General features: G+C 40.5%; 1 protein-coding gene across 2 annotated transcripts; it reads left to right on the top strand.

Moving 5' to 3' along the window:
* The first annotated feature begins 80,479 nt into the window (after positions 1–80,479).
* SLC7A11 (solute carrier family 7 member 11) lies at positions 80,480–140,571 on the top strand. Of its 2 annotated transcripts, XM_086746312.1 has the most exons (13): positions 80,480–80,549; positions 82,720–82,945; positions 85,887–86,013; positions 90,048–90,163; positions 97,853–97,978; positions 100,178–100,277; positions 103,369–103,413; positions 128,408–128,531; positions 129,722–129,825; positions 130,320–130,416; positions 133,414–133,563; positions 135,196–135,373; positions 140,319–140,571. In XM_086746312.1, the coding sequence occupies exons 2-13, from the start codon at positions 82,747–82,749 to the stop codon at positions 140,384–140,386; spliced, it is 1,434 nt and encodes a 477-aa protein (XP_086602438.1). In that variant the 5' UTR covers positions 80,480–80,549; positions 82,720–82,746; the 3' UTR covers positions 140,387–140,571. The 2 variants fall into 2 exon arrangements, with proteins under 2 accessions (XP_086602438.1, XP_086602437.1); XM_086746311.1 differs by lacking the exon at positions 80,480–80,549 and having other exon boundaries at positions 82,648–82,945.
* The last annotated feature ends 3,608 nt before the right edge of the window (positions 140,572–144,179 follow it).

The following is a 144,179-nucleotide window of genomic DNA, read 5'->3' as shown; positions in this document are numbered from 1 at the left end:
ATGACCAGAAGTGAGACATCTTTGAGGTACCAGCATGATTACGTTGCCCATATCTGCCTTAGCCCTTGAACTACATGTGGCTAGGACTTCTGCCTGTTTGGGTAGAAGCCAAAAATACCTTTTTAGATTTGCCCAAGCCTCCTATGGTCTGCTCCTGCATTCTCGTGTGCAAAATGTCAACTTGTTGCTACTTTGCCTGGGTTTTGCTTGTTCTAGAAAGGATTTTCTGGTCTGAGGCTCTTGGCCTGCGGCATATACCTGGGAAGTTGGTCAGGAGGAAAGGAAGAGTGTGGGACTAACATGATGCTTGCCTTGTGTCTCAAATGAAGAAGCTTCTTTTGGCAACTTGCCTTTTGTGGAGTCTTTACGTACACCTGGCTTTCATTAAATGGATGTTTTCATGATATCTCAAGAATGTATCTATTTTTGACTAGCAAATCCTTTGCTATACTGATGATTTGTATTTACATCTGTGCTTCTCTGGAGATTATACATCAGCTCATCCTGTAAGGACAAGTAACAGATATGGGGACCAAGAAACAAATCGCCCTTGTGCCAGGCCACAAGTGCAGTAGTCTGCAGGGCTGCAGCGAGACAGCAGGTGGGAGTAGTAGATCAAAGACAGAAATGACACCTCTAGCACTGCTCCAGAGTTATATAGGGTGTAGGACAGGATTTTGGCATGAAGCTCCGTGCCAAGCTTCATGTCTGGAATAGTATGAAGATAGCTTAGAAAAAAGTAACATGGGTAGGAAAGATGACTCTCTGACTGGGGATGTGCCTGATTGCCTGGAGCTGTGCTCTGGTTGGCAGCCCCACCAGGGTCCTGGAGCCTTAGATCTTTGTGGTGAAGCTACCAGCAGCTCTGTAGGGCAAGCAGTAAGCATGCTTGTGCTTGTGTTGGCTGTTAGGGGATGCTTAGAACTAATGCATGGTTTGGTTCCCTGGTATTAGTTGTCATCATCCTGGGCAAATGTGAACAAAGGGAGTTCAGATTCAGCACAACTTCCTCCACATAACAGTCTCCTCAAATGCGTGCTCAAAATGTCAGCTTTTACATCTTTTCCCCTCATCCTACTTTTTTACTGTATCCTAAAGTGCAGTCTTTCTACATTTCCCTTTGTGCCTCTGTCCTACTTCTCCATCTGACTTTATTAGCTGGCATCCCAACCATCTTAGGCTCAAGAGAAGACTTCCTTAACAAAGATGCCTTTTACTGAGCAGGAAACCTTGTATGGGAAGTCCAAAGCACCTGCTGCGTGATAGAGAGGGATAGTAATTGGTATGGGTTTGGTGAGGCTGCTTCCCAAGGTCTTGTACGAATTTGTGTATCAGTAAATCACAGTCATTTTCATAAATGGCTTTTAAATAAAAGTATAGTTTGTGTTCTAAAAGAAACTTTAGCAGAAATGTAATTCTCAAAGTATTAATCACAAATTAGTTCATACATTCTCTATGAGCTGTGTTACCTGCAGCAGAAGCAGGCACTGTATTAGAAAGCACAAATCACCAACTTCCCCTGCCATCCCGGCAAGGCTCTCTGCAGGGCAGGACTGGTGCTGTGAGGGAGGTTCAAAACTCAAGGTCCTTGAGTTTCAATTGTGGGACTTTTATAGGGCAGGGTCACACTTTGCCTGAGCGGGAACAGGTGTTTCCCAGTGCCTGACTGTGTTCGTTAGCACTTCTCCCTTGGTGTTTGTAGCTGGGTGTCATCTTCACTATCGGTCTGGGTGTAAGGTCAGCATTTATGAATTAACTACTTCAGTGAATAACCACTTGTTACTCAGGGAAATCCCATCATGTAGATGAGCCCCACACAATTCTAGTAGCTCTGTGACATTTTCCCTTTATCCTGTTGACAAAAAGCGCTGGATTATAGCGGTGAGAGAACCATCTTTGTTGTGGCTGAGCTTCAGCAAGGTGAGGTGCGCTTTGTCATGTAGGTTATACGGCTGAAAGCAGTTTTTGTGTTCAGTGACCTATACAGTGTTCAGCCTCAGTTTTCTGAACTGTGAATGCACTTGGCTCTATTTTGCAAGTTCACCTTTTCTCCTTTTGGTACAAAAAAAAGCAAATGCCAACAGCGCCGGGCAGGAGAGGGAGGCGTATTCAGAACTTGGCTTTAAGCTGCTTTGTTTCCATTGTGTTTTGGGTGGCCTTGGGTCACAAAATGGTGCAAAGCCATTTCTGTTAAGGCCAGCTGCTGTAAGACAAAGCTGCTGAAAAAAAAAAAAAATCAATATTTAAAATACAACTTTTCTTGTTATTCTTTCGTACTTCCAGGTATAGATCAGTTGTTGCAAGTCCTTAAGTTTCTGAATATAAATATCTGCATTTTGTGGCAACCATTATTTTGATTTAGTGTATCATTAAAAAACTGACACTGTAAAATTAAAAGTTTTTTTTTTTTAGTAAATTGATTTAGAAACAGAAAAGTAGTGAGAAGAGTATTCTGATAAAGTGTGGAGACCTTTCCCCTCCTTCAGTAACACTAGATCTTATAGATAGTGTGTTCATCACAGCGCGCTGACTTCCAAACAGGGAAGATGCTTTTTAAAAAACGTACTTTTTGAGTTTGTAAAAACACTTACTTAAGACAAAGAAAACCCTTTACTGAAGCACTAAAACCATAGAGAGAAGTATTATGATGCAAGTCTTCAAAGGAAAAGCACTGGGCTACAGGCAACACGGTCGGAAGCACAACAAAGGAGTCCCGAGGCTTAGTAGAGGCATGCAGGAGATGGGTTGGCTTGCCTGACTGCATGGGGTTGGGAGAAAGGGGGTTGGAACAAGATTAAAACCTTGTTAGTAGTAGGATTTCTGCATAGTTTGTGCAGCTGACTAGGAAGGCAGAGCAGGCCCAGGCTACCGGCATTTATCTCTTTCCCCAAGTCTTGCTGGGGTGAGGAGAGTGGGAGGGCTGCTGCTGAGCTGTGTGGCCGAGAGGTGCGTGCCTGGCTTTGCAGCTCTCCACAGGAGGAAACATATGTGACTTTAAATTATCCTCTCATTAATTCCTTGCTGTTGCATGAGCACTTCTACCTTCATTTAAAATCTCTGCAATATGTCATACAGTTTAGGTAATAATTTCTGTAATACACGAAATGGAAGGCAGCACGGGGAATCCTTGCATCATTCCATAGTGGCAAAATAGATCATGAAAAGAACAAAATACAGAGGCTAGTCTGAAGACGTTATTTTAAGCCTTAAGCCTAATGCAATTTTTGGCTTGAATGCAGTTTTAATCCTGGAGTCAGCAGGACAACTCATCTGAAACTATGCATGGGTCCTGCTCTGCAGGACTTTTTGGAGAAAATCCTGAAGTTTGGGTTATGTGCAAAAATGCTAGCATAGGGTTATATCAAGGTGATGCCTCTGAGTTTATAAATTGCTTTCTCCTTGTAATAGACAATAAGTGACACAGATGTAAACTAATTCTGCAGTGGTACTGGTACTTCAGAACTAAGATACCTCGGCTGCTCTCTGTAAGCATTAAAATGCATGTCAGTAAAATGTTGTTTGAGCTTGCGACAAAAAAAACCTGTGTTCATCAGGGTGCTGGCAGAATTCTTGTAGCAAAGACCTCTGAGCTACTGTAGTGAGAGACTTAACCCATGGCCCTAGTCACCTGTTGTTGCTAGAAATTTTTTGATGCTTTTCACAGCAGGAAGTTTATTAACTGATGTTTGGACGAAGTCCAGTTTGGATAATTACACTGTGCCTACATGAAGTATTATGCCATGGTATTTTCTGTTGGTAGCATTTCCCTTCTCGTCCTAAAATATGGTATGATAGTCACAGTTTCTTCTACAATATTTAAATGTACTTAATCTGCTGCAGTAAAGTTAAGGTCTACATTTAGCACATGCCCATCTCACAGCTTGATGCAGTATTGTGCGTGGGTTCTGGGTAAAGCTGCAGTGTGTGTTGGGTTGAGAAATGGGCTGTCTGATGAGAGTGGGTGCTGTGAACCATGTCCCGTGGCCTTTGTTGAGGTGTCATAGCACCCTTTGCTGCCTCTTCTGAAATCAGTCATGACTAGTTCCTCTGAAATTCAGTCATGAATCTATGCAGATGTCCCTAAGAGCGAGAGGAATGTTCTTTGTTTTTCACCACTTCCCCATTTCAAATTTTAGTCTTATGACTTGCTGTAGTACATGAGGTTGTGCAGTCAACTTATCCACATCCTGCCTTCGCTAAAACATCTGTGACCTTGTTGATGTACCTCATTCACAATAGAAACGTGATAATTTCCGAAAATTGATGTTGAGTGTCTTTGGCGATTTTTTAAGTCTGTGAAATCAAAGGCTAACTTCCACTGTGGTGTGTGATGATTCAAAGAATGACAGGGTGATTTTGTGGTTTCATAGCAGGAACCTAGACTACTTCTCTTCTGTTTCGGAAAGAGCAATCATCTCATCGTAATTGCTAAATCCGGAGTAGCTCCAGACTATCAGCAGTTTTATGAAAGAGAGAATACTGAGGTGGTATTTGCAGTGATTAAAGCATTGGAACAAACAAAAGCTTCTGCTAGTAATGGTATCGGGCTACTTTTTATAATGAAAAAACATATATTTGTGTATCGCACTCAGGTGCTGTTGTATGTGGAAAAAATAGCTTCAGTTGTGAGTGCTAACAGGCAGCAGATAATCCTGTGCATGTGCGGGTGAGTGTCTGAACTTCTGAGGTCGAGCATGCTGTTCCCTGGAAGCTGATGGAGAACTGGATTAGGGTCTTGTTTGTGTGAAGAATCTGTATTCACAGTAGTATTTTCTCTTGTAAGCCTATTCTTGTGTGGCATTAAACAGAAACATTAAAGATAGGCCTTGAATGTCCCACAACTTGAGGAAATTGGCTTCTCAACTTAGTTTTGCTGGGTCTGACTTCAGCTCCTTGTCTTCCCCCAATTTAGTGTTTGTCTGTGTGGCTTGCAAATCTACTCTGACTCAGAGGGGAAAATCAGATAAAATAACTGATGAAAGCTGGAAAAGTAAAAGTATAACATGATAGGCAATGATAGAAGAAATACATACAAAATGTATTTGAGAAGTGTTTGTACAAGGTCTCTACTTCAGAGTGTGCAATGGCTTTGGCATTCAGTGCTATCTGTACTGGCAGAGAAAGAATAGCAAGAAAAGCAAAGAAAACAAGGTTTTTTCTTTGCTTCGGAAAGGAGAAACAGAATCCAGCTGACAGGCTGTGTGGATGGATAACTGAAACCAGGGATTAGGAATGGGAGAGATAAGGAGGGAAGAAGGGAGATTAATTTTAAAAATATGGAGAAGAAGAAAAATCCAGAAGAAACACTGATGAGCATGAAGGCAAGGAAAGGGATTTAGATGCAAGAGGGAAAAACAAAACTGAAAAGACATTTCAAGTGCTTCTGATGCAATTAGTCTGCTCCAAAATGTGTATTAACTTCTGCCACCCCACTGTATGATATTTGAAATTCAGATGACAAAAAAGCTGTCTGTCTTTGCTTCTCTCTTGTAGTCTCTGTTTAAGGAAAATGGCCGTGTTGTGGATCGGAGAGCAAGTGATTCAGCAGTGTGGGTTAAAATCTTACGCTTTTAATGCGCTGTCAAGTCCAGTCTGCTTGTCATCCTCTGAAGAGAAGATGCTAGAATGCAGAACGCACATTAATATCACAGCCTACCTATACCAAGCCAGGAAATTTATTTACATAGCACGAACATAGAATATGCTTCAGATCCTACTCTCTTGATGTGCTGCATTTGAGGACTCTCTTTTAGCCTAGCTACCCAGCATATTTTCTCTTTTTTTTTTTTTTTCCCTTTTCCTTTTTTCTTTTCCTTTCCTTTAGCATCAGGCTCTTCAAAGTGTCTCCTTTATCTTTAATTCCTCCAGCTGTGAAGGAAACATATGATGTTTTTTTGGTGTCGTTGTTTTTTTTTTTTTTTTGTGGTTTTTTTTTTTTTTTTTTTTTTTTTTTTTTTTTTTGTGGTGCAGTCGGAATAACACAGCCTTCATATAGCACATTAAACACACAAATTTCCACCCCTGATTCCAGTGACCGTTTGCCTGGTACAGACGCACCTCCAAAGCAAGTTTCTTCAGTAATTAGTTGTTTGGCTTGCAAGCAGGCGGGGTCCGTTTTGTACACCGAGAAGCGACGGTAGCTTCTGTTGGTTTTAATCATGCTCTCGAAGCCTGTCACCTGCAAAGCAGTAGGAAAGCAGATATTGAGACCATGAGGACACGCATGATTGGCACGATGTCTATGTGCTGGCCACCACCTTGAGTGGCACCAGTGTGCACCAACTGCCGTGTCCTCCTAGGGGTAGGAATAACTCATGGAGGGGGCTGGGGGCTCGAAGTGGAATGAGGGGAAATAAAGCGAGCTGGAGTGTGCCAAATCGAGGGGCAAGCTTCTCTCTTCCTCACAAATAGAGAAGTGGGCAGAAGCAGCAAAAGCAGGGATAACTGGAGACAAAATCCTACGTCCTTGTAAATCTACATCATTCCATCAAGGACACCTCTGTTACCTGTGGTAAACACTTTTTTTCTCTCTCCTAACTGTGCTGTTGTATTGCTACACTGTCTGTCACTGGCCTGTGTAGTGACTCAGGAAGGAGACTTGTAGGACAAAACATTGAAACCTGGCCCAAAGAGAGTACATCCAGCTGGGAAACAGCCTCCAGCCACCAGCATGACAGGAATTCAAAGGAAATATTGTCATGTATGAGAATGACTGGGCTAGGTGTTGCTAAAGCGAAACTCCAGCAGTGTCTGGGATTTCCCCTCCCTTGAAGAGGGTGGGAGATTTCCCTGTAGATTTGTTTTCAAGTTATGTTGTCATTTGTGGGGAATGTCTTGTGGTTTGTGGCCCCATGGCTTCCCAGTAGCTTTCAGGACCTGCTTTTTGGGGACTTCCAGGCTGTGGCTGTCTCTGGGACAGCCTCATGGAGGTAACTCCCATGGCTTGGGGAGCCATAACCTCAGCATCGCAGATTAAGGAGAGAATTTGAAGAAGTCCTGGTATCCTCCCTGCTGCCTGCTTTCCCCTCCCTCTGTGTCCATGAGCAGAGGCTGAAGTTCGAGGAAGCCCCAGAGGGAGTTGCAGGGTGCTGTATGGATTTAGAGTTATCTGAACCTGCTGGAAATAGCAAGAAATTAGTTAGATGTTTGAAATATGGTAGGCAGGAAAGAGATGTTTGGGGGGAAATCAGATTTCTGGTTTAATATGTCTATAACAAACAGCCACTTAAACAGGAGTGTTTTTTTCCGACTCAGAAGTTAGCATGTTTTTTCTAACCTGGCTCTTTCACATGCGAGGAATTCTGGCTTTTAGGTACTTTCTTCCTAACCTAGAGGAGTGGCAGATTTTCAGCTGGGGGTTTAATGCAGAGCAGGGTCTCCTGATGAAGTCCTCAGCTCACTTAAATTGACACGGCTCCTGTGAGTTAGGGGAATTGGGACCATTGTGCATTTACTGGCTGAGGCTTATTTCATTGCACAGCAACCTCCAAAATCTCCATCCTTCTGCAACAGGAGGGGACTGAGTGCTTTTGAGTAGTGCGAAAGCTATGTACTGAATAGTTTGAAGGAATTAAGATCTAATATGTTTCAGGAGAAGCAGATACCTTATTATGGGGTGGGTTTTTTTAGCAGAACTTAATGGACATCAGCTTAATTTTTCTCAAAAAATTGGAGGGAAACCATTCCCATGTCCTAGTGCTATAAATATATTTCCAAAGAAGGTGCCTTTTACAGGTCTTTTTAATATCTAATGTCAGAATGGTTGCTATTTGTGGTTTTACTCAGCCCTGGAGGTGTAATACTTAATATTGTCAAAGCAAGAACTTGGATTCCACCTCAAGTCTAAGCCTGTAGTCTGCCTTTCTTTCTTTGTATTATTATTTTTTTTTAAATCCCTGTTTGTTTTGCCCTGCACAGGCAATTAGTATGACTCTCATTAAAAGTGGAGCATGATGACTTTGTCAGGCTGGGTGCAGCACGGATCACCGGATTTTTCCTTCTAGCTGTGTAAGACGTGGGTCGGCTTCAAATCCTTGGAGAAAACTTGTCATGATATTTAACAAGCTTCAGTTATACGAGCAAAAATGACTCATTTAAACCACTATCAACAGGATGATTCAGGCTCTGTTAACAAGCTGAAATAAGCAGGTCGTGATCAGGCTCGGATGTATTTAGATTTATTAAGAGATTAAGATTTATTTATTTCTTTTTAGAGTCCTGCCATCAGACAGTATAGTTATGAGTAATAGAGTGAGTCTAGCACAGAGGTATGTACTCAGCTTTTTACTGCATTGTTTTATTTTGAAAAATCTGGAGAAAAAAAAAATCTGTCAAAACTTAGCTTATACTTTTGGTATATGTTGCCATTAATATGTTCTGAGATGTGACCACCCAAACTGACAATTCTAGCTGGCAAAAAAAAAAAAAAAAAAAATCCTCATAAGGGTAATTTTAAACTCTGAGCTTGTACAAACTCTCAAGAAACTGGTGCAAAATCATTGATGTTGTGGGGGTTTTTTTTGGTTTTTTTTTTTGTTTGGTTTTTTTGTTTTTTTTTTTAAGATAAGAACAAAAAAATTCAGATTCTGACCTGTCCCTGAATTAGTATTCCAGTCCCTGTGGTGACACTGAACTGGAGCCAAAGCTGGTGAATGGCTTCTGCTTCATCAGACAAATAAACCAGCTCCATATTTCTGAAGCTCCCCTAGATGTGTCAGAAATACAGTTTCAAGCCCTGTGGTACTATCTCCACCAAACTTCTGTCTTCTGAAGAGCCTGTACATATCTACAGACTCCAACCATGCTTAAGACCATCCCAGTTTTTACAGTGCTAAATTGCTGTGTCCCCTCCATAGGCCCATCCTGCCCCACCTGAGATGTTGCAGGAAGATAGGCTGAGGTTGTTCTACTCCCATCCAGTTCTTTCACAAGTTATGACCTTTTGTGAGCCTGTTAAAATCTTTCAGAAGAACAGAATTTGTTAGATCTGCCACAACAAAAAAAAAAAAAAAAAAAAAAGTCACATCCTTTGATGCCCCTGCAGATGGAAGCTTCAAAGGAAGAAGGACATAGGAGCCAGGATACTTTTAAGTGACTGCGTGATTTGAATTTTGCTCTTCTCTTCTTCAGTAGAAAATGAGGATGTGGCATTTACACCCACAAGCAGAAATATGGATGGGGTTTGATTTTCAGCTACTATTAATGTTTTCCTGCAAAGGTACTGGTTTCCTGTAGGCTTTTGTCAAGAGGCAAACCATGCTGGTTTTTAACACTGTACTTTAATGTTTTCTATGATGAATAGTCGTTATGCAATACTTTGTTTTTATCTGCTGCATTCTATGACTTAAAATTATTATTTCTGTTATATCTTATGCTGCATGGTCAATTGTGCTGAGAATATTCCTCTTTCAGTCCTACAGAAGTCATTAGGATTGCTCAGCAGATGTAGATCTGCACTGCAAAATTGTGCTACTCTGTTTTGTTGTCGAGTAACAGGACACAGAGATGTGCTCTGGGGATATAGGGACATCAGGATACTAATGTTTATTACATATTTATATTAGATATTAGGAAAAAAAATTTTACACTGAGGATTGTAGAACACTGGAACAGGTTGCCCAGAAAGGTGGTGGAACATTTCCCCATCCCTGGAAATGTTCAAGGCCAGGCTGGATGAGGCTCTGAGCAAACTGATCTAGTTCAAGATGTCCCTGCTCCTTGCAGGGTGTTGGACTAGATGACCTTTGAAGGTCCCTTCCAACCCAAACCATTCTGTGATTCTATATCACCTTGCAGCTCATTGCTGTAGCAGTTGAAGCTGATGTATTCTCTGGATAGAAAAAGCAGAGACCTCCCTTCCATGCTTTGGGCCAGTACCTCATGGGATACTGAAGAAGTGTCTTGTACAATACTGAATTAGCATGAGAGAATTAGGAATACTAAGGAAAAACAGACCATATTTTTGCCTTTTCCACTCTCGAATGTTTTTGCAGCCAGAATTCTTGCAAAGGATAAATCTCACAGCTCCTTGCGTGCTTCATTCTCTCCTATCAGCAGGCGCTCAAACCCTTGCAGAGCTTGCAAAGATATATTTGTTTCTTCTCTCTCTCTCTTTTTAGTACAGTATAGTAAGTCACTCTTTTTTTTTTTTTTTTTCAATTCTCTCCTCCACCCTTTTGCTTGTGAAATGCTTTGCATTGAAATGACTTTTTAATAGTTTAGAATTAAAATAATGCCTAGTGGCTCTGGATTTATCTAATATTAGTAATCTCAGGTTTATGAAATGAAAATGAAAAACATCAGAAATCAGGGAGAATTGCCATTTTCAAATAAGAAGGGGGATCAAAGTTAAGAAAAATGGGCATCTCTGAAATCAGTCTTTTTCCTGACTGTTGCTTGTGACTTGCGTGGTTGCGGGTCCTGTTGTGTTTCTGAGAGCTCTGGGTGCTCTCAAACAGGTTGACATCACCCTTGGCATCTCCTTTCTCTCCCTTGCTGTGTACTTGAAAGCACACATTGTTCAGTTCACATGAAGTATCGGTAGTATGGACCAGAGTGTGGGTGGTTCCCCCCGAGCATGAAAGGGAAAATCGCTGGGCTGGCTCCTGATGTTTTGTTGTGTGACCTTCTCTTGTGGTAGGCTAGCTTCAGAGACCTCCTCTTAGAAGCCACTGATTGTCCCTGTTGAAATCCATGGCTCGCAGCCCTCCCCGAGATGTCTTCAGAAGTGTTTCCGTCCCTTTCTTCCCCGCAGCTGGACCTGAGCTGTCCCTGCCTACCTCTAATCCCCTTCCCAACCTGAGACTCCCTTGGATTTATTTTCTTTCTCTCCTCCAGGTAGGAGGATAAAACGTAGGTGGTATTTTTCCTTTGGATGGAACACTGACGGACTTGACAGTGTTAGGTTTATGGTTGGACTCGATGATCTTAAGGGTATTTTTCAACCCAAATGATTCTATAATGCTATTATCTATTTGCTTTAAAATCCCTCTGAGAGTTTGGCACTGTGCAGGAGCTGCAGAGGTTGCAGGCAGGTAGGACCATGGTGTGAGGCTGCTGGTCACGGTGACCTGGAGTAGAGATCCTCACCAGGGGACCGCTGTACGTCCAGGAGGCTGTGACCCTCGTAACAGCTACCCTGGGTAGGTGCAGGCCCATGCTGTGCTGCATTAGGCTGGCTGTCCAGCCTGGCCTTCAGGCTGTGTGGTCCTGCATGGACTCCTTGGCCATGGGATCACCTCAGCCCGCCCGTGGCAGCAGAGGAGCCTGCAGGCAGCTCTCACTTAGAGCCACATGCCTGGCTTTGCCTTTAGCTAACTGCACAGCAACGAGTTCTCAAGCCAACGTCCTTTGTTTGACAGCAGAAATGATGAAGAGGGTTGTTTTCTCTTAAGAAACTTATATAGTAGCTCAAATGACCAAAAAGGAAGAACATCTCACCACAGACGGTGTCTATAGCGTGGGAAAAACCATCCAGGGTCTGTCCGATGCCATATGAATGTGGGGTTCCCAGCATCAGAAGGGTCACAAGTTTTACTTACTATCTGTATTCTTTTTTTTTTTTTTTTTTTTTTTTTTTCCTCCAGTCTTATCAAACCACCTATTTTATTAAGCTATTTGTAGCTGGGCTTTCTTGCTAAGATCCACAAGGAGCCTTGCGCTGTCTCTCTCCCATGTCACCCCCAGCGTGAAAGACCCAGGCAGCAGAGTTTAAAATCATGACAGTGTGAAAGTGTGGGTGTTGTGGGGTTAAACCTGGGGTGCAACTGGCCTTCAATACAAAAAGTGGAGCCTATAGCTGAAGTGTGGGGGCAGAGTATTCTTTCCAAACACCTACACCTAATGTACGCCTTGACTGTGTTCCCCTCCCTGTGGCTTCCTTGGGAATGAAGTGTGGTCCAGTGGACGGGCAAGGAGTCATGGCACGCTCCAGTTGTATCCAGTGACTCCAGTTGCTCTAGTGACAGGCAAAGCAGGACTGCAGAGCCTACTGCAGAGTTTGTCCGCTATGCAGCTCACACAAGCAGTTGTGACTGCAGCGGGTTTTGGTGATAGTTACCTGTTAGCTGAGGGCTTGTGGCTTTTAAGGAGATGATGTTGCTGATTAATAAAAAAATAAATGTAACTTTGCTGGTTTGCTCTGAATTTGTGAGTGTCCACTTGTAAATCCCTGGCAATAAATCCTGTGTTATGGTGACAAAGCTTCACAGACCAAGCGAGGATTGAAGTGTTAGAAATGGGTATGCTGTTACCTTTATCAATCATAAAAATAAATAATTTTTAAAATATCATCTAATGAAGGACTAAGCTTAGGAGTTAGGTACACTTTTCCACCTATGTTCATGAAGTGCATATGGTAATTCTTTTTCTGTTTCCAGCTATGAATAAGATAAAATTTTGTCCAGACACTCCTATTCTAATGTGCTCTTATTTCATCTTTTCACAGCCTGTACTTCGCATAAATATTTCCTGGTTTGTAAACACATGGAGGCATTAGCTATTTTTAGGTCTCTACCTGCAAGAAGAATGTAAGGTTAGTGTGATGTTTATATTGTTCCACAAAGTCAACGTGATGTTACATACAGAGGTGGGGGGATGCTTTCTGTGAATATATCAAATTTTACTCTGAGGAATATTGCCAACCATTAAGAGTCCAAATTTAGAACTTTGTTTTAAATGTTAAGAACTTGACAAGCATTGTGCTAAATATTTACTTAGATTTCCCTGAGGTTGTCTCAGTTCTGTTCAGATCAGAGTTGTGCTGAAAAGACAGTATGTAATGCCCAGCTTCTTGGAAGAGAGGTAACCCTGGCAGGGATTTATGTACCTTTGTCCCAGATGTGTTTTTCACTTTTCCCGTCTGGGGTCCCTCACCATTGTGCACAAATGCAGAGTTTATGAGACTGCCTGTGGAGATCCAGACCAGAAAACTACCCAAGACCCAAGATAATGATACCAGAAAGGCTGAGATGAGGGATTCGGGTTGCTGTGTGGCCCACCAAAGAGTTACAAGGGGTAGCACCATTGAGTAGAGCACCTTGGCATGGGAGCGAGAGCAGGAATATGCAGATTTGGGGTCAGGGCTTCTTCAGAGCCCATGTTGCTGCTCAGGAAGGCAAACTGTATCCTGACAGTTCAGTGGATGCTGTTATAGGTTTTCATATGGTTGAATGTTGTTCTCACATAATTCTTGCGGAAATCTACTGTGGAAATTGTTCCCTTTGCTTTACGTAGGGAATAGAGGACCTCATTAGTTTTTGTCATTAAGATTCTTGTGAGGTTTTATAGACTGCAAACTGCATTGGCTCATGTAACGAAAATTTCATACCCCACATTGACATTGATTAGAGCAATTTTGAGTTATGAGAGAAAATTCAGTATCTGCTTATAATTTTGGATCTGTGATAACTTTGTCTCACATGTTGATCTCAGGAAGATGAGTTTGACTCTTTTAGGGCTCTGGAGGTGCTTTTTCACAATACTGATATAGAAAGCAAGCTATGGTACTAGCAAGTAGCACAATAAGACTATAAAAGCTTTAGCAATAATACCCAGTGTGGTGTTTGGGGTGGGACTGGGAATTTCTCTATGCTCTGCTTCACCTCTTACTCCTCAAATAACTCAATCCCACAAGTAGCGTTTGAGAAAGAAACTCAGAAAGACTTAATTCTTTATTGGCAGCTGGATCACGTAGGAGACTACCTGAATGGAATCCCTTCTCTCAGGACACACAGAATTTATACATATCACACAGCATGGGATACTGAGACAAGACTGCTGAGCTGGTGGTACAATCAGTGCTACTAATTTGTGTGTTGTTTGTATTTCGTATATTGAGAATTTCAGTACCACCAGACTGCCAGATAAATATCTAGAAATAGTAAAGAAACGACATCCTATATAATGTGTGGGAAGCATCCATGTCCTCCTTACAAAAGGAGAACCTTAGGAAGACAATAGGGGGACAAAGATCAGATGGTGCTATCTTGAAGGAGATTTGCCTTTTCCCTCTGTTCCAATTAAAATCTTCTTGTTGTGTCAGGATATGTTGTATTTTATTTAGAAGGGCAAAGTTGAGGCAGTGTAGCCACACTCTGAAGCACCAGCTCTGTGGTTTTGCTCAGGCCTAGCTAGGGGTCTGCTCCTAGGGATGCAGAAAAGCTGGTATGGGAGTATTGTCTTCCAAGTGGCCCAATTTCCATTGGAAGAAAGGTCAAGAAAGCTTTGAAAAGTGATGATTTTTATTATTTTCTGTAATTTACACAAGACTGTATCAAGGTATGTATCACTAAGACTGTCATATCTTTCCAAGGTACTTGACTGAAACGACTTGCTCATCTGCTTGCCTGCTACCATTTTAACATGAATTGAGTGGTAATTAGTTGTTTTCACTCAGCAAGTTGAACTTTTTTTGATCTAGGAATTATAACAATAATATCATTGCCCATTTGTTTTATAATAGAGTAATTGAATGTTCCGTGGCTGAGTTATGAGGCTGGAGAACAAGTAGTTTATCACAAGTGAATTGGACTGCCGCTGTGCAGAACACAGGGGCAATGATGTTATCACTTAATTATAGACTTCTAAGGTAATCTTCTCAGCCTTTCTTGGGTAGCCTTCTGGGGCACAGGGCCAAATGTGACCTTGAGATCCATCGCTTGAGAGCGCCGCTGACTCCTGTAATGCACTTCCAGCTCTCTGAACTTTGTGTCGCTTTCAAGAAATACAGATTGTCCACAGCAAATAACACTCACTTTCATAATTTTAATGCTGGAAGCCTGTAAGACAGGGCTGTATGCTCCCAAAACTGATATTCAACAGGAGAAAAGTAAAAGCTGAGGTGGGTTTTAATCATCCACTTGCCTTAAAATGCAGAACCATTTGAAATCTGTTGTAATGACAGTATTTTGAAGGGGAACAATATTGGAAACTTGCCCCACTGACATTCAGAGTTAATGATGGAAAAAAACATGCCCTAGAAAAGACCATAAAGCTTTTCTAGACTATTAGCACTGTCACTTTTTAATGAAGAATTATGAACACACACACACACATATGCACATGCACAGGCATCCTCCCACCCCCTGCATGTAAATGAATAGGCAAATGATTATTAAAGCTAACAGCCACGGTTGGTGATATGCAGTCACTTTCCTTTTAAGTGTCTTCCCTGAAAGTTTAGCTACCTTTTCCTAAGATTTCCTCTCCCTCAAATATTTGAAATATTTTTGTCATCTTGAAGACAATGTTTTTTTTTTTTAATTCCAGAATATATATATATGACAGAATCTAATAAAGAAAGGGTAGATTAACTCTTTTGATGACAGAAGTTTTTGAAAATTCCTGGTTCTTCTTTTGGTGCATTTTTGGAGCTGTATTTTTTTTTTTCTCTTATTCCCCCAGTGTTATGGATTGCCTGGTTAATAGTACCTGGAACTCTGCCAGTGTCAAATATAAACTGCACATTCCTTTTAGCTGGCAAATTTATGAAGATTTACAAACTTGTTAGATGACAGCTAGCAGAATTTTCAACAAATGCATTCTATTTTGAATTCTTTCTGCTGTATGGCATTAACTTGAAAGGAATTCATAAAGAAACATTTTCATCTTATTTAATTCCTAGGACACTCTAGCTGGCAGTAACTCTATGCAGTTTATTCCCCGCTTTATATTCTAATAGGCTATATGGGCTTTCTGACCTTAAAGAGCAAACTTCAAAGGGGAAACTTGCTTAAAAGGGTATGGTTGTAAAGGTGCTCAAAATTGTGAGCTTGCTTGGAGCTTCAACACTTGTTTATCCTCCTCAAAATAAATGAGATAGAATGCACAAAAGCCTTAATGGGTGTTTAAGCGGAGTATTAAACTGACAGATATAAGTGATGCATTGTGGAACCAAAAAAAAATTTATTAATTTAAGTGATTGTTGCCTCTATCACCTCTAACATGTTTTGTTTCTTCATTATGTTTTCTCATGCTAAGAACAAAAGCCACAAACCAGTGTATCAGCAATGATTGCGTGCTGAAGAAAATACATGAGGAGAGAGATGTTTAGAAAACCATTAATGATAGTAAATTCCTTCACAGATGTTAAAAGGTTAAGCGCTCGTGCATGCAGCACCACAGAAAGTCAGTGGCTTGGGAAGGGCAGAAGTGAGGGCTTTTGATACGGACCCTTTCACTCACTCCCTTTCCTGCTCAGTACTGCTTTCCTATTCAAGTGGACCTTGTACAAGTGGAGCATGGTGGAAAACACAATGAAAGGGTAATGGGTACCAGACCTGGGAGTTCTTATCATATTTTATGTACTGTTCCAGTGTCACTATTAAAACTTCATTTCTTGAACAAAACCAGGTTGTTTTCTATCTTATAAATCAGGTTTCCTTTCTAAACAAAACTGTCACTTCACTATTAGAATAACAAAATTAAGTTCATGTAAAGTAATAAAATCTGAAACTTTTAATATTGATAGAGGCAGGAAGTTCAGATTTGCTTTTATTATGAGATGATAAAATTATTATCCTCTTTAGTCTGTAAACTGGCTTTGCAGATTGGTGTTACCAACATGCATACCAACTCAGTAGCAATCATTTCAGTTCCTAATGCAAATATAACATCGTTCCTCTGTAATCTTCGTGTTCCCAAATTCATATGCTTAAGATGATATTGGCCATTCTGGCACATTGGCACCCCCAGTAAGCAGCTCATATTTGGCGTATTGTTTCCCATTACCTCCAAGTCATCTACGTCCTAGCCTAGAAGCCAACGTAAAGTGAGTCAGGAACGTAACTATTATGTTGGGCAAGGGCTGACTCCAGGGGACAGTGCTGGGTGCTGGGGGACACAGCCTCACCTTTCTCCAAGGAAAATCCCACTTCTGCATTGAACGTGCTCGGAGACTGGGGCTTGCTCAGTGTCAAGCTGTGAAAATTAGGCTACCGAAAGATCACACAAAAAAAATATTTATTGTTGTTGTCAAAACTTTTGCAAATAAGCTTCAGTGCCTGACAGTCTCTCTCTCTTATGTTCATTGTATTAATTTTCAAGTTTCCCAATTTCTGGGAACAAGTGCGTCTTTTGTTTTGTCACATATACCAAGATGCAAATATTGCTTTACAAGAACTTCTCTTTTCTTGTTAAACAGGAAAAAACAATTCCAGTGACTCTGTTTTTCAATTAAGCAACAAAATATTTTTCTTTCTAGTGCTTGCTCTTAGAAGCTAGAGAGCTTGGAAAGCTGAAGATGGGTATTAATCTTTTCTGTTATTTGCAAAACACATTGCATCTTTCCTTCTCCTTCTGGAGAACCCCACCCTTCCCCGCCTTTTTCTCTAGAGCTGGATGATGGTGTTTTCATTTTACTTCTTTGGGCTGGAGTGCTGATGCTGTTCTTTGAGACTTAGCAAATAGACAAATGTGTTGTGCTGACTGTAGCATTTCTCTTCAGATCATGTCCCTTCATTTCTATGGAAAAATGTGTTTTGTATGGTAAGATATTTGTCGAATACTTCCAAGGGCTCTCTCCCTTTACTTTATAGCTGCCACTTGGTTTTTAGTGTACGTTTTGGGTCACTGATCAAAAGAATCACTGAAAGTAGTAAATCAACACTTGAAAGAAGAAGATAAAGTGGTGGGTTGGGTGTTTTGTTTTGTTTCATTTTGTTTTTTTTTTTTTTTTAATAGTATTCAAATTGGCAAAGCTCCAGTTTCAGAGCCTGTACTCCTCTCTGGCATCCAGTCCACAGAAGACGTGTCCTTGAATGGGCTGGTGTGACTTATCTAGTGTAAACTATGCTAGTCAGCTTTCTCAAAGTGAAGCAAAATGTTTATGGCAGCCTGCTGAAAGGACACTTTCAAATCCCGTTAAGATCTTCTAGCACAGTACTGCTGGCCACCTAAATAAAAATTTGATGGGACAGCACAATTTATTATTTTCTGGGGATTAGTATTGTATCCCTGATGATTTAACATAAGTGGTAAATGCACTCGGAAGACCTATGGTGCTTTTGAAGTCGTTGAGCTCAGTTTTTGCAAGGCTAGGATAATACTGATGTGATAGCTGAAGATGCCCTAGTCACCAGTAGAATTAGTGAAAATTTTAAAATGGCAGTTCATGCTGTCTTGAGTTACCCCAGCTAATCCTGTAGTGCACATGCCTGATTTGAACTTTTCTCTGCATTACTTCTGGTTTAGAGAAGCTTCTCACTCTGAGTGCTAAAGAGATAAGTCAGGAATCAGAAATATTATGAAAAAATACTTGTGAACTCTTTTATTATAATAGGCAGATATTTGTAGAGGTGGGGGATGCAGAGGGTGTTGGTTAAGGTGGTCTTGACTACAGGTCAGATACATCCAGAGCTGTGAGCCTGAAAAACCTATATGCAGCTCCAACCTGTGCCTGTCTGGGCTACATCCCTGTGGGTCACATGGTTTCTGACCGCGCTACGATTTCCCAGCTAGCTACGATCTGTTTGTGCATATACCTAAAAGCACTTTATTCCTATTGCTTTTTGGCAGCTCATGTCTAAGACTTGTCTCCTTGAAGATATTTGATCTGCTCGGTTTGATCTTTTAGGCAGATCAAACACATCGGCGCCTACCCAAACATGATAGCCGTGGCTATTTTAGTACGCAGATGAGGGAAATATTGCATCACCGTCACGATGGAGGTTAACAGTTGAAGTAATTACTAAAGATGAAGGAGATCTGCTATGCTGGAGCTGGGCTAAAACTTACCCCTTGGCACAAAGTCTTACTGTGATAAAGTTAGGAGATTCGAAGGAGCCTTCTGGGTATTTCACTTGGGGAAACTGTTCCAGCTATAATTTCAGTAGACGGATGAGAGCAAGCAAGAGCAGAAAAACCTCCCTGTCATATTGGCTAGCACATCCTCCTGAGAGTCACTGGATACCCTCAGCACCAGGTTGTGTCTGTAATGAAAGTCCTAGCTGTACAGCTAATATTTTACCTTTCCTGCTGAGCTGCTTTGAGGTTTTGTTCTTGCTCACCGACATAGGACAGGGATCTGTAGCAAGCACATTTTCTAGAAATGATCATTGACCTAAATGTATTCAGGATGAAGTATCTTCACTGTTCTTCCACTTGGGCATGTCCTGAATCTTTTGTATGGAGATCCTTATTTTGTATGGAGAGCAAACCTACTTATTACAAAAACTTTGATACTGATAGAGGGGCTAAGATCAACTCACAATGGTGGAGCTGGTATTTAGTTTGGGTCACTGCATTAGCTGTTCATGCCTTTTCAAGTGTATTGTAAGCAAAGCCTCCTTGATTAAAGCTAACACTACTGTTGCAGAAAAATTATTCGGAGGCGAAAGAATGATTTGTTCTTTCTTCTTGGACAGTACTGTGTACAATCTCCTGGTTGGGTAAGGTATGCTCTTGTTTTATGAGGTCGTTTTGCACTACTAGTGCCTTTGCGTTCTCACATTTCAACCGGGCACAGAGTGAGTCCAACATATTCAACATAGTTGCTGTTATCAGTTTAAAACTGACGAGCATTTAGGTTTCTTTATGAAAGGCATTGTAAAAGCCAGACTGCTACTATTAATAGCAGATGTGATCTACCTCTGGCACATTTCAGAGATTCGGTTCACTAACCCATTACATTACACTGTCTTATCTTGCATTATTCTGCAAGTGAAAGAATAAAGTGCAAGATGCACTTTATATGATATTTGCTTAAATACAGGGAGCTTAACTTGAATGAATTTTTTAAAGATATAAATACACAAAGGGAGATATATATAGAAAAGTATAGTGAGAGAGATATCTCTCTATATATCTATACATCTGTCTCGCTTTTATTTGCACAGCACAGCCTCTAATAAAAATTAGGAAGGCATTCTTCCAGGTGTTCTACAAACACAATGCGAGATTCCCCTACTCCAAGGGACTTTGGCATTGACCGGGAGTGTAAGCTGAGATGTGGAGGTTAGGGCAACGTGCAGAGAAGGGGAATTCAGAGCAGTGGTGGGACTTTACTCTCTCACAGATAGCTGCTAGGTGACTAATGATTGTGACAATTTGCAATTTTGGTGTTCCAGTCCTATTTCAGGTTCCTCGGTCTTCTTTATAATCTGTGACTTTTTTGTTAATATGTAGTGTAAGTATATGTTAGATTTTCTATATACTATGATTAACCTATTCTGTGGAGGAGCAGAGAACAGGAAGAACATCTATTAAACCTGCTTTAAAGCATATGTTTCAAATAAAAAAGATGAGATTTTTTTAAGAAGTACCATGACCAGGAGAGATATCACTTCCATTTGGTAAAGCTAATTATCTCATTTTGAAAAAATGAGAGTATAACTCAAAACTGATTTCCCTCACACATGCACTTTGAATTCCTTTTCTGTACTTGCTCTTTACCAGGACCAAAGCTTTGGAAGCGAATGGACAATCTTGGCAAGATGGAGAACTTGTTGAGGAAAGACTAGTATAATGCTGATAAGGTTTCCTCCTGCGTGTTTTTTTTTGTTTTTTTTTTTTCTTGTGAGGAATTCAAGAATGTATTGGGAGGGATGAGACTATTTTTGCTTTTCTTTTGAAATTCTTAAGCAGACTATTTTATCTCATATTAAAATGTTGTCCTTTCAAACCATAATCAAATATAGGAATGTTTTTTTTCATAGCTAGGATATAATTTAGGGCCAAAAGGAACCATTATGATCATCTTATGTAATCTCCTTAATAATTATTTACTCTTGTGGAATGAAACAAAAAAGTAAGCTATATTTTCTTTTAGAAAGATCAGTAGAAGCCAAACACATGTTAAACTAATTATGAATGCTGTGTGAAATACTTATCACAAAGCTGAAAACAAGAATGTGCTCTGTCCTGGGCTTCATCACAAAAAAAATATTTTGGGTGAGTCTTGACTTTTTTCAAGATTTCATCAGAATTTTGTATAAAATGATCAAAGTAAGGAGGAGGGAAGGCAGGAGAAGACCTGACATTTTCAACTTCTTTTTGCTGCTAATATTTTGGGCTTTTTGAAACATCAAGGTCTATAAAAAAAAGTAAAGACTGTGCAGCCATTTGGCACAAAAAGAGAAGAATTTGAGGTTTGTGTGATAGGAACTGACACTGAGTCATACACACTGCTGGTTGTAGCTCATTCTAAAAACTCTACAGAATTGTATTTCTCTAAGAAAGAGAATTTTTGACTTGCAGAATGTTGAAGATTTCTGCTACTTAAATGCTCGTTATAAAATCGATCTGTTTATATATAATTTTAATTGGGAAAATGTTAAAACAAATTTCCGTCTAAATTCCTAATGCCTTACCCTATAACTATTGGTTTATATGCTGACAATTACAATAGGATGTGTATTCCATAATAATGCAGAAAATGCCTTAAGATAATACTTAAGTGTGCAGATAGTGTCAAGTAGCATAGATTAAATTTGCATGCACGCAGTAGAACGTAGGAATTAATGCAGTGTCACTGTATAAAATGAGGGTAAAGATTTATTCTGGGTCGTCTTCTTCTCTTACAGTGTTTTCAGGGAGCTGATTTTCATTAAGGTAATGTTTTTTGGCTACGCCCTCTCAATTTGAGGAATACAATAAATTATTTCTTGTCGTCTATATAAACCACTTAACTTTTAGCACACCTTTAAACAGTTGTTTTCTGATGATCCAATAAAGGCACATTTGTTTGTTTCCTAAAAGATCTATAGATTGCGTTTGTGGGTAGAAAACTTCAAGTGGAAAAATAACAAGAAAATATGAGATTTTCTTGGTTATCTCAATACGTGATGTCAAAGGAATATTTCTCCATGAAGTTAATATCCAGGTGAAAGGTCAGTGGTGTCTGCACTAGTGACTGTATTTCATGAAAATTAATTGAACAGTTCCTTTTCAGATGCAAGTTTTTATTTAGCAGGGTCACTCATGGTAGGAAAATACATGGTTAGGGTTACTATCAGTTTATTTTTTTTTTTCCCTGGCCGTGCCCTCTTTTTCTGGAGCTCTGTTCAACCATATTCATGGGAGATTTGGTGGCATTTAAAAATTCTTGTCAAAGGAAGGAGCCAAACTGTAGCTTCTGTGGAGATAGCCAGAAAGCTGTCAGGCATGGCAGGCGGTGTTGCCCAGGGGGAGGATGAGAGGGTCAGCGGAAGGCTGCTGGTGTGTACGCGGGGCAGCAATATGGAGCTGAGCAGAAAGTACCTCTGAAAAGTCTGATTTCAGAGGCACAGTGGGGAAGAAGGAGAGGCATAAGAGAGCCCTAAGTTGAGGACTGGGTAAACTGTGCGTTGTAACCTGATTGACAGTGAAGTTTCAATTTTCCAACGTTTTCTTTTTACCTTAGTGAAGTCCAGTCCCTATGCATTGTTCTTTCAGTTCTTTAAGCTTCCCATCTCGGGTGGACCTATGCTGTTTCATGCACCCTTTCTTGGAAACTGTAATTCTGACCAGCATTCCCAGACTGTGCTGGGTACCAGGCTGCCCATCATTCTCCATCTACAGGAGCTCGCTGTGGACCTGGTGAGGCAAGGAAGATCATGGTGTGAGGTGGTTAGCTGTGGCAATTGTCACAGATGGCAGTGGGACAGTAGAGGAAAAAGAGTTAACTAGATCATTTCCACCAAACTCTCAAAATGCTGCTCTTTACAGAAGCAGGAGAAAAAGTTACAACAATGTGATCTAGAGCAGAAAATCAGAGATAATGTGAGTACAGAGGAAAGAAGCAGAAAGCTAGGAGTCACCAGTGTGCTCAGAAGAGCAGAAACAGAGGAACACCATGGAGACACCATGGGAAGAAGTGATTTATCTGGGTCTCTATTAAGGGGTGATTTTTCTTGATTGTCTAAGAATTGATTGTATTATGTCTAGTTGACTTAGATCCATATTTTCAGATCCAAGCAAGCAGTCTTTCATCTTGTTTTTGTTTGATTTGTTGTAAGGTTATCTTGAAAGATAGCTCAAAAAGTGAGTCCCTTTTTTCCTCCTTCATAGAAGAGAATGTTTCCACTTTCTCTTTTATGAAGGCCCACCTGATCAGTAACTGGCCTGCATTTGTGTATGCAGTTACCTCAGCCAAAGACAAATCCCTGGCAGCCTTCAAATCCCTTCTTTCCTGAGTTGTCGCTGGTGAAGTTATTGAAATCCTGACAACTGTAAGCCTGACCTGAAGCCTCTTGCAAATGGTGTGAGTCAATAGACTTGGGATCAGATATATCAGTTCAAAAACTCTTAGATTGGCTTATCTCCTAACTGTAACTCTACGATTTGAAACAAAATTGTATGTTGAGGTTTAATTATCTCAAATACAATCCATTATAGATCATATAAGTTTAACGGATGTAACTTAAAATAAACTTCAAATGAAAACTGAGGTTCGAACACAGCCTTAATTCTGCTCTTTGGTGGCAACAGAAATACCCACAATGTCCTTGTCATACAGCAAGTGCTGTGATCCTTTAAAGAACTTGCAACAAAAGGTGCACAGTAAAACAATCACCCTGCAATCCCTGTGCGTGAGTCTCTCTGGAAAGGGAAGCTTCTGGGATCGTTTCACTCACCCCAACAGCATCATCTGCCAGCATCCGCGACAATAAGCGTGAGCTGGTATATGCAGCACTGAGCATGTTTAAAAAATCCCCACGTTAAATAGTAAGTAGTTTTGTATATCATGTTACCTATGTCTATTTCTTCATCTGTTCTCCAGCCCGAAATTAATTTTCTTTTCAATGTCATCCCAAGATTTATTTTGTGAGTATATGTTTGTGTATGTGGGCACACAGTTTAAGAAGAAGTTTCCCCCACTGGAACTTAAACTATTGAATACTTCCAAAATGTATAGCCAAGTGTCTGAAAAGCAGAGTGATTTGTTTTGACTTATTTATCAGAGAAACTGATAGAGAGCAAGTGAAGCATTTTAGCTTAAGCAGCTTTTTTTTTTTAATCACTGGAATGTAAATGAAATATAACTTGTTGTACTTGAATTCTGCATCCAAGTGTTAACTAGAATTGGAATTAGCTTTTATGGTGCCTTTTCCATATTACTGGAGAGCAGAGGGAACAGCTTTTATTTTAAAAAAAAAAAAAAATATCTGTTTTTCCTATGGAGATCTACACAGAGGTTTTCTGACAAGCTTCCCTGCTGCAGCAATATTCTGAGGCACTGCCATAGTTATCTAAAGAGAGGCCTTGGTCTAGGAAACAAGTGAAGATTAACTCACTGGCACAAAGTTAGTCAGGAACTAAGCTACAAGGTCCCTGCAAGGTTTAGGATCCTCGACATTTGCATTTCTAGTGGCTGAAGCGATGTGGATGGAGGAGTAGAGGAAACAGAGCAGGGTAAAGCAGGGGAAGGAATGGAGTGAAGAGCATGGTACACTGCTCGTACTTGCTTTGAAAAATTATTTGCATCATCTGTAAAACAGTTTGGTTAGATGAGAAACTAAACGGACTGCTGAGAGAGCTACGCAGCAGTGAAATTTGCTAGAACCTTTCCTGGAAAGGCTGGAAACACAGGATGAAAAGGGATCTCAAGGACTATTGAGTAAAGTTCCCTGTCATCACAGGCTCTGTCACTTAATCCTTTCTAATCCCCGTAATTAGTTTTCTTTTGTGTTTAGAGGTTTCATTTTTCCACTAATTTGCTTGATTCTTTGTTTGTCTTCCTGTCCCTAACACATTTCCATCTTTTTAATGTCATAGGTACATTTTGGTTGTAACTGGCATTGGGCTGCTGGGATTTATCCTCAGAGATCTACAGTTAATTTTTATTCAGTATTTTCCATTGCTAGGAGGAATATAGAGAAGAATTCTGATGTCAAAAGGAAAGACTGATTCAAATAGGAGTTTTGTGCTCTATAAGGTCTATATATTATGAAGCGGTTCTGTTTATGATACCTATCATGTGATGTGCTGAATTACTTTAGGGAAAATTTAAATTTATGATATTTTTCTCTTGATCCTTAGAGCTTCTGTATTATGTGTATCGTCACTGCTTCATTACCATCACAAACTTGAGTTTATTTTCCAAACTCTTTTTTTTTTTTTTCTGTTGGCTGTCGTTGCAGGGGCACTTCACTGCAAAGCCATAATGTGTAAAACAGTATCTAGAAAATCTTCTTTCTGTTTTTCTATTGAGCAGAAATAATTGGCCCTTGATAACAAGCGCTGCTGACACACCCACGGCAGCAGAGGAAAGGAAGCTGCCTGCAGCAGAGGATGAAGCAAAGCGACTGGAGACTACAGATTGTCCTTTTGTCACGGGTGAGAGATGCTGCCAAGACTGGAATCAGATACTGTTTCTCCTGTGCTAACCTCTCTGTTCTGATTACTGAGCTGCTGTTGAGCAACATTTGTGACACCGTTTCCACTTGACACCATTTCCACTTGTGGTTACTATTTGGCAAGCAAAGATAATTTCAATTTTTTTTGCTACTTGAAACTTAAAATTGCTTCCTGGCTGCCTGCACTGATTTTAATATTGTAGCAAAATCAGAGTATGAGCAGAAAAATATCCCTGTCAAAAAATCTTTTGTCTTTTTTTTCAGTTTTTTGTTTTTCAGTTAGTGAGGATGGAGGCACTAATTACTTGATGACTGGTAGGATGACTTTCAAAAAGAACAGAATATCACAGGGAAGTGTCCACCAGTAAGGAAAGAAAGGAAAGCAGCAAGCACTGAGACTGATACAGGGCGCAGAAGGGTCAATCATAATCTGAACTGGCTGAGGCAAGGTCAGATGTCTCTGCTTAGCGATGTCCTAATTAGTAAAGCTACTGATGGGCTACGAGAGCAGTACTGCCGGTCTGATGTTAATCACATGAACCTAACTCACTTAATTGGATGGGGTTTTGCCACTTTGCAAATCCTGATTATACAAAGAGGCTATTTAGCAATAAGCATGCTTGAACTCTACAAAAGTTTTTTTTTTTTGTTTTGTTCCACCCCCCCCCCGCCTTGCTGTTCTTCATTAAAACAAGTCTTTTTCAGGAAGTATGTGTCTGCTCAAGTTAGATGGCTTAAATGATGATGACTGTTGGGAATTTTTTTTTTTTCATCTTAAATCAATATTTACTGGTAAAACCTGGCAAACAGAGTATTTCTACAGTTTCTACAGAGGTGAGATGTAAATGGGAGAATGTTTTCACACGGTAACGGTCTCCTGCCGGTTCAGAAAAACCAAAGCACAGCAGAATTATTGATTGTAAAGCAGAGAGAGATTGATTGTATGATAGTGTTTTCTTACAATGAGGATGTAAGATACTCTTCATTTCTGTTAGTTCAAATGAATAATATAGATTTATCCATTTTTTTATAGGAGTGTTTGTGCAGAAGAGATTACTGCACCATTACTATTTGTTTTCTCTTTGGACTGTAACTAATTTGGATTTGTAAGGGCAGAGGATCTAAAACTCTCCATTTCCACTGTATCATTCAGCAAATCAGGCTACCTCCTCCATAGGGCTGTGTTAAGAAATATATTATCATCTTATCTCTTTAGGTTGTATGTTTTTGTGGAATTCAAGGATCGGAGAAAATTTAATGAATTCTGTCTCTTCTGGGTTCCTGAGCTGGCTTTGTCTCTTGCTTTTGCTTTGTTATCCATCTGTGTATCTTGACTTTTAGTTTCTGGTCATCCTGCCCAGCATCTCTTACATGGCAACCAGCCCAGGGGCAGGCCGTGAACTTTCTCTCCTTGATGGTGAATAAAACAACTTGGAGAGTATTCCCAGTGCCTGCTGTATAGAGGAGATTTGCCTTCCTGACAGCCAACATAAAATTTCATCTTCCAAATGACTGCAATTGTTTACCCAAACAAATATCCTGCCTGGTTGTTGCTACCTGCAGGGTGGCTGAGTTGGACCTGTCCTTTCCATCTTCTATTTCTTTTAAAATTTTAATTTGCTGATGATGAGAGTGTTTGATCCCAAATGTTTGTGTGTGTGTAGGGTGGGCTGATTAAAAGCTGCAAGTATTGGCGTAAACTGGTTCCCACTGAAACCAGAGATGAAGCTTCCATAGCGGCATTGGTGGTGACAATTGAAATGCCTGGTAAATCACGCTAGTGCAGCTTTTCCCACAAACACTTCTCTAGGGAGCAGAACCTCATGCGATGCACCAGTAAGCAGAGTTCCCTTGAAGAACTACAGGTGTATGCCTAGTGTTGAACCAGAACTAATCAGTTCAGCTGATCAACCCCATTTCACTGTGTTCGTATGGTTTCAAGGAAACTTCTATACAGTTCTTGCTGTGTCATGTGGTGCGTGAAGTTACTTGGCGCTTACCTGGATGTCTGTAATGCAATACAGTGTGAACTTGCCCCAGAAAGCTAGGTTTCATCACTTCAATACCTGTTTGATTCTGGATGGCAACTGTCTGTTTATTTCCACAAAAGGCAAATGTCTTTTTTTCTTTTCCAGAAACAAAAATGAAGATGACAGCTGCCGTAGACAGCAGCTCTGATAGGCTGCTTCTGTGCTCAGTAGTATCCAAATCTCTCTTTTTTTTTTTTCGTACACAAACCCCCAAATTCCTCTCTTAGATCTACAAAGAGGACTTCAGTGGGTTGTGAATATTTATGAAAGAAAACCAGTAACAGTGAGCAGGTAGAGAACCACAAAAAGCCATCTGTTTCATTCTTATCTGGTCAGCACACCACTTCTTTTCCAAAAGAAAAAAGGTTCTATAAATTTAAAAAGTTTGTCTTGTATTTTAAAACAAAATTGTTAAAAAAAAATCTGAGAATTTTTCCAGAACAGGTATTGGAATAATTCTGCATAAAACAAACAAACAGACAAGTTAATAAACAAAAAAAAAATCAAGAATTCTATCAGTTCCTTTATTAATGGTTTAGCTTCACTGTCTCATCATTTTTGAAGAAGGCCAAAAATGCTGCTTTTCAATGTCGTTCTTCTTCTAGAACGAAAATGGCACCATACATACCTACCTGCTCTTTCTTAGGTTCCTCTTTACTCTGGTCCTCGCTCACTGAGCTGCTTCCAATGGGATTGTTAATCCTGCTGCTGGAGATCTATAGCCTTAGACACATATGGAACTGTATCCTCCAAGTACCTTAGGCTAAAATAAAACTGAGTAATCTAAAAAAAACCCCCGTAAATGGTAGATCCCCAGTGCACCCTGAAATCTCTGCCTCTTCCTGACCACGTGCGTTGCTGATCTGGCCAGGGCATGCCACTGCTCATTCCTAGTCCATGTGCCTTGATTTCCTGTCCCTGAAACCTGAGTGAAGTGAAGGCATAGGAGGGAAGAAAAGTGTTTGGTACAGTAAGCCATCCACACCTCATCCTCGTGCAAGGGGTTTAGATATTGTCTTGCTGTCTGCTGCCCCAGTTACATATCCCCTCACTCCTCAGACAAATGCTGGGCACCTGTGTCTAATTGCATTTTCTTCTCTTTAGATTTTTTCATTTTTCATCACATATTACAAATCTAACCTAGTCTGTAATATTTCAAATGAGTTTCTCACCAAAGCATTTGAAATGCCATACAAAACTAGATATGAGGAAGGGCCATAAGAGGTAATCATGTTACAAGGTCAATCACTTTGCATTACCTTTTCTCTTTTTTTTTTTTTTTTTCCTTATTATATTCAGCTTGTCATTTCTATGGAGAGTTTCCTCAAAATAAAGTGTAGATTCTGGTCTCTGAGAATGAAGTGTAATAGAACCAAGCGTGATCTCTTTTGGCAGATTACTCCATAGCTAAGGCCCTTCTGCAGATGATCTGTCACGAGACGATGAACAGTTGCTCATCTCCAGCTGTGGGATCTCTGAGATGTATGGTGGTGTGTCTGAAATGCAGTGGATTAGCTGCTTTCAAGTTATTGATGAGAAAAATACCAGAGTAACCCCCTCCCACCCTGCAATCCCTCCAAATTCCCTCTTAAAGAGAGAAATTTAAATAAAGTTTTAAAACTTTAAAATATATATTTTGTAGGTAACAGTTTTATTGTAATATTGTTTAGAAAAATCTGGCATTTTGAGAACTGGCCAGTCTCGTGGAACTTCATGTCCACACATACCAGATGAGACCAGCTGTGAATCTGAGGGTAAGCTGAGGGGCAGCTGCTACTGGTGGCACCGTTTCCATCCTCAAGTTTAGTGCTGGGCTTGCTGCCAGAGGTCTATATGAGACAGGCCTTACTGGCCCTTTAGGCTCTGCCTTAAACTTTGGAGCAGGTTTAAGGGCAGTGGTGTGCTGTGTGTAAATACTGTATCACAATATGTCTAGCAGAGGGCAGCAAAGGAGTTAAACATACCGTACCATATATAGATATTTCTGCATTAATCTACCACACTGTGGGAAATAAGATATGAATCAAAAACAAATAAAAAATTCAAGCACCTTAAGAAAACAGTGTCTTAACCGAAAAGTAAACACTCCTAAATAAAACTGAATACTTCTGCATTTTCTAGTACTGTAAGAGTATTGGAATTTAAAAAAAAATATATAAATCTGTATTGAAAACTACTGACATGATTGTAGGCTGCTCCTTCATTAGGTAAACAACTCTTTTTCCCTACCCCCAAAGCAAACAGCCTCTTGACAGTGATAAATAATTTATGGCAGAGAAGCTGTAATCATAGGTAACATTTTTGCCTTGTTAGTGTAAAAAAAGGTAAGCTATATGTTAAGAGAAATGGGCACCCACATGACAGAAATAACCCTAGTACCTTGGGAAGCGATGCAAATAGACCAGATGCTGCATACTGAGCGTAGGAATAGGTTTTCAAAATTGTGGAACAAAAATAAATATGACCCTCACCCTAGTGGGCTTCTGGACACAGGTGTAACTTAATTCTTGTGAACACGCATGCGTAGAAGTACTTGCCTGGGCAGGGTCTGGGTTTGCAGTGCCTCCAGGGTGAAGTAATTGCCATTCTTTGTAAGCTCATGCTGAGGGACCGCAGCCAGAGCCGTGGGCTCTTTGTGGGTGGGGTGGTACAACAGGACCTGTAGAAGGCAGTCTGAGTTTTTGTTGTTTTTATTCCATGACTGGATTCACTTAATGGAAGTGTAACATAGGGTTATAAGGCACCTAGGGTCAGTTCAGTAGGAGTGGGGACGGGGTTTGTGGTAGCAATCAGAGCAAGTGAAGTATTGGAGTGTATTAGACAAAATAACCCAGGAAATATTTAACTAGTGTTATCTAAACCGAAGCATATCTTTCTCCTAACCTTGGATGCTACCTTCAGTTCTAGGTGCGTTACAGCAGAAGGACATGGCAGAAATAGGAGAGTTTCAGAGGGCAATGGAAATTATTAGAGGCAGAGGGGCTACCCAGCAAAGAGATATTTCTAAGGCTTGCCTGGCCTAGTTAAGGAAGGAGGACACGGTAAAAGGTGTTAGCGGTGTATGAAATATGAACTGGTATGGAGAAGCTCAATCAAATGCTTAGTTTTTACTCTTTCTCATAACAAAAGAACAAAGGGATATTGAAATTAAAAGGTAACAAATTTAAAACAGATAGAGAGACACATTTTCATGCAACATTTATTTAATCTGTAGAAATTGCTGAGGCAGGTTGATGCTGTTGCCAATAGCTCAGCTAATAAAAATGACGAGAGACACTTGAAAAGGAGTTCAGCTACAGAAGCCAGGAAAAAAGTTACGTTGTATGAGCAATTAATCAGGCTTCCAGGGAAAAATAATGATCAACTCCTGGGTGTAGGAGGAAATATCTGAGCCTTGAGCTCTTAAAGAGGCAAAGCTTCTCTTAAATTCAGTTGGATTTGGTCTAATTAAGGCCTATGTGATTGGCTTTATCATTCCGCCCTCTCCGCATGATCGTATAATTAGGAAAAGGTGTATTTAAATAAATACCGCTGAGTGCCTAAACACAGGATTTAGTGCAAAAATCTGTCTCTCTTGCTTCCATTCTTTGGGAGAATGTTCTTGTGAAAAAGTCAGCTAATGCTTGGCTTGACATACCGTAGTTATCGTGCCCTGTGATGTTAAAGCCAGTTTTCATGCTAATAACTTCGATGGGGCCATGCCTTTACTGAGCAGTTTTGGGCAAGGATCTGGGTAGAAAGTCCCATGTAGAGTGATGCTAATAGATGAGGCTTCCAGCAGGAATGCAAAGCCACAGGGGTTGTATGGGAGAGGAGAATATTTATTAGCATAGTTTTGCTCCTAGGCTGTGCAAGCTCTGTCATGTTGATATGATACCAACATTTTAATTAGCAAATTCCAGAATGGAGGCCTTTAGCATTGATATGCTGTGGTATTATCCTTTTATTAATTTAAAATATGCATTTACAATTACCTACCCATGATGTGAAATCCAGTGAAATTACATCAGATGACTATAGAGCTGCCTGCCTGCAATGTGTTATTCATAGCTGGTGTTAAAAATTATTTTGCAAGGAAAGCCACAATATTCTAGTTTTTCCACTATATTTGGAATAAACCATTAAGTAAAAAAGACTCTATCTCTTATGGTCTCTGATCTCCTTTATATTACTTTGCATAAAATTTGTTTAAAATGTAATTGCTTCGTAAGGTAAGTAATTTTGAAGCTAAGCTTACACCTGTAAATCATCCTTAAAGTTTTCAAGCATTTTTTCTGGTGAGGATGTCATGCTGGCTGTTTTGTATGCCATGATGCTCAGTAGAAATTTAGCTTTCTTCCTCTGAAAAGACTTTTTGGGACTTTATTTTGCGTATGCTTGTAAAGTGAATGGATATGAAAATTGCCGTGACTGCTTGCGTGTGAACCTCTCTCAAAGGTAAAATAGTCACCACTGGATTTTCTTTGTAAAACAAGAAGTCTCACATTTGACAGGCTGCTTACTTGCACCTGATAACTGACGGTTTCTTCTCCGAGCTCAGTCATGTCCCAAAGCCTTTATTATCCTGCTGTTGTCTTGCAGGTCGGAGGCTACAGAACAAATTATTGTGATAAATGTCAGTAGTTAATTTAACTCCCATTAAAATTTTCTGTGTCGTAAACCTTAAATTAAAGACTAATGGTATCTCTTTTATTATTCTCCATGGCAGTAAAACCAGTATTACATCTGGCTTTGGCTTGCAAGGAAGGGATAAAGTGACTTGAAAAACTGTTGCAAAAATATAGGGGCAGAGAGCGATGGCCTACTGCTTTTCATGATTACTTGACACTCTGCCCAGCGCTCTCGGTGAGAAGGCAGCTGATCCGCTCAGCTGCATCCCGACCCTGCCCGGTAGCCTCGCAGCATGGCTGGTCTCCTTTGGCACGGGGAGTCGTGCAAGTAGTCTGACCTCTCGGAGCGGTTTGAAATTCCTGAAGGTATCACTATTATTTGCAGTCAGCTATAGTGAACCATGCAGGAAGTTTTCTCCCCTAATCCCCCACTGAGAAGCAGAAAAGAACTTAAATTTTTTTTTTTTTTTTTTGAAATGACATGTGTGAGCAGAGCGGGCATCCCATTTTACAGATAACACAAACTCAAATTCATATTGGAGCCACTTAGTTCCTAGTGAAATTCTAACTCCATTCACTCAGGCTGGACTGCAATTAATTTTAAAAATAATCTTTAGCCATTACCTTTGTGCACTACCTGCCTCTGGTTTGCAGTACTATATTTTCAAGCTTTTCCTTGTTAAAAGGGAATGTGCCCTAAAAAGGCAATTTCCCAAATCTGTGTAGAATGTGGACTAGAATGCTTGTGTGGAGGGAAGAAATATATGGAAAACGCCAAAACAAAGGGAGCTGGAGAAGATGGACAGGGAACCTGTTTTCCCATTGACACTTCTGGTTTTGTGACCTCCCTGTGGTAAACTATGGTAAATTTGGAGTTTCCAACAGAATGGGAGATGCTTTTCTCAGTTTAATAGGCAACACTTTAAATATTAATATTATGGTCTATATGATTTTGTTGTTAGTCACTTAGAAAGTGTGAGTCTAAGCATGGGAGCAAGGCGTTGTCTAATTATATGCGCTTATTTTTCACTAACCATTTCTCTCGCAGTAGGTAATGTGGAAGAGCTGCAAGTCCATGATTCAGACTGAAGTCATAAGGTATGACCATTGGTCACTTTCCTTGGTGAGGAAAGTGCTATGTGCTACTGGAAATGCAAGCATAAAGCAGTGGATATTTGCGTGACTCGCCCTCCCACAAACTTTATGCAGAGATCTTAATGCACATCTTAATGTTCTAGATAAGTGTGTAAAAAAAACCAAAAAAAAGCAAATTAAAAAAAGCCCAGAAAAGAAAAAAGCATGAAAATGAAACATTTTTGAAAGAACAACAGAGGCATTCCTTTTTTTTTTTTTAATTTTTTTTTTATTTTATTTTTTTGGCAGATGACAAACCCTGACCTGGCATTAGATGTCACACCAATGAGATTGTGTGACGTATCTCACTATAACATCGCACCTGTGCTGTCAAAGTATCTTTTGCCTCTCATGTGGTCTGTAGTGGTGGTGGTCTGTTGTGCTTACGGATTCAAAATGACTGGTTTACGCGAGGGTTGTTCCATCGTCTCTTGATTACGTCATTAGGTTAGAGATGAAGTGTTTTGTGATTAAGGTTTTTGAGAAGTTATATTTGGTTACTGTTAATTGTTGACAGATGCAGATGCTTTTGTTAGTAATTAACTGTCATTCAAAAGGAAATTTAAAATTATCGAATTTTTAATGTGAAAGTTATGGTTAGGATTTTTTTTAGTTGTTAGAAGTTTTAGGTTACCTACATTGGCTTAAGGTTCTTGCTGGTTATTTTGTAGTTTATTTTTCTTCTTATTTTGAGAAATAAATATTAGGCATAGCTGAAATAATCTTAGGCCTTCTGTGTTTAATTTTACACATCACTGAGAACTTTGAGGATCCTTTGAATCTTTACTGAGTTTTTTAGAGTGTAATAATTAAAACAAATGGTTGAAAGCTAAGTAATGTTCTGCATTAATCCATCTGTCTCATTAGCCTTTAAAGTGAGTTTTGTTTTTCACAAGGAAGATAATTTTGTTAGAACTATCATTCTATACTAATAATCTGTGAAAAGTTTTTGCAAAGTTTGATTATCTCCTTGAGGAAATCAAAAATATTGGATGTTACTAGGTTTAACTCGGTGTCATGCAATCTTGACTTTTCTTCTCTGTTGAGATAGCTTACTTGATAAAGCATGTGAGTTTAGAGATAAAGGTTGAGCAAAAAGGAAGGAATACTGTTGTGAATGGTTTTAATGCCTCAACTTTACTACAACTGATGTGATACCATTTTCTTGTTACTTTTGCAAGTGCCCTGTGATGATGCAAGAATTCATTTTTCTATTCTACAAACCTACACATTCTTTTTTTGTCAGACTGCAGCACGTTCGTGAAATGAGGACGAAGCTCTCGGTGGAGTGCTGGAGCAAATTTGTTTTGTGAATCTGAAAAGTCTGAAAGAGAGGAGCTTTATTTGGCTCCCTCCAATGTATCTCTATTGTGTTGCCAGCAGATCTTTAGTCAGTGTTTTTTCCATGTCTTTTTCCACCTTCAGTCTGTTCAGAGGTTCAAGGTAACCAGAATGTAATTGATGGTGTAATTGATTCATTGTATAGTCCAGGAAGAACTGAAGAGCATACGAGCAAAAATCCATCCAAGAAAAATAATTAAATGATTTGGAGGAGACAGATAAGGGACCTTGTTTCCTGTATGTGTGCATCCCATTGGCACCTCTGCTTTCTGTATTTTCCGTGCTATAAAGGGAGAGACTCATCAGCTGAGGCGCTTTAACTTTTTGAAAGTTGGAGTTCTTGAGTATATTATCTGTGTAGCTGCTGTGTCATATAGCAGAACTGATCTCAGAGTGGTAACCAGGTCAGCTCTCTGTGGTTTGGAAATTATTTTTTATTGGCATACAAGAAGAATTCTTAAAAGGTGGAAAAAATATCAGTGGGCTCAATCATAATTTTTTTTTTTTTTTAAAGTGCAACATTATCATGGTATTAGTTTTTCAGGATGCTTTGAATGTTTGACCTGAAAATGAGAAAACCTCATATGCTTCGGAATGAAGGTAATTGATACTAGAAGAGGATGAAAAAATGAATACTACAGAAACTTTGTAAAATATTTTAATATTGTGGATGAAATATTTGTGTGAGTTATAAGTAGGTCTAGGGTCCTCTTCAGGTTTGAGCCTTTCATTTCTAATGTATCAATTCTTTCTTCTTCTTTTGAAATATATGGGGAAAGTGCTAAGGTAGCTGCCTTACTCCACAAGCTATTATTTGAAAATAGCAATTAGAAGAGCAAATAATTTAATATTAGTTGACAGATCATTAGCCTGTAGTACAAAAAGTAAGAAAAGGCAGGATCCTAAGGAAGCAGTAGCTATATTTGGAGTTGAGGAGGAAAAAAGATCTTAATAGTGAGGTACAGTAATAACTAGAGGATGGGCACAAGAAAGCAGAAATTGCTGGTACACAAAAAATTTGGACTGTGTCTTGCCACTGAAGCTGAGTCAGCTTGAATCTGAACACTAATTGGCACTCATGGGCTGCTCTCTACTTCTTCATGACCTGGACCTGTCGCTGGTGATGGTATGTGCTGAGTACCCGAGTGAATGACAGCTGCGACAGGAGAATTTGGGCCTCATTTCCCAGAGGGCTGGGGAAATTTCATTAGGAAAAATGTTTTCTGAGTGACTGAAAACAGAGTCAGGTCCTAGTGAAGATAAAATAGCTGGGAGATTTAATGTGCTAAGATTAGATTTCTAAGTCCTCCCATTTCAGAAGGCAGGAAATGGGAGGATGTGTTGCAGTGAGGGAGTATGAAAGTGAAATGGGAATTTCATGAGATTGGAATGGCAAGCTGGACAGTCTCATGAGTAGCTTTTTAAAATAGAGATTTTCTTTTGAAGAGTGATTTAGGGCCATCCCAAACCTACAGTCCAAGTTCTTGACTTTCTAGGTCACATAATTCATAGTACGGGAATAAACCTTATTACAAATCCTTTGTAATGAAGAAGGGAAGGTGTAGGAGATACCTACCTTACATGTCAAACTGCTGCCAGACCAGTGGCAGGTAATACACCTATGTGAAAACCACTCTGGTACGTAACAGCAGTAGCAGCAATAGGAGATGAATGCCCTAAGACGGGGAAGAGCGTATTCAGCAGGAAAAAAAGCATATATGTCTTTATTTCAGGAATTTATAATGAGACTGGACTGGAACTAATAACTAATCTTTCACTCTCAGAGAATCAGTAAAGTTCATCCTATTGTTAATTTTGGGGGGTTTAATTTCATGTATGATAGATCTCCAGCTGAACAGTCACTTCCTGAAATGCAGTTTGCTCAATCATAGAATGGTGAAGGTTGGAGGGGACCCTTAAAGGTCATCTAGTCCAACCCCCCTGCAAGGAGCAGGGACATCTCCAACCAGAGCAGGTTGCTCAGAGCCTCATCCAACCTGGCCTTGAATGTTTCCAGGGATGGGGCATCCACCACCTCTCTGGGCAACCTGTTCCTGTGCTCTACAGCCCTCATTGTAAAATATTTGCATTACACTGTGATTTTCGATGGCTTTTAATTATAGCTAACTATAGGTAAAACTATCATTTTTTCAAAGTATTTTTATTTTCTTTCACTTTAAGGAAAAAGCAAAAAACTTCAAATTAAAATAGAAGAAAAGTTTGTTCTTCCCTTTTTAGTGTTCATTTAGAATGCTTACCTTTTGTTAAATTTTGTTCTCTTCTCTCCCAGTATTAAAGGTTGTCTTTAATTACTCTCCATTTCTTCATGGCAAATTGTTAGGAAGTGGAATGTATAGTGGTGATTAAAACAAATGAGAAGTTTTCTGTATTCCCTCAGAAACCTGGATTCTGAATAGCTTAAAATAATATGCAGGTTTTGATTATTATCTGAATATTATGTAATTATACTTTTTTTTTTTTTTTAAAATAACAAATCCTCATGAGAATAGAATCACTGGTCTCTTTCTTCATAGTTTAAAGTCACCATCCTGCAAAGACATTTGCGTAACAGTTTAGTAGCTATTCACAGTTTATGAACTATACACCCTTCTGAGTTTGAAGTGTGTTTTTAGAGGCTGTTTAAGATATCTTCTAGATTGCTGGTTGGATATCTAGTTATGTGAGATTATTCTATGGACAGTTTAGTATAGATCTCATTATGATATATATAACACATATCCTTTATTTAGAATAAGAACATGAAATTTCAGTTACATGTTTGGACCCACTTTGTATTGAAAAATGGAGATAAATAATAAACATAGATTTACAGAGGAAAGACATCTTAGCTGGAGGACAGGTGAAACAAACTTGATTAGTAATGCAGCCTGTCCCTCTAAAATCTGAATATAGTGTAGATATGGCATTTATGGAAAAAAAAAGTGATCTTTCAGGGCAAATGGTAGCCAAAAAGGCTAGGAACTCTCAGCAAGACTATTCCCTCTGGTTTTTCTGTTTTTTTTTTTTTCTTTTTTTTTCTTTTTTCTTTTATTTTTAATTTTTTTTTTATTTTCCATGTGTACATTTATGATTGTATCAGAGAAGTTCTGGATTCCAACTACACCTTCTGTCAAGATTGTCCTTCAGCTGCTTATTTGTCCCTCCTCTCAGTCACATGAGGTCATTGCTCATGGAGTGCACAGAGGTGCTCTCAGGAAACTCTTTGTGCTGGGATTCATTTCACCTGACTTCAGATGTCTCTGGGATCTGTGCCTCAGAGGCAGTCACCCTAAACTCCGTGTGTAGTCAAAGGAGGGAAACATGTATTTTTAGTACATGATTCCCTCGATTCATTTTCAGTTCCATTGCACCTGTGCCTTGTTTCCTTCCATTGACTCTAACGGAGGTCCGGGAGGGTATGGGATACCAGACATAGGTATATCCCCTTTGTCAGAGGAATGACACATTTCTGTATAGTAACTGACATTTTAAATGAATGTTGTGCATGCATATTTCATGAACAGCTTTCACTAATACAGGAGGAAGGAGGAGAGATCTTATAACATTGATTTTGGAGGAAATGAGCTCATCTGAATAGATACATAAACGATAGTTTCCTCTAGAATTTAATTTGAAATCAAAGTTTTCATACGCAACTACCTTGACTTGTCCTGTTTCTTGACAAAATGCTGCTTCTGTACATACGTACAAACTCTTACATTCATAAAAATGGCTTAGGCCCAAGTGAAATCCTACAAGTTCATTCTACAACTTTATTTTCTATGTGTTTGCATGGGCCAGATTTTCTACACCATTTTGGGTTTGCCTAGCTGCCAAGTACATGTTCGGAGAAGTTTTGAAGTTCCGGGGACCCTACAGATATGAACTACAGCCACAAAACAGGATTGAGTTGAGATTACAGACGACTGAGATTTTCTAGTGAGTGGAGATGAACGGGGATGCTCTATACTTTTACTTTCAATAATCAAAACTTACTTGTCTCTTAATTTGTGAGCTATAGAATTATCTTTTTTATTATGTTTTTTTTTAAAGATAAATCAAACAACTCTACTGAAATATTGTCTCAGTGCTGGAACTTCCTGAGCAAGTCTAAATGGAAAAATATTAATTAGTATTTTTGTATTTATAAGACTGATATGTCAGGCCACTGAGATTTATCCTTTGTGCCTAGAGTGAGACAAATAACTTATGCTTGAATTAGAAGCACTTGCTTTGGTACAAAAATCTGTTGTGACTGAATCTGACTGGCTTATGTCACACTCTGTTAAAGAAGCAATTCTATACAGTTCTACACTTTGTCGTACATAAAGATTGATTTCTTGTGTTTTAATTTTGTCATGGATTCATATAAAAACTTTACAAACTATAAGCTAAATTAATGCTTATTTTAAATGTCATTCACCATGATACATAAGGACAAATTTTTTTTTACAATGAGGGTGGTGGAACACTGGCACAGGTTGCCCAGAGAGGTGGTGGATGCCCGATCACTGGAAACATTCAAGGCCAGGTTGGAGGAGGCTCTGAGCAACCTGATCTGGTTGGAGATGTCCCTGCTCCTTGCAGGGGGGTTGGACTAGATGACCTTTAAAGGTCCCTTCTAACCCAAAACATTCTATGATACTCTTGTGTCAAAATTAGAGTCCACCACTGGTTTCTCTCCAGCATGTCAGAGAAGTATATGAGCTGTTGACAAGTGCTAACATTTGATCAGAGACCTTTGCAGTTTTTTTTGGAAGCCCTGACTTCTGGAGGGAGGACCCTCATTTTTATTAGAAAAATAGGAGAGTGAGTTTTAGATCTCTTGGCTCAGCTGTTCTGCAGGAAAAAAACCTGAAAATACAAGCTTAATTCCTCCTTGATGTCCAGGCACCACAAGAGAAAGGGATCCATCATAAGAAAGTATTTTTAAAAGGTATTTAAGGAAGGGGATTTTTTTGGGAGGGCTGGTTAATGAATTTATAATGCCAGGAATTGACAAGATTCTGTTCTGGAACTGAATTCATCCTGGGCAACTGGAGGCACAGAAATGACTTCTCTCTTTTATCTTGTATGTGACAGCTAACAATTTAATCTGTTCTGTTTGTTGTGCAAGTTGAATGCTCTTCTGGTTAGTGGATTACAGGAACAAAAAGCGCCTGTGCTTGTGAAACAATTACTCTGATCCTCTGATTGTTTGGGTATTATAAAGCAAGATAATCTTTCAGATATTAAACAGATGCATTTAGGTTCTGAATAATTTGACATTTAGCACTGTGCTGGGTGTTCTGATCACACACTTCTGGGCCTACGTTTCATTTGGAGGTCACCTTAACAAAAGGAGGTGTTGTATGAACAATAACTCAGTGTACCTCTTTGATCAGCTGCTTATGCAAAGTTACTTTACTTCCCTTTCAATGAAAATTTTTGCTGAAGTACGAGATGTGAGGTTTGCAAGAGTCTTGGCTGATTCGAGGATGGGTACTGTGTAAAACAGTGGGCATGACCAAGGCCCTTCTGATCCTTACATCTCTCATACCAGTTTGTAAAACCTGCACAGGAATATGTGAGTGGGGAGGAGTGGGCTGGAAGGGTCGGGAGCCTATTTGACCCTGGTGGGATGACTGCAAAATGAGCAGCAGCATCTTCCCTTTGACAAAGGGGAGATAACTCCTTCTATAATAAAAAATTATTTCCTTTGAACTCATCCCCTTTGTCACTTCAGTTGCCCCCTTCTCGTCATGTCGATCGTTTTATGTGAGCTTTGTTTCAGGCTGGTTATTGGTGGACAGAGGAGAGGAAATGAGCTCTCATGTCAGGGAACGTGAACCAGACCGACAGATGTGCTGCACCACTGGCAGTATACATTGTCTGGGCACTGTCATCTGCTGGCACCACTGGAAGTTTTAGAGTAGCTGGTGCTGGTGGCATTTTACTTGAGTCCAGATGGAGGCTTAATCCTCATAGTGATGTGTGAATGGCAGCTGCGACTCTTCCTGGCCTGCCATCTTCCTTCCCAAAAAACCCTAAGGACTGCTGCCATGTGAACTAAACCCTTCCCCAACCACCCCTGCTGCTCTCTCATCCCCAACATGGAACAACTGCTCACATTGGCTTGCACAGATTGTGCTTCTGAAGGAACGCAGGCCTCCTTCATACTGTGTCACACTTTTTTTTTTTCTGGGTTAGATGCTTTAACGGTAGCTGTTTCAGTATTTGTTTACTGGCTTGTCTTCTCTGCATCTTTCTTGATTTTTTTTTGAGGGTATCAGCTTGTATGAGAAGAGGAAATGGACAATGGACCCCGTTAGAATTGCTGCACAAATTGGCACCATATAATTTCCTTGTTTATGCTCAGATAAACTTTGATTTTTGTCAGTTTTATTATTCAGATGGTATGAATAAAATCTGACAGTGTAACAGAGCACTCACAACATGAATAGTGTGCTTTAACAGTAGCTTGAATTCACTGGTTCATTATATAAAGGATGAAAAGAGCGTGCCAGTCCGAAAGCAGATTGTCATGTTTGCAGTGACTTGGATGCTCTGTTGCCTCCATCTCTGTGTGTTTTTCAGAGAGTCTTCAGGTTACGGGAAAACCACTTTTACTTGCCCATACCTTGGCTTCCCCATTGCTTTGGATTTCTAACCCAGAGGTAGTTGGTGCTCATACAAAGTCTAGCAAAACTCATTGACTTTGCACCCTCATTTGTTGTCATTAGTATGTCTCTGATATAGAAATTAGATATCCACAAGATTAGAAAGAGGCTCAGATTTATGGAAAACTATCCCTTCTCCTTGAACAGTGGTGGAGTAGTGTTATCTAGCATCTAGCATCTTACACTAGCATCTAGTGTTATCTAGCATCTTGACTGGAACCATCTCTTTCTCCATCTTTTCTCCTATTCAAAGAGGGAGTGCAGCAGGAACATCACCAGTTGAGAACTCAGTCCAGATAATTTTTATTTTTGTGGCTTAACATACAATTGTTTAAGGGCTATGGGTAAAACCAATGAAGTGTATAGTTGGTTAGAGGTTTTGAAGGTCTCAGGATGTGGCTTAGTAGTTGTAGAAATGAATCAGTTGGGATATGAGTGTAAATCTGTCTATCTACTCATCAGTCTCTGTAGTATAGGCCTTGTGCTTCTGAGGAAAATATTTGACGTTTTGAAGAAGAAAGAAGTCATACAAAACGACAAAAGCTTGTTCTTCATATTGACTGGGGGATGTTGCAGATAAAGCAGCAACACAATTTACTGATTTGAGCATGTTGTAATTTCCTTGTTAACTTGTTATCATTTTGAAGTGGTAATATCTTTGAAATAAGTATAGTTGTTTCTAACCGGGTTATTTTTAAAAAGCTGTGTTCAGTTCTTTTCTTAGGCTTTCACGCTTACACCCCAGATACTATGCTCTTTTTGAGTTTCTAGTTGAGGAAACTTGACATCAGACATCATCAATTGTAGCCAGGCTAGTTTCTGACCTGATACAGTATATATGCTAGTCCTTGATTAAATAGGTAACACTTAGTTATTTTTAGTAAGCCCCACGCTTACTAGCCCCAGTCTTTATTTCAGTAGCCTGCAATGGGGATTGGCTGAAAGCACAAAATTGGGTTCAGAATTAGAAAGAGTATTAGGAAACTGAAACTTTTGTTATTTCCCTCAGTCGCACAGAGCTCACAAGGGAAGGATACCATGCTGGGGGTGCTTTTCCTACTTACCTCATCAAAAGCAGTTCTGAAATAATTTTTATTGTCTTGTACTTGAAGATGATAACTGAAAGCCTCTTTGAAAGTATATTTTGTTAAGCAGGCAAAAGACAACATAAGGACACTCTGAAACTGCTTTCAATTTTTAAATTTTTTTTTTTTTTCAATTTTTCCATTGGTAGGATATGGGATTTAGTGATAAAGATTACTAATCAGGCAACTTAGACGCTCTCTCTATCTTCTTGCTACAATTGTGTACGCACACATCACCTGTCTGTATACAAATAAACTGCAAAACCACGTCCAAAGCTATTGTCAGAAAGGAAAACAATGTTCACATTTTATCTTGTAGTTCCTTCATATCAATCACTGTCTTGCATCTCATGTTTATTATTCATACGAGTGGTTGTAAGGTGGGCCATCTTTCCATTTTTATGCAGGACAGATTAATTTTCTGGTCATGGATTATAGATACGAAGGGCTATTGTTTTTAAATCCATTGTGTAAACTCTTCACCCTGCTTGTAGTTTATAGAGCATAGACGGCATGATTCTCTTCCCACTTACATAAGCCTTAGACTGCTGTAACTCACGAGAATTTACTTAAGTTATTCCAGAGTCAGAGAATACTTAGCTTTAAGAAAACAGAGCAAGTTTGCAGTTCTCTAGTACCTGAAATTATGCGTTCCTGGAACCTTAAAATTGCATGTGTCTTGTAGGAAGGCATTTTCTTTCTCACAACCCTGCTAATGGAATTTGTTTTGTAAATTGGGAATCTACACCATTCAAATGGTGAGATTCCAAGTCTCTATCACATTGGATTTGAAGTGCAATGATGTCTGGAGAAGAGTACATTTACTTTGTCAGCCTGTACTGCTTGCTTTTGGATTTCCACTGCCAAGGTTTGCACCCCAGGGTTCATAGAAAGGAAACCTAGACGTGCGGACTATATCCAAATTAGATGCAAAGTTGTTATGTGCCAATATTGCTTGTGAGAATGCTGCTGTGAAATGCTATGCATTTTGTCCTGGACTCAGTTCTTCCTAGGTCTGGAAATGGTGGAATATGGAGTCCCTTCTGAACTATCTCTGAAGCTGACTTGGTTAGTGGACATTAGCTTCCTTCAGAAATCCTTCATGAATCTTTTTGGTAATATCAATATCTATCTGTTAGACCAAAGGTTGAGTTAATGTGTAGACTGGATAAACTGTTAGAGATGACTGCATAGGATGGGTGGCATCATCTGATGGACCCGCCACTGCTTGTGCTGTCATTGCCACGGACAGGGAATCCTCCGCTCCAGATCAACCTGAACACTGCTATTAACGTGCTCCCTTTCCTTTTCTCTTTTCCTTTTTCTTGAGTTGTCTGTTTTGACTGTGCAAGTCAGGAGTCCTTAAGGAAAATCACCTAGCAAGATCATCAGAGCACTGACTTATGTTCTTACTTTATTATTGACGTTAGTAGATCTGTATTTTCCACCTCTGAAGGACATACATAGGGAGCAGAAGTTACTGAACACTTGGAAGGACATTTAGCTAACAAAACCACACTCTTCTCAGAAAATCACTTCTCTGACTAGCATCTAGTCATTTCTGGCATCACCCCTGTCTCCTACTGGTCGTCTTAGTGTGTTTTTCCTATATTACTTGTCCACATAGTGCTCTTCTGTTGCATTATTAATGGCAACCTTTCCCCTGCCTGCTGTCTTGTTAGTCAGCTATTGTTTTGACCTCCTGGCCCGAGTTATCCAGGAGGAAAATGTCAGTGGGCAAACTTGTAGCTTGTTTGGTGCCCCTTCAAGAATGCAGCTGTTGTTTTGTAAGCTTTTTTTCTACCTGTGGTAATTTATAGCAACTGCCACCCTTTGAAAGTGCAGAGCACAAAGGTGAGCCTATAATTATGGCTAAAGGCAGATCCCTAAAATATTGAGCTTTGCCCTAGTGCAGAGGTTTGCATCAGAATTTCAAATGAGGCAAATCTGTGATGCAGGAGAAAAAAAACACAGCAGCAGGAGCCCATAACCAACTAACCGACCAGCACAACTCCCTGCTTGATCCAACATGCGATCAGAGAAACGCGAACACAAAAACTGTCTCTGGAGAAAAGTTCGTGGATGGCAGGTAGCGTTTGCCTTGTGCCATCATATCTAAGCACCACTGGATGATTAAGGTTTGCTTTTTTTTTTTTTTTTTTTTTTTTTTTTCCCCCAGAGGAAGTGTATAGTGATTGCCTGATGTTCACCAGTGTTTCTTGCACAGTAGCTGTCAACCTTCTGGGAATTCCAGACCAGAATAATAATTGCAGGATTTATCCTAGCTCTGCTGGATGACGTTACTTTCCTAATGCTTCCCCCTGAGGTTTGTTTCAAGTCTTTTGTGAGTCTTTGTTAGACTGAAAAATGGGAAAAAAAAAACTTATTTTGCTCTTCTAGCAATCTCTAGATAGGAGAAAGGTTATGAATATTAAATTTTCTATCTGGACATATTTTCACCCACTTACTGCTGCCATTTTCCAATAAACACTTCATTATAATGAATATTATTGAGGACTTTGGCATATGATCACTAGAAGTGGCAATAAATATTGGGAGCTTAATGTTTAGTGGGTCTGAAGGAAGACAGCATTTCTTTTTGACCCCAGTAACTTTGGATCCTGCTGTAAGTGTGCTCTCAGACTTTTGATTTCTGCTCATCTTTCCGATGAGACCTGATGATCTTAGTGTAGCTGAGATGCTGAGAGTGAGAATAAAAGGAGGAACTGAGTTATTTGACAGTAGATCTGATAGAGAAGGAAAAGAATAATGTTGTAGGAAAGAAGATGTAATCTTAAATATTTACCGCTCTGTTGTTGATGTCTCTGGACTGATTTAATATGGCATTATAAAAAAAAAAAAAAGAAAAGTAAATTGTGCTAGACACACTTTCATTTTATATGAGAAAATAAATTTAGCTCCAATCTAGTAAATGTTTAGTAAAGTAACAGATATTGTCTTCTATAAAGAACCGAAGATCGATATCACTAACTTTTTAAAAGGACCTAAAGTTGTGCTTTTATTGTGTGTTATAAATAATATTGTCCTTAGTATTGTGTCCTCAGGCAAGCAGATTAGGAACTCTTTAGGGAGTGGAATATGGAGTTCAGTGTGCTCAGGTTTTTGCTGCCTGTGTCTAAGTTCCATGTACTTCCATACCATTTCTGCATTTGTTTCTCAACCCTCCCCACCCCTGCCCTCCACCTCCAGAAAAAAGTTTGCCTCCTTTTTTTGGGATGTCTGTCTTTTCTAGGGTTACTTCTTTTGGCCCTGGTTCAGATAGATATAGCTAAGGGACAAAATATTGCCTTCAGAATATTCCTTTTAGGGCTAAGCAGGAACACAGGGCCTGGGACATCTACAAAAATAACTTTTCTGTTGTTTTGGTGGAAGAACAAAGTGTAAAGTAACTTTTGTCATTTTATGTGTAGAAGATGCTCTTTTGTGAGTGCAGTTATAAGGAGATGAGACCTTTTCCTGCTAAGCAAACAGCTGTTGAAATGAATGGGTAGGTTGTAGCTTCTGTACATGGACAATTTGGAAGCACTTTTGTGTACCACCACACTCTGTAGCTCAACACAGGATTTGTACTGAAGCAGAAATGGGTCCTGAGTGGTTTTGTAGCCACCATGACTAGCATTTTTCTTTTGGCCGCTGAATGATGAAGAGCTCACAGTTCTTTCTGCTGCCTCGAACCTGGGATCAGAAATTTGGGGCAATGGTACCAGCCTGCCTGCTTAAGAGTGTAGTCAGTTTTCAGGCAGGACAGAAGTGAAGAAGTTGCTATTTGTTCCACATAAACCCTGTTTCAAGTTTCACCAGGCAGTGGTCAGCCTAACCCAGGGGAGTGTCCCAAGACTTACCAATGTCAAATGACTCAGAGAAAAAATTACAAAAACCACCCTGGATAACTTTTCCAGAGACAAAGCACAGCTTCTCTTGGCTATTTTTTATATGTTATTGTTTGTTGGGTATATTTTCACATTAATGTAAGGATCTATTTGGGATTTATATGGACACTGTTAGATACACATCCCCAAACTTTTGTCTTTGTGCTGTTACTTTGTCAGCTAGATTTAAATATCAAGCACCCTGACTGCTAATTTAATTACATTTTATTACTGACTATTTTTCTGTCAGTATCCCATCTCTAACTGTCCAGGCTGGCTTCTGAAGGGAGTTAGAAACAGAGCTCCAAGGGCAAGGTTTAGAGACGAAAGACTCTGAAGGAAGGGTTTGTGGTGAAGGAGAAGATACTGGTCGATATAGGCAGAGCAAAGGAGTGTGATGGTTTTTCCTGACTTCTGCTTCCATTTTCTCCCAAGGCATATTACCATGCAATACTTGCCCAACCTCTCACATGTCTAAGGAAGACCTTATGAGTACGTACATGCAAATGCAAATAGAAAAAAAAGTCTGTACTGAAGTAGTTATTTTAAATAGCCTAATAGTAATATAAATAACCTGTGAATTTGTGGTAGAAATATTATACAAAAATATGCATCTCTAGAAGATGCTTATTGGGCCTCAACTGGTGTGTGGGTATAGATCAGTAAACATTAAATTTGTTATTTCTGGTTAGTCTAAGAAACCCATTGAAACACTGAATTATAGCATAAAAGGACACATGTTTAGGGTTGAGTTTGTGCTTAAAGCAAGGGCTCAGCACCTGTGTAGATCTTAAATCTCCCTGCCTCTGTGAATTCTTCCCCAAATCGCTGTCCTCTTTGAAGCTTGGAGCAGATTTGCTCATAAGGTACAAGTCGGTCCTTGGGCAGAGAGAGCTGAACCACTCCCCTCTGCTGGGACTTGCTTCCAGGAGGGACCACTGCCATCCCGGTCCTCCAGCATGGCTGGCCGCTCAGCAGGGTCTGCGGCTTTGTCGGGAACACAGCGGTGAATTAGCATCAGATGGCTAAAGCTGTTACCGCCCGTAGCCACCTACTCCCCCCCACCAGTGGTAAACCAACTTTGATGTTGGGTTACCTTAAAACACCAGGCTGAAAAGTGGGGTGAGTTAGGAGTTGATTCATGAATGGATCAGACATCCCTGCCTCGGGGGCAGCAACATCTGTTAGGCAGGTGGGGAGGAAGGCAGGGAGTGGTAACAGCTTCAGCTGTCCAATTTCTGTCTGCTGCTGCATGTCTATTGGAGCCCTGCGGCCACAGATTGCCCTTGATTAAAATGTCCTTCCTGGGCTGAGAGTTGCTGCTTGTTGTTCTCAATGGGGTTGAGGTTTACAGGATCAAAGGCTCTGGCTTTGCTCGAAATATGGCCACAGGCCTATTGCAAAAGCAAACTCTTCCTACCAGATGAGGCTGAGCTGTAGGATGCTTTTTCCAGCCCTCAGTGTGGGGAGAGGGAGGACTGCAGTTTGGAACTCTAACAGCTGCCTTTTCCTTCTGCTTTTTCAGTTTTTCTGACATCTTCTCCACCTTACTGGAGTTGTCAATACCTGCACTTAATTTTACAAAGCTCAGTCATTTTCACAGAATCACAGAATGGTTTGGGTTGGAAGGGACCTTCAAAGGTCACCTAGTCCAGCCCCACTGCAAGGAGCAGGGACATCTCCAACCAGATCAGGTTGCTTAGAGCCTTATCCAACCTGGCCTTGAATTTTCTCTGCTTGTGTTGCACTATGGTTTTCTAACGTGTTTCAGGAAATCTTTTCCCTGTTCAGACCTTAAAGACAGTGCTCGTTCAGCTGCAGGCAGCAGTTAGCCAACCAAATATCACAAGGTTAGCCTGGTCAACTGTGTCCTCTCTTTTAGGGTATCCCAGTTGTTCTCAATCTGAGGGACCACCTATCATGGACAGAAATCCATGGTCAGTCCTGGACATTGTAGCCAAAATAGTTAACTTAAAAAAAATTGAATGTAATTTGATTTTTTTTTTCTTCTTCTTTGTTTGGTGGCTCTGTAGGAGTCTCTATGTGATTTTGTTAAAAATAACTCATTTGTGAATGATTTCCTGATGGGACGTCCTGTGGGACTTTACTTAAGCTAAACATAGACTATATGCTGGGGTCAACAATAGCATATCCAAGAGTCCTCTGCATAGAAGCTAGACTTCAGGAATAAATGTGACACTTGGGACACATGCAGATGCAGAACTGGAAGAGGGTCTGTGCTTCTGCCTTGCAGTGCAGTGCACGCCAAGCCTTGTAGTACAAATGTAGCTCAAACCTCTTCTGTTTCTCCTAGTAATGACAAAAATAGCATTGGTAAATAGTACTGCCTTTCTTCCTGGCATGAAATGCATTAAAAAGAAAAGTCAGACGTTTGTTCTTGTCTTTTATGCTGAAGAAACTAGTTGCATTGTGATGTGCTGAAAGAAGGAACTGCAGCGTAGGATGCTCTGGCTGTGCTTATTCAGCAGAGACAAATAAGGAGGGAGAACATCAGCAAGCAGAGGTAAGCAGGACTTGCCATTTCATGAGGCATTTAATCAGAAACAGAAATGTTTCTGCTTGGTTCTCTTCATCATTTTTTTTCAGTTGTTTTCCAGCTATTGCCTCTTATTTATATGTATTAGTGAGACACACAGGAGTAGTACTGCTGGTGCTCAGCCCCTGCCAAAGCGTAAAAGCTGGAGTGGAGCTCCTCTCAACTCACATTCATTCTGAACACTGGAAAAATAAAAGTGTAGATGCCCAGAATAGGAAAGAAAAAAAAATAAATCAATATTCCCAGTGAAACACGTCCTTATACTTCCCAAAACTTTGTTCTACCAAGAGCCCCATGCTTTTCCTACAGCCAGTTCACATCTCATTAGTTTACAGTTATGAGATTAGTCATCTTCTAAGATGCCGAATTAGATATGTACCTTAGAATAGGAAAATATTAGGCCTGATGTATTTCTTCACTTATTTTTAGTCTGCCAATAATGAGCCAAGATTGACTTGGCTCTGTAGAAGTACAGGACTAGATTCAGATCGGTTATATGCTAAATACACTTGCACGATAGTTAGGAAAAACCTCTTCAAAACACCCCAAAGAAGTTGCTAGTTCTCTGAAATAAAACGTTTCCCTTCTATATGTTCATCCCCTCACTTTCTGTTCTTCCTTTTGCAGACCCCCTAATGAATAAGGGATTGTTTATTTTCAGTTAATTGAAACTATTAACTAGATTATTTCATTATCCCAAGTTTACTGATTCACTCTGTTTCTAGAGTGAGTAAGATCAGGTAAATATGTATAGCTCAAGAAAACATTTGTTTAATGTGGGAGTTGGCATGGGTTTCTGCCAGATTTTATTTTAGATTTTTTTTTTTAGTACAAAAGGTAAGATGTGACTAAAGGTCATCAGATACTTAATCTGTTTCTATCTCTCTGAAGTGAGAGCTAGTGTTGCATTAGTCAGGTACGCCGTTGGGTGCATTCTTACTCCTTCTGTTGCTTTCCTTACTCCTTTTCTTCCAATCACGGTCTCTCTTGTTCTGCCTCATGTTAATGGATGAAGATAAGTAAAACAGATGGTGTCTCCTGTGGGCTTGCATACAGTTTAGGGTGGAGAAGGCACTGCAGCCATGGACAGACTCACACTAGGCCCCTAGCAGACCCTCCTGAACGTCTTTTCCATGTGCCTTTTGCTACCTACCGTGTCCCAATGTGTCTAATTGCATGAGGGATTAAAATCCACAACTATGAGATACCTTGGAAGGAGAGTGGGGAAGAGGGTAAGTGTTGCCAGTCCCAAGTTTTGAAGAGCCTGCTGTTTCTGACTCGTTTCCTCCTAGCCAGTCTTCCCCAAGTCCTGTTTTCATATATTCAACTTTTTATTTTTTCGGCTTCCACGGTGAGAACTGCTACTGAGGGGATGTAAGTGAAGTTGTCAACCAAATGTTTTCATTATTACCTTTGAAGCTTTGCTGTTTCTTAGGCTTCATAGTTTTTCTCATACAGATTTGTTATTCTGAGCGTGTCCCTCAGGGAAGTATTAAAATAACATATTGCCTTCTGCTGATCCCGCCTCTCTTCTTTCTCTAACAAGCATGTACATGAGTGTGAGACCCAGGCAGGGTGCACGGAGCTGTTGTACCAGTGGCTGTTGAGCTGGATTCCCCTCTTTGACTTTTAACCACATCTGCTAGAGCCTGCTCTTGAACTCTGCCTTGCTGAACCTGGTGCACAGGCGGTGCTGGGTGGCTTCCTGCACACCTCTGCCTCACCTCTGGTCTTGGGCAGCCTTTTCCATTGTTTTCTCAATTTTCTTCCTAATAATTCCTATTTTCAAACACTTTCTCTATCTTGTGATGCTAAGCCAGCATTTTCTACAGTGTCTTCAGGAAGTCCTAGTGGTACTACCTAGTTTAGAGCCACAACTCTGCATACATGTTGAGGATTACTATTTCCAGGTGTACCATGAAGCACTTGTCAATGTAGTACTTGTCAAGCGACAAGGTTATAATATGTTAACGCATAATTTCTTTGCCATTCTTTGTAGCTGGCTTAGGTTTGATTCACCTGAATGGTTTTGTGTCATGGACAGTGTTTGGCACTTTGCTGTCTTCTCTTTTATCGGATTATTGATCTATGCAGCCACTGGGGATGTGGAACGGGGTGTAGCACAGACTCTGCTGGTAGCCTTCCTCTGCTGCAAAAACTGACCCTTTCTTTTCATATCTTTTATCTGGCTATTAATCTAGGAAGGGATCTTCTCTCCTGGGTACTTTTTTTTTTGAAGTTAACTGGAACTTCGTGTGTAATTGAGGACAGAATACAAACCTTTGGGTTCAAAGAGGGCCATGAAGATGATCAGAGGGCTGGAGCACCTCTCCTATGAGGAAAGCCTGAAAGAGTTGGGGCTGTTCAGCCTGGAGAAGAGAAGGCTCCAGGGAGACCTTATAGCAGCCTTCAGTACCTAAAAGGGGCTTATAAGAGAGACAGGCGAAACTTTTTAGTAGGACCTGCTGTGATAGGACAAGGGGTAATGGTTTTAAACTAAAATAGGGTAGATTTAGACTAGACATAAAGAAGAAATTTTTTATGATGAGGGTGGTGGAACACTGCCACAGGTCGCCCAGAGAGGTGGTGGATGCCCCATCCCTGGAAACATTCAAGGCCAGGCTGGACGGGGCTCTGAGCAACCTGATCTGGTTGGAGATGTCCCTGCTCCTTGCAGGGAGTTTGGACAAGATGACCTTTAGGGGTCTCTTCGAATCCAAGGTGTTCTATAATTTTGAGTTAATTAAGCAGGGGGAATCTGAATTGTGTTTGGCTTTTCTTCTTCAGGAAAGAAGTTGTGAGTAGGGTAGATCTTTCAAAAATTGTGAAGGAACAAGATGTTATCCTGTGCAGGCAGAAAAGCATACCTCCTTCAGATGGTTCAGTCTTTCTTGTGGTGTCTTGGAAGTAGCATGGGTATTTCTGCTAAGCACTCTGCATCATTAAATATTGTAAGCTCTTTGCATTATTAATTGTTCTCACATTCTGTGAAGCAGGAAAACAGCCAAAGGTGCATAATCTTAATTCCCAGTCCCCTTATATAATTTAACTAGTGTTCAGTGACCTTTAGCTGGAGAATGATTTTTCAAAAGCCTTTTCAAAATCTAATTTTTACATGACATCCATACTTTCAGCTATGCCTGAGATTTTTGCCAAGCTTAGGGGAATGTCAGGACATTATATAAAACAGATCATCTTCCTTCTAGCCACACTTCAATAAAGAAATAAAATAGATCAATAAAGCATGTTGGAGCCAGTATAATCCAGATTTTGGAAATTCCTGTTAGCAGAGCACTTGTGGGTATTAACAGAAAATATGTTTTCTTTAAGGATGAGTGCCTGCAATAGCTGCAGTCACTCAGTGACTGAGAGCTTTCTCTGCATGCAGATATCATGCCCAGCTCAAAAATGTGTCATTCGGGTGGCAGTCTGAATATGTGCCTTATTGAGGTCAGATTGGTAACAGTATGTCAAAACTCGGATCATTCTTCAAACTACGCTAGCCCAGAGTGATTGATTTATTAATTTTTAGGGATACTATTCTAGCACGCGTTGTTCATGTAAGAAAGAAAACCTCAAGTGTGTAACAGTTGCAACACAGTGAAATTTCTTATCTAAAAAATTTCAAGTTTTAAACAAGCCTAATTTTTCTATAGAGATATTCTTCCAATTTCTCTCCTTGAGATGCTCATGGAAATCTAGGCAAAACGGAATTAATCTGTCCTGAGAAGGTCAGGACTGAGTAGTCAGCAAAACAAACAACTAATATCTGATTAAGTCTAATGTAGCTGAGATAAAGCTGCTATAGGACTGTGTATTTATTTGTTTATAGTGTTCCTAGCCCAAAGTGTTCTGCTGAGCACTGACATGTTGGGTAACTTGTGTTGTGGGGCATGTATCAGTTTCCTATAGGTCTGGCAAGATGTCTATAAAACAGTAAGGTTATTCCTTGTGCCAGGTGAAGATTGTTTTCCAGAGCAGGCATTACACTTTGTTATGGTGTTTAATATCTTCAGGGCTCAAGCTTACAGAAGAGCATGTGAGTCTGGAACTGGAGTCACCCCAAGCTTCTCTGTGAGCGCAGAAGAAACTCAGCAAAATGAAGAAGTCAGCCAGCCACCCTTGAGCTTGTGGGCTGCGGACAGGAAGTTTATTGCACTTTCCTGTTCTCCTTTTCATCCCATTATTCTTAGCCTTATTTCTCGTTACTTCTTGAAATTTAATCCTTAGGTACATGAGTAGTTAATCCTAATGGACATCGGAGGGGTGAAGCGTTCTATGCCAATGTCTGGTGTTAGACCTTGAGGGTATAAAATTTTTTTTTTTTTTTTTTCTTGTGTGATGTGCTGGGAACAAAATACTTGACTTTCATGTCTGAATCCTAATGCCCAAGGCTAAATTTATAGGACTGACAGTTGCCATAGGTGGTGCTATTTGTGGAGTCATTGGACTTGTTCTGGAAACCGCTGACATGAATCTCTAGCTCAACAGTTTCTGAAGTTAATTTTCTAAGTAAAGTCTCAACATAACTGCTAGGGCCATTAAGTAACTTCCAAAGAGGTTTTAACTTGCAGTGAATTTGTTACAGTTTGGAAACATTCCTAAAGAAAATGCCATCTAGATTTTACATGATGTCGATCTAAAACATGCTTCCCAAAAATGGACACGCTGTAACTAGAGGAAACAAATGCAGAGAATGAGCTTTTTGTTCGTTATTTATTAATAACTTTAATTTCAAAACTCGTGTACTTCTTAAAAAAGAAAAATACATGCTGCTCCAATAGAGATCCTTGAGTGAGTCCCTCTCAATAACTATTGTTCCTACCTCTATCTGCATCTAAAGCGGATAGAAGTGAAGCTCGTAAGTGCTGGAGACAGAAGATCAGCAAAACCTTTTCTGTTGAAGTCACCAGTTACAAAAATGTTTCCCTTTTAAAGCACATCCAAGCATAACAGCATCTCTTTCTCAACAGGTTAAGTTACCTTTTTTCATTTGAAAGACTTTATTTAATTGTGTACTCTTGGAGGGTGATTTGCTATTTTCCAATATTTGTTTATAGGGACTTCTATTACGGGAATGTTTTAAGGATTTTTTTTTTTTTTGGGTAGGATTTTTTGGTATTTTTTAAATTCACTTTCAGAAAACTTTGTAAACTAACCTGTATTTTCATAAAGTGATATATAGGATTGCAGACGTCTGTTTTGGAAGTGAGGTATAATGATCTATAGTTGTGAAGTTAACAAGCTGTCAGACAGTAGATATTTTTTAAAAAAATGAAACTATTTTTTACCCTTAACTATCTAGAGATACTGAAATACAGGGTTTACATGAGTTTTTTAAAAAGTCCAATTCTACTGTACAATGGGCATTCATTTACATTTTCTTGTAGCACATTTTCTAGTATTATGAATAATATTTTTTTTCTAGATATGTAAAATATAATTGAACCTTGAATATATGCCTGAGAGCATTCTGACAGCAAGCAGTCATTATAAATAGTGCATTAGTGGGACTCACTTGAAGCTGAATAGCATCTGATTGTTTATATTCCACAAACAGGAATGAGATACTGTTTCCTGTTATAGAGGAGCTTTCCTTGTGAAGATGGCTTTGCAAGCAGAGCTGTCTGGAAAGCAGAATTTACTGTCCTGAGTGCAGCATTCTGCTGCTCCTGGGTCCCAGTCTAATTTTGCTGTGTGGCTCTCTGTCACTGTCTGTCCATAGACCAAGCTGGTCACAACTGGCTCAGGGACCTCCATCCAGCTCTCCCCTAAAGAGTGGGATTTTGCCTTTTACTTCTTTGGCTGGGATTCATTTGCTCAAATGTAGACCTCTATGGTGTGTCTCTATCTGAGGAAACTGCTAGACTCTATTTGGAGTCGATGGAAAAAAGGATGAATGTCTGGGGCATGACTGATCTCATTCTGAAGGTAGATACGTGAAAAAGGTCAGATGATCCTGGGCCTAAAAATGCCTTTTTCTCTGCTCTCTATTGACAGAGCCTATGGTACAGTCTCCAGTTGAATGTTATGAAGCCTACCTTATGTGACCTGTCAAAGCTTAGTCATCTAAACCTAAATGTTGGCAGTTAAACATGTTTTGGGGAAATTCAGAATGGTCATAAATCCGGGAGCAGTAGTAGCCTGAGGAGTAGAAAGCAGTGAATGATGAATACTCACCTACTTGAGGTCAGGACTTACTTGAAAATGTAGGCCTTTCTCAGTTTACCATCTTGTAAAATGTAATATACTGCTTTTTGATCAGAAATGATTTTGCGCTCTCCATAAGGTAAACCAGGCCTACAGCCATAGTCATGTAGACCATCCAGGTGTGGCAAGTCTTACTCTCTTCGCACTGACCATTAAAGATAACTTGGTACAAAACCTGATGTATTAATCCTGATTTCCATGTGTATTACTGTCTGTACTTAAAGGCCGATAGGATATTAATTACAGCAATAGGTGGTTTTGAATGTACCCTTATTCTGTAAAAAGAATATATGGTTCCTCTTTCCCTTCACTGTCTTTGAAAGGGTGTGTATGGAATTGGTCATAAAATAGCTCTACCTAAAGAAAAAGGCTGTTTCAGGATGTTTGTGGAACAAGGTTTGCAGCTGTGTGATATTGACATTATAATACACCTCTTATGTATTGACCTTTTGGCTCTGGGCAATGTTAAAAATGCTGAACGGCCTCTTATATGCAAAACAGCAGCAGTGTCTAAATACAAGCTAAAAGCATATCGGTAATAAACGATGAGCTGATCTCTGTTAACAGAAGCAGCCTGAAGCCCTTCATCCAATTTAAGTGATACCTGTAATAGGAGTTCTCAGTTTGGCCATTGAAATCTAAATCACGCAGGATGAAAGCACGTTAAAATGGTGAACTAATATAGCTGCTTGGGACTGCGAGAAGGAAAAATTAATAAGAGACCGTGGAATCAAGGTTGGCTAGCTGTGATTGAAAATTAGAAGTGTTGAGCACTGTGTGATTTCTTTGGTGTAAATGGAATGAAAGCAATTTTGAAAGCTTAACAAGTCTGTCTCCCTGTTGCTCTTTGTAATTCAAAGCAAGTGTCTTTGCTGGTAATTTTTGCCAGAGTCTCCTGAAACCCCAATAGTTAGGAGAATAATTCTGTTTGTTTTCTAAACTCTAATCTTTCTTTCTTCTTACTCCTTCTGAACACAGGAGTTAGGGTTAATTTTGGAAAGGAAATGCACTTTGAATGTTACGAGCAGTGACATCTTGGTAACTTGCAGAGGAACTCTACAGCATGCCTTGGAGTCACGGATCTGCTTTTGAGATGCCTGCAGGAACATGTCACAGCTTCTGGCACGTTGGAGTTGGGATGCAGTTGGACCATGGGCATGGGAGCTGCAATTTGGTTCTTTAAATTACACCTTGTTCTGAAGCGCCTTGCGATGCGATCTGTCCCAGTCTCATCTGTTTGATACATAAATTTGAGAATTAAATATACCTGATTTCAAGGGTGGTCTAACTTCTATCTGCTTAAATGCTGCATGCCTTTTTGCTATATTGTATTATACAAGTGCCAGAAGAGGAAATCTGACCTTTTTAAAGATAAAATATTGAGTGTTCCTGTGCCAATGGACTGTGATGGATGACGCAGTATCAGGAGTAGTACTGCTACAAGGAATATTTTTACAAGCTTATAGTTTGCAGGCAGTGACAGACAGATAAAAAAAGAAGTGATTTAGGTATTTAACTGTAGCAGACACCTATACCTGCTGATACAACCTGATATGGTTGGCAGATGTGATACAGGATCTATGGGATACCCGTGCCCAGCTGGGGGCAGGAAGATGCCTGAATGAATTTCAAATGGACCGGAAACCAGTGTCTAGGCACGTGAATTCCTCTTAAAGTGGGAATTTAACAGTGACCTCCTGGCCCTTCTTCTGCTTCATTAAGCTCCTTAATATGGCAGGTTCTGTTCTCCTCTTCCCTTACTGGCAGAGCAGTACTTTGCTAGCACTTGTTTTAAAAAGGCATCAAGGACAAATCTGGGGATAAAATTTTGGCTATCACCATTATAAGCTGGGCTTACACACCTTAACTGTTGCATAATTCATACTCAGAACTCATAATTTCTGTAATAAATAGGAGGTTTTCATGTTGTATTGGTTTTCAGCTCACAAAGAGTGGCTATACACTCTTTACATTGTTCTGTGGCTTTCTTTAGATGAGTGTAAGTGAACAAATCAGAAAACATCACAGTAAGGTTTCCAGAAGCGCCTCTTTGGTTCCATGGTATGTCAAATCTACCTTATAATGTGACAGCCACTATAGCTGATAAAATTGTAAAAGCTATAGAACAGAAAAAAGGTCATAAGTTTCCTTAGTACCTGCAGAGTAGTTAACTACTGACCAAGAAATACTGTTTGCCACAGAGGGGTAATAGATTGTAAGTGCATGGCCAACACAATCATTTACGCCTTTGTGTAGTCAAAGGAAATAATTCAATTTTATTTTCAGAGAAAACACATATAAATTTATGCCTATTTTCAAATTAATTATTTTCTATTGAAATGAAAACAGCAAACATAGTGCTTCCCTAGATAGAACCTTTAGATTCTGTCAAGAACCTTGTCCCCTTTAGAACAAGATGAATGTACAGAAGCGAAGGGGAGATGTGAGCTGCTAACATGTCACTTATTTTCCAGTAATGCCTTAAACGTTAAGGATTTAGCCTTGCAAGACTCCAAAGCTGGGTGAAAATTTTCACTGAAAATGGGGGAAAGAGGGCAATCTGTAATATAAATAGTTCCTGATTTTGGACAAACTCTTATTGTGAGGACTCCTGTAAGGCACAATGTGGCCTGCAGTCATCACACAGGAAATTTAGATATGTGAGGGCCTCATGAAAGTACAACAAGAAACTCACTTCTAGATCTGGTAAGGAAAGGCATAACTACTGAAGTAAGAGAACACTACTTGGAATACCTCAATAATTCTGCTCGCTGATTAGGTGTGCATTTATTGGCAATTGTTGTGCTGCTCCCCACCTCCCCGAACCTTCTTTGTACTTCCCAGATTTTTCTTTTAATTAGTTCTCTTCTTTGGTCCTAACATGTAGGAGAATTTAACAAGGCTTTTCAGGCTGCTAGTAAGATCAAAATCTGTAAAATGAAATGGAGATGGAAACAAAACTTTGTTTGAACATTAAACAAAGAAAAATAATTACGATGAAGATCATACTAATAAGATGAGTCTTCAATTACCGCAGCAGTCTGGCCACAAAACTATAAAAAGGAAAAAAAAAAAATCCACCCTAGCATTTCTCATTTTAATTAAAGTGTGTCATTTTTAAATGCTGCCACAAATTTTACCACCAGGTTTATAAATCCTGACTTTGGGCCCAGGTCTGATTTCAGATCAGGAGGTGCAATGTCCACACAGGTTTCCAAGGATTTCCTTCAGATTAACTTTGATGTAGAAAAGGGTTTTTGCCTATTGTGTAGACCAAAACAAATACAATACAAAGAAAGCAGCAGTTGAAAGAAAGCATCCACAGAACAACAGAATACCAGTGATCATGGATTTTAGGTGCTACAATTAAATTTTTTCACTTTCTGTACCTTTATTTCTAGAGTGTGTGTGGTGACGTTTAGTTGCTAGATAAGAGAGGGTGTATAGACTTGACTAATCTGTGAAGCCCACTGGAACTGGGATGTGCTAGGAGCTCATAAGCTCTTCTGCCAGGAGCCCAAGAAAAGCTGTTTGTAAAATAAGATCGGCAATATTAAGAAAAAAAAAAACAGTAAAATTTGATGCAAGTTGTCCTATTGGAAATTTTTCTTCTCTTATTGAAAAGTTTTGAATTTGGAAAGAGAAAAGCTGTCCCTAGGACAGTCTAAAGATAATAAAGTCAGTCCTTCAAGTGTTTATGGTGTCTTCTGAGAGAAAAACCTCATATTGGTGTGCTCATTTCAATTTACTGAGTCTCCACAGCATATGGAAAGACTGAGCTGTATAAAGTTAACTTTGACCACCTCTGAAATGCAATAGACTCTTAAGAGAGTGTGTGACTGCACTGACAAGTTTTACAGTGGAAATGGAGAAGGTTGGAGGCAGGGGAGCAGCAGGCCCGCAGAAACTGCTGGTCATTGAGCTGCAATTACCCAAGTAGAAATTTAATTAGAGCACTGTCACTGGCACAGTTGATTTTATAAAGTTGCTACCCAATCTTCATTGATCCTAACTGGAGCCTGAATTTGTTGTTCCTTTGAAAGACCAGCTATTTTATGTAATGTCTGTGATGTGCTTTTTGGAATAATCCTAGGTGATGGCTTCGGGATGGGGAAGTGCTCCTGAAGCATATGATGATCTTGGATCATTTATGTAGACAATAGACAGCTTCAGTTCTCTCTCTTAATAATACACTGTCCTTTCTCTTATTTTTGCAGTAAAAAAAAGTGCCTCTGTGACAGTGAAGAGATGTTGTTGGTAACTCTGCGCAAGTTGGTGGAAATCAGAAAGATTATCTCTTGACTCAGAACATCCCTCAGGTACGCAGGCAGTATTTTTTCAAAAATTGCTTCTGTGCTGCAAGCAGCATGTTTATGACCTTGGAAAATGGAAGAAGGCATATGTACTTGTTCATCTTCAACAGGCTTTCATTTTTGCAGTAAGAACAGAAGTCGTGCTGGGCCCAAATTACTGTCTCTGGGCACCATGAAAACTCTAGGAGATTCTCTTGTTAAATCAACCCTTCGATGAATATACATGGAGGCTGCTTTTTTTTTTTTTTCCTGCAGGTGTGAGACTAGCACATCCATTTAGACCAGTGAGAGATCTTTGTTTTACAAAAACTCTATTTCTCTTACTTTCCACAAGGATTTTGTTATGCAGCAATTTTTACTCACATAAAGCTAAACTTAGTTTTATGATTTAAATTTTTTTTTTTCTTCTATTACAAGCCTGTTAACAGAAACTGTGGAAACCTCTACAGCCTCCTATATTTTTGTGCATTTGGGAATAATTGGAATTTTTCCATCTTTCTCTATTGGATTTTAAAATGACACCATCTTTCACTGAAAAAGCATGTTATAACTGAGGTGCAACTGTAGACTTGAGTAATCACTTAATACCCACCCTCATCTCCTGTTATATTACCAGAAGAATAATGTAATTGAACTATAACATCATTTTGAAAACTTATCAGTGGGGTTAAAGGGAGACCAGACTGATTTTGGATAGTTTGTGACTTTCAGAGATCTTTCATGCATTGCAGAAAGTTATTAGCAGGTTATATAAGCTGTGGAATGTATTTTCGAGGAAAGCCAACTGTATAATTATTTGGCTTTGAAGCTACTGCTGGTGTCAACTACTGCTAATCTCAACACTACATTGAAGTAGAATGTAGATGGCTTTACAGTCTTCCTCCACCTACGAGTACTGGTGCCAGTATTGCCCGATATCACTGTTTACACAAAAAATTGCTGCCTGCCATAGTAAAAATAATAATGAAAAAAACCAAAAAAGGTGCTGCCAAGCATATCAGAGACTCCATTGTTACAAGCTACCCACAGGACACAAGGTTAGAAGTATTTGCTGCCATGTCCTCATCATAAAGCTTGTGCTTTAGTAGTTTCCTATTCAGCAAAAGCCTAGCATTGGCATCCTCTACCATAGCAGCAAGGTGACTGCACAGCTTAGCCTTTTGGTCTGGTCATTCGTATGTAGCTGAAGATTCCCTTGCATGGTGGATTTTTCCATATCTTTTCTCACTGTAGTTATTACAGTTTTAGAGTTGCTGAATGTTCTGACCTCAGTTGCAACCTTAGCTGATCCTCTTTCATTGTATTCTATTCTGAATTTTTGTGTTTTCCTCCTCTTTTGGCATACTGCTTGTTTTTGGGAGTCAATCTTAAGTACCAAAAGATCAAGAGCTGGGAATGTGACCATGACAATTAAATGTTCTTAAGATTTTCTCCTGCTATGCTATAAATTAGTGAAGACGTTTCAATGAAAAAGAAAATATTGGTCTTAAAGAACATGAAGTGGAGGTGAAACAAAAAAAAACCAACCATGCAGTATTATTTAATTTCCTATGAAGATGATGAATAATTCTGCAACATCTTCATTTTGATTTTAAGTATGTTTGAATGGGTGATGGACAAAGAAGTGCTACCAGCAAAGTCTGAACAGGTAGAAATGCTTCTGCATGGACCTTAAATATTTTTGACTTGGCATTTGTGACATATGGTGATATGCAATTTCCAGAAAGAAGACCTGAGTGTGCGGCAGCCGTCAGCGGAGAGTGAGGAATGCAGACACCTATCATGTTATGCTCCAATTCCAAAATGTCCATCTCTCACAGTTATTCATACAGAGAGTTTTCAGCAGAGGAGCAGTACAGAAGCTATGCGTTGAACTGTAGACTCTCAATGGAAAATGTTGTCTGCTGGTCTATTATATGTGATGCTGTTAAAGCACACTTTAAACACAGGAAGAACCAAGCTTTAAGCAGAAGATCTATTCTGCAAAGTAATTCTGTAAAAACCTGAGGAATAAGGGGGTAGAGTTGTCTCAGGTTCTGTTAGGTATGCGGAGTCATATGTGCTGTCCTTGGGGGAAAATGAAAGAGAAGCCCAGTTTTAACATAAAATCCTGCTAGGCCTGCACAAGTGACCTGACTCAGGAAGATGTGCTGTGTTGTATGGTCAAGAACGGTCAACAGGTTTGTTTAACTAAGTGCTGTTTGCTGTCCACATACCACTGTTGTCTCAGATCCTATGTGTACTCATGTAACTCCTCCAAAGTCAGTGATGTTTGCCTTGACTTCCTATGTAATTGGTGGCATGCTCTGAAAGCAACAGTCTGGTGAGAGCAGAACTGTTGAAAGACACAGAGCCGAGGACTCTTTGCCGAACTGGGAGATGGGCAATGTGTAATTGCACATTCAAGATCAAAACTTTAGATGTAGAGTAGAAATGGAGCTCCAGGTCTTCATAAAGCTTCAAATGGTAACAAAAAGTGTATTTTTGGAGATGTTCAGGAAGGATATTCTAAAGCATGAAGCTGAATATTCTTTTTCTTACCTCTTTAATACATTGAGCCAAAATCCCCACTATTACTCTTCCTCAGTAACTGTGTAATTTTTCTGATTTATTTTGTCCTGAGATGTTGCAAGTATAGTAATTCATAAGACAGACATCTCTGTACATAGATGGCTTTTGCTTACATTCAGTTTTCATCTGGCACTGCACTGCCCCATACTTTAGTATTACTACAACTTTAGAAATTTTTTTTCTCATAATTCTTACTACTTCTGTGCCAGCAGCAATTTTTCCATTTTACCCATTTCCCACTTCACCAATAAACACAGCTAAGTACATTAGTGTTGTTACAATTCCACTGAATATATTGTAACTCAATGATCTTCTGCCTTACAAAGCACTCTTTTTCTGTTTTTAATCAATAACAGAACCTTCCTTTTATTTTTCTTAATTACTGAGCTTACTTTATTGCATTTAATGTGAAAAATCTGTAAAAATCTTTTTGATACTCTGAATCTACCTTCCAGATTCTGTTTCTCTTTCAGGAATTTCTTGCAGTTGTCTAGAGGAGAAGGACAAATCTCATGCTCAAACATTTCTAATGAAAATTCTCATGCAGGCGTTTTCATGCTGTCTACAGCTCGAATCATAGGATCATAGAATGGTTACGGTTGGAAGGGACCTTCAAAGGTCATCTAGTCCAACCCCCCTGCAAGGAGCAGAGACATCCCCGACTGGATCAGGTTGCTTAGAGCCTCATCCAGCCTGGCCTTGAATGTTTCCAGGGATGGGGCTTCCACCACCTCTCTGGGCAACCTGTTCCAGTGTTCTATAACTTGCATTGTAAAAAATTTTTTCCTAATATCCAATCTAAATCTACCCCCCTCTATTTTAAAACCATTACCTCTCGTCCTATCACAACAGGCCCTACTGAACAGCATCTCTCAATCTTTCTTGTAGGCCCCCTTGAGGTACTGGAAGACCGCTATCAGGTCTCCCCGGAGCCTTCTCTTCTCCAGGCTGAACAGCCCCAACTCTCTCAGCCTGTCGTCATAAGAGAGGTGCTCCAGCCCTTTTATCATCTTCGTGGCCCTCCTCTGGACCTTCTCCAACTGGTCCATGTCCTTCTTGTGTTGGGGCCTCCAGAACTGGACACAGTACTCCAGGTGGGGTCTCACCAGGGCAGAGTAGAGGGGGAGAATCACCTCCCTCGACCTGCTGGCCACGCTCCTCTTGACGCAGCCCAGGATGCGGTTGGCCTTCTGGGCCGCAAGGGCGCATTGCCGACTCATGTTGAACTTCTCGTCCACCAGCGCTCCCAAGTCCTTCTCCTCAGGGCTGCTCTCAATCCATTCCCCGCCCGGCCTGTATTTGTGCCTGGGATTGCCATGACCCAGGTGCAGGACCTTGCACTTGGCCTGGTTGAACTTCATGAGTTTGGCATGGGCCCACCTCTTCAGCCTGTCAAGGTCCCTCTGGATGGCATCCCTCCTTTCCAGCATGTCGACGGCACCACACAACTTGGTGTCATCAGCGAAATTGCTGAGGGTGCACTCTATCCCACTGTCCATGTCGCTGACAAAGATGTTGAACAGGGCCAGGCCCAACATGGACCCCTGAGGGATGCCACTCGTGACCGATCTCCACTTGGACATTGAGCCGTTAACCGCCACTCTCAGAGTGCGGCCATCCAGCCAACTCCTTATCCACCGAGTGGTCCGTCCATCAAACCCATGTCTCTCTAGTTTAGAGAGAAGGATGTTGTGTGGGACAGTGTCAAAAGCTTTGCATAGCTTGACAAAATAGTTGTCATCCTACTAATCATAAGTGGTGTAGAGTTGTGTGTTTATATATACATATATATCCTACATAAAGTACTAAGAATCAAACTTTTTGGTGGAATTTTGTGTACACATTGGGTTCATACTCTAAAAACAAAACACAGAGGAGACTAACTGCAACAAGTTTATTATCTCAACGTCTGCCCACAGGGGTAAAAACTCTGCAGTTTTCCAATACATCACGATGTTTCTCGCTGTCACTTCTTGTTTTTCTGAATACATCTGTGTGCTATTGTGAGACTCATTAGAGAAAGCTGGGCTCATTTTCAAAGCTAGTTGCTCCCCTGCTTGACTAGGGTGGAGGCATGCAGCAATAAGTTGTTTCTTCTGTGATTCCTTTTATGTTCCCAGGGTCTACTAGTCCCAAGTATGGGCAAATTGTACTTAGCCGTGCTTACAAGGGGTAACAATGTGTTTTTTGCCATCCAAGGGCAGCTTCTTGCATTTTTCTGCCTTGGACAAGATTTTCTGCCAGATTTCGTCTGTTGTTATGTCATAATAATGTAGTGTTACTTTTGTGTAGCTAGAGAGAAGCTTACCATAGATTGGATCTAGCATAATAATGTCTTGACATACACTAGAGTACACACAATTACTTCAACTGATAGTTAGCATCCATGGGAAAAGCTTTTCCTAGAGAGAAGGAGCTTAAAAATAACCAGTGACCTCTGACTCTCCATCTGGCTGCAGTTGGTTTAAAGCTGGGCTGTGTAATGCCAGATAAGCAGAGGAACTATACCACCTTTTGTTGTGAGACCCTTTTATGGCCCAGAAGGATTATATGGATGCGTCTGAAAAGCAGAGGAGCTCAGGGACAGGTCAGAAAGGCAAGCACAGGAGGGGGAAATGATGCAATTTTTTTCAAGTTCCTCTTTTCCCTTTAACAGGCATGCCCTCCAAAACCTCTTTTCCACTTTTCCCAGTGTTGTTTCCTCACTTATCAATGTTTTCTCTGCCCAAAGATGTGTCCGTGCCAGTATATTTGGCAGACAACTGACTTTACTTTAACGCTAGATGTTGTTATGGGGATCGGCAGTCCTGTTTCTTGTTTTTGTTGTGCCACCGTTGTCCGACCCTGACGCATTGTAAAGGGGCCTTGGAGCAGATGTAATCTGCTGTAATTTTACCTCTCCTAGATGACTCCTTTTACCCTCCTTGAGTGTTATGGGGTAGTCCATCTGGTAAAAACCTCATTCTGCTGCCTCCTTTTCTGAAGGATCTTGCAATTTATCCCTCTTGTTGATGCACATACACACACGTCTTAAATGGGTCGGTAGGTAATCATTATCTTGAAGTGGCAGGAGGTAATTGCTGTATTAAAATTCTGTGGAGCTTATTTGCTGTGCAGGACTGCAGCAGAATTGTATCTACCTCACCAGCAAGTTGATTAGAGATGCCTTAGGCATCATCTTTTCCAATTTTTAAAAAATTAATCACACATAGTTTTCATATTAACTTAGAACAGGGCATGGGGTGAAAAAGAGACAGTTCTTGCAGCACACTCTGCATGTTCTGTGTCTTGTTATGAGCTTAGTCTAACCTCTGTCTGTCTCTGATGACCCACACCTGAAAGAAGAAAAGGAGAAGTATTGTAATGAATCCACCTTATCCAGGCAGGCTTTCTATTCCTTGTAGAAAAGATGCAAACGAGGAAAAAAAAATAAATGTTGGAGTTGCCGAGCATTCATGCTGTCCTTGCCAGCACTGGAATGGCTATGGTAGCAGATGTTAGCATATGTCACAGTGTTAACACAGTGAAGGTGGAGACTCTGTCTAGCAGAGGTGCATACTAAGGATTTGCATACTAAGAAAAAATGACAAATGACATAACATAACTGCAAAAGTTCTGAGCTGTTAGTGAATCTGTTTCTAGGCCAGCAACTTTGCTATCTTTATTTGGGCTAATAAAGTGATTTGTTCTCCTTTCCACTACCCATGGGTGTAGTTGCAATGGCAAACCTTGTTGTATAAGCAGTGTCCTCTCAAAAGTATAGAAATTACAGCAGTCTAAAGAGTCTCTTTTGCACATCTAACAATATCTAGGGGAAGAGACAGAAGCTAACATGAGTTTTAGTAGTCATCCGTCTTTACATAGCTGAGTGCAACTATTTTACTGAGGCAGTGATGATTTTGCTCAGCTTCCCATGTTGTGAGGAAGTCTTTGGTTCTGGTCCATCAGTAGAGCTGGACAAGGAAGCATGTTGTACCATGTGGCTTCATTTTCCATAGCATTGTGTCCAGCTGGGTTTCTAGAACTGACCGAGCCTTGTTGATGTGTTTATATTATAGATGGGAGTCAAGAAACTACAGCGCGTCACATCAATGAACCAATGTGGATGGACAGTGGCACCAGAATAGCCATAGCAGCATGAATACTGGGGTGAGAAGATGCCTGTGTGTGCCCACGTATAGAGTGGTCTGAGGAATTTCTGTTGTGTAGGTTGGTTTACATTAGTAAATTAAAGACCCAATCCCTGCCTTAAAGGGTTTGTAGCCTAAAGGTTTTGGAGCACCTTTCCTATGAGGACAGGCTGAGAGAGTTGGGGCTGTTCAGCCTGGAGAAGAGGAGGCTCCGGGGAGACATGATAGCGGTCTTCAGTACCTCAAGGGGGCCTACAGGAAAAATGGGGAGAGACTGTTTAGTAGGGCATGTTGTGATAGGATACGAGAGGTAATGGTTTTAAAATAGAGGGAGGTAGATTTAGATTGGATATTAGGAAAAAAATTTTTACACTGCGAGTTATATAACACTGGAACAGGTTGCCCTGAGAGGTGGTGGAAGCCCCATCCCTGGAAACGTTCAAGGCCAGGCTGGATGAGGCTCTGAGCAACCTGATCCAGTCGGGGATGTCTCTGCTCCTTGCAGGGGGGTTGAACTAGATGACCTTTAAAGGTCCCTTCCAACCCTAACCATTCTATGGTTCTATGATTCTATAATTCCAAATCCTACTGAAATACATGGGACTACTAAGCAGATGAAAGTTAAGCATAAGAGTCACTGGGTAGGCAGTGGGACTTAGGGTGTTAGCTGTGAATACAAGAAAGGGGAAGTGGTGGGTGGTGAAAACAGAAGGCCCAGGATTCTCCCATGGTGCACAGTCATTTGGAGACTATACACTGTTTACCTCATTTTAAATTACAGTGAAAAGTTCCCTCTCGTTTGTTATTCAGAAGGAGGAAGTTTTGAGAAAATTACCAAAGCTTTACATTAGAAATCCTCACATGTATTAAAATAAGCTTATTTTGCTGTTTATAATTCAGTAATCTGTAATGATTTTCACAGCAAACAGTGATGCCACAAGCACAAGATTATGACAAAAGTCATGAAAAAAAGCAATAGAAGCAAATTACGTATTAATAATGAGTATACTGAACCCAACAGACAAAGAAGGGTGGACTGCTTTCTATTTAAAACAAAACAAATTGCTTGATAGCTACGTAAAAATAAAACGATCAGTGCTATTGGTGTCTCTGCAGTTACGTGCTGAGATCAGTCAGTGATTATTTCATTGGACGAGATTCTGGAATAAGTGTAAATCACGTAGACTCAGCCATGCATTTCTTTCTGCACTGCTGTGCAGAAAATAAATGTAGCAACTGCTTCCCTCTTTCTTTCATGAAGCTTGTGTAGTATGATAAATAAATTTACTGTGTTCCTGATTACTACTGCCAGCTGGTAGGGTTACTTTCACAGTGGAAGTGGTTTACATTATAAGGTTCAGCATTTTCTTGATGGCTCATCACAGAGGTTGTCGTGCAGCCAATGCATATTTCTTTGAGCAACTGGATGCAAGAACCTTGCTTATGGACCTTCATCCCTGTCTCTTCCCAAGAGAACAAGAAGCTGAATTTTTCTTCCTTTTAATTTTGTTTCTCTGTTCTTATACAGGTAACCTACGTGCTGGGAGCGACAATAGAGATACTAATTTCAGTGTACAAATGTTATTTGCTTCAAAATGAGGATCTGCCAATTTTATTTTTTTTTTTTTTTGTTTGCTATTGGATATATATTGAAAAAGTTCATGGGCTGATAATCTGCTGAAGTGGTGCTTTTTGTGTCTGGAAAACTCTACCTGAATAAGCAGGAGTTTAAAATCTCTGTGAGAACCCAATAGCATTCAAACAGTGCCTTAAACACAGCAAACAGGTATCTCTTGAAGGGTATTATGTGCTCATTACGGTCTGAAACATAGGCTCAATGGTGTAAGGTAGTTGAACAAAAAAATATATGAGTTATAAGAAATGAAACAACTACGGTGGAAAAAGTCCTGCTTATTTTATTCTGACATCCAAATTACTCCATTTTTAGAGCCATATCTGAGAGGTGACTTTGTCCAAATCAAGTTCACTCATAAAAGGGCATGAGAAGGAGATATTGCACTAGAACAGAAGTCTGTTGGTTTATAACTGACGTACCACTTCTTCCTATCTACAGCTCAGATTGGCTCAGCCAACTTTGTGCTTCAAGGGAGTTTTTCCAGAAAAAAAAAAGTGAAATACTACTTATTTGAGGTTTTTCTGGGGAAATTAATTTGAAATATTTAAGCACTACAAAGGTTTCTGACCTAAATGAACAGTGTAAGAGACCCAAGAGTCTCCTTTACCTTTTGGCTTTTTTCCCACCTGGAGCAAACTTAATGTAATAGTTACAGCGTGCTATAATCTGTCTCTCAGAGGTCTCATTCAGAAATTTATCTTCCTCATCTTTGGTATTTAAATCTGACCACTGCTTCCTGAGGAATTTAAAAGGGAAATGTTAAAATGTTCATAGTTTAAGTGTGTACAGATGTCAAATTGGTTTGTGAATGATATTCAACAATGTGAATGCAAAAAAAAAATTCCTATGATAGAAATTAGTGAAGATCAAGATTTGTTGGGTTTTTAGATGTATATTTCCTTAAAGTTCTTGAAAAACACATCTTAGAAAACTTCCCTCTAAATTGAAAGCAAGGAATTTAAAGACCACAATGTGAGTTTGTTGGTATTTTTTTTTCTTTTTATATATGAGTGGATGGTCTAAAACAAAAAAAAAATTCAAGCAAAAATAAACATCTTTTCTTCTCCAGAGCTGAAGTATATCTGAAAAGGTCTTATGCAAATTCATGGTGGAGATGTGTTCTGGCAATTAAAGCAGGGATAATTCAGATGCAACTTTTGACTAGAGCTGCAGTTCAAGATTTCTTGACACAACTCTTTGTGGCTGGCAGGCAGATGGTGTTTGCTGGGGAACCCAATTTGCCAGACTTTGAAGAACGACTGCGGTGCTGGCATTGAGCTGGTATACAACACTTAATGAGGTAACCAGAAATAACTTCTTTATTGTGAAAAGAAATGTTCCTAGAAGAGAAAGGTGAACAATACTGGCTCAGTATTAACCACAGACCTCTGATCTCACCTTTTTCCACTGGAAAAAAACTTCTATATTTTTTCTTTTTCTTAACTTTTAGTTGAGAGTGTACCAAGGGCAAATATCAGGTTATCATGGAAAAGCTTCAACATGAAGAAGTATACAACTAATTGATAAACTATTCCTGGAAAAATGTCTGGAAAAATGGTGAGATCTCTTAGTTACAGTGTTTGTTTCTCTAATGTTCTTGCCATACTCAGCCAATCTACTGCATGTGAATAGCAGTTCTAGGACTGAGCCAAACTGTGATGTCATTAATGTTTTGAAGATGTAGATGAAGGTGAAAGCTGGCCAGCTGATGGGATGAGGCTGCACCATGTCCAAGAGCAGCAGTGCTCTGTTCTGCCATGGTGGAGGTGTCACTTTGAAGGCTGCCTTTTAATGTGATCCACCCAAAGCATTTCTATTTTGTGTCTGCCTGCAAGGGCTTTGGATGCCAACCCAAAGGTGTTTTTCTGACTGAATAGGTTTTGTTGATGCACACACTGGGGACAGGAGAGAATGCAGAGATAAGCATGCAACAACTGAATTGTGTAAATGAACAGTTGTGACCTAAGTTGTTCTGGTGATTCTGTGATTTAATACTCTCCACTTCGAGTGAGATTTACTACACTCGGAGTCTGCATCCTCGGAGTCTGTAGCACAGAATTTCGTTGTGCTAGATGCATCTGTTAAATGACTTTCAGCTTCCTTTATGTGTTATTTGAAAAGGGGGAAAAATATATAGAATAGGAGAAAAAAAAAGTTTTATTGCAGGAGAGAGAGAAAGGAGGATTAAAAAAATGGAAAGAAAGGAACTGGCATTTGCTAGTTGGCTGTTCCTGTTAATCCTCTTTAACACACACGTGACTTCAGCTGGAAAACTACTCGCATTTTTCATCTGTTGTGGAGCAGCAAGCTAAGTGACAGTCATAAGAACCTTTAAAAATCTCTAAGCAGTTTTTAGCCCCTCTCAGTGTCACTCTCTGACTCTGTAGGCTGGCGGGCTGGCACTGCTCAGAGACCGAGGACCACATGATAAATACTAACGCTGTTTCTGTAGTTTCAAATACTCTGTTGTACCATGACTAGTGGTTCAAAATGACATATCAGAAATTGATGTGTGGATTTTAATGCCATTTTTGAAAAAAGACTTAAACAGAATTTTTAGTTTCAAAGTGGAATTAATAATTTGCAGCATGTGCCATAAAAAACATACTCTGCAACTCCCTGATTTCTGCTGTCAAGATATTTCAGAGGAGCTACTACAAGTTCTGAAAGGACAAAGCAGAGCATAATTATGAAGGCTTTCCCTCTTGAATGTCCACAGAGGTAATAAACAACAGCAAAAAAAATTGCAGTACAATAGATCATTTTGTCTTTTGCGTTGTCAGAGTTGGAGTAGGTTCATACATCGTCATTTGCAGCACTTATCCAGATTAATTTTAGATGTCTCAGGGAGCTGGATTTTACTACCGTATATGCCCAAAGCTACAGACACGGCATTATTTCAGATGTGCTTTTCTTTACTGGGAGATATCTTAAATGGATTATCAAGAAACATGGGCTGACTGAGGACACTTTCACAAATAATTATGGCTCATATGGCCTGACAGTATGGAGAAATTGCATGACAATGGTTTTATCTTTTACCTTTGACAATTCAGAAGAAAGACCAAAAGCTAGAAAAAAAAAAAGAAAATTATCAGACTTGGGTCTTTTTTTCCTCCTCTCCATTAATTTTTCTGTATTATCTAAGCATAAGAACTGAAAAGAACAGCTGCCTGCCTGCAAAGCTACTGCATGCTGAACTCGAGTGTTTATTTTTATCTCTTTGGTGGTATCATACTGTTTTTATTTTGCCTAAGTTTTTACCACAGTGATACTGATGAACTTTACTGATTATTCCTTTCATATTGTAAAAAATGACATACATAACAGTCTGGAAACACCAAACAGTTCATTCAGCTCTTCACAGATCTCATCAATTATGACAGCTTGCATTTTGGTGTGCATAAATACTTCAGTTTGGTGTGCATGAATACAACCAGTTAGACTGGTTGGCAATAAACATTGTAGAACTATAGAAACTAGACGAAGGGTGGAACACAAAGAATATATCTGAAATTATCTATTTTTCATTATAATTGTGAGATGAAATGTAATGAATATGCATGAGGATGTATTTTGTCATACCAAGGTATTGTCCTTAAATCAAATTTTGATAAATTGATGCTGACAGACTCTTCTTCCGACTTGATTTCTAGGTCCTAGCTAGTATTCATGAGTGCAATGGCAATTTTAATACTGCATTTTATAAATATAAGTGTGTCAGTTATGGTTTCATGCATGACTCCTTTGTTAACTCAAAAGGTCATCTGCAAAATTCACATGTGCATGTAAATTTAAAAGATATTTATTTTTTTCCTTGTAAAAGGAGGCAATGAGAGTGATGAAAAAGCATTCTGGAAAGTGAGACGTCATAAACAGAGGGAAAGCCCTTTGGGAATGGGACCCCGAGAAGTCTGGGAACCTGGTCCACAAATCCTACTGCCACTACAATTCTGATGGCAGGTAGTAAAACTCAGTGCAAATGTTGAATTGTATTTGAAATTATTTTTTTTTATGAAGTAACAGTAAAGCAGCATATGATTGCACATAGATAAACCTTTTGCCAGGTGATATTTGAAAGATAAAACTTATAAAGGGACAATATATGAATGGAAGTAGCCAGGCAGGCTGGGGGAGTGGCCATCAATTTACGCACACACCTGCATGTTTCAACATAATTAGCTGTCTAATTGAGCATTGTAATTTAACTGATGCATTTAAACATGTAATTTATTTGAACGCACAGTCTTGTAATCTGTTTATAACGTTTTGCTTTTCAGGGTGATGTCAGACTCTAGAAGATGAAAATATCCTTCTGATGAACAGGAAAAGAACTAAAAAGAATATATTAAGGAGCCCTGAATGCAAATACATTTCTGTAATTTCAAATCAGAAGAGGATGGAAATGGAAAATCCATGTACATAAAGTTAAGTTCTGAGCATAACTGCAAGCAGCATCTTAATCTTAAATACCAGAGGCGTTGCACTGCACTTTATGTTACCAGGCTATCGTGCAAAGCTGACTAGTTCAGCTGGCATCCAGGTAGGAGGGAGATTTTGGTAATCGAGGGTCTTAAACTGCACATCTGTCTTGTCTGGAGGAAAGCAGAATCCTCTTCTCAACATGACAGATATTGCCAATAGGTCAATGTTTATGAAGGGGCAGATTCTGAACCTGAAGTTCATAGGTTACTCTACAAGGTGATCACTGAAATAGATGTGTGGGGGCTTTTTTTGGTTTTTTTTTTGGTTTTTTTTTATTTTTTTTTTTTTTAAAAGCTTCTGCACTGTTCATACTGGAGCGGTGCTGGTGCCAGCATGCAATTTTGGCTGCTGTTTCTGTCTTGCAGTCCTTACAGTGATGCCTCAGGTGTGGCTGGCTCCTTTCATAACTGAACAGGGCAAAGGGCATGTAATCCCTAGGCTCTGTTAAAACACACACAGAGAGCAGCCTGTCAACTGGTTGCAGAGAGGGGAGCCAAAAGTCCCTTCATTCATGCTTGCATACTCCCTGGTGTACATGTTCACTCTCTAGGTGATAGCTGAGCACCTGGACATTTATTTTCAAGGAAAAAAACAAACTGATTGCATATTTGGTTTTGTTCCCAGAATATTTTTTTTTTTTTTTTTTACTTTCAGGCTTTACTTGCTGTACAAAATAGTTGCAGGTTTCCTTTTAACCCAGTAAACTTTTGTACTGTTACACCTCATTATATATTTTGTGGTGCTGAGTTTTGAATCTGCTGCTTCAATTACAGAAACTGCCAACAGACATATGAAACTCCAGAATAGGGAGGCTGAAGCATGCTAAAAAGTCCTGCTTTTTAGCTTTGGAATGACTTTTGCATACTCTGACAATTTCCCTTTAATAAACTAAGTTGGTGATAAGCAACAGTTATGGAATGCAAGAAAACGAATGCAAAGTTTTACTGCCAAAGTAGAAAAGAAAACAACTTTTTCAAACCAGAATTGGCACAATTCTTCACTTTTCTTCCCACCTTTTTCTCTGCTTTCTGCCTTCCCAAGGCAGTAATTATCAGAAGTGGAGAAGGGGAGGTAAATGCAAGGCCATGCGAGAGGCAATAAAAATGTGTGGGTCTTTTACCCCAAGGAGGTGCAACTTTCTTTCTGTCAAGACATACTGTGATGTCATGTCATTTGAGTTCCTTGTGCTCAGCATAGTGTAAGAGGTGATGGAAGAAGTTCTGTCCCTGGTGTTATGCGAGGGGAGGAATTTTGTCGTTAGTCTTTAGCCTAAGTAATTGAAACTTGCATTTGTGGTGTTTGTTGAAATCAAAAGAAAATGTACTGACTAAGCAGATGATACCTTGGACTGTTTGGAGTGGGAAGTTTCCTTCTTTTTCAGATTGAACAAGATGAATTCATTTATTAGGAGATCTTGAAGCTTACAGAGGGGGATTTTGTATATCTGGATAGGTAAGGCCGGAGCAGGGTAAGCTCACAAGATAAAATTAAAACAGGGTATGTAAAAAGCTCTCCCAAATCTTGGAGAAACTCATCTGTCACTGTGGCTCCACTGTGTTGGTGCATAGGTTCCCAAATACATGGTTGCATGTGCATGCCATGCAGAAGACAAGAGGAAAAGGAACTCTTCCAGGAAAACTGGACTTTGTACCCTTCACGGGGAGATGAAGGGGGAGAGTTAGGAAGACGGACAGTGGCTCAGAGCATCGTTTTTCATTTCCAGTTCTCTGACAGAGTAATTGTCAGGACGTTGAATTTCTATTTTGTCGCTCACTGTGTTCAGAATGGCTTTTGTCAGGAGAAGCAATATTAGAAATATAATGCGAAATACATTCTGTAAATAAAATTCTCTACTACTTTGACCTTTCAGTCCTTTGTGCTGTGCTTCATGGCGATATCCTCCATTCTGTGAAGATTAGCCAGACTGTCCGTAAGAAAAGGAGAGTCCATCAAAAAACTCTCTACTCGGGCTACAGGATCTGTTGGCACTTTTTGGTATTTTGACTGTCAGTGCCTCTTCTGTTCTTCCTTGATGATAAGGGAGAAATTAAGCCTTTCTCATTTGGAAGGGGAGGACCAGTGGAAGGGAAGAATCAGTGGAATAAGTCCCAAATTACCTGTGGTAGAGTAGTAGTTCCTATTTTAACAGTATTGCTCATTCTTGCTGGGTTGTCTAGCGAAAGCCAGAAATTCCTGGTTTTGTACCCTGAGTCGAGTTAAGTCTGCGCTGGCCGGAAGCAGATGGGGCAGCCCCCAGACTAGCTTAAGAAATGGCACCGACACCAAAAGGAAGTCTGGTAACTGTTGTTTCCTTCCTGAGGGCTCTGCTTGGTTGTGCAGAAGTGTGGACACACAAGACTGGCTCAGCTGGCTGGTGAAGTCCTCCTCCAATGTGCAAGGCTGGCATAGCCTGTGGGGCAGGCAGGACAATAAAGTGTGGATTAAACTGCTTGGCTTGGTGCAGGCTTACCTGAGCGATCTGAGATAATGATGAGTACCTGGATCAAAGAGTGAATTCTACATCGTTCGTGGAAATTGACTGAGACTTAGGCATTCATTGACCTCTGGAAAGGGGCATGGGAAAATATGGGAAAATAAGAGGAAATTCTGAATGGCTTCTGCTTTAACTCAGAATTTAGAGTGTGTGCTTTAAGCGGGAGAAAAGATGAGAAATAAAGACAAAAAATGAAAATAAACCAGCAACTAATGGCAAGATATCCCTCATGTACCAAACTCATTACTGTCATGTCTGAGGAGGTGCCTTTAAATCTGTGTTGTTTTCAGAAAACTGAATTGGGATATTTTCCCTAGTTTCTCTGAAAGAATTTAATAAATTGTAGTTAATTAATTATTAATTAAAAATATACTCAGATGATTAGCGTGATCTCTCTGCTTGGACTTGACTCCTGTCCAAATAAACATTTTTCAATTTTTTTTTTGTTTAAATTAAGAATAAATAAAAGCCTGCATTGTGTAACCTGAATAGAAATTGATACAGAAGCAGGTCAAGTTTCCCCCAACTTAAATTTCTGTGGTACTTTGACCTATTGCTCGGTAAGCGTTCACATGATTTACAGTGCAACATCTTTCTGTTCTCCCTCTTCAAGCCTTCTGTATGCAGGAGGAATACCTTTTACAGGGAGGTATTGTGCTACTGGAAAATGACCATAGTTAACTTCATGTACTGTTTTTACTCAATTAAAATTTGTACTTTGACTCGTAAAGCTGATGGGGTACCCTGTAATGGAGGTATCTGTATACTCAGGGTTGTATACTTAAGGGGAAGGTCCCTTCTGCGTGTGACAGGTTATGCAGTGGGCAGGATTTACTTGGCTATAGAAATGGATGACTGTATACATTTTCTACTCTATGTATTGGCTCAAAATTTCAGCAGTGTGTGTGTGAGAGAGAGGAGTGGGAGTTCTTTGTCCCATTGAACCCCTTTCTGCCACCCTCTCTCCAGTGAGGGACCTGGCCTCTCTGGAGAAGTGTGAGCAATACTGATTATATCAATGTATTTTAAGGCAGGAATCCTCAAAGCATGCTCTCAACTCTCCTCCTTGAAGTGCAAGCCAGCTACTAACAAAAAAGAATAAAAGACTGTAGTTAGTGTCTGTGATGTGGTAAAAGAGCCTACGATGAAAGTGGAGGCATTTGGTAGAAGAGCTTCCTCTCCTAATCTTTGGAGTTGATTAAGTGTGGGAGGGATGGAAGAAGGCTAGAACTGGTGCATGATACGCAGGGGAGGTTGAGCTGTTAGTCGTTCGTGAGCTTATATGTACGTGAAGCATGAATTTGAAACGTACTTAGAAATCCACGTCACTCCTTTTTGTTGTCCTGGAGACTTGACTTCTATGGCTCTGGATAAACCTGTACCTCCCTGCAAATGTGGTGATTCCTGCAAAATTTTATAGTCTAGGGTAGACAAGACAGAGAGACCCTCATCGTGCTCACACACTGCCTGCATCTGCTTTGCATTGCCTTCATAATCTTCTTAGCAATATCACAAAACATGATAAAATTACTGCACTTGAATAGACAGTGTCTCTGATGAGTATACCATGAATGTGGAAGAGAGGAACTTTACTTTCAAAGAAGAATCAGAGGCTGACCTCAGCATGAAGATGCTCCTCTGTATTGAAATGTGGGAATAATCTATGGAGCTGCACTAGTAGGAACTGCAGAAGCGCCTTGGCAGGGCTCCAAACGAGTGCTCTTTCTGATGGAGTTTTTAATACTTCAAGAAGACATAGTGTGCGCATTTAGATGCCAATAAAATGATTCCCTGTAGGATCCATAGGCTGCATTTCAATGCTAAATTACGATGACAGTGTGAATGATTGACCACCAATCACCAGTGAAGAATTTCTGCATGCACACACAGAGCAGTGCTTTTGCTTTTCTGCAGTTTAATCCCTTCTTGTGGTAAACTCTGTCACCGCTTCAACCCTTGATTGAGATGCTTCTGTCCGTCGCTCCCAATGCACATGTGCCATTGCTGCTGGTGCTAAAGAAGCCCTAAGCACGTGGCAGTTTATTGACTAGACCTTGACCTCGTTGCGTTCGTGACCTGCAAGAGGCCGCAGCCAAGACTTGTGTGATCTCCAGACAAAAAGCTACATTAAATGAACCAAAAGAGAAATCCATAGATGCAGCTATTGCTGCATTTGGCAATGGCGAAAAGGAATGATATGGGATCTAAAAATCCCATTACAATTATTCTTGGGTAAGAGAGTAGTTTTCTGTTTCAGAAAAATAAAATAACTTTGAAGGTGTGCTCCATCTAGTCTAAGCTGTATGCAACAGGAGAGGAATGAGCTCACTAAACCTGGCAGGAATGAAGGGTGACCTGTTGTTAAGGGTGAGAACAAGGAACTGGAGTTCAGATTAAGAGAAACAATTGGAAAGATTTCCCCATAGAGTGGTCAGTAAAGTAAAACTTTGGTTAAGTTGTTGAAATTCCCCTTTCCAAGATTTTGGATAGGTTATTTTGGTAACAGAATTCAGTGACTGAGTCTGTCACACCTGTGAATTGGGATAAGTATCATTAACCCTTTTAAATGATCTTGTAGAAAGATTTGATTCATAGTGGAAAAATATGATTTACTTAAGGTACAGGACCTGGCCAAGTAGAGGAGTAAGATAAATGCCTCAGGATCCTTTTTCGTGTATACAGAATACTACACAAATTGTGTGAAAAATACAATGAAAGCGAATTGGGAGTAATTAAATAGCCAAGCCTAAATTTTATAGTTTAGGCAGCTGTTGTATGATTACATTAAAAGTTTTTGTCTAGGATGAAGAATTCTCATCAGGAAGACGGAAAAATGAACTAGGGAAGAAGATATTCTCCGTGCTAATTCTGTCTCTCTGCTTTGATTTTTTAGAAATCTTGATTTTTTTTTTTCAGTAGTGCTGATTAATTCTGTTCACATGCCTAGCCTAGCCTGAGACAGCCTGAGTAAAACCCTGACTCGCTGAAGCTGACAGGAATTTTGCCATTATGCCAGGTACCTGGCACATGCAGTTTTGACGGAAATTTACCCTGAGGTCTTGATTTCTGGAAAGCCATGGGGTATCTCAATGTTTGCATGCAGAAGTTGAGGAACAATAACATAGTGACTCTGAAGATTGTTTTCTCATTCTGCTGATGAGAAATGCAAACACCGAAAACTCAGAATAATATTTATGTACAGCATTACTTAGGTTATAATTGCATATATCTTGAATATGAAAAATGAGATAGTATAAAACACAATCATGCTTTCATATACACAGCGTTTCAGTAAGAATTGACTTTCTCTCATGATGTGAAGCTTTCTTGCTTGGTACCACGTGCTAATGATTCTTGTCCACTTAATTAATAAAAAAAATAATTAAAATATCAAACAGTTCAGCCAAGATCATTGTGCCTTTTGAAATAAAGCTTTAGTAGTAAGGAAAAATAGGAGAGATTTCTGACATTCTTTTTTTCTTTTCCAGTTGAAAATTGACTGGCAACTGTCAGCAAATTGAAGACAGGGAAGCTTTCAGAAGTATTTGCTTTCTAAACTGCTATCATTGTCTGCAGCCCTCTTGGAACAAGATTTCTATTTGCTGACTGTATAGGCATTTTGTTGGAAGGATTTTCCTGAAAATACAAAAAATAATATTTGAATTGCTTTTGGATTTCTTATAGGATTTTGTCATACTTTTAAAGCCTCTGAGCTGGATGTGTGTTTCATTCCTTCTCATTTTTTTTTTGTTTTTCTTCTAAATATCTTCTTTGTTTCTGGCATAAAGTGGAATGCAAAATAATTAAGCAAGTAATTCTCTAACTGCAAAATAACACTCCCCTCAACATTCTCAGTAATTCCATTTTTAACTAAATCTTTGACCTGTAGTAAAGACAATAACAAGTTGTTTGTCATCTCACAATTCTGAGTTTGCACTATAACTAAAAAAGCTATCTCAATCTACTGAGATTTTTGTCTACTTCGTGATAGTACTATTCTCACTTAATTCTCAGTGACACCTTAGTTCTTAAATTGCTTACAGATTAATTTTTTCCCTCTCAATGCTAGTTAAACTATTTTTCAGTGCTACAAAAGGAGCAGAAAATCCCCAGTCAGAAGTTTTCAATGCTAGATTATCTACATGAAAAATACTTTTAAGTATTTTGCCCTCCTTTGACATTTGAAACCAGACTACCGCCTTCCTACAGGGCTGTTTTCTGAGGCTTGCAAACAGCTCAGCATTATACAGAGAAGACTCGGCTCGGTTTTCTAAACAATTTTTTCATGCCATGCCACCCACAGGAAAGAGTTTGGGGCTTTTCTCGCCTCTTCAGTCTTGATATACTTCCTTTTTTATTCCTGTGTCTCCAGTCAGTGTGGTAATGTGTGACCCGAGGGCTTGTCTTGTGACTTTTAGGATTTGCTCGATGCAATAATGATATACAAATGCCCAGAAGGATTGTCAAGGTATGCTTCATACACCTAGAAATTAAGGAGTTTTTGTGGGCTTTAGCAGTAGAAACTCAAGCCCAAGCTTGAATTTTAGGTCCTTCACCACGGTGTGTGGTGTAGCGTTCTCGTAACAGGGAATGCTCTGTGTGTGTGATTTGTAGCATTCCCCAAGGGAAATATCAAAATTGTGGCTTCTTTGGAGTAGGAGATACAACTGTGTCCAGGTATTTGACACAAGCTCTACTAGTGTGAAGAATGGGGATGCTCCCGTATCAGGCACGTGCAGCCTGTGAAACGCTTTGGTGTCTTCATTCCGTCCCCGTGATGCTCGAGTGGTTCGTTTGCTGGAGTAGTGCAGCGCAGCTGACAGAAAGGCTGTGTTATACACACTGTGGAAGGTCCCAGCAGCGCAACTGGTCCTGGTCACCAGAGCCCACCGACAGCAGCAGGCAACCAGCACAGGGAGCCGACCCTGTCAGCGAGTGGTTTAGCTCGCTGCAGGGTGCAGACGCAGGAGGACTTGCGGGCTTGGCTGGTAAGGAGTTCTGTTTGAAACAGGTCATAGGTAGGTAGGTTTTGAGACTCAAAAGTATGATCTTGGTTACGCTTTAAAATGTTTGTTAAGGAGAAAATGTCTATGAATGATGGGGAAAAAAAAACCAAACCCAAACAACCAGAGAGAAACAATAAAAGGCTGTACATAATGCCAGCTGCTAATAGAGGCTGAAGGTTTGTTTTCAGAGCACCCTTTTCAGAAACATTACTTTAAATAATTTCATTGTTCTAAATTGCACCTTAAACATTTTTGTTCTGTTTTCAAAGTGGATTTTTAGGGAAGAAAAAGGCTGTTCTGAGTGTTGGACAGGGTAAGCTCCCTGCTTTCAGAAGAGCTCTCTGAAAGACACCGAGTATTGCGTGTTGCAGTTGCACAGTGATACCATGGTCCATGCTTTGTGATGAATAATTCAAATGAAAGTGGCTGATGTGCTACAAATAATCAGAACAGACTTTGTGAGTATGCTGTATAACGGAGGGCAGCAGAGAGTAATGAGCCTTTTCCAGCTTCATGCCTTCCTTGGGACTGGGCTCAGGCGATGGAGAATTCACATGAAATTTCCAGAATATAACAAACAATCCCCCAACACCAAATTAGTATTCACTGTCCTAGGTGGAACTGATAGTAGGAAGTAAGGCTTGAACTCAAAGGAGAAAAACTGTTCCTTTTTTTTTTTTTCATATTTTTTTTTTATTTTTAGTGGATAGCATTGAGAAGCAGTGTACAGAACTGTACTCACTGGGAAGGCTACAAATAATGTGATCACTAGCTATCTGCCAGTATTTAGGAACAAAAGTTTTCTGTATCTAGCCTTCCTTAGTTCCTACTTTAGAAATTTCACTGTGAATTTCACATGATCCGAAGCTTTGCGTGTGTGTTATCCCCATACCACAGAAAACGCAAGCACACCCTTTGCCCTGCGTGGGAGAGCGTTAATAGCAACGGGCAAGCACGCATTCATCTGGCTAGTGGTCAAATGAAATTTGAAAGCCATTATGCTGTCCAGCGTTTTTACTGAATAGCTGATGCAGACAGCTGGACTGCTGGGAGCTGCCTCGGGATCGTCTGGGAGGTTACTGAGCCTTTGGTTTGATCTTGGAACCATCTTCCTGTGTAAATGAAGGGTAAGCATGAGTTAAGAGTGATTATCTCAAAGTGTTAAGTGTTTTAAGATGTCATGTGTTTCTTCATTAAGTAGCCTTTGAAAATTAAAGTAAAAGTCATCAGCCCAAGCCAGTTGTGTGGTTAATTCCTTTTCCTGGTTTGATTTGATCTAGTTACTTACTTCGGGCATTTATAATCTATTTGGGGGGCAGCCTATGAAACGCAGATCAAGGGAAAACAATTCTGCGTGGCACACAGTCAACTCGTGGCTTTGCATGTAACTGGGGTGGTGAAAACCGGCTCGCTTTGGACTGCGTAGTGACCAGAGGAAGTCCTTCCCCCAGTCTCCTATGGCACGTGCTGGAGGGGCGATGGCTTCCCCCAAATGTCGGGCAGGCCGTGCAGTGACAAGGGGAGTGGGAGCTGTACAGAGAAGTGAGGGACCAAGAAGAAGTAGGATGTGCTCAGAAAACAGGCAAGCACTACCAATCAAAAGCTGCAATCACTTTGGTTTTTCCCTGTGTGCATTTAGACCAGATAAGATTTTTTTTTTTATGACTTCTTTTATCTCAGTGCAAATTATTACAGGTTAACTGAAAATATGAGGCTTTAAAAACACTGAAATTTTATCGCTGCAGTGTGTTGATACTCCAGGATCTCCTCTTTCTCACATAAATTTGAAGCACAGGAGTGCTCTGAGCTCCGTGCCTGCTTTTCAAATGATAAAATGTTTTAACTACCCTCCCTCCACGCCCCCCCCCCCCCAATCCTACGTCCTAATTAAGCAGTAGCTGTAAGAGCAGTGAGTGCGGTAATCATTTCTCTTTGCACTGATCTAATCTGAAGCCACGAGCAGCTGCGATAGTTACGCTACAAAGGATTTTTCCCCTTTGGCATGTATTGCACAGCCTGTCCCTCGATTAGGTTACAAGTGCTCGAAGGCTATCGATCTTTTTTTGCACTTTTTTACAAGAATGCTCCACTTTTTAACAGTTTAATTTCTCAGGTTTGAATTTCAATGGTTGGGTGGTGAAACAAAAGTATTTACGCATGTGATTGCCTGTTTATCTGCTCGGGGAAGCTCTATGATAACACAGAAACCCCCTTTCTGTTTCCGGAGCCACCGGAGATCCCCTGCGCTGGGGTGTCATCCTCCTCCTGCGAGATTGTGCACGTGAGGTGGCCATAAACGTTTGCAGTATTTCTTCAGGGGAAGTGTTGTCGCAGCGTTGCTTACCAACATCCCAGAAACACGGCGCGTGCATGAAAATGACTGCGCTGTGGAAATGACCCGGGGTTTTCACTAGGCTGATTTGGGTGTGTTGCTAGGCGACTCAGGGTAACAAGGGGGTGGTCTGTGTATTCTTTAGGTAGGTCCAAGTCCCTATACAGATTTCCAGGTGGGTAACACAGATCTCAGCTAGACTTATCAACTGCGACAGAAGAAGTTAAGCCCCACAAACTTAACTTTTGTTAAGAGGAGTTTTTTGAGAAAGAAATTGGATTAGACCCAGGGATGACGTATCCTGTTTGATTTCTTTTCCCCTCGCGCTCTGATGAGCTTTGTGTTTAGGCAGGCTTTTGTTTCTGGCTCCGAGTTGCTTTAAAAGAATTTGGGAGCGTGGCTCGGGGTGTCGAGGGTGATGTGCTCAGCCTGATTGGCTCGGTTTACTAGCAAGTGCTTTGTTCTTTCCACCACCCTCAGGTCGGTTGTGCAACATGCCCCTACTGTTTAAAAAGGAAAAAAAAAAAAAAAAAAAAAAAAAGAAATGCTGACTAATGCCAGAGGGTTTCTCAAATGGCTGATGCAAACCTGCAGAATTTGCATCATCATTCAGCTGGAGTAACTTGGTATGACAAGAGCTTAAATACAAGTCCACGCGGAAGCTGAGCTGGTTTCCAATGATAGGGCAGCACCAGCTCGCTGTGTGAAAGCGCAGGTGTTCCCGAGCGGCGTTCGGATCACAGGAAAGGCTCAAATACACTCCAGGAGCTTGCTACCTGTGCGTGGGAGCAGCTGGAAAGATAGGAGAGGGCAGAGGAAGAGAGACTTAAGTAGTTGGCAAAAAAAACCCCTCGAGTTTCTGCTGCGAACTTCTTTGCCTGTGCTCGCCGTGGGTGTGCTGGTGGCACCGTAGCATGTTTAGGAAAGCTCCTGTAAGTGCGGTCTCTAATGGAAGGTACTTGCAGGGGCAAGCTAATGGCAAGTTGCTCTCTATGGACAGCAGCCAGCCAGCCCAGGAGGGAAAAGTTGTGCTGAAGAAGAAAGTGACGCTTTTGAGGGGGATATCCATCATCATTGGCACTATCATCGGGGCTGGCATCTTCATCTCTCCCAAAGGCATCCTGAAGAACACGGGCAGCGTGGGCATGTCCTTGACCGTCTGGACAGTGTGCGGTATCCTCTCGCTCTTCGGTAAGTCCCTTAAAAGTTTCTAATTGGTCCAGAGGGGCGGCTGGTGGATTATTGCTGTTATTTATCTGATTTTGCTATTGGATAGCAAAGGCACAGTCTGGAGCTTGAGGACCAATAGGGCTACAGCAGATTTTAGTTGCATGGAGGGTGCGGAGGGATGCAACCCCCGGCACCTGGTCAGTAAAGATTGGAAGCATAAATTATTGTTTCTTTCGGATTCCTGGAGGAACAGAAAAAGTAAATATCCATTTTATGTCATACAGTGTGCTGTACGTATAATGTTTTTCTTCTGGCTGTAGAGAGGTAGTTTATGGTTTGCTGGTCAGCCCCCTGGCAGCTGGGGATGCGGGTCACTCTGCTCAAACATCAGTGAAATGTTTAGACAGCGTGACTTAGTTCCCTTGAGGCTACAACAAGGTCTGAGAGGAATAATTCCCGCTGGATGTAAGCTGTATTAGCATGAAAGCGAGCAAAATAATAACGCTAATAACCCCTCTCCCCAGTCGTGTATTACTGCTCTTTATTTCATTCCTCGCTCATGATGTTGCTTTGAAAGACTGCGCTGGAAAAAACAGTGTGGTGGAAACAAATTTGTAATGCAAGTTTTATTACTTGCCTGCCTAGCATGACCGTTTTTACTAATATTGTGTGGTTTTGAGGAGTATTAAATTCTGAAGAATCCCACTTTATTTGTTCTGTACACAAAGCCCCCATTCAGAGTGGAAAACCCCACCCTGGCCTCTGCAGGACAGAGGGTCCGTTGACCCACTTAATGAGTTAATCTCAGAGAAGCTGAAGAACTAACATGAATATTGGCTTTATTTAAAACAGAAACAACTTGTTTTCTGGCAGGAGGTAAAGAAGGCAAACACAGAGTAACATGTGTCTACTTAGTAGGTGGAACATGCAAATGCCAGCCTGTGTAAATTGGCTCTGAGCTTAAAAGAAACACGGACTGTTTACAGGTCAAGCCCACCCAAGCCAAACAGACAGTGCAAGCAAGTTAGGACCCATTTCGGTCAAACGTTAAATGTATCGGTACGATGTGCAGCATAACGTGTTGTATAAATGAGGAAGTCCTGTCTGTAATCAAAATTCCCCTATAAAGAAAGACCTCAGATACCATTTGTAACCCTGTCAGAAGACCTTGGTCTTTAGATTTAGTCAAAATAGAATTTACTTAAGCATTGCACTTTTGGCTTTAATTTTAATAGTGGTAATTTCCTGGCTGTGAAGTAGTCTGCAGCAAAAGAAAAAAAATCTCTTTTATAGAAGAATTTTCTAGGTCATCTTCCCAATCTCAAGATATGAAGAACCATGTAATATGGCCCAGCAAAAGATACTATCTCTTTCTCTGAACGGACCTGTTACAGATATTTTTCTTTCTTTTTTGGTGCCATGGGTGTTTTTCATTTCTGCATGACTTAATTATAGTAAAATCACATGCAAAGATCTCTTAAGGTCTTTCTGAGGCTGCGTATATAACATGTATTGAAACGCTGTTTAATTTAATACTGAACTTCAACAAAAGATGCTGGCATGAGAAAATCCCATCAATAGCTTTTTTTTCTTTTCTTCTTTTTTTTTTTTTTTTTTAATGTGGCTGTAAGAATTCCTTTAAGTACATTTTCAGGTGAGCTGAAGAATAGAAGATAAAAGCTGCTGCATTTTTTTGCAAAACCCCAAACAAAGCGAATGAACAAGGATGGAATTTGTCATAATGTGGTACAGCTTTAATGGGCTTGTACATGTTATGTGGTTTTCACAGCCATCATTTTCATCTTAAAGGGCTGCAGCATAAAAGCATGCAGGGAACAGAGCCGAAATGAGCCCATATATGTTGCTGATCTTAACTCTGGGTGATCTGGTGTTTACAAACTTTATTACTGTTTTCATCTGGCTTCTCAGACTCTTCTGAAAGGGCTGCCTACATTTATCAGACGTGGTAGACTTCTCTGCTGATGTGGTCCACTCGTGGAGCTGAGAATGCACTGGGTGATGGCTCACTAAGCAACAGCAGCAGATGGGGCACAGGTGAAGAAGGCTTCACGCATGTCCTCATCGTTGCAACGCGCTGTTGCATGCTCCGTAAGGGCAGAGGCCGTGCGTTGTGCCGGCAGCAGCCTCGGGGAGCTCTCTGAGAGCTGCTGCTTGCTGGGAATGCCACTAGCCCTTGCTCCAAAGGGGCCTGAACTGCTTCTGCGTGAACTAATGCAGCCATGTGATGATGGTGGGGCTTTATTTCAGTCAGCATAAAGGCACCAAAGGATGAAATGAGCTTCCTACTATGAAAACGTGCTCTGTGTTTAAGGAAGTGCAGAAATGAACTGAGCTTTCATTGCATTAGTAGTGCACATAGCATAACCGCACCAGTGTTGAAAAGCCAGGGCTAAGCCATCCCCCAAATTTTGTATATAAAATATTGGGAGTACTATTGAGGAAAATTCTTAATCTGCAATGCCCGCTTCCAAATTTGGGGCAGTCAAGGGCTTCACCAGCAGCTGAGGAGAGGCAGTACGGTTTTCAGGGTCTGAGCCAGGCTTCTCTAAGGCTGAAGAGAGCTGATCATTGTTTGATAACAAGCAAATGTGTCAGAAGGCTTTCACTTAGCGGTGCACTCAGGCTGGCTGGGGAACCGAGGTAGCTGGCGTGATGCAGCGTTTTGTCGTCTCTCTTCACAAGATAGGGATGAGTAATGTAATGCGTTGATAGCAAGGAGTTTATTCAGTGGCTTTACATGTAAATGTAACCATATCTATGTAAAATTTGGTTGACTGCAAGTCTAGCTGAATGAACGGAAACTTGCAAAATTGCTTGAAAAAAATGATTAAAATCTATCAAAAGTAGTTGTGATACCACAGCAGCTCCGTTGTTTAGCTTACAAATGTTTTGAAAGGTATTTCTGGATATGTCTCGTGATGCCACAGTTTAATTCTCACAGGTGCCCTCTGCTATGCTGAACTAGGAACATGCATTAAGAAATCTGGTGGTCACTACACCTATATCCTGGAGGCCTTTGGCCCATTACCTGCTTTTGTGAGAGTCTGGGTTGAATTACTCATCATTCGGTAAGTGTATTGTGGCTTTTCTGTGTTTCTTTCCTGATGGCCATACACTTTTCACTCATAAAGAAAAATCCCCAGTACATGATAGGCAAAACAAATCAAATATATATTGATCAATGCGCTGTGTTCTTTTAGTATGGTTGCTTCAGAGAATTTAACAACGCTATTTTCCTTGTCAACACTGAAACATTCAAAAAGATGTATGTGCATGTATGGGAGGAAAAAATGCTATTCTAAGAAAACTGCCTGCCACACAAATTCAACTACTTGCTTTAATTTTGCTAAGCCTACTGTATCCATTAATGTCACTAACGATGCTAATACCCATGCCTATATATAGTATACTGGAAGAGGGACGTCACTGCCACATTTTCTCAGTCTTGGCACTAGCTTTTGGAGTAGTTGCTGTTGTCCATGGATATAGGAATAACTCCTGGTGAAGCTATCGTCCAGTAGTTTTCTTGAGATTTGGGGGCACCATGTATTCTTTAGATGTCAATTCAGATCCCTATTTTTTGGTTTTGTGAGGTGTTGGAGAATTTAACTCTTGATTACTGTGAAAAGCAACATTAAGACCTTACATATCTGAAATTTCCAAAGCATTGTTTTGGTTTGTAAGCCTCTGATTCATGCAGCCCTTGATGTCGTATAGGTAAGTTACAATATGAAGATGCTGAATATCACATAAAATAAATTTTCATAAAGTAAATTGATCTTTTTATCACACTCAAATGTGGCCCTTTGAATTTTCAATTTTTTTTTTTTTTAATAGTCTTGCTGAGGCTGGAGAGCTTGTTACATGTAGAACAGGCAACTCACACAAAATGACTTTGGGAATGCTCCATTCCTGCCTCAGGCTCATTAGCACTCCTTGCCCCTCTCTCCCACAATCAGCAAATGAGTCACAAAAGCGCATGCCTCACTTCAAATCACAACTATGTTTACATAATACTAACAAGTTCTAGCACAGACTGTGGAGTTTAAAAGCACTGACAGTGCTGAGTCATTATGAATCCATAGATCCTTATTTTGTTTCCGGAGGAAATCATTGTGTATGTTAGATAGTCCCTTACATCCTCCCCACCCATACATAACCTTTGAATTTGCTGCTTAATTGCCATCAAATGTGATGAAAGATGTCTTAACTGTATTAACTTTTTGCCAAAAATGAAAACCAGACAAAGGAAACAGAGCTATGTTTTCACTGCGAGGAGCACAGTGCTGTGAAGGTAGCTACATCATTGCACATTGCTGAATCAACAAGAGAGCAGTGTTAGAAATCCCCCTCTTAACCTGCACCTTACTAGGTGGGACCTTGTTATCCTAGGCACAAACACCCACAAGAAACCAGGATTCATAACTTCCTCTCCTTGCAAAATTATTATTATTTTTTTTTTAATATATGACAGTGTCCCAGGAGTGTCATGAAAACACTCTTAGTCACGATGATCTGCCCCACACCCAGAAAATAATCATCCTGCATGGGAAGGAACATCAGTGGATTCTTTAATCATCAAATCCGAGAGGCAGCAAGGGAGAAGTGCTTGTTATAACTTGCGATGATCAGAGCAGTGCTGCAGAAACTCTGTATGGAGTTTCATATGCGACTCCTGCATCGGTAAACTAATCGGCTGCTGCCGTCGAAGAAGTTGAGACCTAATACGTATCTAGGGTTTTTTTTTTTTTCAGTAGATGAAGTTGCACACACACTCCTCAGCTAAGCTGTTTTTTCCTCTGAGAGATTGCAGGATTATCATACCCACGAGCTGGTGGAGCAGCCGTGACCAAAATAAACATCTCCTGCTCTCATGTATCTTTTCAGCCACTATTTTACACTCTAGGATACCCTTAAACTCTGCCTACAGACTGATTAAACTGTGCCAGCACCGCTTGCTGTTTAGATGTGTCTTACACGACACATTTTTCTCCCTGAACGTCAGTTTGTGGGTATACTACATACCTTAAAAAAACCCAAAACAGAAAAACAACAACAACAAAACAAAACAAAACCCCAAACTGGTTCTCAAGCAAGTGAATGCATTGTCTGTAGTGCTCACCTTTGGTGGCTGCTAAACACAGGTTGGGTGAGGGTGCGCTGCCAAGTGACTCACACACCTCTGGTATGTGCTGGGCACTGTTCCTGCCCCTTTCCCGGTGGCTTTTTGTGCTCCTTGCCCTTCAGTGAAAGCTGCTGATGCACTTTCTGTTTGCTCCTGAACATCTAGCTGTTAGGGGATGGCCAGCCCTTCTTCAGGATTCCAGTCCAAAGGAAAAAGCCCCATTCCTTCAGCTCCATGGATCTGCCAGCAACATCTCCCCCAAACATGGGAATATGAGACACAGATATTTATTAGAGGTAGAATTTAGGAGCTATGTTTTTAAAAACATTGGGTTGTGGATCGCAGTGGCTGCCTCTTTAAAAAGGCCTTTCTTAAAATGAGAGGGAAAAATGCAAGTTCTGGAAAGAGGAGCTAGGACTGAGGAAAAAAAGGCTGGGAACATTCCAAAGATCTGATCTTTCATCTGATCTAGGACACTTCGAACTACTTTTGGCAGGCTGCAGCATTTAGAAGCCAGAAGCCTGGTGATCTTATGTAAATGAGAAATATTGCACCGAGGTAAAGTCAGTAAATGTCTGCATAAATCTAGTGCAGAGCCCATTTGGTCCCTGAGTGAAGACAAAAGTTGCAAAGCTGATTGTTGGCCGGGGAGAGGAACATTCCTCATGCGTGGGGGACACACCAGCAGCAGCCGTTGTGTCTCTGCGCAGAAACTTTCCGAGGAAGATACTTCTGCTCTTTGCTGCTCCGCAGTTTGGTCCAAAGCAATGTGTGACATTTGGGTTGAGTCATAACACTAAGAAATTGGGTTTTGTTTCAAGGGCGAAACTCTCTTGTGGAAAATTCCTTTGTCGCTTAATAGAAAATAATAGCTTCTCTGCAGAATTTTTACACTGTTCCATAGCATTTTTAGCAACTACCTTTTTATTCAAATTCTATAAGATGAGGCATTATTCTATTAAATGCTGTAGATCTTTTTTTTCACAAGAAATTTGCATGAACTCTTGTTGAACTCAAAAATCCTTTGAGGCAGAATCATATGCCCTTTTGTCCTTATGGTGTGTGATGAAGCACAGATGCCACCAGCTGTCCCAAGAAGAGTGAAAGTGTCCTCCTAAACCAAATGTGGATGGACCACTGGAACCGTAATACGCAGACAGCACCTGATCCAAGGCACAGGGTAATTTGCTGTTAATATGTGTCAGTGCTAACGCTTCTGGCAAACATATAGCTTGTCTCAAGAGAAAGGCTCTATGAACATTATGAGTATTTCAAATTTGTAAATACAGCTGCATGCCTGCCTTTCTTCACATTTTTCTGTTTCATGGTAGGTGCTTTTGCTACTTCAAGGATTTTTACTCTCACGTGCAGTGCTAGGAAGTTGTTAGTAAAAGGAACAAGGTCTGTTTGCATTTTAGAAAATCTCATTTTCATTTTTTTTTTTTTTGCATTGTTTCAGATTTTAATAACTGACTTGACTTGGGGTAGGTTTTGGATACTTAGTAAAGCAGAATTCTCAGCTTGATTGAAATGAATTTGCTTGTGTCTCTGAGGAGTGAGATATACCTGGCCACTAAAATTCAGTCCTCAACGACTTTTATTCAGGGTTTTGCCCATATAACCTAATTCTGACCTTGTTCATTTCAAGCAAGTGAATGAAACTTTCTGTTGATACCTTTCCTTTCTGTTTATGGCTGCTTCACAACATGGAAGTTGTAAGAGCGATCCTGGTAAGAAGTGTTGCTGTCAAAATCAGAACCGCTGAGCAAAGCTGAACTGCTTGTGATTTCCTGCCACATCAGAAACCATGGTACAGGGCAGCGCAGTTATGAGCAGGCACAAAAATTAAGTACAGTCCACAGTTCTGTGATAGTAAAGTTGCAACATGATCCCATAGGAATATTATCTATGTACTATTGCAGATCAATTTTGTGATTTATTTATTTATTTATTTTTCTGTTGGTGTTTTTACTCTAGCCCTGCTGCCACAGCAGTGATATCGTTGGCATTTGGACGCTACATTTTGGAACCTTTCTTTATGCAGTGTGAAATCCCAGAACTTGCGATTAAACTTATTACAGCTGTTGGCATCAGTAAGTATCCAATTTCAGGTTTCAGGGAAGGGTAAATATGATGTAAATTGGAAAAAAAAAACAAGTAATTGCACATTGAACAGGTAGTTGTTTGGTGTGAATCATCACAAAATGACTGTGCATCCAATGCCAAGGGCATCAGCGTGACTTTTTGCCTGGGCGTGTGTGTTTGTGAACGTACGCAGTAGTAAAAAGAATAGCAGGCTGTATTAATGGCAGAGAAAATCTATTGCCAAGGCTGATTCTGTTGCCACTTGAATTAATGGCAGAACTCTCATTACTTTCGTGGAAGCAATTTCAGTCCCGAAGAGATGGTGAGCCAGTGCCAGAGATATGGAAGAATGATTGCCTGATTTTAAGTGCTTTGCTCTACCTCTGTTTTAGGAGGCAATTGAGTGCCAAGTATGATGCCATGAAGAAATGTAGTTCTCTTGAGTGGAGCACGGGCAACTTGAGATCATTTTCCCTAGTCCCACTCTGTCCTTCGTAGCAAGTGAGGCGTTTGTGGTTCAGGAAGCAGGAACCCAGTTGATGACTTTGGGAGTGGGGTGTACAGCTTGACAAAAATATGTGTCTGTTACCAGCAACTTGTCCTACTCTTGCTAGCTTTGCAATTAGTGTCAGAGGGACCATTTAGGGCTACAGAGGGCAAATAATTGCCAGTGAAAGGAGGGAGACTACCCCGAGACCAGGAGCTTTATGGTGTGCACCTGGGCTGGTGTGGGAGGCCACATGAAATGGGAAGGTGCAAATTGTGATGTGAATGGGACTCTGGAGCCATGTGCCTGCAGTGCTAGAGGCTTGTTTCCAGTTCTGTCCGGTCACTGGTGACTACACTCCTTGCACACGTGTGCATTCGGCTGTGCTGGGAGGAGAGCGCGGAGTAGACCTAAGTAATTCCTAAGAGGTTGATCCTTTCAATTTGGTCAGTGCACAGATCAGAAACAAAAGGAAATAAGATGTGCAAAATGATCAAAGGCACCCAGGAGACCCCTTTGGTTTTGCACAATAATGGGTTCAAATGACTTTTTCTTTCTTTGGGCTAGGGTGTTCAATTGACTTTGAAATTTCCAGTCTCCGGGTTACTGTGGCTTTTTGTAGCAGCTCTCTTAATAAGAGTTCCCTTCTGCCAGGAGTGCTAAAAAAATCAGTATGTGACTGCATTTCTTTCTAACTTAATTATGCACAAACTATAGGTTTCATAGGAATAATTGAATTAAGGGCTTGAATTTTGAGGTCAATGACTTTTTATAGCTACATCTGTCTAAAATATTCCAGTGCAAGATAAGGGGGAAACAGATGTTCAGTAACTTCAAGGTCACTGAGACAGAAGGAATGTTAAGTGAGGGCTCCATCAAAACATTTTGTTAAATGCACGTGAATCGAACGCAATAAGTGAGCAATTTGAAATAGGTTTTTTATTGCTTTTAATTTAATTGAAAATCTATGTGACAAGCCAGGGCTCCTCAAAATAATTAAACGAAGAAGTAGTGGGGGGGTGGAGTTATGCTGAAATAATGACAGCCTAAAGGGAGAGAGGAGGTCACAGCAGACTGCTCCTGCGGCGAGCACAGGTCTGCACGATGCGGGTTAGGATGAGCTGCCCTTTCACTGAAAGAAGGGATTCTTGTGGAAAGTTTGTGATGGTGAATGGGACAATGTGCTGAGGAACACAGTGACGTGTCAGACTGAGGCTTTATCTTTATTCTTTGCAATATGCTCTGCAGTGGAGTTTCATTTGTAGTAGTTTTTGATCATATGATACACTTAAGCTTGGGATTGCAGAGAGTATGACTGGTATTCAGTCAACAATTATCTGTTGTGGTGGTAATTGTTGTGAATTTTTTGTATTGTGCATGTAGGCAGAGCGATAGGTAAGATTAAGGTGTTGTTGAGCTCAACAGACACGTCGGAGCCCTGAATATCTTAAAATCCATTTTAATGGTCCTGGTCCCTTCTCTGTCCTGTGCCTGATGATAGGGTGTTCTCTGCGTATCTGCCTTTATTGTGTTGGAGAAAGGTAGTGGGAATCAGCATTGACCTCTGTCCTTGGGTGAGACTTTGTTCTATAGTTTTGCCTTGTCATTTCAGATTATACTAGAAAGGGCAGGAAGAGATTTTGGAAAATCTCCAGGTGAACTCCTGCCCACAAACACAATCAGAGTATCTAAACAATTTTTGACAGGTGTTTGTCTAAACTGGTCTTAAGACTTCCAGTGAGGGACTTTGTAAAGACTCTCTTAATACTGTAGCCCAGTTTTTTTCTATCCTTGACACAAGACAGCCTTTCTCTCTTTTTAATCTTTTTTTTTTCTCCCTCCCACCTACACATCCTTTTCTGCAATTTAAGCCTATTATTAAAAGGTTGCCTGACATGGATGCAAGCAGGATTATGAGGTGCGGAGTGGCAAATACTGCTCCTTTTTTACCAGCTGCAAACAAGCAATTCTTGTAGAGGGCCAACAGCCCATTCTGCTCCCCACCATTCCACCTCAGTGCCTCAGCTGTGAAAAAGGAACAGTGGTGCTGCAGAAGTGATGCAGATCAGATGAGAGCTAAAATGGAACTACTGGTTTTTAAAAATACCCTCATTCTTGGTTTATTATTTATAGGGAAAAAGCATATGCTGGGCACAAAATTTCCCTGAAAATCACATCTGTTCTGAGCAACTTTGACCAATCTGTAGTAGCAAATTTTCTGTTCCGCTATATGGTGCTTTCATATATATATATATATATATATTTTAATAATAAAAAAAACCAAAACCCAAAGTCCAAACATTTCAATGGCTGGGTAGAGAGGAGGATGCTTGTGTGGAGATTCTCTTCAGATACCTCAGCTTTCTGAACCTCTGTAGCAAAGGCTCCCTGTTGTTTCAAACGTAGAAATAGCTTTAATTCACTTGGTATTTCTCAAGTAAATCTCCACAAGGAGAAAAACCTGGGTAAATACTGGATATGCGTATCTCAGTCTATCTGTCAGTCTGCCAGAAATGTTTTCTAAACTCAGTCAATTTAAGTGTACCTGAGAGAAGAGCAGACATCTCAAAGGTATCTAATTACTACAATTTTTATGAAAATAAGTGGCTTGGTAGAGGAGAGAGAAGCTGGATGTGCCCCAGGATAGGGAAGGACAACTGAAGAAAATCAAACAGGAGACTGGACCTTCTAAATGGCCAGATTTGCTTGAATTGGACACAATAGCCCCAGGACACAAAGCAAAAGGGGTACTGTCCACCTTTGTTCTGATGCTGAAGATGCTCTTTTTAGGAGAAAGAGTGAAAATTTGATTTCTCTCTTCAAGTGAAAGCTGATAGGCCTCTCCATATTTATTGTTTCTTCCAATGAAGAAGCATCCTATCACATCGCAAAGCATGGTGACAGACAGTGCAAAAAACCCTGTATTCATATATTGCTTTATTTTGTGTTTTTTAATTCTTCTCCTAATGGTCAACTTAAACATATTGGTAACAGGAAGGGATAAATTATACTGTGTGAAGGTATTGAGCTGTTGTTCAATACGTAACCTGAATAGATACGAAATCTTAACTGAGCCTGTTCTAATCTTTTCACTTGGCCTCCATATCAGAGAGTGGATAAACAGGTTTCAGCTATTAAAAAATTGTGAGACTGAAAGCAGGCTACCAACTTACACATATTTTTTAAAGTTTTAACAGTCATTCATGTGTAATTTTGGCACTTTACACCACAATAATGTCTCATTTCTCCCCCTTTTTGGAGGTCTGCCAAAAAACCTCTAATAACCCCGACTATGGCTGTTAGAGGCAATATTACGCTTGAAAATCAAGGTCAGCTGTACAGATCTATCAGTACTTGCTGGCAAATACTCCAGCCCAAAGCTTTACTGGCATAAATTTGGTGTGTGTGTGAGTCTATAGTTAGTAGTTTGTTGGTTTTTTTTTTTTTTGTGTTGTTTTGTTTTATTTTTTTTCCCCTCCGTCATGGCAGATGTTACAGACATTGCTCTCTATTGCTGACAGTTTTCAGACAAACAGTTTAAATTAAGACATCTCTTGGCTGGCAGGGATGGCAAACGCTGCTCTGATGGGTGCTTTTTTGCCTCCTGTGACTTCATTTTAATCGCCGCATTAGGATCTGCAAATTGAGGGTATTTTTTTCTTTGTGTGAATGCCCTGACCCTAAAAGCTTGACAAGTTAGGGGAGGGCAGTTTCCTTAGTTTCCTGCTGAGGCAATGGTACATATATTCTTGAAAAGTAGGCCAGGATGTAATGCTTACCGCTGCTTCTCCTGTTAGATTTCGTTATCCATCTACAGCTGTGGCTGTGTGGAGAAAAGAGATTGTGAAAAGCAAGATGGTAGATGTTACCATCATGTTTGATTGTTCATAAACCCTATTTTGTTCTCCCTCCGTACTCCCCTCGGTTAGGATTCATTTTGCTTTTAGTTAGGTGTTTGGTTTAAGGTAATTGTCTATGCTCCCTGTAGAGTTAGTGGAGAAAGAGGGAAAGAGACATTTCCTGAAGGCAACTCGTTTCATCTGAGATAGGCATCTGAAAAAAGTATTGTTATTCTTCCTCTGGAGGTAACTGTCTCTTCACTGAGGATGCAGCCACACTAGATACCTGACTTTTAGTTAGCAAAGTTAGAGATGAGTCCTACTTTCAGTGTCTTTTTGACTGGGGAATTGCTGCTTCCTCCTGATCTTTGCTGTGACCCTATATCAAAGTGTCAGTTTCTTGAATTATCTCTATAAGGCCCTATTCAGAAAAGAGATATGTTGAATAATGACCATAGTCCCAAGATATAATTTCCTTCACCATTGTCATATTCTTTTCCTGCTCTTTAGCAGCTTTTTTTCATTACTTCTGTTGCTTTTCACCATCCAGTTGCTAATACAACCAGTATGGTGCCGATAGGTGGTAGCAATATAAGCTCCACATCCCTATGTCTGTTACACACAAAGAACTGCTAAGACTAAATATTAGACGATGACTGTAAATTCTTATAGCCTATTAAGTCCAATAAAACAAAATTCCAAAAGATACCAAATTGGTCTCAAATCTTCCAAGAACTTAAGTCTCAGCCCTGCAATCTGAACTACTTGTGCGGTCGTCCATCTCTGCAAGGGACTTGCTCTTACAGAGGACCATCAAAACTAATGGTTCGTGCACTGGAATGACTGCAGGTGTAGCATCCCTTCGCCTTCCCCATTAAATGAAAGTCCTTGCAGTGTCTGTTTTGCTTTTGCTGTTTGATTAGAAAGCCTCAGATGAAACATTTGGCTGGCTTGAAAGTTGTAGATGGAGAATGTTTTAACACAGCCTGCTCACAGGCAGACTGTCTTCGTGAAAACACCAGCCTGCAACTTTTTTTTCTTTCAAGTCATTGTAGCTCTTATACAGATTTGGGGCTTGTGTGTGGTTGGCTGACAAGGAAGATTGAGTTTCCATGTGAGGTGATGTTAGTGTTCATGCTAGTTTGCCATCCAGTGACATTCTTATATGTGTATGCAGAAGGTAAAACCGAAGCATTAGAAAACCTTGAGGAGGTCTCTCTGCAAGGAGGATGCTCCTGTTACCTATTCTGACCCGTATAAGGTAACAAACCAATTACTGCAGTCTGCTTGAACTCTGAACAAGCTGGATGTCAAATTGCAGATACTTTCTTACACGTAAAACTCTTCCTTGACTTTTTCTTGTCACCTGGTCCCTGCCTGGGCTTTGTTTTTTTGTGAAGGAAAAGTACAATATCCTGAACTTTCTAGGAAATTTGAAATAAGCCAGTGCTTATTTATGGATTTTTCTTTATAACTTAAACACTGTTGTTCAAATTAATATTTTAAATATAATTTGCTTATATTACAGTTGTTAACCTTCCCGGTAATAAAGCCCTGGGGAAAGAGGGGGAGCCTCACTCAGTGCTAATATTCAGCAGCAACCTATAGGAAGCTTTCAACATTTAAATAAGTGAAGATATGTCAGATAGTATTGGGACAATAAAGTAATGAATCAGCCCTCTGGGATTTTCTATTTCCTACCAAGTAATATGGAAGTAATAAAGCAAAAAAAAAAAAGTATTTGGATCTCAGGTGATACTTTGCAGAAACCCAAGTGATTTCTTTCTGACTTAGAAAAGAGTGCCTCAGTTCTGAAATATGGTGAAATACGGAACTGGAAAACCATTTTGACCTTTAAGATCTTTTTTTTTTTGGTGAAAAATTCACATTGAGTGATGTTGTGAATTTATGTTGACTTTGATAAATTGTTCATTTGAGAGTGAAGCTTTCTCTTTCCCAAATAAAAATGCCAGAAAATACTTTTTAGTTTTTTTTTTTTTCTGGATTTTTTGTTTTATTAAAAATATCTTAAAAATACATTGGAATCCAGTTCACTTGGAATTTTCTCCCTTTTCCATTAAACCAAAGCTACTTTTGATTTGAACTGAGAAGAATTTTTTATTATACGTTCCTTGGCCTTGCCGGCGAACAGAACCTGTGCAACAGACTTGGAAGAAATCAGCGGGGTTTGCTGCCAGAAAGCTTGTACCATGCCAGGTTTGCAATGCTAGCTCATACAAACCAGCTCCCAGACTCTGGAGGGAGAGAGCAACTTGCATCTTCATGCATCCCAAGGTGTGTGATATGGCTGATGATACAGACAAACCAGTGCTCTTAAGAGAGTTTGAAGCATGGGAGGACTGTGATGAGGAGCTAATTCATGAGCTCCATGCGATGGCAAGAAAGAGAAGATGAGTGAGCAAGCTTGTTTTACTACGCTCACCTTTCCCTGCAGCAGAAGGGGAAAGGGACATTTTATCTAGTGAAATGACGCACATTTTGTGTTCTTTAGATATTTTTTTTTTTTTAACATCAAAACTCCTTTATTGATTCTGTTTTGCTAAGGTAGTTGTTTAAATAGGCTACAATAACCAACACGCAAGTGATAAGACCTACTGTCCTCCTGTCAGTTGGTGCTGTAGTAAGGGCCAGAAGATGCCCTCCCTGACCCAGAAGGAGATGCGAGCCAAGCAGGCAAGACATAAAAACCCTGCTCACTTATCTCTTTATGTGTTGTGGTGCAGACCTGGGCTTTTTTTTCAAGAAGTAAAAGGTCTCTGTTTCTTCACCAATTTCCAACAAGGATGGGCACGTTACTTGTACTCTGGCTCTCCTGCATCTCTGGTGGGACGGCAATAAGGGAGGAGAAAGAGCGGAAAAGAGGAGCGGGGGTAAATAAGTGACAAATTTATGCGGGGCCTGAATGGGGTGAGAAAGTTGAATATGATTATTAATTTTTACTGTTTTCTGAAAATGCAAATCTCTACTCAAACTGGCACTGATACAGAAACCTGGAGTGACACGGGTTAGGCAATTCATTTATTTCATCTAAGGCGGGGTTCTACCGGCCCATCATCTACCAACAGCTAACGGTTCTGGGTAAACAGAGCTGCTGTGTGGTGCTGAGGGAGCCAGCCAGAGAACAGAGAGATGGATGTGCTGTGCAGAGAGGCTCAGGTCAAGCGTTTCATGCAGTGTCTGGAAGGAGAGTGTGAGAAGTGGGAGGGCAGCAGCTGGAGAAGATTATCGGGGTGTATTTCCTTTAATGCGTCAGAATCTATTTTGTGTGTGGCCTCTCTGCAGGCAAAGAGTTTTGTGGCAACATCAGTGGCATGAGTATTTCCGTCTGACTTTTCTTTTTCCCCTTGCAGCGCTGGTGATGGTCCTGAATAGCACGAGTGTCAGCTGGAGTGCCCGCATTCAGATTTTTCTTACCTTTTGCAAGCTTGTAGCAATTTTGATAATTATAGTCCCTGGAGTTATCCAGCTAATTAAAGGTATGAAATGAAAAGTAAATGCTTTTAAAGTGCTTTTATCTTTACCCTCCCCGGTCTTTCCCCACCTGCCTCCACCAAGTAATGCTTATACCAGCAAAATCTCTTAATTAGTCTGTGCTTGTTTAACTGAAGCTCTGTACTGTCATGTAATTGATTAGAAGTGGAACTACACTGGAGTGAACTGGTATTTCCTTCAGCATGCCAATGAGTCCATGCAGATCAGACTTGGTTTTCAAATGAGCAACAGGGTTGCTCTTCTCTGTAACTTGCCTTTGGCATGACCTTTGTGAGAGGGGCAGGATGGGTTCTAATGACCGATGGGCATACCCCTCCCCAAAGCACATGCCCAGTCTGGGCAAAATATGTCTCCTTTAACTGGACTAGTGCCCAGTCCTGTTTGGTACTGATTATGTGGTGGCGGAGTGGGTTCAGAATTCGGGAATATATAAAGGAAGCTTTGGTGATGCAAGATGTGAAGTTAAAGGTGCTGGGCTGGCAAGAGAAACGGTAGTTAGCTGTTGCTTTCATGGACTTCCTACCTGCAGGTACTGGATGCTCCTGCTATTTGCACGTGTTACTTCTTCCAAGTGAAAAACTAAAGCACACAGCTAAAGGCAATAGTTTGGGGCTAATTGCAAGCGTAGGAAAGGAGAGTAGAAGTGTTTGGAGGGCCAGAATTACTCTATGGACTTTATGAATGTTGCTGTGTAAGCAAGCAGGGTGAAAACACGCCTTTGCTCTCCCCAGCAGCGCCCGGCACAGACGTGGCTGCGCAGGCCTTTCCCTGGCCTCTCTGGAAGTTGTTTGGGTAGAGCCATGCTGGCAGAGAAACTCTTCTCACTGTCATATGCTCGTTTACCTGAAGGGACTTTTCCATTCCAGCCCTATCAGCGAGATGGTGACCAGCTCTGGCCCACCCTCCTTACAGTAACGCTAGACAATAACTACACAAAGCACAGGGAGCCATTCAGCACAGAGGGTCAGAATGGGGAGCGCTTCTTAATGGCTTGGTGGCAGATTTTATCTAATAAAAATTACCACAGTTGTTGTCTCTGTCCCGAGGGATGGTCTTCCATGATGCTTCCCAAAGCCTCACATCCAAGTCAACAGCACAGCATTAGGTTCTGCGGTGAGCTCAGCTGCTCAGGGAGAGGCAGCTCTCTGTGGTTAGCAACAGACTCTAAAATAAAAGTTTTCCTGTGTAACACTGCTGATTCACTATTTCTGTTTTCATGTTTTTCACTTCCTTCCTGGCAGTTGCAATGCCTCTTCCCTCACCTCCTTTCATGTGCAAAATTTTTCTCTCTTCCTGTCCACTCCATTTTTCCTCAGACCTTGTAGCAGGCCAGACCCAGGTTTGGATGGGGTTTGCTACCCCTGAGTAGCTCAGGTAGTGTCCCTGATTCCCCACTGGAACCTTCCTCTGGCCACAGCTCTTCTTTTACCCAAAAAGCCTCTACGTCAGTGGGCATTTTCACTGAGGGCTCAGTAAAAACTGAGTAAAGGGCAGAAGGTTTGACCCTTTGCTAATTTAAGTCTGAATGAATTCTGCTTCTTCCTGCTGCTTTTCTGTGGAGGATCATTGTTTCTCAGGAAATCTGGGATATTGTAGGGAGGTCCTACATACCACAGAGCACCTTGCAAATGAATAAGAGCATAACACAACTCTTACATGTTTACATTTATAGACATGCAATTCTTAGTGCAATATTAGTACAGTAGTGACTATAATGTGGTAGGGAGTTACAAATTTTTCAGTGGTAGAAACGTTTAAGATATTGGGTTTGTTAAAATGTTGTTTGTAAGTGAAACACTAGCAACGTTCCTTCTGATTGAGATGTTAAAGAAGTGAAATTTTCCGCCGCAAAAGCTACAGAACCTTTTCTGCACTTTCATGATGATGTAAGCCACTGCTGGAGATGTCAGTGTGGTTAGTGTCATCAAGCTCAGAATACTTTGAAAAAAAACTGATAGGTCAAATTCTGCTATTGCATGACTAGGGATGCCACAAAACCTTTTACAATTGTTGGCAGATTACAGCTGCAAGGAATGGGTCAGAAATTAAGGTCAAAGGCAGAACTTGAAGTCAGTGAACTCCTGGGTGATTAAATGTTCCATGGTGTCATATATTTATTTGTTTTAAAGTAGTAGGTGACCAAAGAGCTTGTTTTTTCAATATTGTTTTTGTTGATGTTGCAGGAGAAACACAGCACTTTAAAAATGCCTTTGCGGGGAATGATGCCAGTGTTATGGGATTACCACTTGCTTTCTATTCAGGAATGTATGCCTATTCAGGCTGGTAAGTTGTTGAAACCTGTAAGTATTTGTCCTGCAAACACTAATGTGTTGTAACAGAGATGTTTATTTATATGAAGAAATGAGTAGCATGTTCTACATCTTTTGCTAAAGTACATCGTGTAGTAAGGGTAGATCTCGCCACTGTTCCATGTGCTTGGTAGTTATTCTGCAAGCAGCTCTACAAAGGAAAGATTGTTCTTCTCTAGGGTACGATAGGTAAACGCACACAGAACACCAAAAAAATCAGACTTTTACTTCTGTTCTTAAGACTAGAAATAAAGACAGCAAGAAAGAAAAGTTCTTAAATTTTCATGAAGCATTTTGATAAAAGGATAAAGAGGATAAGGAAACTTTAATTTTTGTTGAACAAGTCGGTAATGAAAAACAAATCTCCGAGCTGTTACAAAGTTGTGTGGACCTCAGCCTTTGCTTTGTAAAAGCACTATTTGAAGAATAAGAAGTGAACTATGATAGCATCAGTATAGACCACAAAACAAGGTAAAAAACTAGATTCTTATGCCTCTCACTCTGAGAGAATTGGACCTCACTTAACAAGAAGTGCAACTGACTTCCATAGAAGTAAAGTGCTATTGACTGTGAGCAAAGGTGTGAGAATCTGCCTTCAAGTATCCTGCTCAGAACTTCGTTTCAAGTTCTTTCCCTCTCCCCCACCAAAGTACACAGCCGCTGGTTTGAAAGGTGCAACCGCTCTTTGAATCTGCCTTACGGTTTATTCACCCTTAGCTGAGGGCTCCTCATCGCACGAGGCCAACGCGCTTTTGCCGTAGCAGCGTGGGGGCAAAAAGAAAAAGAGACTACAATGCACAGAGTGGGCTTATTTTGAGATAGCTTTGTCTGCAGGTCTTCCCTTTCCTTTCCATAGCCTCATAGGCAGCCAAGTTCTTTACCTTGCACAAAAGGTGAAGGCTGAGAGATAAGAGTTTTATTTATTTAATTCAGAGGGACAATGGGCCGAGCGTTTGAGTTCTCTGCCTGTCTGAACTCCCCAGTTGCAGAACCATTAGAAACATGCACACTGAAGTACCGAACAGAACTTTTACATTAAATGGTTGCGAGGGGGAATGCAAGAGAGTCCAAAGCCTTTATCTGTTATAGATATTTAAGAAAAGAGCTTGGCATTTTTGAAGCCTCAAAGAACTCGAACTCATTATGCAGGCAGTCTTTACCTTCCCTCTCTCTCATATAGTCATCTCTGTCTCTCACATCCATCCATGTGATGGTTTCTCACTTTTAAAGTATTAACCTAACTGTACATTTTTGTATGAAGGCAATTTAAACAGTTCTTTAATATTATTCATAACTGAGGCGGAGTTTGTTTACTGTAAAATACTACATCAAAAATACTGTTATTCTTTCCCATTTCTTTTAGTTTTCCACCCAACATTCCAAACCCCTACAATAAAAATCATCTCTGTTTTTCCTTTACACCTTCTGACTTTTATTTCAAGGTCCTTATTTGACACTTATAAAAGAAATTAGCAGGAAAAGACCTAATTTGGCTAGTGGTTCTTCCCAGCTGCCTATTTGTCTTTGTCACCAGCTCAAATTGATTGCCTCAGAGCACAGAGGAGCAGACGATTAAGTGGAGTGTCAATACCCTTGCACTATCAGTTTCATGGGGCTAAATCAATCCAATAAGCTGAATCTGAAGGAGTGTTGCAAGTGTCGGTGCTGCGTCCCAGGACGCAGGCAGAATTTTATGCGTAGCCTGAGAGTATGAACTTTTCATAAGACAGCTTTAAAGAACAAACAAAAGGTAGCATCTCTTATGTGTGTGGGTTCATCCTGCAAAGCACAAGTGTAGACGATTGGGCATACAAAATGCTGGGTGAAAGAAGAAAAGTAGAAAAAAGAATGCAAGGAAGCATATCTTTGCATCAATAAAAGGACTGATGCGGGGCTGTCGAACTACTCTGGTCTAGAAGCAAGACTAAGACGAGAAAAAAGCAGCTGCATGTCTTACTCATTAGAAGCCATCTCTCCTCTGAACTATCCCAACCTCTTCTTTTGTGCACTAGCACAAGTTTAGAAACGAGTACTGAGGTTGTTGTGTAAGATGGCAAATCTAGTTTTACACAATTTCATACTTGGTCACAAAATCACATTTTTTTAAAACTGTGAGTGAGTGCTAACTCATTCTGCTAACCCAGATCTGGTCCAAGACTTGTGATGGAGAAAAGTTCCCATTCCTCCTGCCAGATCAGGTACTATTTGTTTATTCACTGTGGCACTGTTGGATCAGATATCATTTGTCTTCCTGTATAAACGTAGAAAGCCAGCATAAGCACTGTATTGACTACTCTGTTTAATTAGCCAGGATGTGACTTTGTGCCAGTATCTGAGCCAGGCCCATCTGTGTGATCCAGCCACGCACGGACTTCGTGCTAATAAATGCAGAACAGAGGGTTCAGTGACCTTGAGGCTTACGGTTGCTTTGTATGCAGGGCTGTGCCTGGTGAGTTGCTCCTATGAATTCCCATACGTAGCCGTCTCTTGCACGCTGCCGGAATACAACCAGAATGCGACCTGTACTGGAGGTCGTGTGAGAGCATGCAGGATTAGCATCCTGGGTTTGTGATCATGTATGACACGCTAGTGACAAAATCCTGGTTTTAGGAGGCTTTTTTTGAGGCTTCATTTATTTTTTATTGTTAAGAAGTCCTTGCTAAGTACCCTGATGGGAATTTTTGCCAATATAACCTGGAACTCTAAAAGGCTACAGCCACAATGGAATATGAGGCATGAGAGTGCGTGCGTGTTTGTGTGTAGGATAAGGCTAAACCATAATTTGCCCAGTATGCCGAGGAAAATAAATTAATTAAATTCCACACTGATATTACATAGCTTTTGTCTTTTTTTCTGCTTTGCTGTCTTTTCTGAGAATTCCCTTCCTGAGTGTGTGGATGAGAGAAGGTTAAATCTCACACTCTGCTTAATCCAAACATGGGTCTGCAAAGCCTACTATAATTAATAGCAGTGCTTAACTAAAAGCATCTTATTAATTCTTTGGGAAAGAAATACAGAATCAGGATCTACCAAGCCCTTATAATATATTTTATAACTCTTTCTAGGTTTTACCTCAATTTTGTTACTGAAGAAGTGGAAAACCCTGAAAAGTATGTACCTAATATTTTTCTTGACTTTTGAAAATGATCTTAACATTTAAAGTGCTATAAAAGTAGTGATCTTTAGAAATTCTGCGTGTGGGTCAAGTTGCTTGCTTTCCAGCAGATCTGGTATCTATTTGAATTGCAACTGCTTGAAGAGTTGATATTTTTGGCCTGTTGTGACCTTGTTATGTATTCTGCTTTTATGTGCACAGAAAGCAGAAAACTAAGTAGATCTCCAGGGCTCCGATTCTCCCCCTCAGGACACAAGTAACTATCAGTGGCTCCTTTCAGTGGAAGTTACTGGTATCCTGTCAGGGAAATCTTGCCCAAGAAACTTATCTGCTGCAATATTTGGCAGTTTTGCTGTGTTTAAATATTAATCAAATACTTAGTTCTTGTTTTAGATGTCTCTGAGTTAGAGGATCTTGAATACACATAGCACAGCATCCCATCCAATTAAGCCAAACAGGGGATATTGGTGGGAGTCTGTTTCAAACCAGAGACGAATGTTCTCACAGCGCCTGTCTGTAAAATATGGAAAGAGAAGCCGTCCTGTTACGGGAGAGTTTGATTTGGCAGATCTATTTTGGTAGATAAGTTTTGGTACACGTGGCCAGTAATGAAACAATATTACTCTTTTCTAAAAATGAAAGAAAATATGCCTTGTCAAATCAATTTATGTTATTTGAGGAAACTAACAATTTACTTGATTAAAAATTAATGGGTAGAGATAATTTTCATAGGTTTTTAAAACAAGATACCTGGTTGGTACCAAATAACTTACTGTTTAAAAAGACCCCCAGCACTGTACACTCAGAAAATATGAAGCTACACATCTGAGACATGGAGAGAAAGAAAAAAAAAAACCAAAACCTCAAGCAGCTGTTGCTGGGGACCACGCAGGGTTTTTTTTGTTGGTTTCTTCAAAGTCGGAACCAAGTCTTGGTGCTGTTTGGTGTTTTCTTCAGAGGCTTGAAAATAATTATAAAGAAATTGGTGATAAAACATGAGTATAGCAGAAAGACTGGCAGATTTCTGTTGTTTCAGTGCTTTTGAGGGGTCTTGGGTGTTAATGGGCTCTTTAATGTGATTGGGATACGTGTGCCGAGGAATGTATGACTGGAAGCTGAAACCAGAAAAATGTAGAAAATAGAGCATTAATATTTAACAAGGTAGTTGAGTAATTGTTAGCACAGACACCCATGTACAACTGGATTTTTCACTGGTAGTCCTCAGTTCAGAACACCTTTTTAGAAGCCGTGCTTTAGTAAAACATGTGCTTTATTTTTTGGTAAAAATTTGGCTCGGAGGAGAGCAGCTGGCTAATGGTTTCCCAGGCCTGGGACGCACCAGAACTCAGGCTAGATGATAGATGATCTAGTAGCAAATCTGGGTTTAACTACCAAGGATTACATTTTTTTTTTTTAACTTTTGGAAAATTGTTGTATGGCAGAGTGACTTGAAAAGAAATGTGAAACTAAGTAAAGGAGTGAAGCGATTCTGGTCTAAGATTCATACTGCTTCAGGATATTCTGGGGAGATGGGTTAGGAGCAAGAGTCTTGGTGATGTGATCAAAAGCATTTGCTAAAAGCAATATAATTTGTGAATTGTCATGTGGTTGCCGTCAATACTGTGTGATGTTTTTAAACATGCACATGCCTACCCTTTGGGACTTTTCATACACTTACGCGTTTCTGCAGTCTGGTTAACTCTATGGTGATTAACTGAAATTATTGGTAGTTTTCATTACTGCAATTTTGGTTTATGTTGACTTTTTTTTCCTTGTGATTTGAGTCAGAGGAGTGCATATTTTTGAACATGTTGCCCTCTGCTGCGTAGGACAGAAAGGCATAGTTCCTTTTTAAAAAAAAAAACAAACCAAAACTAAGCACTCACTGAAGCATGTTGTATCACAGCTAAGAAAAGCGGTGTGGGTTAGAGTTTGGGGTTTTCTTCATTGCAGCTGGGATGTGAGGGAGGGAGACACTCTCTTTTCTGCCCCATCTGGGGAGAGCTGGTCTGTTCTGCAGGTTGCTCTTGGAGAGCTGCTGAACTGAATTGTGCTGCTAGAGGGGATACAGGACCGGGGGCAAGCCACATAGCGTGGCTGGTTCCCTGTATTCCAGGATGGCTCTGGAAAAAACAGCTCAACATTTCGTGTGCAATGTTGTCACAAAGCTGTTAAAGCTTCCCTTTGTCGTTCTTCTTCTTGGGGTTGCACTTTGAGAGGAGGAGAAGGGGAGATGCCCAGTGTTTACAGCAGGGTGCCTGGGATCACAGTCTCCACACAAAGGTATGAATATACAGTGGAAGAGATTGAGATCTTAAATGTTGTTAAATAAAGTGGCAGGTGATGGCAGGGCAAGCGGATTGCTGCCAGCTGTGCTCTGCACTACCTCTAAATGGAGAGTTTGAGCTCCGTTAACCCAAAACAATTAACCAAAACAGCTGGAATATTTTTTTTAATCCAGTTGCCACCTGTAAATGGCTCTGTTGGAAGGTCATCCTGCTAAACGGGGGCCTGCTTCACCAGCATTCCCACAGATACAGGGTGAGGGAACAGTGTGGGCTAATCGCAGGGGCAACTGTCTCGGCTCCTACCACACTCAGTGCAGGCATTAGGTGAACCACTAATCATGATGCTCTTGTAGGCATTTATTAGAACTCAACTACTTTTTTTCTTTCTTCTTTTTTTCTTCCTTTTTTTTCTCTCTCCCATCTCTTCTTTTCTCCCTTCTCTTCTTTTCTTTTTTATCTCTTTTTTTAACCTAAAATGCTGTCTTTCCTTTCATTTTTGTTGTATGCCTTATGTCAACGGTCACATATAGTGCTGCAGAGGTATGACATAGCTGTTTTCAAAAGGGAAGAGGGAAGTATAGGATTGAACCACTCAGTCTGTAACAGCTCCAGGTGTGCAATGTGTAATGTTTGTCCATGATTAGGGATGCAAATTACTTTCAGGGACAGAGGTGAGCGTGGCGATGCCTTCTGCACTGTGTGTGCCAAGGTAAATGTTTGTCTGAGAATCAGTTACAGTTGTGTATTTCCAAGTGTGTGGCAGCTTTTGGAGTAACTGACAGCTGGTGCTGAGATGAATGATCAGCACCATCCCCACGTTAGCCACCCTGCCGCAAACCCATGGTGAAGCGTACTGAAAGAGTTGCAGGGAGGATAACACAGAGGAGGGGGAATGCAGAAATGCTCCAGCAGAGAGAGGAGTTGCAGTGGAGCTGCTGAGGGCCTACGTTTGTGGAGACCTGGGTTTGAGCCCCTTTTTATGTGGTGGGTCCTGGACCCCCTCTCCCTCCAATCATGTCGTATTGTAGAGGATGACTGAGATGTGTCAGGCCTTGAATATATTCTGAAATGCACAGAAAGGTGGAAATATCTACTTCTATACATTATTTTTTTCCAGATAGGGATTGCTTTTTCTGCTGTGGAGTGTGCAGCACCAGGAAACCTTGCTGGAGTATGGCGAGTGCCACTGGAAATGTAGGAGAGAGGCAGGGGAAGAGGGGATGCTTGTGACCTTGCCCAGCTGAAAGCTGCCTTTGTGCTCCAGCCCAGCACCAGTTTGTACAGGCAGAAAGGGCTCCTGAAGGCTGTGGGAGTCTGTGTGGCACAGTCTGCCTAGGCACAGTACATTGCAGATTTGGGTCTATAAATAGGATAAATACTATGGGCCTGAGGCCCTGAGATACCTAGGTAATACGAAATCCCAGATAGAGCTGACACAGAGACAGTGGAAATGAGCCAAGTAGAGAAGGGAGCACCCTTTAAATTATAGAAGGGAGAATGGAAAAAGGGGAAAAAAAAATCTGAAAGAGAATGCCATTACTTTTTGAACAGATTTTTGAAAGTAGTGCTGAATACTTATTTTGGAAATGCCACAGTCCCTTCTTTTGTATAAGAGAAAGGACATTATTTTAACCCCATTTATCATAAGATGTAAAAGCAGCTGTTTCTGTCTCCTGCTAAACCCCCTTTTGATGTCTCATTTTTAAGCCTGGACTCTTTTCTTTATCCCTCTTTGTTAAAGTGCTTCCCTCATATGGCATTAGTAGGACCCGAAGCAACACGAAGTTGATGTTTGTTTTACAAGGAGCTGTGGTCACAGTGTTCAGCTGCTTTAATGTACAATTCTTTTTAAAAGATCCTGAAATAATTTTATTATCAAAACTATGTGGAACAATGTTGAAGTGTAATAACAAATTTCTTTTAAAAAATTATACTTTGCATATGTGTGCTGGGTCAACAGTGATTGCTGTTTGAAATGAAATATCTGAATAATCCTTGAAGCGGAGCTTCCCCCAAATAACCTCATGCAGCTGTGTCACATACAGCTTTGATCTTTTTGATTTTCTTACATTATAAGGATCAGCCCTACTCAAACTGAGGTCATATTGTATTGTCTGCCTCAGAAGTGAATGAAGAAACAGCCGGGTCTCTGAGAGAGAATTTGTCACTTGAAAATTGACAGGAGCCGTGCTGCCTGGAGCAGTAAATTTAGAGGACTGGAAATCAAGCATGTTGAACTTTCAAACTCATTTCTTATACACAGTCTTTGAGCTCATCTGTATTCTTGAGCATCCACTCTCTACTTTCAAGAAACAGACCAAACTTTTTCAGTCTAGACCCTAAAAGCAGCTGATACCTGAATGGCATTTCCATCCTCTCTTCCCAGGCAGGGCAGGGTTCAGGATTAGCGCTCTAGTTTGTCAGGAATTTTGAAGGACTCCAGATGAGAAAATAACACAGGAGTGTTTTTACATTACAGTAACATCTTCAGAGCCTCATCAAATCGCAACCAGGTTGTGTCAGATGCTGGCCAAGGAGAATCCTGCTTTAAAAAAAAATTACGTTCTGTGTCCTCAGTATGAGCAGATGATGAGCCCAAACACTTCACGTTATATAGTTTAGGCTCTTGTTGGATGAGAAGGAAAATAGATTTCACTTTAAGGGAAGGGAAACTAAGACTTGAATTCCTTAATGACTTCAAGGAAGTCTGCGATCAAGTAGGCAACTAGAGGTATTGATTCACAGTCCTCCTTTAACTCAAAATCCTATCATTTCTTTGGCAGTGTAAGTTTTTGTTAGTGTTGTTGAACTTAGGAAATATTTTTCCTTTAGTGGTCTTCAATTTCAGTTGTATAGATTGATAGAGGAGAGATTTTTAAAGGACATGGATTCTGAAAATATTTTACAGCAAGAAGTTATATTACTTTGCAGTTAAGTACAGCTGCTATTTGGCATAATCCTTTCTTCTTTTTTTTTCCTTTTTCCCTTCCCTTATTGGGCCATTTCATTTGCAAATATTCTGCTTCTGTTTGTAAAATAACTTTGGTCCAGCCCAGGCAATCTATCATTGTTTAAAAAGTTACACAGTGCAAAGAACATATTATTGAGATGTATAGTGTTTATAAGCCTGATCTCAGATTGATAAATCATGTCTTGTGCTGTTGAAAAGCCGAGAAATGAATTGCTTTGCTATGACCTTGGGGTCTGAGATTAGTCAGTTTGTCTATTAGATTTTTCCAGTGTTCTTCTCACTTCATTTATTCCTTCTTTTCTAAGGACCTGAGAAGCAGTAGATGTATAGCAAGTCACCAAGGTCTGATGTCATCAGGCATTTTGTAAAATCAGGATATCAAAATGTTTTTATATTGGGTTTAAATAATGTGAGTGTCATGTCGAATTAATCTAATATGTACTGCCCATTTGTTTTAATTAAAGTTTAAAGTCACACTTTGCATCTATGGGGACTGAGTGAGAGAAGTGTGGTATTATAGTTTTTTTTTCAAGGTCTCTAAGCATTATAGAGATGCAGATGGGTGGGAGGGGAATGGTGGCGAAGGCACAAAAACTCTTCCAGCTCCCTAATTGTTTGTAGCCATCTGATTTTTGGCACTCCACATTAGGACGAACCACCATTCCAAAATCAATCAGAAGCTTGAATTGCACTGTAGCTCACTACCAGTCTAGACTGAGCAGTTATTCCTAGTAATTGCAACAGTGAAAAGTATTTTTAATGCTAATTGAGAGGATGCGAGCCTTTGCCATTTCTGCCTCTCTGCTTCTCTCTTAATTTTTGTTATTTTATAATTTAATGGCAAGATCTACTCTGAAGAGAAATATTAATATTGATATCGATTATCTTAGGCACCAGAAAAGGAGTAAAGTCAGAAGTTTTTCTCCCTGAAGCTATGCTGTCTATCATTTCAAACACACCTCATTGCTGCTTTTGCTTTAGGAAAAACCAATGATGTAGCTGAAGCAGTGAACTGGGACTCAGGAGAACTGTCTCAGGCACAATTTTGCTGTGATAAATGGAGGGTGGGTTACTTCATCTTTTCTCCTGTTTCCCTCCTTCCTCTCCTCCTCTTCTTTTCTCTCTCCTCTTTATGAAGTGGGACGCATCACCTCCTGGCTTAATTTTTGGAGGATTTACGTCCTTTCAAGATTGAAGGGAAGCCATGCGCTACAAAGAACTAAAAAAACCCCGTTAATTTGGATTTAAAAATCTATGCACCTACTCCTTGAACTGAAGGCTCTAGCAGATTTATTAAACCCTGGGTGTGGCTTCTGTAGGTCCCAGTCCTGTGAAGTCTCATATGGTATCAAGTGGAAGTGTGTGTACCTGTAACTAGCACCTGGGGGTGTTCCCCATGGGGGTGCAATCTTACTTTAAATAAACTTTGGGAAAGCCTTTCTCACAAAGTAGCTGGGCATAAATACAGTTCCTTCCCTTTAAGTCTGACACTGGATGCAGCTATCCTGCCTGGATGTAAGCAGAATAAGTTCGGTACCTGGAGTCTGAGATCCTTCTTGGGTTATTCTATTCCACTTGTGAAAAATGTATTTGACTGCGATTCATTTTTTTCATGTCAGGCTACGGTGCCAAATATTCAGTGCAGAAGTTATAGGATTAGACTGTGATATTTTATCTGAAGACAATCAAAAGAGACAAATGCTAATCTTTCAAATATTTTGCAAAGCCCATTTGCTCATCTCATGTGAATTCATCAGATTACCTTAAAGGGAAAGCCAGGTCAGTGAAGTGAGTATTTACGGTTTTTCCTTGATGTATGGTTTGTGTCTTGGGTTATTTTTCTGTTTGAATACTTATTCTCCATCATGGAATGGGGATTTGATAATTATTCTCCCCGCAGCTATTTTTATGTGTCACTTCCATAGAAATCTTATTCTTTCTAAATTTTAGTGTGTCTAACTGCATAACAGGCTACCTAAACTCCCTCAGTTAACTGCTAAGCATCTCAGAAGATGAGATCTCCAAACACTGGTTCGTCCAACATCACTTTCCACAGTTTAATGGTGCCCCGTGCGAGGGATTAAATGATAGATTCACAATCTCATCTTCAGAACTGTAAAATCCTTTAATGTAAAATCCTGAATCTGCCAAATAAAGAAAACAAATTAAGTTACTAGATAAAATACACTTAAACAAAGCCACGCATGGGTTTTGCTATTTGTAAATCGTATGCAAAAGCATTTAATTAAGAATGTAATTCAGTAGCATTTGTGTGTTTGAGAGGGAGAAATAGACAATTACTAGCTCATAGGGGAGCTGGCTCACCAGCATGGAACTGTTCTTGATAAAATGAACTTTGCTTTACCTTGATCTCTCACTAACCTTGTTAACCACTTACATGCCTCACATCGCCAACACATTCATTATAGTTTTTAATAAATGACTGATAATTCATTTCTGAAACTAAGTATTTCCATCTTGGATGCATGTTTTCCCATGGCTTGAGATTTCTGAAATCTCAATATAGGAACACATTTTTTTCATTAATGATTTTTTTGTTTGTTTGTTTAATTTAAAGGATACTGCTTTTTCTCTTGCTGCAAGCTGGAAATTCTTTTATGAGTGAAATAAAAATATTCTGAGTTGCTTTGCACTTATTTTTACTAAAAGCCAATAGACTTATTTCAGGACATATTGCTTTTGCTGCTGCACTATCCTGCACATCAGTGAGTGGAAATTTTAAAGCCACAAGTAAAAGGATCCTGAAGGAAAAGTCCGTGCTGGAGCAGCAGATGCTGTGGCAGGTTCAACTGAGTTCTGGCTCCATCTTCTCTCTCCCCCTCTCCATCCCAGCCCCCGTGAGATGTGCAGTAAATGCCCTAACCCTGACAATCTGTTGGTTCTGCTGAGGATGGATGCAATCAAGCGAGCTGCATGTGAAATGTGCAAATGTTTCAAGGGCTGCAACTCGCTTGTGAGCCATACTTGGAGTCTGTCTGGGACAGGATTTGGTGAGAGTCACTGAATCCACAAAGTATTTCCAACCAGCTGGGGTGAACAAGGGAAACTGTGATTTTAACCATGCTAGCAACTTGGATTGAAACAGGGAAAATTTCAGGATGGAATTGAAATTGGTAACCCAAATTAAAAATCCAAGTAGTTGCGTTTTTGTTTTTTTTTTAACTTCAGTTACATTGAACCGGATTTTTGGATTTGATAATGTGGATTATCCCTTACTATCATAGTGCAAATTCTTCTTTGGTCCTGCAATTTTTGAGAATTCCAGCACACTACCTACCATATATAATATCTCATAATTAACTGAGGATGTGAATTCAGTTTTTTAGTTCTTATTTTCCCTGTTCTAGGCTGTTAACACAAATTCCTCCTACCATACCTGGGTGTCCCTTGCCTCGCGGGTGCAGTGGGACCTCCTCAACAGTTAGTGTGGTGAGAGAGAGGAAACAGAGGGCACAGCTGGAAAATATAATGTACCACGTAGTCAGAGTCTGGAGTGATCTAGATGTGTGCAGAAAGAGGCTCTGCAAACCCAAATCCCCTGGCTTGTCTTTGACACATGTGCTTTGTTCCTGAGCGGTGCTTTGAATTCAGCAGAGCGGTGTATGCAGGCAGGAGAGGGGCTGGAAAGATGGCTTGTCACATGAATTCACCTGTCATCTGTAACAGGGATCACGGAGAGCAGAGGCTTCAGCAGCAGGGATGACAAAAAGGCTGAAACAGATTTCATTGGGCACTGCTCCTCTTCCTTACCTCTGCAGACCATCGGAGGTAGCTGCTCTGTGTGCGTACTGCTTTCCGGAGGTTGCATGTTTCCCTTACCCATTTAGTTAGGGACTGGCTTAACAGATGCTATCACATCCTGTAATGTTCAGGAGTATGTTTTTTTGTGCTTATATCAGTGCTGTGTCTTTTGGTGCAATCCCACACCATGGGAGAAAGAGACAATCCTCAGGTGCGGTTTTCAGGCACCAGTATCTTTGTTGTTGGCAGCTGCTTTCTAAACACCAGTTTAGCATTTGTATTGGCTCATCTGACTTCCAGTCTTTCTATCTCCTACTTCCACTTTATTATCTTTCTACTTTAATGTAAAAAAAAAAAAAAGTGATGTTCTGTTTAGAAATGGAATTGACTGCAGTGTCACTACCTGTGACAGGGTTTAAACTGATGTGCCAGTCAATATGTGTAAATTAGAAAAGAGGCTGATGTCATCTATGGCATCTGTAAAGGTTTCAAAGATGTACCTTGATCGTTAATTAAGACAACAAGAACGTCTCATAAAATTACAGTCGAGGAGACTAATGATTCACTATCGAATGAAGAAAGGCAAGGTCACTTGTATAATTACCTGTTCTAACATTTATAGTCCTTGTATAAAATGTTCCTACTCACCAAGTCAAGCTGATGGCTGTGGAAATATGCAGGACTAGAAAATGCAGATTTCATACCTAAATTTCTGTAGTATGATTTATTATTTTATACAGTCAAAGTTAACTTATACAACCATGCCTGGCCTGGGTTTTTAAGGAAGAGTGGATGGAAAAATGGAAAAATAAAAATGAATGTTATAGATGCAGGGTTAGATCAGTATTGCTGTCCAGGCTTTAGCTGTGGATATGTGTACTGAAATTAGGAGTGCTACTACTGTTCTTTTTCTCATAATTATCTTGGTGTAGGATCTGATTCCAATTCCTTTAATGTCTCAAGAATGTAAGAAAGATAATTTCAAGGACGTTAGCTCAGAAATCAGGAAGGTAGTCAGTTCCCTGAAAAATCAAAGATATTCGCCAAACATGGCTGGAGAATGGAAGGGAAAAGAGAGGGGAAAAGATAAATTGCAACGGCAGAGGCCATGCTGTCACACTAGCACATGTCAGGACACAGAGTTAGCGGTGGTTCTGTTCCTGTGTGCGCTGTGAGGAGGGAGGAGGGTACGGCAGGATGAGAGAGAGGGCTGCTGGCGTGATGGTCTCCCCATGAAGGCAGCGTCCGCGCAAAGGCAATACTTCAGAAGTCATCGTTTTGATATGTCTGTTTCTCTTAACGTAGACACTGTGGTTTAAGATAAAAGGCTCAACCTGAAATTAAAATGACTGAGCAAAATCTCTCAGAATTCTAGAAAGACTCAAAACTTTTTGAAGTTTACTTGTAATTCTGAAAATACGTTGTTGGAGCAGGCTCCTGCTAAAGGAGAGATGTCAGCTGGAGGGGAGAGGTTCCTGTGGGCTGACTGGTGGGATGAGTGGACAAGCAGGTGCGTGGGCTGCCTTAATTTTTCTGATCCAAGAACAGCGGAGAAAGGGGGTCTGGGCTAATCTCTTCTGCCGGGAATAATGATATTTCAGTATTTTGATTTTTGCAAATGACTGCCTTTGTCAATCTAATGCTGACGATGCAAAGTGTCATGACCGGGTACGAGTGAAGTTATTGCCTGGAGCGTATGTGGAAGAGACAAACATTTATACGGAAGTGGATGCTTAAGAGGCAAACCCTCAACCAGGTTTGCCATCCTCTGCCAAGCCTGTGGCACTTCTTTTGAGGAAGTAAGGTTCAAGGAGCTCAGCTGGAGCTTCCTGCCCTCCCTCCTTTTCTGCAGTGGTGGAGGTGCCTCCCTGGGGTGCCGGGCGCCCCACCGGTTTGTGGGAGCTGCCTGACCATCACGGGGAATCTTGCGGCACCTCTGGCTCAGAGTTCCACAGAGCTTTGGTGGCTCTGAGGCATAAAGGATGGATAAGGCTATGTGCTGGCTTCAGCTCGCGGTGGTGGCTGTTCAGTCTGCGTTGCGTGGCGTCACATCGCCTCAGAGCAGCTCGCTCCTTTCGAGCCTGTGCGGCTTGGTTTGCTTGCTGATCTGATAACCTGCTGAGTGCAAGGTGTGTTTGCTTTCCTTTTTTTTTTTTTTTTTTTTCCTTTTGTTTGTTTATGTGAATCATTGTTACTATGAATCAGCCCTGCTAAGGAAGTAAAACAAACATTTGTTCACAGTCTCCCTGGGGTAGTTGGCAAAATCCTAATCTGCTTCACCAGCAGGCTAACATAATGCAACAACAAAAGAATGTAACCTTCGAAGTTTCCACTGCCCTGCATTTTCCTTCATTTCACCACCTGAAATACATGCAAGACCATTTTAACATCTGTTTTCCTTGCCCTGAGGGACATAGCAGTACGTGTCCGGAAGGGTGACAGTACCCCCTTTATTTGCACCCCGAGCTGCTCAGCAGAATATTCACTGCAGGAATAAAAATCTCTTGCAAGACTGATGTGCTGCTCACGGTCCAGAGCTGTAAAACATAATGTATTTTTCTGGAGAGATCATGGGTCTCTCAAGGCGTAAGCTAGCTCTTCTCTTGGCCACAGCGAAGGTCCCAGGCTCTCATCAGACATTTTCAGTCTCTTTCAGTGGTTCATAAGCAGGTGGCCTGAATGAATTTACTGGGACAGAGGTGAGACAGCCGTACATTCAGTGACAGAGAGAAAAGTGAGTGAGCTCACCAGAACAGTTATAACCAGATAAGGCAATTAAAAAAAAAAAAATTATCCAAGTAGTGATCAGATAAAGCTGTATGTTTACACTCACAACGTCAGCCACAGCACTGAGTCCTTCCTGTCAATCATACTGGGCCAAATCAGCAAATGTTTTGCCTATGTAAGAATGACTGGCTTGAGAAGCAGTTTTTCATCTGACTATGATGTACTGCTTCTTTATGGGCTAACACAACGCCTGAAAATGCTGGTTTGTACTGACTGAGAACTGCTGTCAGACAGTGGTTTGGGCTGACAGCTGGACAAGGTGACCAACCGAGTGTCCACGTGAGGTGGTTCAGAGCCTCGGACACAGAGCACAGTCACCCACGGCCTCCATATCTGTCACCTTGGGCCCTGTGGGCATTATACTCCATGAAAGAAAGCATGTGTGGTTTACACAACTTTCGGTGTTGATGCTGCTCTCCACAGTAGGCAAACCTCTCCTGGGTTTCACCCTTCCCACTTTAAAACAGAAACCTGTTTTCCTTTGATACTGGTGCTTTGAGGTCCTTTTATTTACCAACAGCATTATCTGTGGGGGAGATGATTCTGAGCCATTTGCCTTGATGTTTTGGTCTGAGATTTAAACCTGAGTTTCAAATATCACTGAAGTCTCGCCATAAACCCCAGCAGAAGGCAAGAAGTTTCTTACAAAATTGCATAGGTGTAGAGCAGTATTTGCTCATAGGTACTGTCAGTGTCAGTTACGTCCTGTGTAGAGAAAAAAGGGGAGTTTCACAGCCATTTTTCCTGGTGTTTGTAAAAGCAAGACAACCTATGGGCAGTTATATATGGCAGGGACTGCTAGTTTAATTCATTGCGATGTTCTGTCTGTACCGTGGTGCATCCTGTCCTGGCTGCAGAAGAGGATGAGCCTCTTTGTGCCCCTATTCTTTCCTTTTGCCTTTAATGCTAAGCCTCAAAAATGACAAAATGCAGAGTGCTAAGCCAGTTTTAGGAGAGCGCGGTGTTATACCAGAAGCTGTAGCAGCATCTTGCATGCCATTAGCAGAAGTCTTTTATCAGAGCACCATTTATAATTTCTATAGGCTTGTGCTCGCAACTAACTGACAAAGTGAGATAGTATTTTTAACTGGTATAAAATAAAACACAAATAACAGAATGGACTACTAAAATTACAAGGGTAGTAATGTTCTTTATTATATTCTTATGCATCATACCGGAGTTTTGTAACTGCACAGTTATTAACACGTGCCATGTCATCAGGAGTACTTATCCTTTAGAACAGGATAGTAAAAATATCGATAGTAATGGTATTGTCATACACAAGAAAAGGAATATATTCCACTTGGTTCAGCTAGCAGAATAAGTTACTCAACTTTGACAGTATTTTTGGATGAGACGTTCAATGGAGTTGTCCTATTTGATCAGATTTGATAAGTAGTGAAATTGCTGACTTGTATTTAAGACATGTAATAGTCATATTAAAACAAGGCAATTTGGCTTTGTGCGTCTTTCAAGTAGATGAGCATATTGCTTTCTGTGGGGTTGCAGAACTTCCATCAGAGGAGTCTGTAGGTTCTTCTTAGCCAGCAAGTACTCAAATTCCTGTTCCCCTGCACACTGCTTCCCTACATGGTGGCTGTTTTGTGTCTGCACTTATGTGTTTACTGATGTTCTGAAAGCAGGTTGCTTACAGTGTAGCTTATATTTCAATATTTGGCTGTGAGTGTGTTGGAATTTTAAAACCACAGTGACAATGATATTTTATTTTAAAAAAATAATATTGTTAACTAACAACTCATGAGGGTTTTCAATCATTTAAATTACAGTACAGGCTGTATTCATGAACTGTAAACTAAGAGGATGTATTTAAGATTATAATGGCTCCAGAGGAGCTGTGAAGTGAATAATCTGCATTTTACAAGTTGCACTGCTGTGGTCTATTATGTCAATCCTCGTTCACTTGTAACACTTGTTGTTGAGCAAGTACTGTTATTTGCATCTTCACCTTATCATTATATTTTGTTCATTGAAAAAAAAAATGGACTATGTAATAACAGTATTTAATTTTTTGAAGTTTGATGGAATGAAATGTCCCTTAGAAGAGCAGTTTTGATATCATAATTGGAAAAGATCTAACAGCAATGGACAGACCTCCTCCATAGATCATGAGAGTTGATAGACAATAGGAGCACTTTAGTCTGACGAGAGGTTTAACTTCTGTGTGGGGTTATTTTAGAGAAAAGAAGAATTAGATTCATCCTACAGTGAAGGAATGACAGGTGCTTCTATATTTTCATATCTGTTTATTACAAAAAAAAAAAAACAGAAAAAATCTGGCTAAGCAAAACCAGATAAAGGTAAAGATTTATCCACAAAGAGCATAGAAGACATGAGATTCCTTTTCTTTGGGCAAAACTTCATTAGAAGATGAGCTTCTTGTGGGTCTGTGGACAAAATGTTTTATAGACGCGAAAAATAAGCAGAATCACTTTAGGATTCTTGCTTGGTGTTTGTGAAGGCTGTGAGGAGAGTCTTCTTAGTTGTGGGCTATCCCAGACACAAGCAGGTCCCAAGTGTAGGCTGCCTGCACGTGTTGTTGACTGTTGTTAGAGTCAGGATGCTGTCCTAAAGGAACTACCCTGGAGCATAATGAATTACGTATTTTCTCTGTTCTTAAGAAAATAACTTCCCCCAAAGAGGCCCAAACCCTGCCATCTGCTTTGTGCTTGTTTTGGTTACAGAAACAAGCCTCACAAGTACTTTTGCTAAACTAACACATAAATTGGTCCTGTTCCACAGAACTGTGGTGTGGGTTTTTTTTTGTTTTTTTTTTTTCTTCCTCTAGACTTACTTTCCAGTGCAGATGTCAGGGAAGCTGGTACTGGACAGAGTGCCAGGATGTAGGGTGCTTTGATGACACCAGTTCATGGTTTTTAATATTGAGTCAGAATACGTGACGGTGCAGTAAGTTCTGTGTAAACTGTCATTATCCCTTTCATTTTAAGATTTTAGCATGGGAGAGTAGTGCATCATTGACGGACGGTACACTGAACAATTGCAATTGCAAAGATGAGTCAGCCTTAAAACTCGAAGTCTCGTTGACCATACTGTGCAAGATCATTGAAAAAGGTTAATAATTCTGGCTATCTCACTATCCAGACTGATTTGCAGAAGGGTTTCAGCACTAACTCTCTAAGGGTTACACTTAAGATTTCTTAGGTTGGACGTGGAAAAAGGAAAATCCAGCCTTACTGGTGATTTTTGAAAATTTTGTGTATTTCTCTTCATGACATCACTTCATCGCTTCTTAATTAAAAAAAGGGGATATGCTCTTCTCCTATGCATGTGATTGTAGTTCAAGTATTATGAAATTTCAGCAAGAGAGGATTTCAGCTTACTCATATTTCCCTTCTGAAAACACTGACGGTAATAAAATAGAAAAAGTTGATATTCCCGTTCGAACTCCATTCAAGTGCCTCCATTTATTGCACACTACAAAGGCATATTTCAGCTCACACTTGGAGTTTTCTGGATTTCTTTTCTGCGTCAGAAGTTAGTAATTTCTTACAGAGTTATTTCAGTGTGCTAGATGGGCTGTCTTGTGTCTGTAGCCAGTCTGCCAGGCTGTCCTTAGCAAGAGCCTCCTTTCCTTGCTTTCTGCAGAGAAAACTATTTATCTGCTGGACAGCCCCCTTTACGTCTCCTTTTAATTTCATTTAAACCCTTTTATATCTTTTAAAATGCTAATGCTTCAAGGCACCTCCAGTTACCGGTTTTCTCATTTTGAATTCCTTCAGAAGAGGAGCCTTTCTTGGTAAATGATATTTTGGTTTCCATGGTGCTCCTTATTACAAGAAGCTGCTCTTTTCATCACCGAATGGTGCAATTTTCATTCATGCCGAAATATCGATGGTAACATACAGCAGCAAATTGCTCCTTTATGATCCCTGGCATTGTGGAGACTCTCCTGCTCAAAATTAAATGTCAAGGAATTGTACAAGTGTGAAAAATCTGACTCCTTTTATGTGCGCGCACATAGCGACACACGCTCCTCCCTCTGTCCCTTTATGCACCTAAGCATTTCTCTTCCCTGGCTGCCCTAATGAGTCATTAATATTCTACCAGTGATGCTTCCTAAAAAGTTCAGCTGCGGGGCTGAGGGGGCCGTGTTCTCTCCCGTACCCTGTGCCAGAGCCGAGCAGGGTATTTTGTATTCAGGCTGCTTGCTTCCAGGCTCTGAACTCGAGCTGCTTGTTTTGGGAACGATAGCAGCCTCGCTGGCCTGCTCCCTTGCATTACTCAAAGTGTCTCCTTGCCATTTGCTGTGCCATTTATCAGAAATGTATGTCCTTAGCACAGACAATGGAATTACATATGGATCAAGGCAGGGTTCTGCTTCCACCCCAGCCCAGCTGCCTGGAAATGCTCAGGTACTTGCGGCAGCATGGGAAGGGTGCGGTGACAGGCAGCACAGTTTTTGGTGGAATTCCTTTTGTAACCATCGTAATCTCTTTCCCTGGCCATGACATTATTGTCACGTGGTAGCTGCTGGCTTAGATGTCCTAGCCGTGAGACCTAATCTGCTAATTTCCCACCTCAGGTTCCCTTGTTTGTACTGCTAAATATTCCCCCAGCTACTACCAGTGCTCTGCTGACTGCAGGGTTTGTGCTTCATGGGAAAGGGGCTGCGCAGGGAGGCAGCTCTGCCTGCTTTTAAGTCTGTAGGGAACTTCAGGAGACTCTGTCTTTCCTACAAAAAGTGATTCTGCCTGAGGAAAGTAGACCCTGTTCATAAATCAAATGCTCAGGGAATTAGTAATTTCAAATTACTAGGAGACCTCCTGTAATAAATAAAACTTCTTTTAATACGCAATTACATCATACCCTTCTTTCTACATTTATTTTAACTCTCACAGTAAGGTACATGTCTGTACGGAGCAGTTAAGAGGAAGTTAGACCCCCGATCCCATGCTTAGATAAAGTATCTTGGAGGAAGTGCTTTGAATTGCACCTCTGCCCCACTCCCCTTCATTTCCATACATGAGCTTGGTGGGGGCGGGTGTTTTGTTTTTACAACCCCATGTCAGGTTTGTGGTTATGGCTTCCTTGCCTCCAAGCAAGCACTGTGATTTACTATTGCTTCTCACCGTAATCTACATTACTGGCAGTGCTGTAAGCACTTCCAGCAAATAGGCTTTGGAAGAAAATGAAATGCTGGAGCTTGTGAAAGAGCAGAGGTGCTCCCTTCATCTCCTGGTTGAGTGGGAGCTAGGCAATAAAAGTCAAATCTGAGGTTTTGCGTCTCTGGTGGAAAAGGTCACAAACTTTCTAGAATACATGAAAGTTTCCAATGAATGAAATAAGGGAAGGATGTCAAAATGCTGATGTTAGGTAGAAGCATGGAAGTCATTCTTCAAACCCGGTAGTGACAATATATTTGCACTGGAATGCTCTAAATTTAGTCCATGCTGCTTTTTAAAAGGCAAGCTTTTGTGAAAGAGAGCAGCCAACACCATTTTAATTACAGGTCCGATGTAAACCACACTTTTATTGCAACATCCTAGATAAATAAACATCTTCATTTGAGCATCTTCGCTGTCATTTCAAGTTCTGAAATGCTAAATGCAGATCCTTTGCTAGGGATCCTGCTCAGCTGCTGCTCATATTTCCAGGCACCTGACTGTTCTCCAGTTAATGCTCCTAGACTCTCTGATAATAAGCACGTCTGAGTTCCCAGGACGAGCCTAGCTCCATGCCAGGTGGCTAGCCTTGACTACTACAACAGGAAAGAAAAGCTGGCCTAGGTCCTTGGGACCTTTATGTCCTTCGGAGGGGTGTGGAGTCAAGTTACAGTGCAAAATAAAAGCCAAGTCTGATTATTTGTATATCTCTTAGAAACAGTTATAAACTTTGTACAATAAGTTTGCAAATGAGGTAATGTGAAGATGTTGAGTACCGGCACTTGATGGACATATGGAAATGGTTTATCAAAGAGTTGACTGAGAAGTCACAGGGGATGATTTATATTTATATTTCAAGTCTGTGTTCCATTTCTTTTTTTTTAACAGATATTTCTAAAAGCCCTCATTTTATCTGCATTTCATATTTTTTCAGCAGCTCTTTGTACTGCTTCTTGCACTCACTTTCTGGTTCCTAACAGTGCTCACGGGCTTGCTGTACAAGAAATGTGCACGGCAAAGCAGAGGCAGTGTGACTAATATTTAGTGTTGTAACCTCAAAAGTCCTTTGTGGATTTAGCTGTCATCTTTAATACCTGCTGTGTTGGCTCAGTTTTCTTTGGGAATGCCAGGAACGCTATCGACTTCATGCGAGAAGATTCAGGATCCTGCTTGAACATGAGAGGTCTCTCTGGCTGGTAGCCCAAGTTTCAGAGGAATCCATTCTGCTCTTCAAAGCAAGGTGTTTCATAAACGGCATGGGCTTGACGAGTTAGGGCTTGGGCCATGATGTAAATGAATATGGCACTCTGGTGAGGTCTGGCTTGCCGATCCGAGTTAGTGCATGATGTGACCTCAGCTGGGCTTAAATCTCTATTAAAATAAAGCAAAATTGCCTTGTGAGTGTAGCAATTATCCTCAGTCTCTCAAGGGCTGTGGACAGATCTGCTTCTGCTTGGGACTTCAGCTGGGAGGGTTTGTGTAGAAGGAGATGTCATGGAGAATAGCATTACCCTGTGCCATCGGTACCTTTCTAGGTCTCAAGTTTTAGCCAAGAGAGTATTTATACTAACTTACTTTTTAGGAAAGCCTTCTGGAAAGGGTGTTGAAAACATTTGAGAAGACAATAAAATCTCCTGCCCTTCTCAGCACACTTGTAATACATTTTGTCCCTTTGAAGTCAGCTGGTCATAGAAGACTCTCTTTATGAACTGTAACCAACTCTAATCCAAACCAGTGAAGTCCAACACTGGGGAGAAAGCAAGTAATCAGGCACAGCAGAAGCCTTTTTCTTCTCTTGCTGGGTGATAGAAAGCGAGACGGTTTTTAAATGCAGACCATGGTCTGATTCTTCACTCTGTTATCCCGGTGTCGTGCTGCTGTGTTTCTGCAGATGTCAGAGATACAGAACCAATGCATTGAAATGGAGAAGGGAGCCCTTTAAAGCTCTCTGCAGCAGTAACATCCATGGAGTGTGTGGTGGCGTCAGTGAGGGTACAGCTTAATAGCTAGTTTTTTTTGGGTTGTTTTTTTTTTTTTCATTTCTCCGTTGGAAAATCACAATCAAAAGAAGATGAAGAGAAGTCGTAATTTATTCATGTCTGAGCTGCAGGCTCACAAACAGGAGCTCTGGTCTGGAACATAAGGCATATTAACATAACATAACATATCAGGAGGCAGTGAAGGGGGAGCAGTGGCAATCTGCTGAGGAGAACCTTCATTACAATAAATGAAAGAATAACAGCTCATTGCTAAAGTCATTCGTTGCCAAGATCCATATTAGCATTTACAAATACGTGGCTTTGAGAGGTGCTGTGATGATTCCCATCCTTTTTGCTTCTCTGTTCCCGGCTTTGATTCTGCCCTGGGAGGTGGTCTCCTTTTAAGTTTTGCATCCTCCTTTTCTCCGAACAGATGGGTGAGATTGTAATTTTTTCACACGTTGACATGGTGTGAACTATTTGATCCCTTCAGTGTAACAGGCTGTCTTGTAGGCTGCTCTTCGCATGAAAAACATGCACCAGAGATAAGTGAGTTTGTATAAAAACATACTGCTTTCCTGTTCAGGGGTTGGGTTTGCCGCAGTTCCCAGAATGACCACCCGGGAACGGCAAGAGATTTGGATCGGGCTCTGGAATGCGGCGCTTAACTAAGTTATGTCTTCTGGTCTTGCTCTGTAGTCCTGGGAATACTAAATTACCTGGGCTTTCTTGCTGCTTTCTGTATTGTATTTGGTTGTATTTTCCAGTGTCAGGTAATTTGGATAAATTTGCATTTGTGACTACTTCTGCCAAGCTTTGGCCCTGTGGACAGTGCAATAAATGATTGGATTTTTTTTTTTAAGAGTGCCAAAATCTGGAAAGAGTTCATTTGGAAAATTGCTTAACAGATTGCAAATGGTGAATAAATTATTGCACAAGGGAACTTTGGAAAAGGATCTTGAAACTCCTGTGGTGGTAAATTTTCAGTTCAAGAAATACAGCATATACTGGCTCATGCTCACGAAAACCAAGCAAATCCTTACCTGGAAACCATGTGAAGGAATTAGGACTTGTCCTCTCTGCTTTTTTTCCTTTAATATTTTTTTAAATTTGAACATAACAGAAAGTATCTTTCACAATTTCCACAGCACAGTAAAGAAGTGGTTTATGTCACCTAACTTCACTGGTAATTAATTGTTTTGTTTAGACCTTCTTATTTAAGTTTCCCAACTGCTTCACATTGATGCAGGACAGTCGACTCAGACTGAGCGTTTGTAAAACCTGGATTTGAAATGGATGCAAGGAAGTGATTTTGGCACAGCTTCTAAACAGCAAAGGATGTGGCAGCAACGTGTTTCATACTTGTGACCTCAACCAGTTCGACTGGGCATGTTTGACTGTGTGCTTGTTGTTTCATAGAAAGAACAGCCCATGGTGGTCATAGCTCTTAGCATTCAGTCTTTGTTGTTATAACAGTTGTCATTAAGCTGGGATATGGGCTGTAGACTTCTGGGAATGTTCCTTGCCTGATTTATTGACATTGTTTTTTTTTTTATCCCCAGGTTCTTGCTCTGGCTTTCTTTCTCTTTTTCCCTTTCCCACCTCACTCCCGCCGCGCCCCCCCCCCCCCCCCTTACTTGATCCTGCTCTGTGTTTTTTCTCTTAAAAAATATTTGTAGGAGGTAGAGCAGCACCAGAGCAGATTATCAGATAATCTATGATTCTGCAACACCGAAGGTCAAATCCAAAACCCAGTAGATATTCTGGCTAAGTGAACTCTGTGCCCTGGCTCCGGGGCCCTTGACAGGCTCTAGAAGGAAGAAATTTGCTTCTAAGCCGTATACAGCAGAGTTTGGCAATGCATTTCAGCCCTGCGTAGCCACAAGGTGGACTAGCTGTATTCCTAACACTGAATTTCTCTGTGATGGTAGACACTTCAGAGACTCTTTTTTTTTTTTTTTTTTTTTTTTCTGAGAAGAGCAAGGTAGACGTGCTCTTTGTTTAAGCTGTTGTGATTCTTGCTTACAATTGTTTTGTATATAGGGCAGAAGGGGAAGATTTGACTTTGTATAGTAGCTAGGGATGGGTAAATCTTAAAATGTGTGGAGATGTAATTTTATTTTAATCAACATTGAGATGCTTGGAAGATACACTAATTGTCTCTCATCTGATTTTATAAAGACTTTTAAATTATGTTGTCAATATTTTCCTGATTTGGGTTTCCTCATATTTTTTTTTCCCCCTTTTGATACTGATTTTCTTCAAAATTCTAGGAGAAGAGATCAATATTGCAAAAGACTTTCCTGACAGCGGCTTCCCTTTCCTAGCCATGGAGCAGCCTGCTTCCATATTGTCTTGGCAGTAATGCACAAGACACTTCCAAATCGTTGTACAGGTTTGGGCTAATGTTAGCACCTCAAGGTCTACTCAGAAAAACAACCGATTTGAAAATAATTTCTCTTGATTTTCAAATCTGTTGAGATTTTACTCGGAGATGAAATGCAAAAGGAAAGCACAGCCCTAAAGTAACCAGTAGCCACTAGAGTTCAAGTTCTGGGCCTTCTTTAAGTAAATAAAATACTGTAGTCTCCATGTATCTAAGCACACACAATGCTATGTGTTTTAAGCCATTGGCCATTCTGAGGTGTTTATTGGTTGGACAAGACTTCTGTCTTGGTTCTAAGACTATTGTTTTTTTTTTTCCTAAGAAATGTCACACCGAAGTGGTCAAGTTTCCCATCAGAAGTTTTCACTTCAATGAATCAAAATCTTAAAGTGAAAAATACTTTTTTTTTCTTGAATTTTCTGTCTCCTTCTAGTCCAAAACTTTCAGCTAGCTGTGTGACTGTTGTGAATTTGCATTATATCAGAAACATGGCTTACTGGTGTGTCAGCACCCCATGGTGTGTTTGACTCATAGGATGCAGGAGTGAAAAGGTGAAATATGCATTGACAGAGGCAATTTAATGGAGGTTAGAACTTACGTATGACTTTTCCTGATTTGGAGAGATGATTTGGAAGTATAGGAGAATATTTAAAATGCAACAAAATTTATACAGTGCTCCTCCAAGGAAAGGAGGTAATCTTTATTGGAAATGGCGTTACAGTTTTTATTCCAGTGCAGTGACTGCAACTTGTAGCAGAGAGTTTGATAATGGGATCCTGTTGCAAATTGGGAACTGCCTCTTAAATTGGATGGAAAGAAAAGTCAGGATTAAAGCTCTCACTAAGTGGTTTTACATATGGTTCATACCTCTGTCCGTGCTTTCAGATGATTAGAGGGCCACATGTAAATCTGAACTTGAGGTGTCAGTGACAAATGAACTGTACCGTGTTACTTGTCCCTGAAATCTTGAAACTGGCCTTTAGTTTTTGTCTAAATCCGTCACGGAAAGCAGCGGCTAATAAGCAGCACTTGAAGGGGCTGTGTGCGAGCGTACAGCAGCCCTCTGCTCCTGCCAGGAGACAAAAGGAGGAGCAACCTGAGCACTCGTTTTGCTCAGAAGATGAAGAGTTGGGAGCTTAGAAGTCACAGCATCCCTTGTGCTGCTCCAGGCATGAGTTACGATCTGCAAGCTTTTTAACGAATACTGCTTGCTGACTAGTTCTGGCTTGGTTTTGTTTTTTGAGTTTTATTCTTCTCCTGAGTTGTTGTTTGTTGTTGTTGTTGTTATTGCTATCCAAGGGGGTTAGTGCTCTTCAGCATAACAAGGCAGGACCTGCAGTGCTAAGAAAACAGTCATATTTGGAAGCATGATCCCCACCCCTCCCTTAGTTTTGAACTGCCATTTCATTTTAGAGAAATTAGACTGGGATTTAAATTACAAGTGAATACAGCAAGCAGGTGTTTGCTAAGAGTTAGAATGGACAAAGATAGTTTGTTAAGTTTTACGGTGTGCTTTCAGTCATTCAAATGGTATTTGTGAAAGTAGTACAAATTTGCTATTTTTGGCTGGAAACATTTTTTTTTTTTTTAAGGTTGGAGTAAGTGCTGATTTATCCAATAGCTTGGTGGTTGAAGAATTTCTCTATGATGCAGAAGATATAATTAAAATCTCTGTTCTGAGAAACTTTGAAACCCTGTATCTCTACCTTGAATCAGATGCTAGGTAGATAGAATTCAATTTACACCCAGGTCAGGTACAATGCTTAACCAAACCAGTTGCAAAATATCTGGCAACTGACCTACAAATATTTTTTTTTTTGGTGCAGGTATATTATCAACACGCAGTTCTGCAGTATTTCTTGAGTCAGGGACTTAGTGTTTTTTCCAGCAATGCAGCACTTGTGTTCTGGGCTCTTTGCTCTGGTCCTTACCATTGCCTCCTCCATCAACAATCACATCGTACAAGCAGACTGGCTCACTTTCTTCACCTGAGCCCGTGTGCGTGGGGTAGCAGTGGGTTAAGACAGTATCACTGCATTTAGTCCTGCAATACCGCATGATCCGCTTACCTACCTGTGTGTCTGGGTTAATGACAGCATTTGACAGCATGGTTTCTAAGGTGGGCAAGATGTGCAACAGCGATACTGTCCTGCTTTATCTATTTATTTAGTCTCAGTTCAGAGCTTCTTGTCAGCTCTCTACAAGCATGCCAATGTTGAGGATTTCTTTGAGGAATAAGGACTGATAGTGAAGAGCATCCTTAAATTCTGGACCAGCTGTGTTTCTTTGAGAAAAATAATGGAACTTTGTGTTGGTTTTCAAAACACCTTTTCCTTTGAGGGTAATTGCAATACTCCTTTAGGACTGTGCTTGTGATGTCTCTTCTGGGACACGAGAATTCCTCATTCTGTCTTTCTTTTCTCCCACCTGATGAGGTGACCTTGACAACAAAGTTATCTAAATATGGCAACCTCTCCATTCCTTCAAAAGCAATCTTAATATAGATAGCTGGAGGGAACCGGCCACGAAGCAGGAGCTCTCAGCTGTCCTCGGAGGGAGCCCACATGCTGCGTCTTTCCAGCCACAACTCTCAGCCTTGGAATGAAAGGACCAAATGCTAGATTCAGATCTGAGTCTCTTCTTGGTGCGATGCAGATATCAATGATATCAAGCAATGATATCAAGTGGAAAGAAACTAAAGTAATGCTTGAAGCACCTGGGTTTTGTTCCTAACTCAAATATTTGCCTGCAGTGTGGCTTCAGATGAATTCACTGTGCCTCTGATCCTCTTCTTTGAAATAGAAATAATTCTGCTTTTCCACTTTGCTGACTGGGAGGACATGCTATGTAAAAGTTCAGTGTTATTATTTATTTGTGTGTTATTGTTCTGTCTTTTAGCTAAGATGTCAGGGTTTTTGTACTGTTCAGTACTATTTGTGCTGTGCTAACAGTACAAATTTGTGTTATTCTTATTTCTGTGTTGTATTCTGCCATCATGCATCCCTGAATTGTGAGAGAGATAATTGGAATATGTAAGGTATGAGAGGGAATAATTGCCCAGAGGAGGAAAGGGCAGAATTTTTCATAGAATCACAGAATGGTTTGAGTTGGAAGGGACCTTTAAAGGTCATCTGGTCCAATACCCTTGCAAGGAGCAGGGACATCTCCCACATGTGAGTCGTTTTGGCATCCAGGGGAAGGTGTCAAACCACCCTCCAGGTGGGCAGTCGTTGAGTGCCAGTGGGTGCATTGGAGATGCCGCTGTGATTGCTCTCCTGATAGAGAGCTGGACCACCTGCATCTGTGATCTGCCTTATTGCTGGCTCAAACACTGATACCTGCTGCCTTCCTGTTGGGCTTAGCTTGAAAGGCAATATGGGTAGGCAGCTCAAATGGGCCATACTTGTATGGGAAGCATGGGTGCCACAATCTATTGGTTTCCCCAAAGGACTCCTCTCTCAAATGGTTTCTCACCTCTCCATTATAAACCTATTTGCTTTGTCTAGATGGTTTGGCTTAGATATGTTATTTTTTACTGGTAGTTTCTAATGATGATATTTTGGGATCACCAAATGTGCATTCACCATCATTAGTGGCTTCTTCTCATGTTATTTGTTTCATGTTCAGGGAATAGCAACCAGATTGCAAAATAATGAGCTACCTTGTGTATTTCAGAAACATACCCCTCGCAATATGCATTTCAATGATTATCGTCACAGTTGGCTATGTGTTAACAAACGTGGCTTATTTCACTACAATCAGTGCTGGGGAATTGCTGCTTTCAAAAGCTGTAGCAGTGGTAAGTTACAGAAGAAAAATACAAAGCTATATCCCTGCTGCAGTTGTGTTTGTTGATATATTCTTCTTTCCAGGGGAAAAAATTATGGGGATATATCCAATCATGCTTTTCTATGGCTCCTCTTTTACACCACGTATTAGCATCCCAGTGAACTTAGTCTGATTTTTTACTGATGAGTGGGATTGCACTTAAGGCCATCAATAGCATTTGTAATGCAACGTTAGACCGTATTTATTTACCTGACATAACAAAGTCAATAGGACTTAAATTTTATAGCCAAGTACATGCAAAAAAAAGTCTATGCTAAATTGTAGTCCGAACTCCTGGGAAGCAGAAAACACAGATATTTGTGGACGTGGCAGCTCTGAATTATTTTTTTTTGTAGCAAAACGCAGTAACGCTGTCTCTGCATAACCTGCGTCCCGAGTACTTAGCAAGGGGGTTGCGGTGAATGCCAGAGCTCATTTGGGAAGGAGTTGCAAGGCAATCTGGCTTGGAAATACTGCTTTGATTGTTCCTGCTGAATTGTGGTGATAACAGTGATTTTTATATTTATAGTATCTGACTCGCAATGAGGAAATAAAAATTTTCATTTACTTTCCAGTAGTGACACTGCCTGTGGCTATTTCAATTGACACGGCATTTGACATAGCATTTAAAAAATCACCAAATTCTGTAGCTCATGGGAGATTTAGAAACAATACATTTTGCAAACCTGAAGAAAATTGTGCCTGTCTCCTGTGATGCCCCAAACTCCAATTTAGGCTCTTCTGGTAACCTAGAACAGTAAAGTGCGAATAGATGGACTATACCACTGGGTAGCACCAGATAAGTAATATGAAGGCTGTAGAAAAATATATTAGGTATGCAGATCAGACCTCAATCCATTCAGACTGGGTTGTCTTTTTTTTTTTAGTCATAATGGTCTAAACCGACAGAAATCAGGGCCTGATTCCCCCTCCACAGCATTGCCTCAACTGGCAATATTCAACACACAGTCAGGAGTAAGCCTAGGAGACCTCGTCTGCCTTGGCGTCACAAAATGAGAGGTAAATGCACAGCACAAATTTCAGTGAGGGATGCAGAAAAGGGGTAGAAATAAAACCACACTCATTAATAATTTATTAATAGAGTAAAATTACTTTCATGTTTTGTGAAAAATCAATTTGTTTCTCTCTCTCCTCTAACAGACCTTTGCTGAACGACTGATGGGAAACTTTTCTTTGGCTGTACCAGTATTCGTTGCTCTCTCCTGCTTTGGATCCATGAATGGGGGCATTTTTGCGGTCTCCAGGTGAGCATTGCTAATATTACCGGGGGTGAAGGGCATGGGATATACACTGAAAGTAAGGAAGCAAGAGGAAGGGAGAGCAGGATATGTTCTTTCGGCGGGAAATGAAAAATGACTGTCATGTTTACCAGCTGTGGGGCTTCTCACTTTGTTCCTGTTAAGTTTAGTATCTTATTGTGAAAACCCTTTGAATGGTTTGGAATTAATCCCTCTGCGCATAGCACTTAATTAATGGCTGCTTTGTTTCATGTGAAGGAGGGAAATTGGAGGGAAAATATTAACTAATTCCAAACACTGATCATAGCGTAAGGTAAGGGCAGGACACCTTCAGAGATGACTTTGATTTCTGTGTATGGGCTGCTTCTGTTAGTCTTTTCATTCAGAATACCTCAAACAAGCCTAAGAAGTGCCGATGTGCTCTGTGACTTTCATGAGCCGCTTTGCCTAGTCACAGTAATGAGCACATTTAAAGTCTGTCCACATTTATTTCCCACCAGGATGTTCTTCGTTGCATCCCGCGAGGGTCACCTTCCGGAAATTCTCTCCATGATTCATGTCCGCAAGCACACTCCTCTGCCAGCTGTCATTGTTTTGGTAAATCATACAAACAAATGTTCCTGCACAAGAATTCGTATTATGGGCTTGCTCTGGAGGATTCGAGCAGAATTTGGGCACTGCTTGAGTCTCATTTATTAATGTGTACATGGGCTTTGGGCAGGGCAGAGGACAGTGAAGACAGGAATGAGATTTGGGAGTTGTTCTTATTCTATCATCTTCCTTGCTGTCTTATCGGCAGCACTTGACTGCCTATCGCTGCAGCCTGATTCGTGTCTTATTGCCCTTTATTTCTAAGGACCTGCTAGTGATGAGCTAGTTCCCTTTCAGAGAAACAAATTCCAGCTAAACAAACAAACAGAAAACGGATTCATTTAACTGAAAGCGTAGCTAAACACCAGCATCTGTGAGAACCCTAAAGACTCGTTATACCACCTTATAGTGAAAAATGCAAACAGTTATGCACTAAGATAATGGAAGGGGAACCCTCAGCAGTGCAGTGTAGCGGTGATTAAAAAATGAGAGAACGTGTGCCTGGGCAACAGTCTGTGAATTGTCTGAGGAAAAGCACCAGTATTGCAGTGGAAATCCTATTAGTGACTTCTAAAATAGCAGCAGAGCTAAACGTTGGCCATGTGTTTGCATTGCAGACTAGTTCGTATGGTAAAATGTTAGGACAAAAATGTCCAATTACCGACCTTGAACCTCAGTTTGCATAGTGCCAAGGAGATTTGCACTTGCAGTCTTCATAACTATGGGTGCTCAGCCCCTCTTTTGGGACAAATGTCTGTAATGTATCTGGACAGACCTTGGCATCCGTGGGGAATTCTAGCCGCAGCAGAAGAGCCATGTGCATCTATGAGTCTACACTACTAAGATCAGATGCTGGTACTGGAATTTAAATAGATTTTTGCTGTAGATGCCTATAAGCTTACTTCTGAAGTACCAGCTGAAATGTTGGATTTTATATGTGCGCATCCAACTGTAGGCTTCTAAATTTTGAAAATTAGGCAATGTGATTATGGTGAAAAGTTTTAATGGAATTCATTTTACATAAGCATTTAGTTTGCATTTTATTTCTTCGGGCTGAAGTAGTTATACCTTTTGGGTAAATTGCATTGACTGTTTTCTGTGGAATGAAATGCATTAAATGTATGAATATATATATTTTTTTTCTGGAAAGACATTTTCTGCTGTTGCATTTGGTCCTGTTACATGAGTGCATTGATTCCCTTTGAAAAAGTCAGATTCTCTTATGAAGATGGCTTTGCTTCAGAGACTGTAATTTTTTTTTTTTTGCCTTATTACAAATAGAATAGTTGAGGACATATTCAGCATCAATAGTCTACATTTTAGCATTTTCTTGTTTTATTTCTCCTGCCAAGGTCTACACACTGTAAGAAAGAGAAGAGCTCTTGAGGATAAGCTGAGAAAATGGCAATGTTCAGTGTTTGAGGCTTGTTAAATAAAGAAGCATTTCTAGGAATTAACACGTCTGTTTATGAATGCATTTGGTATTTGATAGATGTGTGTGTAGCAACTCCAAGAAATCATGCAATCTGATTTTAACCTTATATTATTTTTCTTGATAGGTTTCCTTCACTGTCCATGGCCCTTTCTTGCATTATCATGCTTATAACTGAGACTTTAAACTTTTAGGGACTGGGTCTATATAGAAGAAATCCTGCCCAGTATAATTTAGTGGTAAAATTTCCTTTGACCTTTACAGAGAAGGAGTTTGCTTAATATCTGTGTGTAAAGAACTAAGCATTTTTAAGTCGTTAGAGACTGGAAGTCAGAGACCCATATTTGAAATATTGATCCTTTCGGTTCAAATCCATGCTGTCTTCACTGATTAAAAAAAAAAAAAAAAAAAGAGAGAGAGAGAGGCAGGCTGTGAATCTAGATAACTAAGTTAGTTTTCCTTACGTAAAGATTTAGCCCAGTGTTTTCCTCCATCTGCAGTTGATTTCACCTGTTGCCTTGTTACAAACCTAGAGAAGCTGTCCATGCCAAGATCTTCCCTCTTGCTGAATGATAAGGGCTATGGTGAATTTGACTCATTCCTTCATCCCTGAACACAAGGGCTGTGTCATTGTGGGCATAGGGTGTCTTGAAGAGGAAGTGCAAATGACCCTGCAGAGTTGATCTGGGCTACAAATACTCTGCTTTTCTCCAGAGATCACCCTGCAATAGATCTCTAGCCTACACTAATGATCTCATCCAAGGCACACCACTCTAGTTTATACATAAGCTTTTGCCTGCCTCGCAGAAGCCTTGTATCTCAGGACAGCTTTTTAATGAGGAAATGTGTTTATTCTAGTGTCTCCTCTCCTCCTTGCTGTTCAGTAGCTGCCTGAGTGACAGCTAAAGGCTTCTCTCTGCTTAGAGATGTTTGCATTCTGATGTGCAGTAAGTCTACACCCTGCAAGCCTGGAAGGCAAACTACAAATACAAGTTGGTGGCAACCCAGTGCGCCCAGTGGCATCCCATGGTGTGTGGCTAACCCCTACCATGACTGCTTTGCTGAGTTCCCCTGTGGCAGCCTGGGGGACCATAAGACTTTTTTTTTTCTTCCACAAGGCACCTAGAAACCTCCACTTTCCTATGATCAGATGTGACCAAAATTTAGCTGCTCTTGTTATTTGCATCCGTGGTAAATGAGTAAAACTGCAGTGGGTTAACATATTTTTCAGGTCCCATCAGAACGATGCCCAGGATGCTCAAGCATTTTGGTGATGCAGTGGGCTGCACGCCTGTGTATTTGTCTGGGTCACAGGGGACAGATATGTATTGATCACGTGTGGCTAGCCGGGACAGATATATGTTGATTGAACGTGATCTAGGGGAACAGCTAGGTATCTGTCACACACCTGTTTGGCATGAGAAAGGCAGAACCAGTGTCTGTGGCCCTCAGGCGTCTCGGCAAAAGGCTGTGCTGCCTGTCCCTGTGGAAAAAAAAAATTGACATCGCTGCTGTAAAATAATAGAGATCAATCCACTAAACCCCTCTTATGCTCTGAATTTCTTTTGCAGCATCCTCTCACAATGATAATGTTATTCAACGGGGATCTCTACAGCCTCCTGAATTTTCTCAGTTTTGCCAGGTGGCTTTTTATTGGACTAGTAGTTGCTGGGTTGATTTATCTCAGATATAAACGTCCTGATATGCCTCGTCCTTTCAAGGTAACCTCCGCTCTCTACTGTTTTACATGAATCCTTCTCCCTCCTATCTATTCTGTAGTCAGTTAGTAAAGCAGCATTTTCTAATGTAAAAAGCTTTTTTTTTTTTTTTGAGAAAAACAGAGTTAATAGAAAACAGTCTTTTGCATGGAAGGGTTTCCGAGTGTTTTTCTGCAAAGTCCCTGGTGCTACCCCAGCCGCACTCCCTTCTGAGAGACAATCCTTGCCTGTTCCCTGATGTGGGGCAGCGACAGATGCTGCTGTACCAAAATGAAGATATTTGCTCTGTTTTGCCTGTCTGTGGCATTAAGGCAGGGTGATGCAAGCTGTATGGAAACACCTCTAGTCCTGTGTAGTCACAAAGGGTTCAAATAATTTTGCCACCAGGATTCATGTCAGGCATAAGCATTAATATTAAACATTTATTTAATTGCCTGTCCAATATCAAATATGCCAATTTGATGTGCCCAAAAGTGAGTAGTGCTATTATTATGATATTTGGGATTTGCAATAGATTTTCAGACACAATCATTTTGAACCCAGAAAGAGAATGCTAATAGCCTACCCATTGAACAGTCGCTGGTTTGGCGTTGGTTCCGCCACTCTTTTTGCTTGTTTTGAGTAACATCAGACAAAGTAAGTTGTCCCATTGTGTATCCAGAAAGATAATGTCCATCATGAAAAAAATGGAGGAATCTATCTCTGTTTATATATTGCCAAGAAGTCTGTTTTGTGAAGAACTAAGAATGTGCAGTGTTGCATTCTTGTAGGTATATCTGTAAATAAGAAGGTCAACAGTACGGCCTATTCTGCTTTGATTAAAAAAAAATGCTTTGACGGTGCACAAAAGAGGAACAGTAATGCTTCAAGGCATGAAAGGAGGAGAATAATCTCCAAGGAATTCTCCAATTCTCCGTTACACTGAACATCTCACAAGCAATGCCTGTAGGCGTTTCCTTGAGAGAGGTGATAACACAGTGATTGCAGTGGTGTTCTGGAAAATTGAAAGAATTAATTTGATATTGTTATTTTTTGTTACTTTCAACACTGACACTAACAATGCTATCAGTCGTACAGTCAGAAAGTGCTTTTTCAGTAGCTATCGGTTGCATAATGTTATCAGATATCTTTATCACTGGTCAAATTGGTGTTTAATTTGCTCTCTTCCTGCCAGATTTTGATTTTTACCTTAGGAAGAAAATCAATATGTTCTTAATAGTTTTAAAAGGTGACTTCAGCTCCTGGTTGTGTTTTAAAATGTTTTCTAATAGGTAATTATCAAAGAGGAAATCTTACCGCAGTTAGTGCTGCGTACTTATCTACTGGAGGATTAGAGAAAGGACTTTTGCAGGGTAACTTATTTACAGCCCTTAGGTGTTAAGAGATGTAAAACACTGTAGTGCTTTAGTGTGTGATTAAGGGACTTCTGTGGTACTTACTGCAGAGCACTCCGTGTAGCTTGCTTCCTGCAGTCACTGAGATTTTGTGTGCGCGCTCTAGATACCCGTATTTCTCCAGAACTGTCCTGTACTCTTAGGTTTTATCCAATTTACGTTCCATGGAACATTAAATGCCACAGTCCTTCAAGAACAAGGTCAATGTGAAGTGATGGTTCTTTGTGTTGTTATGTTTCAGGTGCCTCTCTTTATTCCAGCCTTGTTTTCCTTCACCTGCCTCTTCATGGTTGCACTGTCACTTTATTCTGATCCAGTGAACACAGGGATTGGATTTGCAATAACCTTGACTGGAGTTCCAGCCTACTACCTCTTTATCGTATGGGACAAGAAGCCAAGGTGGTTCAGAAAGCTCCTAGGTAAGTCCTGGTGGGACTCCTTTCCTTTGTGCTGACTCCAGGAATTTCTCAGGGCTCCCCGTGCTGTGAAATCCTTCTGATCGATCCTCTCAGCTGCTCTGAGCTGGGGATGACAAGGCAAGTTTCTCTTCTGTGTGTGCTGTAGTGTTGTTCTGCTGGCTACAATCAATGTCTGTTAACTAATGAGATATGTTCACAGCAAGCCTATTCTTCAGCTAGTGATTGACTTTAAATGACTGGATGCCTCTCCCCCTGTCCCCTTCTCCCTTCCCTCCCCTCCAAACATCTGATTCCTTTTAAATCACCCATCTCCCTCCCCTGGCTGTTGGCCTATGCTAACAGAGAAAGTATTTCACTCCTAGGAGAATCGGTTTGGAAACTTACATATCACAGTTGGGATGACAGGGTGTGCTCAGGGCTCCCTACTGAGACCACACGTCTATGGAATATTTGGAATGGGATAGGCTCTGTCGGGCTTGGTATGGGGATATTGCCCTTGGTGGTGGCTCCCAACAAAGCGATAGCAAAATATACTGTGCCTGATACACCTCTGTGGAAATTGTTTCTGTGCTTCATGAAAAACGACTTCTCAGTGACTTGGCTGTAGTATTTCACACCTGAAATACAGTGAGAATCATTTTTATACCACTTCTGAAAGTTTTTGAAAGCATTTGTGGAAGTTCTGGGGTTATTTGGAGCATTTCAGTTAGAAAGAAGTCAGTATCATTTATTACAGCTCCCCATTCCTCTCTTTTTTTTTTTTTTTGTTAGTGAGCATGATAGGAGGTTCCCAAACTGGAGGTAATTTTCAAAACATGAAACAAGAATATTGGCAAAATATTTGAGGAATGATGGATTATATATTCAACAAAACTGAAAGAAAATGTATTCTACTGCAAAAGAAACACTCAACCCATGAAAGTTTACAAACAAACCATTTTTAGTTGAATAGGTGCTGAATCAAAAATGCATCTTGTCTTCTGTGCTTCAGTCTCAAGGGGTGATTTAAAAGGAGCTGCTCCCAATAAAAGAATGGGATTTTTATATGTATGCTATTATCCTATAAACTTTAATATGTATTTTCTCTGTATAAATGTAGGTTATATAGCTATACCCTATCTGTTGTAGAATCTGTGAATTTTTCTCTCAATTCATGCTAGGAAGTCCATATACTATAGGGCAGAAAGTATTTACAGCAAAAGATGTTAGTTTAAGGCTGGCACGCTCTGGTCTTCTTAATTTTATACTCATAAAGTTATAAATGACTTGCAATGGCCTGGGAATAGGTAGAAAGCTCCAGTGCAAATGAAAACAGATGTATGCAAAAAGACATTCTACTAAATAGTGGTTTTTTTTGTGTGTTTATAATTTCTCATCCTTGACATTTAGGGACTAGGAAATTTTCCCTTATCAGAGCCGGGAGATTTTTGGCATTTTCTGTGAAGTCTCAGAGGTTTTGGAATGCAGTTACTTGAATCTCTGGCCACAGGATGCCAGTGTTGAACTGCATGACTTGGATGAGAGGAAAAAAAATATTCTCTTTAAGGTAGACTGGGTAGATGTTAAGTTTTTTCTGCCAGCTGTGACAATGAAGGTGAAGCTTCTAGCTTTTCAGATAACACAAAATTCCACACCTAGAAAGAAGGCCTGGTGCCTGTGTAATATCTGCAGATGGACACAGTGCCCTGGCTTGGAGGGGAAAGCAGCGGATGCCAGTCAGTGAGTGAAACAGCTTGTTTGTTTTGTAATTATTATTCCCGAAATAATAACAGTAATCACAGAAAACTGATTCTGACAGTTTTGAGGTGGAGCAGAGTGGAGATTTACCTGTTTAATAAGAAGATTTTTTTTTTTTCCCCCCTCAGAAGAAGCAATAAACCTTCTGTGTGGAGTCATTAAACTGGCATTATTTTGTGAGCGTTGAGGGAGCTCTATTGTATAGCCTGAGAGCATTTTCCAGAGGCATTGAATGAGGATAAATTCACTTAAGGTACCTCTGTGAGATATAGAAAGGAAAAGTCATTGGTCAGCTGCAAGCTTGATATTCTAACCTTGAAGCAGAATGCGTTAGGTGTACATAGGCATGAAAAGAGTAATTCCAGACACGAGGTAAATGGACAACATGAAAAAATGTAATTGTCATTTAAGATACCAGATTAACTGGGCAACTTTCTTTGAGAAGATAACTCATTTTTCTTGACGAAGGAGAATGTGATAGATCCAATCTACTTAAACTTCAGCAAAGCCTTTTGTGTAGTACCATGGGTGGAGTGAAAGCCCGTTAGCCTGAACATGGCATCACGCTAACAAGACTATTCCCAGCTGCAGCGCAGCACAGGAACCAAGCGGCGTGGGGCTCACCTTACCCCTTTGCAGAGTCACCTTGCTGTGGAACTGGACTTGTTTGGCTCCCCAGATGTGCTTTGGAGATGAGAGGTGACTGCTGCTCATAAACCCTAGGTGGAACATGTGCTATTTAAGTAAAGGACAGCACTGGAGTGAAACCACGTGGGTACAGACCAGCCCCATGTAAGATGAACCTTGATATTCAGAACAGGTTTTGTAAGGATCAGAGGAGTGGGATGCTGAACAGCCAGAAGGAGTAGTGGGATAAAAGACCCAGCCTGAAGATGTGTACGTTTACGAAAGGGGTTTTAGGCTGGTCACACTAGCAGAGACCTTGAATTGGATTACCTAAGAAATTATCTTTGAGGCTGAACATCTTTCCTCTGTACATTTTAACTGTCCTTAGTGGCATTTACATTGCCCATTCTCCTTACCAAATTGCTACAGGGAACGAAAGGTAACTCCACAGTTTGTGGGGTTAATAGGGTCTGGGTGGTATATGCAGTGGTATTTTTGTTCTCTCCTCTTCCAAAGAGATTTTGCTGTAGCACCGGATGTGCTGGGACAAATAATTTTCAGCTAGTACAGGCTTCATTTGACCTCTGCTTTCTTGCTTTTTTGTAGAACTAATGTGAAAATGAAAAAAGTCAAGCCTAGCAAATCCTACAAAGCAGATCCGCGTGTAAAAGCATGAGGCACCAGCACCAGAGCAGTTTGATTTGGGCTTCCTCGGTTGAAAACCCAACCTCAGACTCATATTTAAAACATCTACTTCTTTACAGTAGATTGAATTGCAAGGAGCTTAAAAGTTGAATCTTGCTTTCTTCATATCCTGAGCCCATGCTGGAAAAGAGATCTGTTTATATAACGAAATGTCTCTTTCAGGATTATTTACACCAGAGGACACTTGCTCACTCAGGACATAGTGCTATATGCTCAGTTTGCTTCTCTTTGTTGAGTTTATGATGTTAGGATCCGCAGGAAATAATCTCAGCCTTTTGTTGTCGCAGATTTCATGTCCAGTCTTACACATATGCAGTAAATTACTGCTTTCTTTCCTTTCCCAAGATTTATGTGGTGCTTATGTAGATACCAGCTCTGCGTTTTTTACATAAGTTGTCCCCTGGGACCTATTTACAGTGTGTTCCCCTCTTGAAAGGGAAAATGATGTTTTAAAGTGTGTGTGTGTGTGAGGGGTGGAAGTAGTCTTTACTGCCATGATACGTTAAGTTGTCTTGTTACAAATGTGAAGCTAGTTCTGTAACTCCAGGTACTGCTCAAAGCAGACAATATAGAGATACTGGCGGGAGACAGATTGGAACCTTTTTTTTTCTTGAGGGAAAATATGCTTTAGACTGTCTTATCCTGAGTGTATTGCAACCAAAAAAACAAAGTGAGCACCCCAGGCCCCCACAACTTGTCTGATTGCTCCTCCATGCTTTCATCCCAGCACAGAGCAACACTTCCATGGAAATGGAAGAGTGGCAGCTGGCTCCTGCCACGATGAGGGCAAGGTCTCGCTGCAGGTGGCTCTGACCGGCTTGTTGAAGAGGATATTAAAATCACAGCCAGCTCTCAAGATGCCCAGACTTTCTCTCTTCTGCCGTGCCCTTTTCCAAGAGCTGTGACACCATAGCTCAGCTTGACAGAAAGTCTGTTTTTCTTCTTCCTTTGCTCAGCCTCAAACTTGGAAGGGGATGGGATGGCAGGGGCGAAGCTCTGCTGGCTTCCTGCTGCTGCCTTTCCTCATGCCCTTCACCTCTGCTGTGCTCAGCCCGGTCCTGAAGTCCCCACCACGGATAGGGGAGGGAGATGGGAGGAAAATGCAGTCCCTGTTGAATCTCAGCCTCTCTGACCCCATCAGTTTATAGTCTGAGGGCAACCTGGCTTTGCACTGAGCTGGTGACCTCCAGAGAAGAGCGAAAGATGGTAGAGTTTCCCTTAGGGGAGTAGGAAAGCAGTTTCAGTTCATATCTTCTGTGAGTTGCGTTGCTTTACCCTCTTTGCTTTACACTGGTGTGAATGCCGACGTGTCATACTCGACAAGGAAAAGAAGAGCTTTCTCTGACAACTCCTGCTTGTTTAAAATGGGTTACTAAAAAAAAAAAGTGACAAGTGAAAGGAGTGGTAAGAGAATGCTCTTTTACTATTCTATATGTAAATTAACTGTGCCATTTATGAATCAGCACCCTAAAAAGAAAACCACCAAAACCACCAGAAAGAAATAAGTGTCCAGAGTGAGAAAAAGACAGTGTGATGTTGCTTTGGATGTGTGACGTTCTTAGACCTGTGAAGCTTTGTAATAATTGTTTCCATTTATTTTATTTTATTTTTTTCTTAGGCACACCTAAATTAACTTATTTGAACTCTTTCATTCTTATTTCAACATTGGAACTTTGTTAAAACAAAGCAGTTGTGCAGAGCAATCATGCTTCCAAATAGCCTTTAAATGCATGCAGACCTTTATTGAACAAGTTTGTACCTCCATACCCTTCCATTGTTTTTGTGTATGCATAGCCTTGGATCAGAGACAAAGAAAACATAGTTAAAAAGAAAAGAAAATGAATCAGGAATTCAAATGATGTTTTTATCTTTGCAGACAGGGTAACTCTAACATTGCAAATCCTCTTGGAAGTCGTCCCATCAGAGGAAGACCAGGAATCCTGATCTTCATGTACAGCTTTTGGCTTGGTGTTTCATTTCAACCTGAGGAAAAGAGGGTAGGGAGATTTCTCCCCTACCTAACGTTCTGCAAACTGGAGGAATAAGCCACAGCTGAGATGGACACCGAGCGTGTCAGTTACCAGAACTGTATTTCACGATGTTGCAAATTTTGTAAGGTGGGGTTGGTTTATACGTAGAAAGCAGGAACTTGTTCTATGGGGGAACTTCTCTCTTCACTATTTCTTTTGTTCCAGTGTCATATTTTAACAAACCCTAGGTTCGTTAAACTACGATTTTGGTTGCTCTGTCACTGAAAATAGGTTTAAGCGATGTATAAGTAATAGTCAGGTGTACTGCGAGGAGTGTATCCTGCTTGCTGTCCCTGAAGAGCCCAACTCTCACCAAGAAAGGGTGAGATAAAGCTGCTGAGTTTCCCTTACTGATGTTCTTCCCGTCATTCCGTTAGGCAGCCTGCTTTGACTTCTTTTAGCTTGCTGGGAGCACCAGCACACTGATGCAGAAGCACAGTGATTTCCACACCTTTGTGGTGGCAAGTTCAAGGTTTCTTCATTCCGGGGTTGTTATACTATAGCCTATAGGAATGTTATCTGAGAATTAATATTTCTGCCAGTGGGGCAGGAAGATTTTAGGCTGGGGGCAGTAATTTCATACATGTTAAAGTTTCTACCAGTCTGGAACTGATTATTGTCTTTACCAATGATTCTTTGTGTACATATGTATAGGAAACACAGCAACTGCTTAATCACTTTTAAATGAATCAAAACACTTGAATGCGCCCTCCGTTGCTGTATGAACGTTTTCTCTCTGGAAGCATACGGACCTGCAGTTATCAGTCAGGCAAACCTGATTTTAAAGTTTTATATCATTGCTGGTGAGCAGACAATAGTCACTGGTGGGAATGCTGTATAGACATGGCAATAAATGCAATACCTTTTTATGAATAAGGTATAAGGCAAGCTACAGCAGATTTGTTGATTTGAGTGGGATATACACCTAATCTGTGGGCTTTTCGTTCAAGCACACTCCAATTAACTGGGCTTTGAAACACTAAGGAGCGGGTGCTCAGCCATTGTTTTCTTCCCGCTTTTATCTCAGCAGAAACAGAGAAAGGCCACCAAAACTTATAAAATCAAATAAAATTCACCTTCAGAATGATGTTTGAGCTGAGATTTGGCTTAAATCAGTGCCAAATTTTTTCCCCTTTTTTAGAGATAGTTGTAGATAAAGAAATTTTTTAATGCTTAGAAAGTCAGTTTTATATTTTTAATCAAAGACTATTCAGCCTTAAGATTGAGGTTTGTTATAACTCTATTAAGAATATAATGCTTAAATATTGAATGCACTACTTTTTGAGCTGTTTGCTATCAGAAAGTCATGTTTCATGAAAACTTTTATGGAACTAAGCAACATTAAACTTCCTAAATTGGGAGAAAAGCACAACTAGTAGCCAGACCACTACAGTAAAGGGAGACTGTGTATTGTATATGTGTTGTACATATCCAGAATATCTGCTGTTTTAAGGGTGTACAGTAAAATGTCTTAAAATTTATACGTGTTTTTCTTGTATTTCTATGGTGGAATTTCATAGAAGCAGGGAAATGGGAGTAACTGATTATGTAGCAGAGCAATAACTTAAGACACAGAAAACATTTTGCGAACAATTTTTTTCCTTAAATGTTTTCTGTTTACAGTAACTTAGTGTTATTTGAAACTTTTTAGGCAAGCCTTTTGAAAGAGATTTTTATGTTGAGAGTGCATGTGTTTAATTAGTAATTACATTTGGGTCAACATTCTGCTTTTGAGGCCATCTCCTGCCATTCCAGTTCATCAGGGCTTGGCCTGTGTCATCGTGGAGCATCTTCAGAGAACACAAACTGCACTTCTCTCTCTCCGATAAAAACAAACTGGCTGATGCCCTCCAGGAGCGCACCTAATTTGCTCCTCTGCTAACGGATGCTGAGTGCGTGGGATCGCACCGGAGCAAAACCTCCTGAACACGGACAGTGTGGGTGCCAGGTTTTCAGCACCAACGCTTTCATTCCACGTATTCACTCCTGTTGTGCCACGTTACTTGAAAGTTTAAATTGTAGAAATAAATGGGCTCTGTAAATATAACTGGATGTTGCTTTATTTTCCCATCGTGGACTTTAAAGTTCAGATATGTTTCTGAAGCCTGATTCAATGACTACATTTTACTAGATTTATTTCATATAAGGGCTTAGTTCATCCTAAGGGAAATCCTATGAGTCACTGATTGTGAAGTTATGTATTTTAAGAAGAAAAATTACCTGCAAAATAAAAAAAAACTATTTATTTTTTAAAGGCATAGGGATTCTAATTTCAGGTTTAGTTTCTTCAGCACGTACAATCACAGTACAAAATACTGCAACTGGGTTTCCACTGTGTTATAAAAGCCAGTATTAAGGACTTTTATTACACCTAGAAGTGAAGCATATCCTCACAAATGGAGGAAAAACAGGTTATGAACTTTTTTTTTAAAGCATTGAGTATTTTTTAAGACTTTTAAAAAAGTATTGTCTTTGGAGTCACAAAGGAAATTATTCTAGAATAAAGAATAAACTTTATTTAGTTTTTCTTATTAGAGCATGAGTTGGTCAGGCTAATGAGAGTACTTCAGTGGAGAACTCTAGTGATCCTTCATGTTTTTTTGTCTTGTCCTTTGTACCTTTTTATCAACTGGACTCTGTCAAAACATTCCTTTCTTTTTATTTAGGCAGGCACTGCTGTTTTTCTTCTTTGAATTTGTTGCTCTTCTGGGGTATAAGCGGAAGTGTCACCAAAGGCAACAGAAATGAACATTTTATGTGAGTAGCAAATACTGAGGAGGTTTAATATAATACGTCTTAGAGAAAAAGTTCAGCATCTGAAGCCTCTGAAGATGCTGATCTATCTTTGCACCTCCTGATCTGAACTGCTATGTGGCCTAAGGCATAATTTTATCAGAGGGACACGTTTTGATTTCTGAAGCCTGCTCCCAGCTCTGCACAGGCACAGACCGATGTGTTCTCTGGTGCAATGTGCTGCAGGTCTGTCCCTGCCATCCTCTCCCAGCCCAGGAGACTGCCTCAGCTTTCGAGGGTTGCCTCTTCCTTCCCTACATCAGCGACACATTCCTTGTCTAGACCTAGGGTCTTCACGATTTGTTTCTGCTACACCAGATAATCTCCTTTATATGCAGGAATCAAAGCGGGTGAGAGAAAATCTAATTTTTTTAAAAGAAATGCCTGTGGTCTAATAAAATCTGCATTATGTATGTCATGTGAAATACTTCCAGATCTACCCTCCAGAGCTTTTCATAGGTATTGTGCCCCTTTTGCTTCATTGTATGTGGACATTTTTTGATACAAGACAAAATTTGACGTGACTGGCAGCTGCGAAGTTTTAGAGAGGTGCTTTTTGTCACAATGCTGTGGAGTCTGTGAAGCAGTAGTGCTGACATGCTGCCCATGGGCAGCACCTTCCCAGGGATGCGACGGCCTCCGGCTGTGACCAAGGAGCAAATAAACTCTAGCACAATGCTTATCCCCAGCTCCTCGCCTTGTCAGTCAGCTCCCCGGCCACGGCAGTTCGCCATGGAGTGTTTGAAGTTAACCTGCATTGATTTGGGTCTGCCTTAAAACACTGCGCCATCAATCACGGTGGTTTAGGAGCTGACTGTGGAGCCTCTCCGCAGTGGAGAGAGTTGAGTAGCTCAGAGCACTGGCTTCAGCAGCTAAACATCTAATATCTCATAGGAGTGTCCGTATGTATGTGT

This window comes from Chlamydotis macqueenii, chromosome 4 (assembly GCF_036417535.1).
Source record: "Chlamydotis macqueenii isolate bChlMac1 chromosome 4, bChlMac1.mat, whole genome shotgun sequence".
NCBI classification, from domain to species: domain Eukaryota; kingdom Metazoa; phylum Chordata; class Aves; order Otidiformes; family Otididae; genus Chlamydotis; species Chlamydotis macqueenii.
Note: the sequence above shows the minus strand (reverse complement) of the source record. Positions and strands in the feature narration are given on the sequence as shown.

Coding starts and splice junctions, on each gene's coding strand:
- SLC7A11 (XM_086746311.1), top strand. CDS start 82,669: ATGTTTAGGAAAGCTCCTGTAAGTGCGGTCTCTAATGGAAGGTACTTG. Junction 128,532..129,721: donor TTTCAAAAGCTGTAGCAGTG/GTAAGTTACAGA, acceptor CTCCTCTAACAG/ACCTTTGCTGAACGACTGAT. Junction 130,417..133,413: donor TGCCAGCTGTCATTGTTTTG/GTAAATCATACA, acceptor TTTCTTTTGCAG/CATCCTCTCACAATGATAAT.